This window comes from Sinohyriopsis cumingii, chromosome 18, assembly GCF_028554795.1.
Source record: "Sinohyriopsis cumingii isolate HCF-2022 chromosome 18, ASM2855479v2, whole genome shotgun sequence".
Classification (NCBI taxonomy): domain Eukaryota; kingdom Metazoa; phylum Mollusca; class Bivalvia; order Unionida; family Unionidae; genus Sinohyriopsis; species Sinohyriopsis cumingii.
The window spans coordinates 27,552,305-27,696,483 of NC_142978.1; the positions used below are offsets into that span (position 1 = coordinate 27,552,305).

Consider the following 144,179-nt stretch of genomic DNA (forward strand, 5'->3'; position numbering starts at 1 on the left):
TGCATTTGTATGTCATCTTTGCTCTTTATTACTAAAATCGGAAAGTGGTTATCAGTAGGCGAAGGGGGTGGGTGGGTTACAAAAACTATGCCAATTCGTATTTGAATGGTTTGATGATTTTTTTAACATGTTTAATTTTGGCCGCATTTGTAAGCAAGTTTAGTACATGAGTTGATATTATTCCATTTCATCCATTTTATATACCCTTTAATAATAAATACCTTGTTTACCAAAACGACTTTTGTGATTTTGTTTTCATTTTTTTATTTTATTGTTTGCCTACCCATTATCATCTATGCCTAGACTCCTTTAAGTCACGGTTCATCGCATGCGATGTATTATTTATTCAGTGGGTTGTTTTCTCATTTGTTGATAAGCAACGAGGACACTGAATAGCTTTGTCAAAGCTGCTCGCTATACAGGTGTCTAACTGCTAAAAATAACTTTACATTGGAGATTTTCGCAAGGTGTCTAGTCAACACTTGCAACAATGCTCATGGTGATGTCAAAGGTAAATGGAAGAATCCATATTGCAGACTTAGATATGTTAGAGTTCACTAGGTTTAAACTTTCAAATGCTTTATTTAGTCACCAGTTCGCACACCATAGTATAATAAATATCAAAATGCACAAGCTTTGTTTTTGTTTAATAATTTTGTATATCATTATATATTAAATTTTTAAACCAGGGACTCATATTTTCTGTGGGCGCCTGTTGGTGCTCATTAGACTCGTCAGCTTAACTTTTAAACTCACAACTGTCTCATACCTGTAAATGTTATTGATGTCATCGAAACTTTGAAGAAGTAAACATACCTCTCTCAGTCTTCTTGTTTTAATTTGTTTGTCAGATGTCATTCCGATCATTCCGTTCTGCTTCGTCTCACTATAGATTCCGTATAAATATCGTTGTTCTCATACGCTATAGACAAAAAAGTAAATCTTTGTAGTCTATTCGATATATGAATATTGCATACACTAATCTGTGAACTTGTATTACATACGTTTTGGGCGGAGTTCAAAGGCAAGAAATTATTTGCGTATGAAGAGTTCAACGGTTTTGTGGTAAGTAAGTAAGTAAGTAATAATAATAATAATATGAAGGCGTCGCCTTGAATGATTTTCCTGCAGGAGTTCAAGTTATTATTGTTTCAGTTGTTATTGTCATCCATGTTCGTGATATAATTAATGATACCTTTCAAAGCCAAATTAATCTAGACCAAGGAAATAATGACTATGTGCAAGTATAAAAAGTACCTGCGGAGAATGAAGTCTGATTTTATTGTACGTTACAAATATATGAACACTATGTCACAGCATACACACAATCCTATAAACATGTTGTAGCTGTGTAGGGTAGGTGGCAGCTACATTGGGGACTTTGCTGGTAGAGCCAACAAACAAACATCTAGGTTACATATTTCTTTAATGGTTTCTTTTGCAAGTTACCAAATTTAAGTTCAAAAGCTCTCTCTAACCACGATGATGATGATAATAAAATTTAGGTCGCCTATGCAGCCGGTGCTTTCGCGACCGGTTGAGTCCTGAAGGTCAGGATTCTTAATTAGTCGGAGCTGTGGGTATGGTGCCACCACAGCTCCGTTTTAATGTGCAAATGTCACACTCCTTAATTTTGGAATTTTGAATATGTCTAGGAGAGGCAAAGAGGAAAGGCACCTCGGTGATGCAGTAAGCCATTGGATGTCGGTACGTTGATGTTCGTAGGATCAAATGTTAGTCCAGTTTTGCTAGTGGACAATTATTTTCCCAATAGTTTGTAAGCCACCTGTGCAATTTTCCATTTTCATTGAGTTGTATAATTTTCTTTATTATTTTAACGATAGATTGGAATCTTGTGTACGTAATGTACTTTTTTAAATTTTGATGGTGATAATCAAAGGATCAGATCAGGATTTTGTGGTAGAGCTTTTATCAAAAGAGGACTTCATAAGCCAAAGGTAGAACCTCGTGTAAGAAGGCAATTTGAAATTCGATGTCGGTTTTCTTTTTCTTCTTCTTTGCTTTCTTTTTCTTCTCTGTCTTCTTTCTGTTGATCTGATGGTGTTTTGGTTCCGACTCGACTTTCAATCTTGTAGTTCGGCATGATGTTTGTGACTGGTCCGTCTGGTTCATAGGCTTTTATTTCTTTTTACTTACTGGAATTTTGAAATTACATTGTGCCTCTAATTTTTTTTTTTTTATAATATGTTGGTCTTGTGGGTAATGTTGGGATTTAGATGTTATGTTTTAATAGTTTGGGGTCTGTATATCTGTTATGTATTTTATTTCCGCTTTGTGAGGTGGGTCTGATGACTGGTCTTTTGTCACCTTATATTCTTAATTCTTGTAGGGACCTAAGGCTTAGTGGTGTTTGTTTACACATATATATAATATTGTTGCTTGCTTAGTGGAGTTGGAGAATTATTTGTATAATTTTTGTCAGACCTGTTTGTTTATTATTGTATTATTTACCTGAATACATGCACACATGTAATTAGTAATATACACACACTTACATACATCTATAAATAAACACATTTTTATTTTAAAGTTTTAAAATGGTATGGACTTGCCTTTTGGCTAGCTGTCTTACCCGACCTCTTTAGTCCTGTCTGGTGGTTGATGTTTTGTTTTGATTTTGGCAATGTTTATTCTTGTGATGTTATTTTCAGGCTAGCTCTGTATTTGTTTTTATTTGGTTATTTCTATTTTTGTTTGAGTTATTTAGGTTATTTCTAGTTTTTAATTGATTTGTTTGTTGTTTTTCCAGGCTAAGTCTATTTTGTTAAGACTGATGTCTTTGCCGAGTATTCGGGTCGCAAGGACTTTTCAAGAACATCAAGCCTTTTTTATTCCCTAAATTTAAGTTTGTTAGCCTGTTTCCTGGCTGAATTTGTTTATTTTACTTATTTATCTGTCTAGCGTTTGATGTTTTGTTCTCTGTTATGTTTTTTATTTTCTTATGTATGCTATATTTTGTCCTATTTGTTAATTTGCTTAAGGTACCATATTATATTTTTGTATGTAGTTTCGATGCTTTTGTTATACGTCTTATTTAATATTTTTGGGTTTGTTGTAGGGGATCCGAGTTTATGCTGTTTCTTTTTATGGAAGTTAATTCGTTGGTTATGATGTCTGGGGCAAGAGCTGAATATATGGTCAATGTTTCCATTGTTGGGCAATGTGGACAGTTCGTGTTTTGGTTTGTTTCTTTGTTGAGATGTTTTCCAAAACTGATTTATATTAAGGTTTTTCCTGTTTTTATCCTATTAATAACGCGTAGGTCAGTAGTTTTTATGTCTTTAGTTGTTGTGATTGTTCTGTTGACCTCTTTTTGTAGCTGGAGTAGGTGTCTACCCTTGTTGGCATTTTCCCAGAGTTGTTGCCATTTCTTGTTTATTTTAATTCTTATTTGACTATATACCTCATGAGCACTGTAATCAAGATGTGTTAGTGAGTTGTTCATGAGGTTTAGGTTTGCTTGTTGGTCAGTTTTGTCGTTTCCTGTGAGATTAATATGCGAGGGCACCCATAGGAGTTCGACACTTTGTTGTTTTCCTTCAATCTCTCTGATGCATATCCTTGTTTCTTCTAGAATGTTATCTCTGCCTTTTGTTTTGCCACTCTCTAAGGATTTGAGTACACTTAGAGAGTCTGTTATAACAACGTATTGATTGTATGTCTGTTTTTTTAATCCATTTAAGTGCCTCATTTATTGCCCAGAATTTGGCTGTATAAATTAAACACTCATCCGGGAGCCTGTCTCCTAGTGTAATCCTGTGTTCGGGTGTTATTATTGCGGTTGCTATTCTTTTTAGTTCTTGGGATTTGGATCCATCTGTATAGATTTTAAGATGTTTAGAGTATGTTTTCTCGATGGTCTTCTGTAGTTCTGTTAGTATTCTTAAGGAGTTTTGTAGTTTGGATCTGAATGTTTGGGCAATAAGGTTGATTTTAGGGGCGTTATTTCTCCATGGTGTGGAATCGCATATTTTGTGTTGTTCTGCTTGAATGCCTGGGAGTTCCATTTCATTGCAGATGGTATGTACGTTTTGGCCTGCAGGTGGGCGTGGAACTAGTTTTTTGCTGAATGGGATGCAACGTCTTTTGATCGCAAGTTTAGTTTGATTGGAACTTTTATGAATCGAGTTTCTTATGGCGTATCTAAATATTTGTTCCTCTCGTCTCAGATGTAATGGTAGATCCCCTGTTGATATTTGGAGTTCCTCGATTGAGGTATTGGATAGAGCTCCAGTACAAAGTCTAAGCGCCTTGTATTATATGTTGTTTAATGTTTGGAGCAGGGTGTGGTTGGCTGATGCATACACTTGGCAGCCATAATCAAGTTCGGCCCTAATTAATAATTTATAGAGCATGAGCATTGTTGTTTGGTCTGCGCCCCATTTTGTCCACTTAATATTTTTAGGAGGTTTTGGTCATGTATACATCTTTTGATTAGTGTTGTTGTGTTTTTCCCAGCTGAGGGTCTCATCAATTAGCATTCCCAAGAAATAGGTTTCTTTGACAAATTGTATTGGTGTATTTTGTAGATCTGTAGGCGAGAAAAGCATTCAAACAGTTTTGATATCTGATATTTTAAATCCCCAGTTGTCAGACCATTTGCCGATTTCGTCTAGGCTATGTTCTAGTTGGTTGATATTGGTTTGGTTGTTTGGGTTGCCTGTCTTTCAGATTCCGCTGTCATCAGTAAATTGTGATAGTTCGATTAGTTGGTTGGTGATACTGTCTTGGAGACTGTTGACCATTAGGTTAAAGAGCGTGGGGCTTATTACACTTCCTTGTGGAGTACCGTTGTCCAGAGTGTATGTGTCAGAGAGAGCATCACCTACTCTGGTTTTGATTTGTCTACCTGTAAGGAATTTTGCAATCCACTGGTGCATTCGCCCCGTTATGCCATATTGGTTTAGTTTGGAGATGAGGCCTTTGGTCCAGACCAGATCGAATGCCTTTTCTAGGTCTAGCAATATTGCAATTAAGTGCCAATCTCTTTTCCGTTTGGTATTAAAAGCAAGTTTGATGTTTGCTTCTAATCTGATTAGTTGGTCCATGGTGGAGCGTCTGTTACTAAATCCATTTTGATTTTCTGTTAGCAGACGGTTTCATTCCATGTGGTGTTTTAGACGATTGCTAATCATTGTCTCCATGATATTACAGATGGTGTTTGTCAAGGAGATGGGTCTGTATGATGTTGGGTCTTTGGGATCTTTACCTGGTTTCGGTATGGCTATGACTATTGCTTGTTTCCACAATGTGGGTATATTTCCTGTTTGCCAGATTAGGTTAATCAAATCTAATGTATTGATTTGCATATTTATTGGTAAGTGCTTATAAATGTCATAACCGAGTTTGTCTTCTCCTGGAAATATTGTCTTTTTATTTGCTAATTCTTCAAAATTGAAATTGTCCTTGAGTAGTGATTCATTTGTTGTTTTGATGCGTGAATAAGTGTGGGAATTCTTTTTACAATGTTAGTCTTTGTGTCATAAATGTTTGAGTGTGATTTTTATTACTGCTTGAGTTGGCAAAGTGTAGTGCGAGTAGTTCCGCTTTTGCTTGATTGGTGTCAGCTCCTGCTAGGGTTGGTGTTGTTTTTGGTACTTTTCCTCTCATGGCTTTAATTTTTGTCCAGACTTCTTTGGAGTTTGTGTGATGGTTGAGTGTGGAGCATTATGCTGTGGAGCAGTATGCTTGCCATGAGTTCGTTTTTGCTTCTTTTATTACATTTTTGGTGTTGATTTCTTTTTGTTTGTAGATCAGAAAATCCGTAGCCCTTTTACTGTGTTTAAAGCAATTGAGTGCTTTCTTTTTTCATGAATGGCTATTTAACAGTTCTCGGTCCACCATGGGATACTGGTTCTGCTGGGTTTCCCGCTTGTTTTGAGTATGCTGTTTTGTGCTGCTCCATTTATTGTTTGGATTATATTGTTGTAATATTGGTTGGTGTCGTCATTGTAGAGGTCTTCTGGATGTATTTGCCTCAATTGTTGTTGGAACCTTTCCCAGTCAGCTTTTTCTGTCTTCCATCTTGGTATATTTTGTTGTTGTTCTTTGAGGTTTTGTTGGTATATTGTTGTACATATTGGGAAGTGGTCACTTCCCAATGTGCTTTGTTGAAGGACTTACCAGTCCGTAATCAATGCAGTATTTGATGTTGCAAGTGAAAGGTCTATTGGAGCTAGTTTTCCACTGTTAGGGTCAATTCTGGTAGGTGTACCTGTATTTAGAATTATAAGTTGGTCTTCCATAGCATATCTTTTGATGTTTTTTCCCTTGCATATATATGATCCCTACCCCATTCTGAGTTGTGTGCATTAAAGTCCCCACATATAATGCTATTTGTGCCCTTATCTTTAAATAGATCCATACAGGTTTGAAAGAAATTATCATTATTTACACCTGGGTCATATATATTGTAGATATTATGTTTTTTGTCCTATGTTGATAGTGATTATTTGGTATTCTGTAAGACTTCCTTGTAGGTCAATGTTTAGTTTTACTTCTATCACCTCTGTTATGGTATTGTGAATGTAGATAGCAAGCTCTCCCCTATTTAACCATTGCTCCTATGGTTAAGGAATTTTGTGTCATAACTGGTTATTTTAGGTATGGTTTTACTTACATCTGTTAGGTGTGTTTCTTGCAGACACAGGATATGTTGCTTGTTGGTGGCGGTATTTAAAGCCGCTGTTAATTCAGCATGGTTTGGTATTAGGCCTCTGCAATTCCACTGCCATATGGTGAATTCATTTGTACAAGTTTGTTCATTATTCATTGTTATTGGTTGTTGTTTTTGTGTTGGGTGTGTTGTGTTGGGTTTGGTTGATGATAATTATCCTTTGGGAAAAATTTCTCTTGCATGTACAATCACAACGCAAACATATGTAAAGAAATCCTTCTTTTTAATCCGGTTTTGTGTGTGTGTGTGTGTGTGTGTGTGTTTTGTTGGATTTCTTCTCGTAATTCATTTAAGTATTGGGTTATTTGGGTAGGGTCCTTTATTATAAGGGTATATTATATATATATATATATATATATATATATATATATATATATATATATATATATATATATATATATCAGCCTAGCGGACTTCACAGGAGACATCCTAATATCATATTTCTATAACTGGATTGATTGTTTGTGGTACACATATCTGTTTCCTACATTAAACTAAACATTTGATATCTCACTAATGAGTTGTCTAGAAGTTGATTTGAACACATATAAATGATTATAATATATCTGATCAGACTCAAACTCTCTTTCAACCTCTTCCTCAAAATATAAATATTAAATAATGTAGTTATGTGTAAGGGTTCAAGTATAAAATATATATTTCTTTAAAAAAAAATATATACCCATCAAAATAGTTTGCAAATATTTATTAGGGCAGCAAGAGTGCCACAACGTGTCACGTCAAGAGGTTGCACTTGGCACGCAAAGGGCAGCCAAAAATCTCGATTTTAACAGTGTTACTCTTTTACTAGTACCACGCGCTCGTTTCTTTTGTAATTAAGCCGGAAAAAGTGGAACGCTATGTCAAATAGGTTACCGACATATTAGGGCTTTCATAATTGACATAGATGATGCCATATGGATCCACAGTAGACGCAAAAGATGGAAGGGTTTTGTTGAGCTAGGCCAAATTATTAAAATCTATGCAAATTTCACACATCTTTAATCATTTTATTAAAAATGTTTTAACAGTATTCAAATAAATGACAAAATCGGAAAAGGTACACTGGTTTTGATAACTTTAAGTATATATATATATATATATATATATATATATATATATATATATATATATATATATATATATATATATATATATTTGCTTTTAAGGACACAACAGCACAAGAAAGGCTACATGTAATCCTACCACCTTGGGTCCAATCAGAATGATGAATTATGTGACCATGTCACGTTTTGGATGAAAGCGTTCACACTTAGGACTGTAAAACTAATTTTTCTACGTACATATGTGATGGTTTCCAACGTATTTCGAATGCCTTTTACAGAAACACTTAAGAAAATTTTAACTGTATGCATAAACAGCATCAACAGCAAAACTTCGCCCAAAATTATCGCGTTAGAAGAAAACGTTCAAAACTTCACCTCACACATGGTCGAATGACTTCATACTTTTGGACACCAAGAATTAGTACCTATTCAAAATGATGTTATTTTAACAAGATAAAACTGCAAAAATAATCTTCGGTTATCACTTTATAAAGTACAGAGAAACCAGGCCCGATCCTCTACAAAATTTCCGCGACATCCGATTATTTTTTTTTAATCTCAGAGAAATTTAAACTTTTAGCAGCTCATATAATGATAAGACAACTGTATTACATGTTAAAACTGTACCTAGACGTCACAGCTTTCAGATGGCATAAGACTCTACCATCTAGTATCACCCTCCGATATCTGTGCAAAACGAATAGGAACAAATTATCCAAGGACAATTCTTTATAATGCGTAAGATCCAAGAAACTCCAAGCTCTCATACACGGACTGACCGATGCTGTTGAGGAGTATGTTAACATCGTATTACATATCTACACTTAACATAAAACCAAATGAAGACAAAATAACATATCTTATTCTGTATTTCCATTGGAGAATAGAGATGTCTCTTAGCGTAAGATTGCAAAACCTTTTGAGGAATTGCCAGATGATATTATTTTGTTCGGGAGAGTATGCTTATTTTTCATCTTTTCCAGCACAGGGATAAGTTCGGTTTCGAACTGGTGCAAAAATTTTAGCATTAAAAGCCAATTCTTCATGGAAAAAAAATGCTTTTGCTACATTAACATCATTACCGTATAGGACTATTGTTTCATAGTTTGTTTTAGACTGCCAACTTAGGAAAATGAATCATGGGGGTTGGGGTTGTTCTAATTTCTAATATTAATGTCTATATATACTGGACCAAAACGGATAGTACCCGAGTCCACATCTTCTGGGCCATAACGAATATAATATTGTGCCATATCAACTGGGTCATGACGGACAGTACATGAGGTCATACCTACTGGGCCATAACGGACAGTACCCGAATCCACATATTCTGGGCCATAACGAATATAATATTGTGCCATATCAATTGGGTCATGACGGACATTACCTGAGGTCATACCTACTGGGCCATAACGGACAGTACCTGAGGACATAATGAATAATACCTGAAGTCATATCTACTGGGTCATAACGGACAGTACCTGAGGTCATATCTAATAGGCCAAAACGGATAATATACGAGGCTATATCTAACGTGCCATAACGGATAGTACACGAGGCCATAATTCCATCTAATTAAACTCGGACATAACAGAGATCTGACGAACACCGATAAAAATGCATGTTCTGTTGAACTTTGGAATTCCCGGTTCGCATATATTTAGTAGCATTGCATTGTGTGTTGCTGAGATTCCTTTATACTAATAATGTGTTCCTAATGACGTTTTTAATTTTACAAAATTTTAAAAATGTGATTTGATTCGTGAATCATTAGGTCAGCAAAACATAACCTTATGTCAATAATTCCAAGGGTTTTAATAGTTAATAGTTATTTAGTTCATTTTGGTTCTTACAACGAGTATTTTGAGCATATCACTTCAAATGAGCACATCATAAACAATACGCTGGAATTAATTCTAACTGATAGTAGCATCAAAATTATCTTAAAAACTAAAAAAAAAGATAAATAAATTGGTTGTTCTGGGGGCCATTTATTAGAATAATGTTTTCTGTAAACAATTACGTTAATGTCATATAGATACTATGATCAATTAGAATTAATCACACTGTATCGATCTGTTTATGCCCACTTGAAGTCATAGGGCCAAAAACACTGGTATTATGACAAAATGGGTATACAAAGACTTAATAATCACGAGAGAGAGAGAGAGAGGTAAATGGTATAGGATTCTTTGTTTAGAAATGATGTACCAAGTAGCTATACACTCTTCTCTTGATATAGTAAATATGTCATCACGGGTATAATCAGTTGTGTTGACTGTAATTGTGGGGTCTCCAATGGAGAACTAGGTAAACATCTTTAATGGAGCACTAAGGTAAAGTATTGGCTCTTCATCACCGCCGCAGCAGAAATTAACTGTGAAGGATTCTAACGATTTTTATCGGAACCCTTGATAACTTTGTAGCGTATTGCATGACTGAATAGTATTTATGCCTTGTGACCAATACGCGAATAAAAGGACTGTTAACAGTACATGCCTGTCTCACCTTCAAAGGTCATCTAAGTAGATTACTTACATTTTTGCGCAGATCATTTTCTTCGTTTCGTCAGGGTAACCTTAACCTTTACCCTCTATCCCAAAATCGGCAGGCTTCTTCTTTACCTTAAATGCATGCCATCCAGGAGTTTATGTCAAGTTTGTGATGTAAAATTAATGTTATTGTGAGGTAACAGTCTTTCTTCTTACGATCAGTGGCCTTGATCTTTGACCTAGGACCCCAAATCAACAGCCTTCTTCCCTGTGTCGAGTACAAGCCATTCACAAAACGTTTATTGAGGTTATGTATGTATATCTATATGTTTTGTAACTCCTGGTATATATATATATATATATATATATATATATATATATATATATATATATATATATATATATATATATATATATATATATATATATATTTTAACATTTTTATTCATGATTGTGAATTGTACAGAATATCTTCGGTTTTGCCTACGTAAGCTGTGTCTGTTAAGAGCATCATATTGCATGGGATTTATAGATGCTTAATTATGTGTTGACAATCATTAATAATCATGGCGCCTTTGGATCAGTTTTGTATTGGCTGATGGGGTTTCGAAGTTTCTAGAAGAATTCAGTAACTTCTCATTGGTTGGGCTAGGTCATATGAATAGGAAAGTTCGACGCAAAATGAGTAGTGTGATCTGTCACGTGGGGTGTATTGTGAAATAAAAGTCGTAATATTAGGTGCATATAAAGAGAGCTAAGCAATAAGATTCATTCCAATTTTGGAGTCATTCTCATTTACTGTGTTCATGTTGTAAGACATGTTTTATGTTGTAATTAGTATTCGAGAGGAGAAACATTCTTTCGGACTGTTCAGTGTAAATAGAAAGTGCTCATTATTTGGAGAATAATATTATTCTGGAAATGTTGTGAATTATCCGAAGGACTTCTGGTTGATGCCAACTTGACAATGCTGAACACCTTTCCTCACAGGATCCAATTACTGTCGGAGTGGCCAATTTCTCTTGATGCAGTTGATTGAAAGGTTATGCGAAAAGGATCCGAAGTACTTGTTTAAGTACCAAGCAATGTACTTGCAAAGTAGCATTGCTAATGACATTGGCGCATCTTATTATGGATGTAACCGTACATACATACATACATACATACATCCATCCATCCATCCATGCATGCATGCATGCATGCATACATACTACATACATACATACATACATATCAGTACGATATAATTATTTTGCCACCCCATATTGGGATACTCAAAATACATTTCCTTGCTCAAAGTAAAATCAACTATTGAAGTGCGTGAGCTAGATGTACCTAGGCTTGCTGTAAGACCGAAATACACGCTTGCCTTTGTAGAGCTAGAAATGACAGAAAAATCACATTTGTGTATCATCTCAGTACAATATTTGTTGAGGCCATGACCATATATTATTGAAGCTTTTCTATAAGCTCTTAATATCTATTAATAGAAATATATGGACAATGCTAAGAAAGCGAACTTGTTTGGCAATGTTGTGGGTTCACTTGCAATTTTGGAATTACGTTTTACAAAACGCTGCCTTCGGGACTTAAAATTATTGGAAAGAAACAAGCATTGTGTTCTATTTTTAAGTCTTCGAAATACAGCATTAACAACGTAAATAGATGCAAACATTTTCTTAATTTGTTACATTAGATATACTGATTTGTTTTCATACAAATTAAAAAAAATACATGTAGCTGTTAAACAATCGGCAATTGAAATTGGTATTTATCGTGATATATGTTTGTATCGTGATACATACGACATTAGTACTAACGTATCAGATACATATCGTCTAGTGATTTATGTGGCTATATACCCACACCCAAGATCTTGTGCGCTCAAGTTGGAGCAGTTGAGAAAATTTTATAAAGGTCAACTTCCCCAAAGCAAGCTGCATAGAAAATCGACCTTGCCTTCGGGAAACTTGAGCTTGCCCCCTAACATAATATGCCAACCTGAGTAAAAATAAATATAGTAACACGAACTATGGAATATTGTAAGGAAATCGCGCTGTCTGACAAATTTTTACACCATAAAACCGTAATTAGAGTTGTCATAATAGATAATTGTAAATATATGTGCAAATAATACATGAAGATAGATGAGAAAGGGTTAACTGTAGATACAAACAGAAGAGCAACGACAGACATATACATGTATGTGGTACATGAAAACACTACGTTAGGCAAAGGTGCCATATGGTACGATCGTAGGGTATAAAATTTGCAGAACACAAAACATTACAATTTGAACAGTCTCTCTCTCTCTCTCTCTCTCTCTCTCTTTGAGTTTGTCCATATAGTCGGTCAAGTGGATTTGTAAAGCCCGGTATTATTTATATTGACATCAGCCGGCATGATGTTTTGGTGAAAGATACTGTATGTCATAAAAAAGTTTGAATTTTGTACGAATGTAGTAATTAGCGGAGTGCTTGTCACTGTTAATTTTGTACGAATGTAGTGGTATTAACTAGCGGAGTACTTGTCACTGTTAATTTTGTACTTGTACAAATGTAGTGGTATTAACTAGCGGAGTACTTGTTACTGTTAATTTTGTACGACTGTAGCGGTATTAACTAGCGGAATACTTGTCATTGTTAATTTTGTATGTATGTAGTGGTTTTAACTAGCGAAGTACTTGTCACTGTTAATTTTGTACGTATGTAGTGGTTTTAACTAGCGGAGTACTTGTCACTGTTAATTTTGTACGAATGTAGTGGTATTAACTAGCGGATTACATGCTACTGTTAATTTTGTACGAATGTAGTGGTATTAACTAGCGGAGTACTTGCTACTGTTAATGTTGTACGTCTGTAGCGGTATTAACTAGCGGAGTACTTGTCACTGTTAATTTTGTACGTATGTAGTGGTTTTAACTAGCGGAGTACTTGACACTGTTAATTTTTAATGCGTATCATTTTGCTAACAAATATAAATTTGTTAGCATCTGGACCATAATGGCACCCACATCCCCATAAAATCAGCTCACGCCCATTAGTACCTGAACTATAATGACAATCCCAACTCTTCACTTCCCACCCATCAGCACCTGAACCATAATAACACTTTCATCCCTAGCCCTTCATCTCCCACCCAGCAGCACATAATCTACAATGGTACCCACATCCCCAAAACCTAAGCCCTCCACTCATCGGCACCTGAACTCACATGACATCTTCATTCCTATCAGCTCCTACCCAACTTTCGAGTCTTTAGTAAATAATGAAACGATAAACTATGACTTGCGGAGGATTTTCAGAATATACTTCGACATACATTTTCCCCATACATTATTGTGATAACAAAGCTTAATCTGACTATCTCAAGGCAAAGTTTATTTCTGTTTACCCTAACTACCAGTGTCTATGTGCTTTCTGTCATAGCTTAATGCTTCTGTGTTAGTGACCATAAATGATTAAAAATTCTTCCGTTGACAGGTGTGGAAAAAGACAAGTTCGGATTTATTATAAAATATAAAGGAAAGGAGGGGATTGCTAAAATTTTTGTGATGATGATGATTGATATTTATTTATTTATTATTTATTTATTTATCTATTTATTTATAGCTAGGTTAGAACAGAATATATAACAAAAACATAGTAACTTAAGTTAAATCCATCCTTGAGAACACATCATACAAAGCATTTCGAGAGAGACAAATACATACGCATATGATGTCGAGATTTTTGGTATTATGCTTGTTCATTCCACATAGCATAGTCAATTCGTGTGAAATAAATTATGTATTGTTAGCTACATTCACTGACAATGACCTTAAAAATGACTGTGCTGCAGACAGGATAAAATTCTCAATGCTGTGTGAAATGAACTATAACAGAAAACACTGATCCATGCATATAGACTATAGACCTATACACTTTATAGCCTCCCGACTCTCTTAACATCAAAGGAAAACTTAGTAACAGCCAGAAAAGTGTTATATAAAACATGATTTATTCTAATTTTGTTAAGCATTTCCATTGTGCTCCGGTTGAATCAAAAATATACCTACAATAATGACAAATAATGCACTTACCAACCAGAAGGAATCATTTATCCGTCAGCACATTAATCCATAAGCAAATTTCATTGTAGCACTTGCCATATTTCCAGGACAGAAAAATAAATGTCCAAAGAATCCGTGAACTTGAACGTTTAGCACATGGTTATCCGCTAGAGTCTGTTTTTGGAGGGTCTATTATAAACGGGAGTAATTTTGCAAACAATATTAAGGACAAGACAAGTATGTCACACACAGTTTCACCTACTCCAAAGAAAAGAATAGTAATATACGACAGTGACACAGATCTCTAATTACCCATGAATAATCTAAAGAAAGATGTTACTCTTCGTTACAGCTTGTACTAAGTATAATTACAGTACTGTAGAGCTGAGTAGCCAATATCGTTTTATTATTTACAATATAACTTTTCAAAATTGGAACTGATGAAAATAAAACAGTTTCTTGTAATGAATATTAATTATGTATTGTCAATTTCATATAACATCGATATATTAAATGTGATAATACCTCATTACTATGCGACGTTTTATGTTGTTATTTTTCTTTGCTCACGCGTATAAACTGTGTACTTTGGACGTAACGATCACACCACAACCCTCATTCACATATTTATATTCATGCGCCGCATGTAAACATTGGACGTGAACATTAGTGAGGAATTCCTTTTACTTTAAAGGAAAATGTTGGGTGAGAAAAATAATCTACGTCGGGGTTTGGACCGAGACAAGGAAATCCCAGTCGCGGGATTACTTTATGTCTCCCTTGACTGGGATTACCTTATCTCGGTCCAAACCCCAACATAAATTCTATATATCCTTGTTCAAAATATCTTAAACTATACCTACAGGGTTTGTAAAGTTTTAATCTTTGTGAGATTTATTTTAAAGTATGGAGCCCATGATTTAGATTTTAAAAGTTCTATAATGTAATCTGACATTTTACATTCAACACATTTGTAAAGAAGAAGTTAATGTTGTAAGTGTTTTTGGTCCCCTAATACGAGTCATTTTATTTCATGGAACAGAGTTTCACATGGTGCGTCAAAAGGAGCATCCATAATTAAGTCAGCAGTTCACTTCTGAATTTCTTTTCTTGGATACATGCTCTTAGTATAGTTTCTCCGTATGGTCGTCAAACAATAGTCAGTAACTAGCAAAACATAGGTAATACAGTGCATCATTTTAGTTTCCATTTCCTAACTGTTCAAACAACGTTTTTTTACTTGTAAATTATTGACAGACATTGTCAAAAACATTTATCACACTTTAAATTACTTCAAGAATCACTCTTACACATTTTTTATCTGTACCATTTTCACTCATTTGAACAGTTTGTTTTATTTGGCTAATGTTGTCAGATTAAGAACTATTCTAGAAGTCGATAGATTCTTAGATGAAACTGGTACTTATGTTTATTGTTCTTTGTAATAGTTTCAGTTTACAAAATGCATAAGTTTGAGGGTTTCTTTTAGAAACAAGAGGACAGTACTTTAAACCATGACCGGCCACACTGTGTTTGACTTTATTCAGATATAGCAAGCAATATAGTCACATTTCCGCGTGTATTTGCGGCAGAAATATCAGCATTTTAGGGTCGTACGAGCCGGGCCAGCATTAGCTCAAAGGACTATACCGTGCCAATGCCCCGTCTGCGACCAGCGCCAATCCCGCATCTCTGGCCAGCACTGGTTCTGTTCCGTTAGCGCTTGGTACAACGGCGTTACAAATGGTCCAGTGCTTAGCCGCGACAAAGATTCCGTGAAAGTTATTATTCAGAATATCGAACACAAAGTGACGGAAATTTGCAAAGTGTTTACGCATTCAGCGGAATTGGCTATATGCGAAAGGTTCGATCTGGTTGCAGTTGATACTTGCCTTATTTGCGAAAAGGCACTGGATAGAGCTTCAGTCAGAGACTACTGTCACATTACTGGAATGTTCAGAGGCTCGGTCTACACTGCGTATATCTTCATGCTACCGATTAACGCATAAAAATGCGAAGCTGGCAATCGTATTTCATAACCTTCTAGAAAATTAGCGCACACCAGATCGCAAGGTACGAATCCACATAAGAGTTTGAATAGGATTATACGCAGATCATTCAGTCTACAAAGACGTTGTAGATTGCATCGAATTTGGTAAAATAATCCATTAACCTTTTTAAAACAGCACGGAGAGGAGGTGGTTCAAAAGAAGAACAAATTCCATCAGCGGGTGATATGCAGGTGCCTGATGAATTTTTTTTCCATTCATAGTAAGGGGGCCTGAAGTTTTAAAACAGAGCTTAAGGTAAAATAAAACTTAAAAAAAAAAAACAACCGGCAAAAGTCCCAAGATCCTGTAAAGTCTTACATAATAGTGCAGAATCAACAAGTAGAGCGCATTCAATGTCATTACTGTAACGTGTTGGGCCATAAAATGGTGTGGCCACATCAACATAGTTTAGACAGGCCTCAACTTCATTTTGTAGCTCCCGTTCGCAAGTATACCTTCCATCTTCTGCCAATGTCCGATGAGTATATTAAGAAGTTGTTGGCCGGGAGCCGCCAAAAGGTTCCGAGCGAATGTTGGACCAGCTGTAGCAGACTCACAACGACGACTCTACTACCTCTAGGTTGAGACCGGGGGAGGGGGGGGAATAAAATTGGTACCGAAAAGATAACGACAAACTCGGAGGTAGGGGTTCTTTAGGTTGCTGACACGATCTGCGTTTCTCTGGGTTGGTATTTTCTTGGATGGTTTACAAACGGATATAAATATTTGTGCAAATGTGGCTAAGTATGCTCTCTACCGAGTCCATTTGCTTGCATCAAGGTTACATCTAGGGTGAATCGTAATGGTGGTTCAAAAGCTCAGCCGTCAATATTCTGTATGCGTTTTAGTTTATTATTGTATTTTTTAACATGTGCAAGCATGTATCATTAGCTTTGTCGACAATCTCTATTGACTGACTGCCGGCAGGATAAGATTCGATCAGTGTTGTGAGCCTATCAGCCATTTCAATTGTCTAGCTGAAAACAAGACTGACCTTGACGTCAAATGCAATGCAAACATCCTATTTACAAATTACTATTATCATAAAGTACAATCTACAATAATGGACAAGAGTTAGTCAAGTGATTGTAATTCCGGTTATGGCTGCCGAAAGTTGCCACTGAAGAAAAACAAACAAACAAGGAAAACATTGACGGTCGGAAGGAAACGACACTTTCGATACACATCAAGCTTACGCACGTAAACTGCTTAAAGATCAACAATTTTTTTTTATAAAAGCACAAACTTTAATCATGTGCTACTCCTGCTAAATTTGTTAGTCCTTCAGCACATGAGGAAGACAGAGATGCCTACTTTGTAAGACAGCCAGACCTATGCTCTGTCGTATATCTTGGACTTTGTGGTGTGACGGGTTGTTATGCCGACACTGTGGTAGGTGTGGGATTGAGTGCTTCCAATATTTATTTAAATTATTAAAGAAGTCGCACCCAGGCTTGATTTTGGTTGGAAGTTAAATTAGTGAAAGATAGATGTAAAGCTCCAAGCCCCCAATCAGCAATGCCGATGGTTAAATGATTGAATGTACAAAAAAAGTTAAATTCAACTAATACCAATTTAATGACAATTCAATAATCAAATGATTAAAATTTTCCCAAGTACTCTCCTTCCGCTCGACCTTGTGATAGCCTATTGCATCGTTTGATTTGTAGTGTGAGATAGCTTTCCACCTGTCCTTTTATTCTACTTATCTGTATACTCTTCTCTCCTATTCCTCCAATTCCTTCTCATCTTCTTCCCTAATTTCTCCAAATTCCTTCTCCTCCTCGACTTCTCTATACTACTTCTCCTTTTCCACTTTCTCCTCCTCGACTCATTTTCCTCCTCCTCCTCGACTCTATACCGACTATACTTGTCGACTCCGACAGCCCTGCTAGTCGCACTTCCGTCTCTCCTCTTTGAGACTCGGGACTTATCTGAACCGGAAGTTATGTCCCCCTAAAAGCTTCCTTTACGGAGCTTTGTCTTTCTTTAGAATCTCCTCTTTACGTTTTCCCGCCAAATTACAAGTGGCTTTCTCGGAGTAATCCTATTTGCTCAGCAATCTTCCCAGGAGAACTAAATTTTCGCTTGCTAGCTAGCTATCAGTTATAATTCGGATCGAGATTATTACCATACCCTCCGTCTCAATTACAATTGGATGTCGCTTTGATTCGATCCTATCAACGTAGCGGAAAATGTCCTTCTCGCTGCCTGTCCACGTGGGGACGGATTTAGAATACACCCCGGTTCCCTCGCGGTTCCTCTGATCGTGGACAGAGCTGTAACACCTCGATTGGAAGTCGCTAGATCTAACGCCTATGCTGATTCAATATGCTTTTTTGTTGTTGTTGTGGGGTTTAACGCCACTTTTCAGCACACGATTGGCTATGCATGGCGGCCAATATTAATGAACCCCGGAAAGAACCACCTACCCACGAGGATTCAAGATGCCGAGTCGTCTCTCTAGTCACAATAACCTTGCCTAAGAGATTAAATCTAGCTTGCGGCATGTTTAGACAGCAGCCATGGCTTATACTAATACCTTAGTTTATGCACGACTTACGAACGGGGGTTAAGGAAACTTGACAGACTTATATATAAATCATTCCTAAACGAAACTGTCAAGTTAAAGGTGAGGTAAATTTGCATTATACGTGTGCTATTAAGACTCGAAATCATGGGAAATAACTCGTGTACACCATATTTTCACAGAGCGCGGACCAAAAAAAATCGCTAAAAACCTCTTTTTTGCTTTCTAAATGTTTAGCATAAAAGAGGTTTAAACATTTACTTATGGTACAAAATTATCCTATTGTGAACACTATGCCCGAAAAGTAATGTTTATTTGGTAGAAGACGAATTCCATTTTATTTGTGTTTGTCCAGCTTACGACCATACAAGAAAGAAATACTTCAGTGAAGTTTATCATCTCTTTCCATCTGTATAAAAATTTGTATCCCTAATGAGTCAGAGCAATATAATAATTATCAGAAATCTTTCTTACTACATCAGTTTGGCATTCGTCTTAGACAATCTTTGATAACTCAAACGAATGGTCAGTAATACAGTTAAAGGTAGTAACATTTTTATAAAATAATGCACCGATTATTGGAAAGTGTGTATCTATACTCATGATGAACACCATATTTAACGTCTTCAAACCATAGCACACATTATATGTACCTGTACAGTATTTTGTAATATGGACCTGTGGCCTAAATTACTGAATACATTATTATTATTATTATTATTATTATTACTTATTTAAAAAAAAGCAATTAAAAAAACAACATCCTAAATAAATTTCAATCGGCCGGTATTGTAACAGGAGAACCGATTTATACGTGTGTTAAATGCAGTCGACTGTGAGCTAAACATCATTACTGATTGTCCGAGAATGAGAGGTGTCCTGCTTGCAGTGACTAATCGCCTGACGGAGAGGGCTACTGGCTATTGATTTTAAAGGAATGCCAGGTGGCTTTAATCCCGCATATATTCCCACAAGCGGTGGAGTGCGGCCCAAACCCGCAAGGAGCAATTTTTTTTCTCCCTCGTCCCTTTTGGCGGGGTATGAAAATATTATTTACTCCGACTCTTTGTGTTGGATCTTCTCACAGTGTATGCAAAACTGTAGTACAAATACACGGAGTAGCAATGACACTGATCTTCTCATGAATATATATATGTAATAACTATATATATATATATATATATATATATATATATATATATATATATATATATATATATATATATATATATATATATATATATAATTCCATGTTGCATTGTAGAGCTAGTAAGATTTAATTCAGACTCTAGAACCTGCAAAATCAAAGTTTTCGAAGGTCAACGTGCCCCATGAAAATCTGTTTATTTTCGAAAACATTTAATAATTAAGAATTTAAAATTTAACATGCTAGGGTTCATCTGCTGTATCCGTATTTAATGCTGTGTGGGATCCTCAGTCTGTTACATAGCATTGCACGTAGTGTATTCAAATGACGCCGTAGTTGATTAGCATCCAGAAGTCATACGTATGTAGTTTAACTACACTAGTGGTAGTTAATCACCATAATCTGGAAGTGATTTCTTTTTGAACTACTCACATTAACGCCGTCAGTCACTTAAAAGTCCCATTCCTAATTTCAGGTTTCTTCCCGTCATCAGTGAACCATTTTCATTTTTCTTAACTGCTTTGCCCCAGTGTAACACAGATATTCTAAATTTGTCATTGCATTGAGCAGTTGTATTTTGTGGCAACTAAAGGGTTCGTTGATTGAGATTTGTTTACAGTAAAATCTTCAAAGCTGTATAGTGTTTTTGTTGCTTTTTTGAGGAGGGGGTGCTTTGCTTTTTTAAAGCATCAAGTTTTTAACATCGAGGTGGTGGTGATTTAATATTTTTGTATTTGTGTTAATTATATGTGTTGTGGAGAGAAGCTAATTCAACTATTACAGGCATAGAATGGCAACACTGATTAAACGTTGTTGACAAGTGTTGACACGGAGCGCGTCATATGCATATTAGGCAAAATAGCCAATGCCAGTTAGAAATTACGGTAACATAAGATTTTCCGCTGTCAACAGCTCGCTTAGTGGCGCTATCATTTTAAAGAATCCATTTGTACATCATTTTTGTATGCACAAGTTGCCATTTGGGTCAAATACCGCAACCTCCCCCCCCCCCCCCACAACACCGTGTTATTCGTCCCGGCCTGTTGATTAGCTTACAAAGGAAGGAGAAATCGTGATTTCAAGGTAAGATCTATATTTTAATGCGGTTCTAAACATTCTAGTTAGTATCTGTAACGATCTGTACTCATGTATATTTAGAAGGAATTTCAAACTGTGTACGATCTTATTTGCAGTTGAATACCTGGGACACACTTGAAAAGATTAGTCTGCGTTATATACCTGTACGTATGACTCCTTGGCATTTATAGTGAAAAAAAAAACTTATTTGTTGACAAGATTTAACAGAAAATACAGGCATAGACAGTAAATGTAGTATAATTTGGACTGGAGAAGAATGAACACGACATTAAATGTTGGTTTTGCTTCAGTATCTCAATTATATTTTTAATCCCTTTTTTCAACAAAAAATCATATGCTAACCTAATTGACAAAGAACATTTTCCTAATTTACTGGCACTGTGGTCTTTGTCCAGCTAGATAATATTGAATTATTATATTTGAAAACAAAATAAATCCTTGCACGAAACGTTTATTCTAGATTGCTGATTTGCATGGTTTGTGTGTAATGACAAACTTTATATAAAAACTGGTTAAAAAGCTAAGGGTGGGAATGAAGAGAAAGGCTCTTTTTATAAGTGGTGAGTGACTCTTCACTCGTACATTACTCCAAGCAGCGCCAAAGTAATGCATCTTTCTGTATGACGCACACGTTCGGGTATTATGCATAGCTCACATTAAAACTGCTGTTAAAATGTGTATACATGTATATGGACAGTGAATGTTGTTTGTGCACTTGTTGACCAAGCATACTTTCCAGTTCAAGGCTGCGTGAGTATATACCCGAGTGTTTATGTGAGTTTACTACACAATAACCTGTAAATGTTTTGAGGATCATGCGGTCGATGGGTCTTTTATGACTAATGCGTTATTACCATATACTACTACTACTACTACTACTAGTAGTAGGAGTAAAAAAAATCACTTCCGGAAACCCTTTATACGATGATGATGATGATGGCGACAAAGACGGTCGGAAGATTAAGGTTGAAGAAGCGGAAGTGGATCTTTAATGTATTTATACATGTGTTCGTCTAGAGTACTTTGTTTACGACTGCTCTTTAAACTATTGGTGTTTTTTCCTGACCCAGTTTAAGTATTATACGGAAATAGGCGATCTATCTTCGTAAATGCTACGATTTACCCATGCAATATAGGTTGTAAACTGACACAAATATTGTATTGTCCCCCATGAAATATTATCAGGAGATACGGGATCATCAAACTAAGATTGCCCAAGGCGAGCGTGCACATGTATCTATCTTTAGAACTTGGTATATGATTTTATACAAAAGTATACCTTAGAACGAACGCTTTAAGTGAAAACACAACAACTACATGAACTATAAACCAAACTATTCCTTACATAACAACATGAACCTGCCCCCCACCCCATGATTTTCAGCCTGTTTGTATTTCATAAATAAACAGTTATATCATCATCGTGATATCGATAAACCAGTGAATGAATGAAAGTAGTGCTTTCATCTTCGTTGCTTTTATTTGCAAACCAAAGAAAAAGGAAAAAGGTAACAGAAATTATAAATATAGCAATCCGACTATATGACCATGTACAGTATAACATACACTGTTTCCTGTCATCGCTTTGGGGGGGGGGGGGGGGGCACCAGACAGATGCCCCCCCCTTTCCTAAAAAAAAAGTGAAAAGTGTTTTCCCCCAGGTATGTTGCTTGTTTTATTTTTTTTTTAAAAAATTCAATCAAAAATTTAATTATTTTAAATTTTTGATGGGGTATTTATATTTCCTAGTGTTATCTATAGGGGTCTTCATCCGAGCCAAGTTTCTTTCACCTAGCTCGAATTCGCTCCCCTAGTTCGTGTTTGTGACCTTTGCTAGAGGTCTCCTAAGTCTCGTGTTTGCTATATGTGTATTGCTATGTGTGTGAATGCTATATTAGTATCGCTGAGCTTGCAAGACGGCTCCGACTCCTCTGGAACTTGAATACAAAGGCCTGAGGTTGAGGGCCAGGGTCATTATGCATACTGATAGAAGAGCGCGTATTTCGCTTCTTTTGAGATATCCTGAGAGAGAGAGAGAGAGGGTTGGGGGGGGGGGAGATTTGATATGATTTCGCAGTTTAAGTTCATGTTGATTAAATTAAAGATATTTTTTTCCAAAATGTCAAGGGCACTATTTCTGTACGAAGAGGCGAAAGGTTGAAGTAACATTGGCTAGAAAAAGAAATCGATATATTCCCAATCATTAACGATGCGGTTTCCGTTTAAACAAGGGATTGTCAAATTTGACATAGCTCGTCATATATTTGTTTGTACATCCTTCAGGTGAGGATAAAGGAACGTGCATGTAAACACATATCGGTAAAAAAAAAATATAAAAAAAAAACAAAACAAAAAAACAACAAAAAAAAACTTTTCTCACAGTCATATCTTGGCCCCATCTCAATAAGCTTATATATATATATATATATATATATATATATATATATATATATATATATATATATATATATATATATATATATATATATATATAATTTATATAAAGTCGCTTGATTGGCAACATTGTTTTACTTGATCTTTTACAGGCTTCCATAATTTAACTGATAATATCCCGAATTATATTATAAAACATCATCAACGTTGAGGAAGTCAGCGATTTATATTAAGTATAATAATATTTTAGACGTATATAGTTTCAAACTAAGGGAGCTATTCTGAAAAGAAAACTTAATATTTTAGAAGCAAAAGAAGTAAACTAGTGTAATACCTCAATTGGAGGACAAAAGCAATGAAACTGAGACCATCCAGGGCGTATTCGCTTTGAGGTCACCACGTTTCATTCTTTTTTCGGTAGGAATGACTATGCATGTTATTTTTTCACATCGTCTCTTCATGTAATACTAATAGTTCATTACTTTATGATAAAAGAAAGAACCTCAAGGTGAAATACAAGAATTTGTTTTTCAGCTTGGCCAGAATAGTTCTTTCTATCAGATAAATGCACATAATGCATGCTTGAGGAAGACATCAAGCTGTGAAACTTGAATAAAGTTGAGCTTATTGAGACGCTCGCCTGTGAATTTGTAATAAAGTTGTGGTTCAACAGCTTCACCACAGACAGCTTGCAGTTTATTTTGTAATCCCCACTATGAATATCTAATTATGCTAAAAATACACATTCACTGACCCTGACTCTTATTTTTTTATATTCATATCCCATGGTATCAAGTGATCGTTATCTTTTAAATTTAAAATTACAAATACAAATCTTAGACTACCTGCCTTGTTAGCGAATAGAATGTCGAACACTTTCATAATGTGATGTTCTATGTCTGCGACATTTACTGCCCCCAAAGGATTTATCGTAACCCTAATTTTGGTCGCTTTATCCTCATTAAACCAAGTATATGAGGCGCCGTAGCGGACAAAAGCTGGTACAATCAGAACTTTGTCGTTGAAATTTTTATGTCATATATCCAAAATTCCAATTTCACGTGTTGTATCAAAACTGCTTGTCTTTAAAGTTCAATTTTCTAGGTCGAGATTTTAGATTGTGTCTGTTGAATTAAACAGTAGTATTTAAAAGTTATATTTTCTATGTCTAGGTTTTAGATTGTGCTGTTTGAATTACACGGCGGTAGTTGAGAAATTTTAAGGTCATATGTCGAGCGTTTCAGTTTAACATTTGGAATCACATTGATTGTGCTGAAAGTTCCATTTCGTATGTTGAGTTTTTAGATTCTATCTGTTGAATTACACAGCGGTGAGTAGACATTTCATTGTGCTTGTCAGAATTGTTATTTGTATATGGTGAAATGATGTGTTGGTGTTAAAAGTAACCTTAACAATGTCAACTTTAACAATTCAAAATAATATTGAGTATTAAGATACATAATTTGTGTATTCAAGTATGAGGCGCCATTACATTTAATGCATTTACAGTTTGAAAGTGAACAGTCACAGGTCGAGAATTACTATGAATTTCTTCCCTAGAGGTCGCTCTCGTGAACGGACCGCGTTATTTTTAAACGAGGAGGCTGCTTCTCGTTGCGGTGAAATTCAGCAGATGAAATCTAAATAATCGCCATATGAAATGGGACTTTTATCAGAAGCAGTTGTATACAACACGTGAATTAGGGATTCTCGATATATGATATTAAAATTTCAACCACCGGTGTGTAAGTCAAAATATACACTGTACAACGTCGGCATATGAAATAGAACTTTAAACCACCATTGTATAATTCAACATATAAAATCTTAAATCTCGATCTAGGAAATACAACTTTAAGGACATGCAATTTGATGCAACACGTGATATTGGATTTCTTGACATACGACATCGAAATTTCAACTGCAACTTTCTCATTGGACTAGCTTTTGTCCGCTACGGCACCTCATACAAGTAGTGTACCGTCCTAACCATCTAACAGCAGCATAACAATAGACCTGTTCTAATGTTTGATATATTATCCCAGTTTACCAGTTCGTGTCTCATATGGATCAATCGCAGGTGTTGATAGGTTATATTTATGAAACCTTTGACGAAACTATTTGTGTTACCATAAGATTTTATATATATATATATATATATATATATATATATATATATATATATATATATATATATATATATATATATATATATATGTGTGTGTGTGTGTGTGTGTGTCCTATAGTGAAGCTGAGTTGTGTAATTTTGATTAAGGTCGGCATTATTTGTCACCATGTTTGACTGTAAAGTTTTGATAAAACTGTGGTTTATTTAGTTCACCATTAGCAGCTGGGATTCTGTTGCGTAATTCATTCCCGGGATACACATTTCAGCGCCCTATGAATACACACTGACATGCTGCCTTTATCCTCGTTTACTGATTTGTATTATCGATCGCATTGTACTGACAGACAATCAGCTTCTTCCATCAATATACATTTCTTATTTTGCAACTTTCTTTAAATAGAACATCAGCAACACAGACTATAATTAGAACACGTGCCCTCACCTAGAGACATGACTATGATTAGAACACAAGGCCTTCACCTAGATACAAAGACTGGTTAGAACAAAGCTCTTCACATAGATACATAGAACACGTCTTCACTTAGAGACAGGGACAATGATTAGGACACCTTTCTTCACCTGAGACATAGACTGTGATTACAACACATTTCTGCCCTAGAGTAATAGACTATGATTAGAACAAAGCCATTCACCTATATACATGGACTATGGTTAGAACAAAGCCATTCACCTAGAGACATAGAACACATTTTTCACCCAGAGACATAGACTATGACTAGAACACCTTTCCTTGCCTAGCGACATACACTATGCTTAGAAAAAAGCTCTTGACCTAGAGATATAGGCTATGATTAGAACAAAGCCATTCGCCTAGAGACATAAATCATGATTAGAACAAATTTCTTCACCTAGAGACACAGATAATGATTAGAACAAAGTCCTTCAACTAGAGGCATAGAACACATCACTTCACCTCGAGACATAAACTATAATTAGAATGAAGCTCTTCACATAGAGACATAGACTATGATTAGAACACCTTTCTTCACCTAGAGACATAGACTATGATTATAATGAAGCTCTTCACCTCGAGACAGAAACTATGATTAGAATACAGCTCTTCACCAAGAGAAATAGACTATGATTAGAACACCTTTCTTCACCTAGAGACATAGACTATGATTATAACACCTTTCTTCACATAGAGACATAGACTATGATTAGAACACCTTTCTTCACATAGAGACATAGACTATGATTAGAATGAAGCTCTTCACCTCGAGACAGAAACTATGATTAGAATACAGCTCTTCACCAAGAGAAATAGACTATGATTAGAACACCTTTCTTCACCTAGAGACATAGACTATGATTAGAACACCTTTCTTCACATAGAGACATAGACTATGATTGAACACCTTTCTTGACCTAGAGACAGAGACTATGATTAGACCACATTTCATCACCTCGATATATATACTATGATTAGAACACAGCCCTTCACCTAGAGACATCGACTATGATTAGAACAAATTTATTCACCCAGAGACATAGACAATGATTAGAACACAGCCTTTCACCTAGAGACATAGACAATGATTAGAACACAGCCCTTCACCTAGAGACATATACTATGATTAGAATAAAGTTCTTCACCCAGAGACATAGACTATGATTAGAACACAGCCCTTCACCCAGAGACATAGACTACGATTAGAACACAGCCGTTCACCTAAAGACATAGACCATGATTAGAACAAAGCCCTTCGTCTTGCCAAAAGAACAATTAGGACAGCATAATCTATTACATGGTGGCAAAAAGACCCCAAACCAACAAAACATTTAGTGACATTGCGGCATAAAAAATCAACATGGCTTTATAATGGTGAAAATATGATCAATTATACATTTATAATTTTACTGTTCGGCATGTTTTTATTGATACGTCATGCAGGTTTGGAGAAAGTATTTAAGCTACGATTATATATATATAACATAATAGCCTAGTAAATAATATATTTTTTGACAAATTTGCATGGCTTTTATTTTTGTGAATTTGTAGCATTTAAATTGATTTTCCTCTTAGTCTTCTACCTCTGACACGTGTAGGAGGAAACAGTTAAAGCTGGCACCTTCTTGAAGTAAAGTGGTGGTACTTAATGAACCAGTCATGTGCATTAACATTCAGTTGAGAAATTGTCCACTTACTCCACAGGTATTCATGTCAGTCAGTAAGGATTTTGCAAAATACAAACAACGCCCCTCTCTTTTATCACCATTACTGCAGAGTTAAACAGTGGTTGGTGGGTGGAGACACTGTTCGTGCTTTCATCGACTGTTTTGATATTGACATATACGAATGCCCTCGGCTTACTCATGCTTTATCTTACATGTAAACGCTGAGAAGTGGCCTCGGTTTAAGCTAATCGAATAACCACGTGAAGTAACTGAACGAATCAGAATTTCAATTTGTGGGTTAACAGCAGTTTCCTGTTTCTTCCCGTTTGTACGGAACAGTTATTAGCAGTGTGCCATATAGAGTGGATTGATACGTTGTACAGGTCTGCTTAATGGCATCATCATCTGTCAATATGGAGGTAAACAAAATTTTCTTCTAGCTACATATAAACTTATTTATTGTAAAGACAAACATCAGACTGAATTATTTTGTATGGTATTGTGAGAGAAAAGTATTACACACAGGTTTATTTTATACGGTAGTGTGAAGTATTACATGTTTTAGTGGCATAATATAATGTTTCTATGCAGTGCCTTAGGCTAAAGTACAGTGGTTTAGGAACGTTGAAGTTACAGACTAGATGAATGAGAACTAAAGTTACATCGAGGAAGTAGACAACAGAGCAACATATCATCTCTCTCTCTCTCTCTCTCTCTCTCTCTCTCTCTCTCTCTCGTGTACTTGTCACATATCTGCATTTGTCTGTTCTCCATCAAATTCATTAAATAGACTCGCCATTACAAAACAATAGTATTGATTTTATCCCTGTCTCTTGACGTGTAGATGGGGACAAACTTCAGCAGCTGCTGCTGCTGCTCTCTCTCTCTCTCTCTCTCTCTCTCTCTCTCTCTCTCCAGGACTGAATTGCTTACTCCAGTAGGAAGTTTAATATAAACATTTTTTATGGTGACCACACCGGTGGATTTTTTCAGAAATTGTGGAGTTTGTGTCGACGTTTAGCTCTGTTCATCATAGAAACGAAGAACGTTTGGGACGGTATGTCTTCCATCGTCCATCCATTGGCCGAAATTGTTATTGTAACTCCTACTAAACTACTTTGATGAAGTCACTTGATACGCAACACCATCCTGAGATCTGGCTTGTGTTCAATGAAAATATTGTCACGGCGGCCATCTGGAAATCTCATTATCGCTACTCGTCTTTAATGGTTGTATCAACACGGACTTTTCACTGAAACGTTTTTCGTTGTTGTCATATAGATAGACCTCAATACAAATGATGTCAATGTAGTCCCCAAAATAGCACCCATCTTAAAAATCGTTTTATTGCTACTGTTCTTGAACGGATGTCATAAAGACTTTTCTTTTTACTAAAAGATTTCATAGACACGTGGTAGGTGCTAAATAAAAGTCAGACCTATAACATGAATCACTTGTTATCGCAACTCTTCCAGAACGTATAATCATATCCATAGTCTTGTGATAACGTGAAATCAAGATGGTACCAGTCTGATAGCCAACATGGTAATCACGGTGGCCGTTCTGATTTTGTTTTGTAAATTCTTCTCCTGAACAGATGGTCATATCGAAATGGGGTTTCACATAAAAACTTCATATAACATACAGTTGATTCTAAATGAATTTGGTGTCGAGCAGACCTGCAACATAGGTACAACAGTGGCCATCTTAAAAAATATTGCTTTTGGATGGTGAAATCAATTAAAAAGTTTTCATGTGATGTGTTGTTACACTTAAATGATAATGGTTCTGACAAAGGTTTAGCTAATGTTGTTGTTATGGTTATTGTCCAACAATTGTTCCATGGACATGAAAAGTACTGTCCTCTTTACAACAACTCCTTACAATCATTTTCAAATCTATTGACTATACTCGGGGTAATCACCAGAAGTACAAGTCAGCAATCATTATAGCGGACAGTAAATATGACCACGACATTGAAAATATTGAAAGACGTGTCGACAGAGTTAGCAGCAACATAATTATTGGATTCTTGTGGAAAACTTAATTTTAAAAAAGTTAATACCTGAAACTTACTTTTTGTTCCTTGGAATTCATGTTTCCTGATTTATTTTTGTGATGCTTCCTTATTGATAAAGTAAGTGTGTACAAGAGGTGTCTACAGTCTCGACACATGTTAAGATGGAGAGACAGACAGACAGTCAGTCAAACAGACAGACAGAAAAGAATAAAAAGTAAAATAAATTATAATATGGAAATACGGATCTGAATAACATACTTAAGGGCAGCTATATTTCCTAAATGAGAAAAGAAATACATAATAAATTTGTTATTATGTTTTGAATGTATCAATAAGATAGAAGCAGACACATGAAAATATATGTAAGAAATACAAAATACTGGTGTATTAACATACACGTATTACTTATTCAAACGAGGCGTGAAAATATACGTAAGAGATGCATAATGCGAGACAAGCGGTTTTATTTTCCTGTATATATATATATATATATATATATATATATATATATATATATATATATATATATATATATATATATATATACGTGTGTGTGTGTGTGTGTTTAAATTTAATTTTTATTTAATAATTTTTATCTGTAATCTTAGAAACTAAGACCTTATTCTAATGGTGCATCCACAATTTTTCTTTTCATATACGTTCAGTTTTAGAAATATTAATAGCTATTGGTATAAATGGGGAAAAATAATTTATGGAAGCCGTCACTAAAATAGGTTGCATCACGAGATGAAAATGATGGATATCTGATGTTATTTATGCCAAATCTATGTTTGTTCATACGCGTAGATTCTTGCAAATGCGTTTTGTCCGACATTTTGTATGCCCCAAATTGTACGAATTATCAAGTAAATAAATTTGGAGTTGACAGTTTGATAACACATTCACGTGTTCGTTAATTTTACTGCAGCAGAAATAAGTATTTTCGGTAATTTTTAAACATCGCGTCTGTTACGCGAATCTCTTGTAAATTGTTTCTTTCTGAATTTGAAACAAACAACGAAATCTTTAAGATTTTTCGTTAGTGTGCAAGCAAGTGTAGAATTACATTTGTAAAAAGTGATTGAAGACTTACGTTAAAAGAAAATTTTAAAATATTAAATGATTTAAATGTAATCCTACTTTGATTAAATGTGACAAATTATGAAAGTATATAATTTCCTTTCGTTGTATTATAATCCTTGTTAACTTGATCTAGGTAGCAATATAAACACAATTTGGAATCTTTGCATAAATTAATATATGTTATCTTTATTAAGAATGTAAAGAATCATTTTTTTTTTGTTCTTCAATCACTCGGATAATTCTTTGTAAGACCTTCCTATATCCATCTACGTGTTATATTCAATAGAGTATTGTACCGAGAGATTGGTTTATGTCTAGTCTTCTTGCCCGATCATAATTTTGTGTATGACATACCAGTTACCATTTACAATTAATTGTGTACGATGTTTAAAGCCTCCAATATGTGATGCCTGTCTCAACAAATCAGTCTGTGTCATGCTTTCATTCGGAGTGTAATTATCAAATCTAGTTGTAGTTTTACAGAACCATAATCTCAAATTTGCCTACTTATTTTAGAAACAAAATATAAGTCGTTTCCTCTGTAAAATTTAATATAATTATACGCCTATTGAACCAACACAAAAGTCTGGTAGTGATGACTAAATTTAAATTTTCTTTGTTCGTTCAATTATTTTTCCCTTATAATTTGAACACAGATTAAAGGGTGTTTAGTTTCTTTCTTTCAAATGTTTGGTATTGGAGAATCAATTATTGTTGACATTTATTACAGTACTATTCATTCAATACAAAGTTGCCATGCCGTAACGGCGGATTGTACCGAGAATCAAATAACGTGGTAACGTCAAGCGACATAGTTTACGATAGTGGCGTGGATGAAAAACGGACAAGATCCTAGTGTAATGTCCGTAACTGCTCGCGCGTGATTAATTTTGGGGTTAATACATGATTCGGAATTTCCACTATCTCGTTTTCGATTTCCACCAAAGTATTACCCACTTGTTTAGAATCGATGAGGAGTTTTAACTGCTGCACGATTTCGGCCAGATGTTGATAATAGGGATGGTTGGTCACGTCGTGACTGCCACTGATCACTGTTGTCTGTAGACACTGGTGACTAATTCGTGGTCCACTCTTGTCACTTCTGATAAACATGTCGTCAAGAGTGAAAACAGGAGGAGGAGAAAACTACACTGTTCTGCTCTCGATTTGTCGTGCACGTAATTCGCTGTAAAATTATTTAATCTCATCAAGAAACGTGTTCAACCTGGTTTTGTTCTCGCCATCGGACAGGCTAGCAAATACCTTGCCGTAATGATATTTTAGTTTACTTAAAATATCACGCGCTGCCAGTATGTTATACTAGCTTTCATGAGGGGTTTGGTCTTGTTGATTTATCACCGACATTAGTTTAGTAAGTTTAGACTTTTTTGAAATACTTTGACCAGGTTTGGGTTTTATCAGTGATTCTGTATTTCATGGTAGTTGTCAATTCGTCTTTCCATTTCTCACGCAGACATTGTTCCATTTTCTCTTGAACTTCTTTCAAGTTTGCTTTTGAATCTTCTTGGATTGCATCCGCTTCTGCTTTATCCGCCTCTGTGGCGGCACTCTCGGCCTCCCATGTCTTAGCCTCAGTTGTCAGCAGCTTAAGTTGACTTTTTTGTTCTTTGACCGTTCTTCAGCGAGTTCCAGGACAATATGACCAGCTTCCTCTCGTGCGAATTAACCTTTCACATCTTTTTCGGCACTCCTGGGCTTGGCTATTTTGTTTTCTAGTGCCCGCTGGTGAGGGCGCTGCGTCCTCGATAACACGCCGATGAGTTTATCTTGATAGGCATTGTGAGCAGTGCTAGATTCGTCCAGTGTGGCTGCTATGGTTTTAAAGAGCTCTTGGGCGACATCCCGCTCAATTATTGTTTATCTAGTTTATCTTCAAGCATTTCCCGGTGTAGCACCGCACGCTGCTCCACAACTTTTCTCAGCATTTCGTCGCGCTGATGCTTGTATTTAATTTACTCAAACATGATTTTATACTGACAGCGATATGTAATTTTTTTTTTACGGAGGATGAGGAACGTACAAGTCGTCAAAACCGTTTCGATATTTTTTCCGGGATATTTTCAGCACCACACTGAAACGTCATGAACTCGTGTTTAGAGCCGGAAGCCACTGCGATCTTTCGAAGTGATCGCACTGAAGTGGTCTCGTGCGATCGATTCGATATCGCGACGTTCCAGACAGGAAATAACACGAAACAACCCGTGTTTCTCATAATATATTTTGACACGTCATAATATGACTGCTTTAAATAAATGCTATTGCAATGCTTATGGTGCAGAAAGTTCATATTTTGATCATATTCTCCCGGTCGATTTTAATGTCGTCAAACACAATGATTTTATGTTCGTCATCCCCTGAAAGTTCTCCTATAGGAACGATTCTGTTAGTTTTGTTAATAATAAATATGTACCCGAGGTCACTGGGGTCGCTGTAGCCAGTATTCAGCAATTCGGGAAACATTTGGTATTTATCTTGCTGGGGACTGTGCGTGTAAATCATCACCCGGTCATAGATTCAAAATGTTATTGAGCATTAAATCCATCAGCTAATTCGTTTTGCTGTGGCTGGAGAACCCACGATCATGCAATGGCAGTCGGTAGCAAATAATTATGTTTGTGCTTCGTTTTTTTAATCGAATCATTATTAATGATGTTAATTTCTTATAAATAATCTCGCACACAACGTTCAGAACCTTAATCAGCACCGGAGGAGCGTCCTCGTAGTCAGATGAATCTACGCTCCAGAAAAACGTTAATCTCGTCGGAGATATAATGACGGGAGATTTAAATGTGGGAGGTAACGATATAGCGGATGATCAAGCAATCATCCTCCCAACGCCGATGCCGCGGACAGATGGTCTCATGTGGGAACGCTGGCTGATATTAAACTATCGCTGACCGGGGACACGATGACCAGCTGCAGTCACATAAATTGAATGTCTTAATACGGCCTGCCTACGACCTCCTTGGCTAAACCTGACATAATTTTGTCAGAATCACCGTGGTTGAGTCATGTCGAGGTGGGATTGGCCGGTAAACTTCGTAAAACCGGAGGCTTCATGACCAATTCGATCACCATGAGCCAAGAATCTACGATTTTAGGGTTAACCGCAACCGCACAAACATCGGACTCCGTCTCAGCGAGTTATGGAAAAGTGAAAAATTACACCATCCAAGAATCTGAGGCCAACACGTTATTGGGCGAATATTATTACATCACCGTCGACGGTGCTAAAAGAAGAGGTTTATTCTCATCGTCGGGGTTCAAACCAATCGTGACGGATTACACGCTTATGTTTTTGACGAAATCACTACCAAGCAGTACGTAGACCGGCCCCGTGTTAAAAATAATAACGTTAAAAATAATAACGGTCACATTCACACGCTCACCGATAACGCCAATAATCGGTCAGTATTCGTGGTCCCGCCTTCGTCCGTGTACTTCTTGTCGTTTATAGCTAACAACGTTATTGCGCAGCACGCGACTTTGGGTTTTAATACCAATGAATGGGCCACGGTGAGTGACACCTCCAATTTCTGGATACAAATCCAGCTTCAATCACCGATCTCCATTAGTAAATTTCAGGTCAGAGGTCGATATAACGGTCTCGAGCACATTCTCGCTTGGACATTAGATGGAACCAAGCAGGATAACGGTGTGGAGACTCGCTATACCGTTAATACTGCCATAGGATCGAGTTTGCCGTTCTTTATTTAGACGCGAAATATACAGTACTAAAACTGATTGCGTTAACGGAAGAACCTCTGAATCATGGACTGAGTTAGTTTCACATTTCTACCTTATATGATTTAGTATAAAATAAGATCGCTGCAATTATCAGTATCGCAATCGAACCCTATCAAATATTATTCGATGATATGTATCGACAGGATTCACTTTACGACGAGAAAGATAACCACGTGCTCAAAACAACGAGTGGATTATACGCTCACATTAAGATGGTGGAAAAAATACTGCTAAAACATTTTCTGTCAGCGCCCACACAAGGTTTCAGAATGATGCTGTCGCTGGTGTTTGTTAGGAAAATGCGGCATCAGCAACTGCTGTGAGGCCATCGACACATATTTTGCCGTCTCTAAATTTTGCTACGATATAGAATTAGCTCAATTAACCGAAAACATCGAGGAAATTGTTCAAACGATGGTGCAGGAGCTTCATCCTTGGGTCGTGGACGTCGTCATAAAAACCGAATAATGCAAAAGACGTAAATTCGCACGAAAAGAAGATGATGATGCGCATAACGATAGTCATGATTGCATGGACAAGGTCGTCGCTAAAACAATTTTTCGCGGCAATACAAAATTACCCGATCATGTGGTTAAAAGAATTTGTCTGCATCAGGTCTGATTAGAGTACGAAGACATTGACACGATCGTGGGCGTCATGGCGTTAGATGATAAAAAGTCGGGTTCTGGTGGGGGTGACGATGCAGCAACGCAAAAGTTCACTCCAACCAAAAGAGTAGCTCAAATCATCGCAGAGGCTTATTACATTTTAGTGTTACAATCATTAGCCTAACCTGTGCATCAGGAAAAGACCTATGCGGATGTAGATTATTTAAAATCGTTAGGAGAGCAAGTAAGGAACGCGAAGTTGCTCTCGGAGGTGACTAAAATCCGAGAAAATAATGTCGGTATTGTTCCACCTGCTGCAGCAGAATGACGAAAATAAATAAAGACTGTAGTTAAGATGTAAACAAATATATTACCGAGCAGAATCAAATTCCGATGCTATCCTACATCATCTTCAAACAATTTGCTGGGGTAAAATTAAAAAAATGAGGCCAGTGTTAGATATTAGTCATGTGGTCGAAAACCTTTCACCTGAAGATCGCAGTGAGTTAGAGTCTTCTTACCGCTATTACCACCGCAAATTTTACATGTTTATGCACGTTTACCAGTACTACTGACATGTTCTGAGGGCGCTGACCGTGGGACCGACTGCCGTGACCTCGGCCGGTGTCGTGTTGACAGTTGCCATGGAAAATCCTTTCTTGTTGATCTTATCCGGATGCGGGTTAGTACTGCAAACTATACTTAGAAAGATCAAGCCCAAAGTAGAGGCAAAAAAATAATATAGCGCCAAATACGCTTTTGTCACTCATTATAAAATTTTCAATAAAATCAGGTCGTACCTGTGAGGAGCTAAGTTTAACAAGAGGTTGCTAATCAGAGAGCTACGGACGGTGGACGACATCATATGCTTCGTGTATAAACGGCCTACTTGAAAAATTAATTTTAATTTTTTTTATCACAATCCTAAGAATAGAGAGAGAAAATGTCGGAGACCTCAGACACGTCATCATCGTAAACCGCAAAGATCTCGAGGATGCCATCGTTCACTCTTACCTTCTCATCATTGATATCGCTGTTAAGTTGACTCTCACAAAAGTCGTTTGACGTGGGCCTGATAAAGTGTTGCTCACGGCACAACAGCAAAAAGAACTTCACGACCAGGTAACGTTGCACATTACCTACCATAAGTACCTCGTCGTGAAACAGCACGTGCTGCATCACCAAGGATCAGCTTTTAGAACTTATCCATACCACAACCGTGTCATCCGGCATTTTTATATATTGAAAATTAACCTGTTATCATGTGCTGGACTAGAATCGGCATTTTTACGTACTGTGCTGGTGGTCTCAGCGGCATGGTGACGACAGCGGTAGTCCAAAAAGGGGGATGCCAGTTCTGGCACATCATAACATGGCAGCTCTTTATCAGAATGAACCTGTTTATAATAAGGTGTCATGTGTTGTGCTAGAACCTTCATTGTTTCATGATAATCCCTAGTTATAATTTTTCTATATTAACAGGTAATTCTTTTCCCAGCGTTTTCCCATACCATTACATTTCATCCAATACGATACCATTTTAAATTCATTAGATTAACACAGTCTTTACATCTTTGTATTGAATCTTTTATCGTTCCATTTTGTCGATCATTTTTACGCGGATTTTAAAAAAATATAGGACAGTACCAATGCGAATGTAGTTACTGTTTGCATTTTCAAGAAGAAGCTGATGTTGTTGTTGCTCTCTAAAATCATTGGTGCGTTCAAACCATCGAATATTAAAACATTAATAATCCAATACATTTTCTCTATTCAAATTTGTTAACGAAGTTAACATGCGAAATATTTTCCTTTTCTGATTGCAAGTGCCTAAGTAGATATAATCAATCTTTCCGTTTTAGTGATAATCAAAATTCTGATTTATATTTTGAAATTCTAACTGTATGGACTATATTATAGATTTGCGTTTCAAAACTATCAGTTCTTAGGTAAGCAAATATATTAATTCAGATTTTATCTTTTTTTTATATTGCTTCCTTCCGTTGTTTCTATTTACGTGTGACACATTTTATTATATCCTTTAATCAGCTTGGGCAATACCTGTACCCATTTTCTTGTCTCATTTTGTGCAGGGTATTTATATGTGCTAGTCTTTGGTGTGTCTGTTAAATCTCTTGACAAAAGAGACTTTCTTTTCAAAGTGCGTAGAAAATATTTGTTGTTCTCCTGATCCAACAACTAAAGAACACTTCGATTGTAAAATTCATTCCCCTCATCTACTCTATCCTTTCATGAATTCGCTTTTTTAGGATAACTTTAAATGCTTGCGTATATCACCCCGATTTTTCGAGTTTGATCTTTGAGTCCATCCATATTTTTGAAACATTTTATGATAGTTAAAATATATTTAGATCCGTTATTATCCTTTTTATATGATTACTTATCAAAAATGTCTGACTGCCATCGAGAATTTATCAATATCATTTACTCCAACCCTTTTGTATAGAGATTATCTTGATTGTTTATATAATGTTTGAGAAAACTATTTATTTCAGTTGGCTGTATATAATCTTCGTATCATCTTTGCTTACTGTCATGTGTGCTGAAAGTTATAAAATGACAGGATCAAAGTATAAATATCTCAGATAATGTTCTTCACTCCTGATTTATTACATCTTAATCTATTGTTTATTTATTTGCATGCTCGAAAGGTGTAAAGGTATTATCAAAGACAACTGTTTTGAAAACAATATAGAAGAGAATAAAAGCATTAACCCCAAGCGTATATTTGGATATATATAAATGGATATACCTTCATATTTTACAAAGATGTTTCTAAACCTAACAGTTTTTGTTCATTATAAAATCAACCATTGTATAGACCTTTAATTTCCTGATATTGTATAAAGTATTCATCCACAGAAAATGACTTCTTTTCAGAACTTACAATTTTAATTAGTCATCACCTGTGAGATAGACAAACAGCCATAATATCCTTCATTTAAGCTTGGACATTTTTTATCACGTATACGTATTACAACAGTCATCGGCTTCTCATAATGACAAACAACTCTCTGGAAAATACGTTTTACATCACCATGATAGCGTAAGCAATCTGTCTAACATTAATGAAAGACATTAAAACCATCCATTAAATAAATCATAATAATTAATTTGAGAAAAGTTAGTTTATTGCGTTTTCATTCAAAATCAAAAGATGATTGTTTCTTTATTCTCTCTTTGCCTAATGTTTGTTCTTCTTTTCGATGCCGTATCTTTAATCCGTGTGTGCTACGAAATGTTCCGGATTATAACATAATTTCTGTTATGTTTTAAAATTAGAACAATTTACAATAACCAAAATTTAAAATGGACTGGATTTTCTCTCCATTAATATAGTTTCCTTTTTGTTTCATTCATAACTATTACTTAGTAAGCTCTATCCAACAAATAGACACAACACTTTTACTTTTTGTATTTGTAATTGTTTTGATGCCATATCCATGACAATCGCTGATAGTATAATATCAAGGGCTTGGTTAGTGTCATAGCTGGGATCATGGCTAGAGTTATGGCTAGGGTCATGGCTGGGATCATGGTTTGGGTCATGGCTGGGATCATGGTTGGGATCATGGCTAAGGTCATGGCTGGGATCACGGGTAGGGTCATATCTGGGATCATGGCTAGGGTCATTGCTGGGATCATGGCTAAGGTCATGGCTAGGGTAATGGCTAGGGCCATGGCTGGGATCATGACTAAGGTTATGTCTGGTATCACAAGTAGGGTCATGGCTGGGATCATGGCTAGGGTCATGGCTGGGAGCAAGGCTAGGGTCATGGCTGGGATCATGGCTTGTGGTACTGCTAAATGAGATTGTAGTTATATCTGAAAGAAATATTTTGAATGATGCCAGTTCAATAACATTTTTTTCGAACAAATATTAATTATGAATTTAAGCAAACTTAACATGTAGGGATATCGTGACAGTAGCTATGCGAGTTTAACGGTCTTTTATCTATGATATCAAATTCAAGATCGAAAGGTCATGACAAATAATTTTGGACTTCGTTTATGTTGCGAACATGTTACTTCAAACATGTAAATATACTTTTATTACCAAATTTGGTACGTTGGATTTTGTCAGGATTATCTGAGATGGTTTCAATACTTGGGAGTCGAAAAGTTTCACAAGACATAAGAAACAGACTATTCTGGATTCCTGTAAACATTCTTCGGCCAGTAATGTCATTCCCATCGAGGAATCTAATTCATATCTGCAGTGGAAAAAGCACTTTGCAAATTAAAGATAATAACAACACGCAAGCACTTAGCTTCATCAAAAATCGGGTAATGAATATTGTCAGTTTAAATGAAAAAGTATCTAGAAGCACAATACAGAAAGCAATACCCACCACCAGGTACTGTTTTATGACATTGGCCGTCGATATTTGAAAAGGCAAAATGGTGAATTCTTACTGACACCACATACACCAAGTCTTTCCAACCATCCATGATATATAATGACCTAGCAAACATGAACACATGTTATCAGCTTCCTTTATATAATTTAAAATATCCCTGAAAGTATCATGGATTCAGAAAATTTGTACAGTCTCAGGTTCAATCAAATGTCTTGGTTGGGAGATGTAACCTCTTTCTTAACGTTAGCAATAAGTTTTTGTTCCACTGTGAACATTTATCCTTGCAAACAGTATTAATAGTATATCAGTTATACGAATTTCAGTGGCTTACTGCTTTTTATCTGCTTTTGTTAGCAATATTTCCATTATGATTTTTAAAAACGAGTTTCAGACACTTTGCATTAAAAACTGCTGCGACCTTAGACAGAGGAATCGTTTATACATCATCTTAATGTATTGCATTCTCGCCTGTACTCCACTGACGACAGAAGCTGACAGTTCTACAGTTCGATTACAGAATTCTGAAAATTAGATTGCTATCTAAAACCTTTGCAAATATCGCGCGTGATGGTGATTCTTTTGAAACAGAAAATCCGCGAAATATTGTCAACCTGTTCCTCACGTATTTTAAAACAGCTATTTTTGTTGTTGATTTAAACTGCACTTTCAACATATTATTCAAAGACGCAATTGAAGTTGGCCCTATTAAACAGTTGGCCCTATTAGACATACATTTTTTTCAGTTGGTCCTATTAGACAGACATTTTTGAAGTTGGCCCTATTAGACAGACATTTTTTCGGTTGGTCCTATTAGACAGACATTTTTGAAGTTGGACCTATTAGACAGACATTTTTGAAGTTGGCCCTATTAGACAGGCATTTTTTCGGTTGGTCCTATTAGACAGACATTTTTGAAGTTGGCCCTATTAGACAGACATTTTTGAAGTTGGACCTATTAGACAGACATTTTTGAAGTTGGTCCTATTAGACAGACATTTTTTGAGTTGGCTCTGTTAGACAGACATTTTACTGGAATTATATTATATCCAGTCATGAGTCGTACTGCAGTTATGTCGCATTTTTAATTTTACACAGTAGATCGTACCCTAACCCTAATTGACACCTAACGGATAAATGTCGTCGTATCCATTAGAAAAGAATAACATGACGGGATTCATAAGACGACAATTTAAGTTTAAATGTTGTTCATGATTTTCACTTAAATATATTGCATGGGCGTATACCTACATTGATACATATTTTGCAAACAAAACTCTCGATTAAGTGGTAGAATGATCCGCCCATTTCACTTAAATGCATTGCAGAGGCGTATAGCTCATTGGTGCAGATTTTAAAAACAACTTTTGATTAGTCACTTCATGAATCCTGCACAATATAAAGCTAAATTCTTATAATAACACAAATATATGAAAAGAATAACGATTTGCAATAAATGAATAACAGAACTATATTTTAACCATCATTTTTAAATTTATCAAAGCACACAAGAAGGGTGCGTGAATATGCAAATTGTTTCTTTCTGATCTTATGTACTAATATCTTCTAGATTTCACATGATGAGATTTGAACCTATCAATATGCTTGTTTGTAACAAGGCTTGATACAAAATTGTAACCATTATAGATTTAACATGGCATATCAACACTTTTAAATGACTTTACTACAAATAAGTGGGATTAGATACGAGTCAGACGCCAAATGAAAAGCATTAATTTACTGTATGAGACAGGTATCTGTACCTGCTCTTTTGTTTTCATTTGAATGATGTTTTAATACAAAAAAATATTATATACTTGCGTGTCAAATATAGAAACATATTGTCGAAATAATTTTCATATTTTCACCTGACAAAATATATCGTTATCTGAAAACAAAAGATTTCCTAGCATGTCATGCAAAGCTTGAATGTGTGTGCCTGAATAAGTAGGACTGGAACAAATAAATAGAAAGTACATTATAGGTCAGACATGGAAATTAATTTCACATGAAGAAATTTGACTCGACGCCTATCGCGTGTATTTGAAGTTATTTCCCCTTTTGCTTCCTGTAATGCATTCCTGAATCGGACTTTCCTTCGTGTTCAAAGATGATAAAATAGTTCACATAATGTCAAAATTGTAATATACTGCGACAGATTAGGTCATCCCAATCCTATCGCTCTTTTAAGTCATTGATATTTATATGATCAGCCTATGAAAGTGAGGCGAATTTACGAAAATGGTGGGGTGGAGTACTGTTTTTAAGAGTGAGTTTAATCTTCTAAGCTTCAATATTTTGAGCAAACGTTTTGTTATATAATAAAAAGAAAATATTCTTTTCTTGCATAAATATAGGATATATTTTATTTTGCGATACCAAAAACGATATAATGTAACAATGTGGCTTGTTTAAATATCACGTTTTTTTATTTTTAACCACACAATGTCTAGATCCGATATTTACGCAGGAAAAGAAAATACGTTCTATGTACTTTTACTTTTCTACATTATGAGTTGTTACTTTTCTACATTATGAGTTGGAGGCCCGCTATTGCACTGCATATTGGTTATGCTGATACGTGCATTGCATATTGGTTATAATGACACGTGCATTCCATACTGGTTAAGCTGACATACATTTTATAATGGTTAAGCTGTCACATGCTGGTCAAGTTGACAGATACATTTTATAACGGTTAAGCTGTCACATGCATTTCACACTAGTTATTATGACACATGCATTTCATATTGGTTACGATGACACATGCATTTCATATTGGTTATGATGACACGTCCATTCAGTACTGGTTAAGCTGTCCGATACATTTTATAACGGTTATGCTGTCACATGCATTTCACACTAGTTATTATAACATATACATTTCATATTGGTTCTGATGACACATGCATTTCATATTGGTTATGATTACACATGCATTTCATATTTCATATTGGTTATGATGACACATCCATTTCATATTGGTTATGATGACACATGCATTTTATATTGATTAAGCTGACACGTCCATTCCATACTGGTTAAGCTGTCCGATACATTTCATAATGGCTAAGGTCTCACATGCATTTCACACTAGTTATGATGACACATAAATTTCATACTGGATAAGTGACACATACGTTTCATACTGGTTATGCTGATACGTGCTCCTGATATTATGGAAATCGTCACTACAGTAAACGTTTAAGTTACTGAGCTGATCGTAGCAGCGTTTATTTGTATTTGGGTCAGAAAACTAGCAGCAGACGACAGTAGACTATGGAAAATCATCTACATATTGTCGCCATTTTCCCAACGTCTCCGTAGGAATGACTGGTATCTGGCAATCACGAACTGAGTTATCTTTCAAAATCAAATGCAGACTTTTTCATGATGATAGGCTGCGATGGATGTCAACATATTCTCTGGTCGATCATAACGCAAAGACAACAAGATTTGTACGCACTCGCAATGATAATAATGGCGGACGCAGGAGCTACGGAGAGGGTTCGTAATCGATTTTTTTCTGTTTTATTCACATGACGACAATAATACTGATGCTGGGAATAGTCCTACGGAGTGTGTAATAATGAATTCCTTGAGATTTGGCTGAAAAAGAAAAACGATCACTAGTGGACGACAAAGTAGGTAAATTTTGCTTTTTGAAGAAGAATTTGAGATTTTTGGAAATTATCTCAACACTTGTGGTCAGTTAAAAAGCTTGCCATGAACGAGAGAGAGAGAGAGAGAGAGAGAGAGAGAGAGAGAGAGAGATTGTCCCCTATTGAGAATAAAGACCCATACCCATATGACCGATCACACATCTCGATCAGAAATTATTCATGAAGGCATAGTTATTCATGCATTACAGGCACATTCGCTTGGCGACATCTCTAAATGCAGTCAGCCTTGATTCCTCATACAAATATACCCCGGACAAAGCAGAAAATACCATCCCTAGCTCCTACCGGAAGATGTGTGTATAATGAGCAGGCTTCGCCTGTCCGGAAAATTTAATACTGTATTTTCTTATCTTTAATACGTTTTTTTTTCAGTGTTCTTAATGATAAAAAGCATGTTATTGGAGAATGTCCAGTCATTAGCAATGTGACTCATTCTACGATCGATTCGTTATCCAGCTGCGGTTTTTTTCAAGTTATCAAGATCATTTGATAAACTGTGCATAAAGCGTGCAACGTGTTTTATATTTCTGTTCTGATTTAACTTTATCTCTTTATTTGATGAACTATGTGTAAATTGCACAATGTTTTAGGCATGGTTGCGCTTGAGCTCTGTTGTTGTTGTAGGGTTTAACGCCATTTTTCAGCACAAGATAGGCTATACATGGCGGCCAGTATAAATGGTGGAGGAAGACCCCGGGATAACCCCTGAAAGAACCACCGACCCATGAGAAGCAACTGGCAAGCTTTCTCACGTACCCAAATTGGCTGAGTTCGAGACTCTAACCCACGCAGAGGTGAGATAGCAGTCGTCCGCTTTAGACCACTTGGCCACTCAGGGCCCCTCTTGAACAATGTTACTATATTTTAGGCATGGTTAATCTTGAACACAGTTTAAATATTTTAGGCATGGTTGTTCTTGAACACTGTTACAACAGTGTAGGCGTGGTTGTTCTTGAACTCTGTTACATTATTTTAGGTATGGTTGTTCTTGAGCTATGTTACTATATTTTAAGCATGGTTGTTGTTGAGCTATGTTACTATATTTTAAGCATGGTTGTTGTTGAGCTCTGTTACTATATTTTATGCATGGTTGTTGTTGAGCTCTGTTACTATATTTTAGGTATGGTTGTTCTTCAGCCCTGTTACTATATTTTAGGTATGGTTGTGCTTGAACCTATTTCTCGAATATGTTTTTATTTGAAAAAATCATCCTTATTATTAGTATTAGTTCCTATTGTTCTTGTCATTGTCGTCGTCATCGTTGCAGCCGTTGATCTTTCTCCAAGAATTTCGGCCATTCTGGTTGATACATACATACATTCATACATACATACATACATACATACATACAGCTCTTTTACAACGGTAAAGTAGGATGACTTTCTCTATTACAAATTAGGCAAGTTCCCTATCTTTTTCTTGGAATCTGCAGAAATAATTGGCGAGGGGTATATGATTATTACGTGCAACTACACAAACCATAAACTTATTTTTTCGTCTTCATAATATAGGATGCAAAAGTCAATTGTAATATTAGTACGTGTCCGTATTTTTGGTCACATTAATTTTGCGTCACTCCATTATAGTTGCCTAGCCTCAGCAGGTATTAGGAATTGACTGTATATATATATATATATATATATATATATATATATATATATATATATATATATATATATATATATATATATATTGATTTGTTTCTGTCAGTTCGTCCATCTGTACTATCGAATGTCCGTCCCTGGAAGCTTGTTAGCACGATTAATCAAAAGTCACCAAACAAAGAAATATGAAATTGCAAAGGCATTTTTCTCTCTTTGTGTAGATCGTCGAGTTGATTAGATTTCTAAGCGTTGTAAATGATTTGGGGGGATATATTTTACTTTTTTTCATACATGTTTGGATTCAGACATTTTTGGTGCAAAAATAGTACCAAAAAAAAATAAATAAATATAAATGGCTAATGAAATTTCACCGGCATGGTTCTGAGAAGGTTGAAATGACATAATTAAAATTCCTCACTATTCGAATGATTTTTGTCTTTCTTACACATATTTGTGCCGTTTCGGATTGAGACCTTTTAGTTTCAAACTTATTTTATCCGTTATACAAAACAAACATAAACATTTGCACGCAAAAAACCACATGACATGCACAGTTTTTATTTCCTGTGTATGTTTTTATGCATGTGAAGATAACCCAATTAGATTTTCCCATTTCTGGGTTACCCAGAAAATGATGAGCTCTGTCAGGTGACGGTTGTAGGAGAGTATATAGAGATGATTTGATTAGATATTTTCTCCTATTTAAATGATTTTCGTTAGCTTCATATTTTTATCTTCTGTACACCTTTGTATGCAGTGAGATATACATGTTTTATTCGTACAATGAGATATACATGTTTTATACACAGTGAGATATTCATGTTTTATAGACACAATGAGATATAGATATTGTATTCATACAGTGAGATATACATATTTTATAGACACAATGAAATATATTTTATTCATACAATGAGATATACATGTTTTATAGATACAATGAGATATACACATTTTATTCATATAATGAGATATACGTTTTATACACACAATGAGATATACATGTTTTTTACACATAATAGTAGTTTTTCTCTTTTCATGGTATGATTTACTAATATCTGGTATTAATCTTAAGATCGTAGTTCATCTTTGTTGCAGTAACAAACAAGGATGATATATATATATATATATATATATATATATATATATATATATATATATATATATATATATATATATAAACTTGTATTTTTATGTCAAAGCTCCCAGAATTTTACTAGAGGCATTTGAGTATGTTCTTTCGGTCTTTGAAATTACCTGTCAGATAACAGTGACGTGTATATTTTCATAAAGGCTACATTCCTATTTATAACATTTTGCAAGCATTAGAATGAACTTTCAGCATTAAGAGGTTAGTGTTAGGACTAGTCTGCCTGGTGTCAGGATAATGTGACTGGGTGGGACATCATGCTACATGTCTGCGGCATGATGCCCCAGCGCTAGACATCACTATAAACTGCCACATTGCAAACATAGTAGTGATATGACTGAAACATTGTTAAAGCTACGTTAAATATCCAAATCACAACTACAACCTTGCTGTATATCATGTATTAAGTCAGGTCACATACCTTGCGCAGAATACACAGGATTTGTCATTTCTATTGTTAAGTGAATGTCAGTCTGTTTCATAACGTTCCATTAGTGTTTTATTACTGCATCTGTGTTTTGTCACGTAACTATCGATCAAGATTTTTTTGGTCAGATATGATTTTAGATTTTGCAAATTTCAAATGTAGGCCAACGTCTAAGCAGCTGGCATTTATTTTCCTGAGATTATTTGATATGCTTTTCTAACAATCTTGGAAAATTTGATGCATCGCTGTCATAGGAATGAAGTATCTCATATCGCACATTGAAGTGTACTTTTCTAGTCTTTGATACGTTTTCCAAAGGCAAAGTGCGTTCTTATCGCGATAGGCAGATTCATTATGCTATTGCAAACGCTTGTTTGCGCTGTTAGTTCTTCATTTCCAAAATCACATGATAAGCTCGCCATATAACTTATTTTATCTTGTTACCGTTAAGGATTTCTTGGCACAAAGCAGTAAAAAAAAATTGTCCGTAAGTTTTTAAGCTCTTTATTATTTAAGAAATTGACAATAATTAGTCAGTAAGTTTATGAGATCTTTTATTATTTAATAAAATTACCTTAATTTATCTGTAAGTTGATAATAGCTTTTATTATTTAATAAAACAAGGTAAATTTGTCTTGTTCTTAGTTTACAAATAGGTATTTTTATGTCTTTTTAAACGAGACTAGCGAAACAATGTATCGTATATTTCTATACGCATTTTTAACAGAAAGGAACGCATCTGCAAAGTATGATCCAAAACAAAATCTTCAATTGATATTTTGTCCTTGAATAGCAGTGTCTTTGATCTGACGGATCCGTTCTTCTATGATCTGTTTTAGTGTATTGCTTGCACTAAATCAAGTATTCCGTGTCCTTATTTTTGGTTCAGAGAAGAGGGTACTGAGTTATGATCTGACTTGACATGGTACGGCGTGAAATTCTCGAAGGTTCCGCTGCATGAATTTTTGAACTGGTGGTATGTAGTCCGTTTATCTGGCTATCTTTGCGTATACACATATGCCCTTTGCGTCTGATTTGTCAATTCTTTTTTATTTTAATGTGTTCGCAGGTAGGTATTTATTTTAAGTGAAAATTGGTATGTCTGTTTTTAAAATGGCCTGTAATTTGTCTTCTTAGTTTCTAAAGTTTCTTTATCGCAAGACTGAATAGCATAGATGATAATCACAAGATCTTTTTTATAGTTGCAAAGATCGAAATTGAGTAGATAAGCCCCACCCCCTTAGAGATTGTTACTGCGAACCCCAAGCTCCCCATTAAAATGGTTGAATCATCACAGAATACAGGTACCATGTCAGATTCTCTCTCGCGTATTCCCAATGACATTTCGCTTAAATAACTCCCTGATCAGGAGAAACTTTCCAGTAAAGTATTGCAGAAGGGCTTGAACTACTTTACGCAAGGATATATACACGAGATCAACGTTTTGGGGTTTGAAAATAAGATTCGCGTAGCAGCGAGATGCTGGCCATCTATGGTGAAAAACCAGTCTCCGCACCGTCTGCACGTTGAAATTATGGAGGAAAAGTGTGAAGATGCATGCAGTTCATATAAAACGGGGTAAGATTTAATGTTTTGAATTTTTTATGAACTATTTTTAATGTTTAAACAGTTTAAATACCCTGATGTAATGGCAACTGTTATAGTACAAGTCATAGGCGTTCGGTACCGAGTAGTACAGTAATGTTTGTTATTTTTCTTCAATTTGATTGCACATACTTTAAAATGGCGAGTATTCACTTTATTTGGATCCACATACATCCATATTCCTTTAGAAAGACATTATATACAAACTGTTCGAGAAATACATTCGGCAAAAACAAATGTTAAATTACGTAAATGGATATATTTGGATGGTCAACCTAAAGGTTGTTGTTGTTGGGTTTAACGACATGTTTCAGCACACGATAGGCTATGCATGGCTGCCATTATTAATGGTGGAGGAAGAACCCGGGGAAAACCCCGGGAAAAACAACCGACCAACGAGAAGCTACTGGCATGCTTTGTCACATACGCACATTGCCCGAATCGTAGACTCGAACCCACGCAAACAGAGGTGAGATGGTAGTGATCCGTAACGGAGAGCGCTTTAGACCACTTGGCCACTCGGGGCCCACAACTTAAAGGTTGTTAGCGTGCAGTAATCTCATAATGAAAGCTGCAACTGTTGAAAATAAAAATCGTATTATCATGCTAGCTGTTGATTTCACCGGAGGTCCTTTTATCTTGACCCAATTTAGTACCTGGCCACCTTTGTAAACGTCCACAGTGATCAATAATTTTAGTCTGGGGTCATCCGTATATGACATGACGTAACTTGGGTGGATTTGTTTTGTACCCCGCCCCGGCCCCGTCACAAAACTCAACCCCCTCGTATGACGTCACAATGCTTTGACACCCCCAACTAATACAAATTTTTAAAATTAAAATTTGTTTAAAATCCAATTGCATTAGAAAAACAATATGACACTGCATTCTTAATTATTTTTCTAGTAGATATGGCGCTGATGTTTTTGTGACGTCGCATTTTTTAAATAACCAACCCCCATCATCATACTTGTCCAATTCCCTTTGGTGTATGACGTCATATCAGGATGGCCTCTGGATGATTTTTGATAGCATTTAAGGTGCAAAGCCTCCATTAGTTAGGATTGAATAGACTTTTCATAACTATATTACTATTCAGTTTTAGAAAAATTAATATTTATTTTCAGATGAGTAAATTCACTTACATGACCATGCTGACATATAGTATACTTGAATACTAAGATTACATATGTTAGAAATCTCAGGCAGCAGCACTAAAGACAAACAAAAAACAGTATCTGACATGTTTTATTTTTAATGTCACTGGGAAGATTTACTAATTGCAGTTAGCAAAATTGTAACTTTGACACATGTTGTTTCGAAATGTAATAAATAATCTATAAATACTTCCTCTGGTATTTTACAGAGTGGTGTAAGCAGTATGTTTCAGATACATGCAGTGATAACATTTATTTTACTAATTAATGTGTATGATATCTGAAAAATGTATTGTTGCAGGGTCAGTGGGCATTGCTCTCATGTATTAGAGCTAATTAAGTCCCTACAGGGTTTCAAACTACATAACTTCACCACTGTTCCTAACCAGTTGAGCTGCACCTCAGCAATGACATGTGCCAAGGGGATCGAAAATAAAACCAGTGCCACTTAAGCATACCTTGGTTGCTAGACCGAAAGAGAATAGGAAAAGGAAGCCAGTGGTTTGCCAGAGAGATATAAACAAATGGTATGAATTTAAAATACAAATTATTTACCAACAGAAATACTTGTTCAAAATTTTATTGTATATGAAACATAGAGTTAACTATTTACTTCCAGATTAAAATAAACACAATAAACAATATAGCTTTAATACTATGTTTTTATTCATCATGCTGATGCAACATACTTGAATTGATGTGTAATAGAAAAATAGTCCTGTAAATGTACAATACAATGTCATCAAATATAACAAGTAATAAGGTGTGCATTAAGAATATGTGCAAAAATTATAGATGTCTGAAATAGACACTGATATGAAGTAAACACAGAAAGAACATTGTTTAACATTATTATTTTATTGCATTTCTTTTACATTTAGAGTATTGAAAGTGGATGAAAAGGACATGTCTTGTCTCTCTAGTCTGAAGGGAACACCCCTAGAGTGTAGCATTGCACAAAACATTCCTAAAGTATCAACACCTCTAGGAGATGTGCAGATCGGGTCAAGATTGTTGTATCAGGTACTATCATAGTATATTCAGTGTTCATCCCTAACAAATACATCTTGAGTGTTAGAAGACAACACACTGTCCATATTTTGTTATCCTTTTCATAAACGTTTGTACAATTTAACATAACATATGAGACGTTCTATATGTACCCTATGTTTGGCTATTTTGTTAGTCAAAAGTGCCTCAGAAGCTGTCATTTGCCTGCTAGCCAGTGTGAATGGTGGAATGTTTATATTCAAACCTAGTTCATTTATTTCTTTTGCAATGTTAAAACCTTCGTCTACCATTATGGCATCTCTTTCTTTAATATAACCAACTGATTTTAGTGTTTTAAGCATATCATAAAAACCAGATTGTTCTGTGATAGATTTATTCGAAACTGATCCTGAAAATTAATTCTGAAACAAACATTACAGAACCATTAGGAATCACAACCTATCAACCCCTTTAGAGTTATTGCAGATTTATAATCACTGTACAACTGGCTCTGTAGTCAAAGTGCACATGGACTTTGAGTTTTAACTTCAGTTCCATCCATAATAATAATGGTAGTGGAAAAATCTTTCCTATATTAAGGTAGCACATTTTTTTATTATAGTATCTTTATGTGGCCAAATTGAAAGCTGGCCAAGTTTTAAATACAGAAGAATGAGCCATGTTAAACACAACACTAGCTGACTGTGCTGAGAGTCCAAACCTTGTGGCCAAATCTTTTAAACTAAAACCATGCCTAAGCCTACATATTGTTAGAAACAGTCCATCTTCCTGGCTAAAGCTTTTTGTATCCCTTTGTCCTGGTCCATATTTGACTGGATACTATAGGGGCTACAATGGCCAATAAAGCTAAATATATTATGTATGTGATTCATATTTAAACATATTTTTCAGTGTTTTTTTTTTATACTTCACAATTGATACACTCAATGTTTGTTTCTGGCAATTATTTTCTTCAGATGGTGAATTTCTTTACCTTTTGATGACACTTTAAGTTGAAGCTCTTGTATCTCTCTTGAACAATCTGAGCCTTAGATCCTGATTCTCAGCTGCTAGCATATCTATTGCTGATATCCCTGAAAAAATAAGAAAGGTATTTCTTTTCTTCATTTCAGACAAAGTACCCATGAGAAACTACAGAAATAACTATGGACTGTGGTAATAAATCTGTGACAAGGGCTTTTCCAGTGTGTTTGCCAAATGTGTTCAAACCACTCATTGAGAAGACAAAGTGCATAAATCTATGTGACACTGAGGTACAGACAAGGCATCAGTCCTTACTGAATGACTGGTTTCATGACAGAAAAAAACAGACATACAGATCTAATTTTGGAAAAGTAATATCAAGGAAATCTAAACACAGTGATAAGTTTATTAACAGTTTATTTTCAAAAAGTGATGTGAAAGCCAAAAATCTTGAATATGGTAAAAGACACGAGAAAACTGCTTAAGAAAAGTATCTTGAATTGTATCCTTCTAGGCATTTCCATGAGTGTGGCTTTTTTGTTAATAATGATTTTTCATTTCTGGGTGCCTCGCCTGATGGGAAACTATGTGACAATGGAGTATGTGGAAATTAAGTGCCCCTTCTCTGCTAGAAAAATGACCATTGAATAAGCATGCAATGATATACCAGATTTCTATTTACAAAAGGATGAGCATGTATCAATGGAAACACATATTTACTATGCACAGATTCAAGCACAACTTATGGTTACAGTCTTGAATTTTGTGAAATCATTGTGTACACACAGGAGGATATGTATGTGGAAAGAATTAAACCAGACATTCCATTTATGACTTCATTGTTACAAAAGTTGCCTGAAGTTTACAGAGATTGTGCAATTCCATATCTGCAATCTTCCGAATAAGTGATTAAAATACTTACATGGGTTTCAGTCTGTGTAGACACCCCCAATTCATATCTGGACTGTTCAATCTGTAAGAAATAAATACTTATGCACAAAGATGTGAGGCAACAAGTAGTTTTCATATATATATATATATATATATATATATATATATATATATATATATATATATTGGGAAGCATGGCAATATAATTAAAACACTATTCAAACAGTATCAATTCATTAACTTGCTAACTTTGTATATTTATTTTAAGATTAATGTCTGAATTTATTCAGAAATTAAACTATTAAACTTGTTAAATTTCATATGTAAAAGATTAATAAAGCTTGACGTATTCTGTGAGTTACTTGGCCCTTATGTAGTTGTGTTTTCTTTGTTGTGAAGAAGATCTATTCACTGGAAGTTTTCTTGCTGGCATGGTATGTGAACCATGAGCTTGAATGGGGTTTGAGTAATTCTCAGTTGGTCCATTTCCTCCAAAAAAGTGCTGAAAAATATGTGTATTTACAAAACAATGCATTATATCATAATCAAAACAGCAAAGTAAATCTGACGTTTTATATTAATATTAGCAAAGAAACATTTTATATCTATATTTTAATTTAGATGTATGGACAATTTAGTCTGAAATAAAGAATTAATATTCTTATACAAGACCTAGTCATAACATAAATATATGCTCCATTATACATGCACTGACAATAACCCAATATATTAACCTGTTGTTAATTCCTTCAATACAAGATAAAAATATAAAGAGGGCTGGTATGGGATAAATGTATATTTGTAATTAAAGCACTAATATTACAGGGTGACCTGGATGTCCGAGTGGTTAAAGGCTCTGGTTGTCACCTTTACTGGTCACTGCCATATTACCTACGTCCACATAGGTTCCTATTTCAGGCTCGGCTAATGTGGGTATGTGAAATAGCTTTTGAGTAGCTTCCCGTGAGTCTGTGCTTCTTTCTGGGTTTTTCATCCACCCGATAAACCTGGTTGCAATGTATAGCCTATGATGTACTGAAAAAATATAGGTGAAGCTATGATAACAACAAAGACGTAAACCAGCCTTACGAAGTGTGTATTAGATATTTTTCTATTTAACCTTACATTCGACAATAATACATATATTTATTTACCATAGTGAAATCTAAATTTGAGTTACCTTTGAGCAAACGGCCTTGTTTTGGTTTATTCTGGCGATATTAAGCTGTTCGTGTGGTCGACCACATGCTTTGATCCATCGTTTCACCTTTTCCAAATCAAGTTTTGGAGTCGGAAAACATATAAAACAGCCTGTTTCCAACTTTTCCGGATATCTTTCATCTGCATTGTACATTCCTCATGCACATCGAAGCACCATTTTGTCAATATATCGCAAAAATCACAAGAGTCTGTAATGGAGCTGTATTTTCACCACACGTTTGTTTGTGGGTAAAACATGGCGGATGTTACCGTAGCACCGGACGCTCTTATGCGGTTGGTCAATATTTTTGGATTTGATTGACAGGTTGGAACTAGGATATGTTTTATGTAACTTTCCTTCTTCTGAGTCAGTAGTATGCGACTCCGCTGTTCTTTGTGTATCACATGTAAGTACTAAGCAGGTGGACTGGATAAAACAAATGCCTGGTGATAAAGCGGTATTGTAATTCCAGATGTAGATCAGGAAAACTCGTTTTGGAGTTCGGACGCAAATAAGCAGGCAAGGAGTCTGTGGGATGGAACCCTTTTTGGAGGCACAGGGGGAGAATTCATTGGAAGCTCCTGCATTTTAAGTTTTCAAAGCATGAGTTTAACATCTAACTTAATACATACGTTCTGGTTGTTTCGCGCTAATTTCGTTCTTTTTTTTTTCTTTTCTTTTTTATTTGGGGTGAGGAAAGGCGGGTGGGTGAGCGCGCAGGTGCCCCACTGGCCCCGGTTCCGCCCCTGGACTCTACAACTTTGATTACTTAAAACAATCAGTCCACACATAGTTGTAAAAATCTGTGCATACGTAGTTATAATACCCGGTATACACTAGTTTTGATAATTATAATACATATAGTTATAATAATTAGAATACATGTATTTATGATTATTAGTACACGTATATTTATGATGATCACTAAACATTTAGTTATTATTATTAAAAACGCATTTTTTTTCTCTTCATATCGTGACACTTTTAAGCACGTTGTTAAGAATGTTATTATGTATGTTCTTCATTTTTAATCTCCAACAAGCGTATTAATTTAGTATGATGCAACATGCAGATTAAAAGGCCTCACTGTTTTTAGAGAGAAATATCATATCTGGGTACCACAGGGCAGAGCAAAAGTTCCCTTCTTGTTGATGCGTAATTTTGGTGTTTGTTATGGACTGATAAACCAGCAATCCATCCAGTAAACCTCGCATTTTTTTAAAAATATTTTTTTTTTTTTGCATGATTGAACTGCATGCTTAGACGTACGTCCGTGCAATACATTAGGCACCAACAATTTAGCTTGCAAGAATAATATAATCTTTTGTATGTACCTCTGTAGGATATGGATGTTTTGTATGTGCTTGTGAAGGATAGGGATGTTTTGTATGTGCCTGTGTAGGATAGGGATGTTAAACTCGAGAATCAAATATCTGCATCAGATAATGGATGGTCGAAGTCAGAGTGGAGTATTGTGTGTGCAACTTTAAAGACAGTAAGACACTGATTACAATTTTCTTCACCTTAAGATAAAACATGAAAAGTTAAGCTTACACTCAAACGTCAGTGTAAACCTTTGAATGACTTTTAAACACATGTCATCATACAAAGTACAGTGGTCGAGATAAAGGGAATGAAATACGCCCGAATTTTGTACTGAAGATACTTTTACAATGATACCAATGTCTTTTTCCACCCGAAGTGGATTTCAGAATCTGTATTTGTAGATAGGTCATGTCGGCGGGGGTGGGGGGTGGGGGAGGCACTAACTCCAACCGCTGTACGTGTTTGGGTGTAAATGTGTTTCAGATAAACCTAATCTTAGTTATAATGAAAGCCACTGATTAAGATCTGGTGAAAATCACGGAGCTTTTACTATTTTTGTGTGAGCTATAATCACAGAAGGTCATGTGATAAAAGTCGAGTCTCGTGATGAATTAAATATTTCCAAAGTTGTTCAAGACTGGAAAGCATGATCAGTCATGATCGAAAACATTATATTTTAGACTTTAATTACTTCACTTGAGCACCTTGCATTGAAGATTAGTACACACACACACACACACACTGATTGATTGGATTTACGTCGCGTGCGCCCAGAAAGGCATGTGCGACGGGTTGATTACCGCCCAGCGAGATGCTAAATGTTCATGGGGGAAGGAATTAGTGCCACATCCCCCAGGCATTTATGTGCTCAAGAATGTAGCCGTCAGGTCGTAGGGCTATATGTCTCTAACGACCTGAACGAAGGGCTTTTTTGAGTGGAAATGGGCCCAACACACACTCATGTTAACAATGAGCTGATTTCAGTCCGTTATTGACTGTATTAGATGTCGACCCAAGCAGTATGTAACGCCCGTTGCGATTGGTCGCAACGATGACATCGCATCGGGACACCTAGCTTTAGGCGGATGAAAATTATTCCACATCCCCGTTATACGATGTCCGAGATAGGCTAGAGGGCAAGGAACTCGGCATGCCAACCATTGATGTCGTGCACTCCCAATAACGCCAGCCCGTACTTAGTCTAATTTAGTCTAGTTGTACTAATGGACAATAAACAATGCCAATAATGTGTTAGCCACCTGTGCAATTGGGTCAGATCAAAACAAGTTGTAAAATTTTCCTACGTCCTAACAATGGTAACAATTTTAGTACATAGTGTACGTTGGTAGATGCCCTACAAATTTTTAATAACTAATATGTCTGAGTGACATATAAAAGTTTGGTCTTGGTTAGGTCATAAATGGTTTGAATTTTGAACAGGTGGATTCAAGGATCAAGTTAGTGTACATAATAGTTTTATCGAAACGGGATACCAAGCCAAAATGGTTCCCTGGATAAGAGGCAATAGTGGCAGCCCTTGGAAGGGCATTTTTAAGTAGGAGTTCCCCGTTTTTCTTTTGCTTCTTTGCGTTTTTCTAGTCCTTTTTCATCTGATGTAATTTCGGGGGAATTGGTAGCTGTGTAGCGTAAAATTGTAGGTAGCTGCTTCTATTAGCTGCTGGACTGGGTAGTTCTTGTAGGCCTCTTGATATAATTGTTTAAGGATTCTGACACCATAGTGCCACTCGCTATTCATTTATTTTTGGTTTTATATATGTTATGTGTTTCATGCGCGCGTTGCACGCTTATTTGTGTCCGACTGAGGCAAGTGAGTTAGTGACCAGGAAAGCAGGCGACCATCTGCAGGCAGGAGTCCGCTCATTCTAGGGTACTGGTCTAAATGGATGTACTTGCACGAATTTTGAGTTTTGGTTCTTGTGTCTGAAATTGTTCTAAAGATGAGCTAGGTTGCATTGGATGGAAAACTCTTTGCTGCTTTAGTGTTAGTATGTTCTGTATCAAACTATCACGCGATGTTTCTCTATTAACCGTTTAGGAGACCAGACATACATCAGTCTGATATATGTGAAATATTCATAACCCACTTTGCTGTACAATACCCTTAACGCACATTACTGTACAATACCCAAAACACACACATTGCTATACAATACCCATAACACACATTGCTGTACAATACCCACAACGCACATTACTATACAATACCCGTAACACACATTGCTGTACAATACCCATAGCGCACATTATTATATGCTCATTTTTTCCCCCGTTAACTTTACATTGTCAGAATTGTTCAATATTTCCCGATACTGAACGCGCGCGACAATCACATATAGCATTCACGTGAATAAAGGAACTACTTTCTATTGTAAACAAACAATGACGCAGACGCCAGCACTTTTGATTTGCAAACAACTCATATACACTCGCGTAAGAGGCTCTTTACGTTGTGGTTGTTTAAATTTGTTTCTGAATGAACTAAAACATATTTCGTGGACTTAAAAAAAAAACCAGCTGTTTTGGCACATTCCGCGTTGATACAATGTTACGGATTTAGGCTAGCTACATTATATAAAAGACGGAAGATTATGTCCTTACAAATAACATACAAGTGACAAGGCATATACTGCCTTCTTTATCTGGTGATAAGAATGGCAAAATAAAATATACTTACAGTTTTACATCCTGAATTTCCTCAAAATGTTTTTTCTTAATTCTGCAAATCCGAATTACATGAGCCATGTCATGGGTTTTCATTCTGGATTACACATTTCGAAACTGTGCTGTAATTTCGATGATAAGTGCAATTGCATCCTCCTTACTGCACTCAAAATGAAATAAGCATTAAATTCCATAGCGTCTTTTTGCTAATTGCAATTGAAAGGCTTCATATTTTTCCCACGTTATGATTTCAAACATTCAATGACAGAAACAGAAACACATTTGCAGACGTAAACACGCTTCTGCCGCGCCACTTCAATCCGATGTATTTCATGTGGAAGATGAATCCAGCCCAAAATCACAAACTTTCGTCGAATCGAAACAAAATAGCAAAATATATTCATTCCAGATCAAATGGAAAAGTTGTTACAATGCATTCATTTACAGTATGACTGCAAATTTCAATTTTAACTATACAGGCCATTTTCTTTCGAAAGTTATGTCGAGCGCGCGACTAAGTTCAAATTTATCTGGGCGGAGTTTTATGTGCGCATTAATAATGATGTCATTGTGTAATGACAAATCTGCGCTTGTGTATTTAGTTTGGAATACGGCATTCATTCATTTACGTTGTTTCTTGTAGTTTATTTTGTTTATATAATTAAACCTTAGGTAGAATAAAAAAAATGAGCATATAATAAAAAGGTTACTGCATTTGTATGGGAAAATATGAACTCGTTTTGTCGGAATGATATACTGCACTCACAAGTTCGTGCAGTATTCCATCCAAAAACTCGTTCATATTTTCCCATACAAATGCAGTAACCTATAATTACTATACAATACCCGTAACGCACATTACTGTACAATACCGATAACGCACATTACTTTACAATACCCATAACGTACATTACTATACAATACCCCTAACGCACATTACTTGACAATACCCATAACCCACATTAAGTGGATTCTAATTTTCTCGAATCAGTGTACATGAAAATTCGTGTAAATAGCCTCAAGAGACTGGAAGGTGATAATCAGTAATGCTTGGTTCACTGAAAGATGCTGGTATCTAGTTCATATTGTTTATACCTATTTTGGTTAGTTTAACGTACCATGAAATGTTATTAAGAGTTTTTACATATTATGTACTTCGTTTTGAAATGAGTTCTGGAAGTGGTATATAAATTACAAGTATAATATATGAACTCCATGTCTGTGTGTGTGTGTTTGTGTGTATTTTTTTGTGTTTTCATAATAAGTGTTATTTGTGAATTGGTGTTGAAAACTAGAATTTCTGCCTCTAAATGATCGTCCTTATAAATGCTATCATCAGTTATGGATTTGGGATTATTTTTTTAGAAGACTTTCTTGCCTAGATATCAAAAAGTTTTTCCAAAATGATTTGAACTCTACTAGAATTCATATCTGGATAACAGTGAGGAGGAGAGTGATAATGATGTGAGAATGTAAAAATACTGCGTAACGTTGTCATGGTATTGATGACAAACATCTACGTAACGTTATCAAAAGACTGTATATGAGTCGGCTACACCTGAAAATGGCCGTGCTGCCAAAAGGTAGTGTGTTTATATATATATATATATATATATATATATATATATATATATATATATATATATATATATATATATATATATATATATATATATATATATATATATATATTATCATGGTAATACTGTGCTTTTATGCAGTTCAGTTTTAGGGTGTAAATGCAGGTAACAGTTTTTCTTTGTGCAATCATGTATTCCAGGATAATTTATAACAGACTGTCAACGAGGAATTTTCAATCGCACATTGAACTAAAGTGATATGTTATGTCTCTAAAAACCTATTGTTCATCTAAATCAACACGCAGTTCAGTTAGGCAAATGCAGAATATAGCCTTCTCATCCCTGACACAAAATGTGCGAATCATAAGTGTACATGAGAGCTGGCCTAGCGTTAAAAAAGCTGAGCAGAACAAGTAAACGCAGTCTGAACACTCTAAAATAAATGACCGTACTTAGAATCCATACATATCAGTGAAATTTTGATAACACGTAGACATGCAAAGAGTACGATAATCCTATATTTTTCCATCTTAGCCTTACTCAGAGTAACGTTATATGAAAGATCAAATGTTATGTAAAATTTGAGTTCGATTTTAATTGGTGTGCTTATACAGTACAGTGACCAAGGGCCTGATCATGCTGCAGTTTAGGATAATACTGATCGTCACATCCCCTCAAAGATAATAGGTTAATGATCTTTCTAGAAAATGCTATTTTCAGTTGCATTAACAATACAACTTTTATCCTTTATCATTGGGCGTTTTCATTCAAATGTGATAAGTTTGTAATATACACAACAATCTTACCAGAATCATTCGGACCTTTATAATATCACTACACAACTTTGGTATTCGATGCACTTTGTTGACCATTATACTAAGTCTTGTAGTTTGCCAGCGAAATATCTACACTAGCTAACAGTCCATTTTTCTTTTTATTTGATTGTTTGCTTGTTTGTTGTTATCTTCTTTTGTCGTTTTCTTCCTGGAGGACAGAGAGTTTTTATATCAACATTTTTAGAACTTAACTATTAATAGCCACCATATAGCAAGTATTGTGCTGATGTGCAGGTAAACCCTAATACATACAATCAAGTTAAAACGAGCAACTTCAGTTTGATTCATGAAATACTACTATTGTTGCTGCTACTACTACTACTACTACTACTATTGCTACTTCTACTTCTTTTGCTACTATTACTACTACTACTAACAAACAAGCAAACTAAAAACAAAAAAATTAACTAAATAATTAATTAACAAGTCTTGCCCGGGCACGCAATTATGCAGATGCCTCTGAGTGAAAAATTCAGTCTCCTTTTTTACTGCAGTATTTTATTGTTATAGTTGATTTAATTCTTAACCTTGATATATAAATAAACTCTGAATAGTTCGAATGACGAAAACTAGGAAATCAGTTTATGGGTGCAAAGTGTGAGTCAACATGTTTTTTTAAAATACAATTAGATCATTGCATAATTTATGCTAAACATGCAAAATTAATAATGTTTGAATCCTTTTTTTTGCCAATGTGTTTGTCGTAACTAGGGCAGCCAGCAATGAAATACGCAGTGAAACATTTTATCCAATTTTAGTACAGGAAAAGTTTTATATTCGAAACAGAAACCATTTAGCTCAACTGATAAATGTAGTAGAACGACAGTTTCAGTTGTTGTTTTTATTGTTGCTCTTACTATTTATTATTATTATTATTATTATTATTTTCAGGATGCACAGTGACTGAATAAACCAACTTGAATGTAAAAATCCATGTACATTTGTAAAATCGTGCCTATAATTATCTTCCGGAATGTCTCTTGACGATGGGTCAGAGAGAGTGATGATTCCACTTGCACCTTTCGTGCACCAGGTCGGAGGTCACACATGCGTACTGAAGCTGAATAAATCGGCAATATGCAAACCTATGGTAGACAGAGAGCTGAAGTTCTACAGGGCACTGCCAGATGAAATGAAGGAATTTGCACCAAAATTTCTAGGTGTGTACTTCTGCATGTTCTTGTATGTATGATTTATGGCGGGAAATACTGTATTCATTATAATGAACATATCGAATGTTTTCTTATTTTAATGTGGTATATGGGATACCGCGGTATAAGGGAAATTACCATGTACTGACGTAGTTTACGAGCAGGGCCATACTGGGGGTATTTTTTTTTTCACAACAAATGCACACGCATACACAGTTAGGTATTTCATGATTTGAAACCATATGATAATATGTATGTATCATCGACTAACTAAAATGAAGTAAATTGCTAAATTTACAGCAGAATAAAATATATCAACCCAATTAATTGGATTCACGATGATAACCATGCTTTATGAGCGGCTTTGATAACCTACAATACGTATAATCAGAGAACTGGTTGCATGTAAATAAAATGCATCCTTCATACTCATGGCCTTATCTAGTAAGTTATATTTTAATGACAGTCTCTATGGGTGTCTGAGTCATTTGACTCAGTCCCACTGCCTTCGAAAGAGAAACGTACAGGAATATATTTTTGCTACTGTACCAAACGGGATTTGCTTTGCTTTCGTTATTACCTCACCTGGCTGCGAAGCCTTGACCTTTTGCTTTGGTCGTGCCTCCGTCATGCTTCATGTATCGTTCGTCCATCAACAATTGCATGCTGCCACTATGGACGCCATATTTCGGATTCGACGCTTTCAATATGAGACCATAGGGGCACATCATCAAAATCTCCGTCTACGTCGAGTTTCATAATAAACGCGATTTATTTATACTAATGAGGTGAGCCTTCATATGTCTGGCTTAGCGTGTTGTCACTCTTTAAGTTTAAGTAGTATTTTATTCCGATCTTCAACAGTCAACGCCGCTTGAACGAGGATCCAGTATTTTTTTCAATATTCAGTCAATAGCCTTTCTATTATATGCATATAATCAATCATATTAATCGTTATGTTGTGTTACAGGAATAACACAACTGAAATTAAGATTATTTCGCCGTTTTCTTCTAAAATTTACATGTTGTTATTGCATGATTGAAACCCCAACAATGTACACAATATGACACGTTTCTTTGGTCCTATGTAAGCGCGCAAATACGTGGGGTAATTCTCATTTTGCAGTGAAAAAAATGTTTAAATGGATATAATGTCATCTACCGTTGGCAACGAAACACAAGGAAATATTGAGTTAGTTTTTTTGTTGTGTCACTTTATTGTTGTCGTTAGTGTTTTTAAAACGTACGCGCGCGTGTTTACCCACCGTGACGCTTCACTGAGGTCGCACCTCATCTGCTGCTGTAATTAAATCAGTCTCTCAACCAAAGGTTGTATCAAGGCCTATACGATATCGTGATCGAGGATCATGTACATTTATTGTTAAAAATCCGTATGAGGTTGACTGTGCTGGCGAAAAGAACTTTTTAAATTTAATTATATCCATATCCCCGCTACACCGAGTCTGATGAATATTTCTCAGAGTATGTGTATCAACAACATTAAATACAACTAAAATATTACAGTTATCTCTAATCACTTTAGGTATTTGTGTATATCGTTGAGTAACATAAATCACATCTGTGTTTTTGTGTGTTTCTCTGGAAAATATTCGAGCTGTATTTGATTGTTTATCCAGCATCACATCATCATATACTACTAAATTATTAATAAATCTATCGAGGTCATCTACAGATGGGGCTTCATCAATATCGGTAATTAATTCAATAATATCATTGACATCTTCATTTAACAATTTGTGCATTTTCATTAAAATCTTTAAGTACTTCGTAGCATCGCTGATCATCTACGGATGGAGCTACTAAATACAACTTATCCCATTTGATCCATCTCATTTTCAAGTTAAGTAGCAGTTGTGTTTTACCAGACCCAGATGGACCTATGATAATTGCTCTGATATAATTTGGTAACGCTGGATGATGTTTGACTGGTTCTTGCTTTCTTGTCGCTGATAAATCAATTACATATAATATGAATCTATATTGTGTTCAAAAACAAAAAAATAAAAAGCGGGCGGTTATAGGCAAGTGTGTACTATGTGGTACAAATAAATATAAATGTATTCCCCTGACACAATACGGCGACGATATCGCTACATCGTTAGGAAAATTGGCAGGAATACCATAGGCCAAATACCCGGGAGAAAAAACCTCTTCCAGGATATAATTGTTGTGGTCCTGGAACACGACTTGATATTCGACTTGATAACCAAGATCAGCCAAAACCTGGTGAATATCCAATAAACGCTATTGATAAATCATGTAATATTCGTGATGTAGCTTATAAAGGTAAAGTTCTTCAGCAACGACTTATTGCAGATGTGAGATTAATTCGTGCGTTAAATTCTATAAAAAAAATCTTTCAGAGAATCATTAGCTAATTGGCTGGTAAGATCTGCAATGAAAAGTAAATTATTATTCGGAGCCGGCAATTAATCAACCGATTATTGAAATAATGGAATCGATTTATAATAGCCCAAGAGGATATTGGAAGGGTAGAGCAGCGATTAGTAAACTCGCCGACGCAGGAAATGTTACACGTTCTGCGCCGCTAATTTGTTAGCAAGATGGGCAATATGGCCGAATTATCTACCACCACGTAAACGAATTCAGCATGCAAATTTTGATGTCATAGTTCCAAATCAAGCAGATATTTTATTTTTACCACATGATACTGTGAACATTGGTAGACGTCATTCACGTACATTCAAATACGCGTTGACTGTTGTTGACATGCAAGTAAATATAAGGAAGCGGAACCATTATCAACTAAAACAGCAACTGAAGTTTCATCTGCGTTTGAACGAATTTATCAACGAGGACCCTTGCGATGGTCACAGTTGCTACAGGTTGATCCTGGCAAAGATTTCCTTGGTGCAGTATCATCGTTGATGAAACAACAAAACGTCACAATTAGACGAGGGCATACTGCAATTCATCGTGATCAGGCAATTGTTGAACGATTCAATCGAACGCTTGCCGAGCGGTTTTTTGGATATCAATATGCAAAGGAAATAATTCAGAAAGATACGAGATTCCGCGAATGGGTTGCAGGATTACCCAGTATGATAAATGCATTAAATAATGATATTGCTCGAACAACTTCTATGAAACCCATTAATGCAGTTACAAAAGAACATATACCAATACAACGACATGAGTTTTCAAAACAACCGGTATTATGTAATGTTACTATAAGATATTTATATTAACCCGGTGAACCTGAAGGCGGTTAAAAATAAGAGCGTCTGATCCTATTTGGAGTATTACGACACATACAATTTCTAGCTTGGTAGGATCCACGGGTAGACCTGCAATCTACAGATTAGATTCAACTGCTCCTCAACGTGGATTTGTACGCGAGCAGTTACAAATAATTCCTGAAGACACACAATTACCACCGCATTCACTTTTGTAAACTAGCACCTCGACGTCGATTACATTCAAGACAGGTCAGCATCACATCTTCGCCTGTATGACCAAGCTTACTATTAATTCTATCTACAGTAAATTGTCTTGGATTATTATGAATATTGCTCCATAACATTACTGTGTTACAGCTCGCACAATGATTATTTCGCTCTTGTTTCAGTGTCATATTAAATTCAGCATTTATTTCTTACTGTATCATTTTCAATAACATCGCCAACAACAACTTTGTTGTTGTCGCCAGCAATTTCTGTAAAATCAATGACAATTCTCCGCAGCTGATATATTTTTCTGACTCGAGACACTGCGAGATAAACTAAATTTGACCATTCGATACGATCATCGACGATTCAAACATTTGTATCAGAGATGGTTAATCCTCGTGATTAATGAATTGTCATTGCGTATCCTAGCGTCCATGGAGTTTTGTCGATAGTTAACGCGTTCTCAAAAACACTGACAGGAGCTCTAGGTAATATCATTTAGCACAAGATTTTGTTTCTCTGATGATCCTGGTATATCAACGTCGATATTCTGCCGTCGTGTTTCAACCGGTCGATAAAACAACGGTACGGGTAGATTTAAAAACTTTCTTTATCTAACATAAATAATTGTTGTTGAAGTGTAGCACGAACTATCGTTCTACTTGCCACTAACAATTCGTTTGGTCTCCACACTTGCAGAAAATCGTTCAGAGAAGTTTTTGAAATTACTTCACGCATTATTTCACATTGAATTTTATTCGGTTATGGTCTGATTAATTTCTTAAACTTCCTTAATTCTGGATCAAGTGCTCTATGATCATCAGTTATTTCTTCATAATAATCTACATATTTCTTTAACCATTCGTGTGGAGACAATCCAACAAAAGATGGTGGTTGACCATGATAGCCACACATTATTACAGCAGTATTCTTCAATAACAGCTAATCGAGAACTATTTTTAGCGTTTCTAGCGTCACTGTACATATTTGATCCCGAACAATAATCCTTGGAATACATTTCTCGCCCATTCGTTCATGACTCCATCTATCTCCCTTCCATCGAAAGAATTTATGATAAGTGCACGATTTAATATTTCTTTCTCTCATTTCTCTTGCTAGTCTGTGTGTAGGTGTTAATATAATTATATAAAAATTCCTAAACAATTTGATCACACTAGTTTTATCATAACAACCTGGTCCATTGAGATAAACTGTTTTTATGTCTAGCTACAGGATCATATACCGATGGTGCTGATGACAATTTCTGTCGCACATGCCCTTTTGGGCACACGCGACGTAAATCCAGGTAATCAAGCAATGATGACAATCTTGATATTTGATTTTGTGGTAATAAATACCTTTAATCGAAACAACAGTGGATTCAGAATAATCAAGTATATTTTTATTCTCCATTCACCCCATGAAGGCCATGATGCATTTCTGCCGATATGTAGTTGTTCTAACAATTTTTTTATTCTTATTGATATAAAATGAATCCTTAATGACTCTGACAGCAAACTTGGAAACTCTATTTATCATCGATAATAGATTTATGGAAACGTACGCTAGCATTGAAGATCATAAATGAGTAAACTGCGGTGACTCACCATCTTTATAACTCACAATTGTACCTAATTTAGTTCCATTTGGCAAGAAAAATGTTTCTCGACTTATAAACGTATTTTTATTCGTTATATCAGCAATTATAAAATCTAACTCAGCATCAGCTATAATTAATCTTGTACAATGTCTTTTATGATCATATGATCCTCCCTGGGTGAATTTACCGATTATTTTTCTGCCAAGATCTTTTGCTGTTTTACTCTTATAATCAGTTATATGAGGATCTTGTTCAGAATATCCATTTTGTGGCGGTAACCATACTTCTTTCTGAGTATGATATGATATAAATGCTTCACTTACAATCAACGATATCAGTATTTTTACATCGAGCATATATCGTAATAAAACTATTGGTGTCCACATTTTATCTGAAAATGTAATGGTCCAGTTATCAGTGCTCTGGTCATCTCGTCTGTGGGATGTCCAAATCTCTTAGAATACTCAGAACATTCTCCCATACCAAGAAAGCTTCCCGGATAACCTACGACCGTATCAACCGATATAACATCCTTATAATCGTATTTAGTATTCCACAATCCACTGTGTCCGTATTATATTTAACCACGGGGGCCTCGAGAGGCCGAGTGGTCTAAAGCGCTGTCCGTTACGGATCACTGCCATCTCACCTCTGTCTGCGTGGGTTCGAGTCCAGGATGCGACAAATGTGGATATGTGAGAAAGCGTGCCAGTAGCTTTTCGTGGGTCGGTGGTTCTTCCCGAGGTTTTCCCGGGTTCTTCCTCCACCATTAATACTGGCCGCCATGCATAGCCTATCGTGTGCTGAAAAATGGCGTTAAACCCAACAAAAACAACAACAACAATATTCACCTACGTTGTATTTCTTCAAGAAAATCAAACCGAGTTGGTTTCCACGAATTTTTCTTCTGAGCAAAATGAGCCGCGACTGACGGAACGGTAAAACAATTAATCAGTAATTGTTCAGTATATTCAGCAATAAATATCGCCGCGCAAGATTTTTCATTTTTTCATGGAGAGGTTCCTTACGATATATTTCGCCGCTAGGTCTTACAAACTGATCAAACTTTGTTTGTTTTTTTTCGAGCTATCACACAGAGCGAAAATTGCAAATTTAGAAATACTGGAAACTATTTAAAAAATTCCAAGGGTCGTTAAATCCGTAAATACATAAACTGGTGAAGAAATAATATTTCAATCAATGTATGCAGCTGCCAGTTTTTTAATATTTGCATGCTTTCGGTAAATAATATTACTAAATGGGCGTACTCAAAAAATATAAACAAAACGTATTATTTCAGTATCTCCCGATTGTGTTAGATGATAAAACTTGTATCAAGCTTACAGTGCATAAAGCTTCGAGTCACTACTGTTAACTTCTGTAGCAGTCATGAATTCCATCAGTGACCATCCACTAGGGGAAATCCAACAAATTGGTTACCGTCTATATTCGCATAAATTCCTAATGATTCCGAACAGAACGCAATGAAGTTCGAAAAGTCAAGGAATCCTGATCTGTTCAAGGTTTCTTAGCGCCATTAGAGTGTACTAATCATACCAGTATCTTTTGTCGTTTAATTCCTATATACTTCAGTTACACGCGCGATAGTCCATCTGCATTTTCATGTGACCACTCCAGTGGCCTAGTGGTTAGAGCGTTTGCCTGGGATGCGGGAGGTCGTGGGTTCGATCCCCGGCCGAGTCATACCAAAGACTTACAAAAATGGTACTAACAGCTCCCTCGCTTGGCACTCAGCATTAAGAGGTTAGTGTTAGGACTGGTCGGCCCGGTGTCAGAATAATGTGACTGGGTGGGACATCATGTCACATGTCTGCGGCATGATGCCCCAGTGCTAGACATCACTAAAAACTGCCACAATGCATACATCGTAGCGATATGACTGAAACATTGTTAAAGCTACGTTGAAAATCCTAATCACACACATACACACACACACACACACACGCGCGCGCATTCCCATGTAGTTTTCCGCTCCTGTGCTTTATAATGAAGTTGTAATTTTTGTTCTTCAGCAAGCGATGGAATCATTACTGGCATCCACAGTTTTGTTAGTGTTACTTCAGCAACCCCAACGGCAGCGTCACGCCATATTGCATCATTGTCAGTGGCTTTTCTAACAAGTATCACAGTGTGTTTAGCGCCAAGTATAACCTTTCTAACATTTCTGCAAAATCCCCAAAAATATGAGAGTGGAATTGCGCATGAAAACTCTTCATCACCGTTCAACATTAAGCGACGTACGACAAAATCCTACTTTGAAATTTTCATTCATTGATGCAACTTCAGTTCTAGCTGCATTCATTGTTATATATATGTTATCTGGTTGATCAGTTAAGTCTTTTGAAAACATCATTGTTGGACCGGCCGATTTCGTATAATCGTCACTGTATCTTGCAAGGCCAATATTTATTCCGTCAATCATTTATATAGCGCTATTAAATAACGCCATATACGCCATTGTTAACAAAACCAACACGATCACCAATTCCGTATGCTGTATCATATGCTTTTAAAAGTCTACCTTCGACCTCAATAAATGCCTCAGCGGGCAAAAAATATCTACTTGTATCCTGAACTTGTAATTCGATTCTTCCACGTGCGTTAGGTACACGTGCATCATAAGAATAATAATGATAATCACGCACAGACTCATCTTTCAGAACTGGTGCGTCCATGTCAAATGCTGGGTCAGATACACGTCTGAACATTTTTATTATAATTGTTATCGTCTAACACGAAGACTACTTCCGACTATCAGACTTGCAGTTATATTTTTATCTTTTCTTTTTGTGATAGTGGCACACTAGCCAGCTCTGCTAGGTTTTTATTTGCGGCTTGATTTATTATTTTACTAACATTTGCAGGCTTAACTTAAGTGCTGGCCAGGTTCACTGGTGGCTGTGGTTTTCGTCGTATGAATCGAGCTAGTCTATCCTTGATTGCTAAGAATGCTTTACCGGCGACATCACCAACAGCGCTAGAAATTTTTCACGAACAAAATCAATGGATTTCATTTCTAGTTGTTTTGCAGTCGTTATCCTTCTAAATAGATCCTGAACAACATCCCCGAGCCCATCACCGTAAATCGCTTCATAGGTAGGTAATCGCGAATTTATCGCCCTGAACATTACAGGTCCACGTTGAGCATTATGTACGACCATCTTATTTATTATTTATTTATCTGATCACTATGATAATTATCAACGATTTCATCGATAAGAGACCGATAAACATCGATGTCCATGATACCGACTGTAAATAATCTTCGACAAATATCAACTGCTTCATTAATAATTTCTGGAGAATTATTTCCAGCACTTTTTCCTCCTATGAGGATTTCTAGCCGTTCTACGTCAGAAAGAACATTGTTAGGACAGTTTATCAGACAGCGGAAGGGTTTTTACACTGTCAATGACAAGATCTTTTCCGGATTTTTAGCTTAGTTGTTATAATACTGGCTATGGTTGTTGTAACCGTGCAAGATATATATTGCATTAATAAAAATGTCTGCGTGAGTTCGAGTCCAAGGCTCGGCTAGCGTGGGTACGTGGGAAAGCCTGCCAGTAGCTTCTCGTGGGTCGGTGGTTCTTTCCTGGGGTTTCCAGGGTTCTTCCTTCACCAGTTATACTGGCCGCCATGTATATCATATCTTGTGCTGAAAAATGGCGTTAAACCCTAGAACAACAACAACACGACTTACAGCATCATTGACATACTCAGGTTTCAAAACTCTTTCTCGCTGATCAAAACTTTGCTCGGCAAACTCAGCTAATGTATCTTGCTTTTAGTTTATTTTATGAAAGCAATACTATTTTACGTAAATTTATCATTTACATCAATTTTGGCTCCTGCTTGTTCTGTTTCTGTTTCTGATTCTGGTATACGATCTTTTATATCGCCTATTTCACCACGAGCTTGGTCAATACCCTCAAGTATTTCTCGCATTGGTTGAGCAGCAGCTATTTCACCTGGAAGTTCTCGTAGAATCTTTTTTTTTCTGCTATTTTTCCAGTTGCTTTAGCGGTTTGCTCTAACGTAGGAAGACCTTTGGTAGCCTCTGTAACTCCTTCGGCATGCTCGTAACCGGTTTAAATAATTGTTCTGCACCCTCTGAAAATTCCACTTGGGACTCCTGACGCGCTTGTAAGTTGCTGCTTGACAGCATCGCGAACAGGGATATATTTTGTTATTGCCTCTAATCGCTCTCGAGCTCATCTAGCCGTGTAAGATTCCATTATTGATATAATAATGAATTAATTACTCCTACATTTACAGCAGCAGAGGAGGTGCGACCTTAGTGAAACGTCACGGTGGGTAAACACGCGCGCATACTTTAAAAAACAAAATAACGCAAAAGGTCTGTTCATCTCCTCTGCTGCTAAGCCCATCTTGCTTAGTCCTTTTGTTCATCTATTAGCATTAGGAAGCCCACCTTTTTCAGTCCTTTTGTTCATCTAATAGCATTAGGAAGCCCATCTTTTTCAGTCCTTTTGTTCATCTTATAGCATCAAAATGACCATGACTAACTTTCATTGATAGATTTCAAATAAACAGTGACCACAACTTAATTAATGCCGTCCGGGTTTAATGAATTTACAAACTTACAATACTGTAGCATTTGTGGTATTCTCACACGCTACCTACGGGTGGCCTGAGATTTATTTTTATTAATACAAGTTCTGTTCTGTTCTTCTATATTGAATCGACAGATTTCATCATCAATTAGAATAATCTCCCTGAAAGGGTTGTCGGCTATATTTGGTTCAATCTCTACAGGATTATTGTTCAAGGGCATAGTAGTTGGGTTTTCCAAATGGGGGGCTTCATTAATACAGTATTTTTACTATGAACTGTGGGGTTGATATCTCGACATGCTTTGATTTTTTTAAAAAAGATTTGTAATTCTTGGGTGGGTTTTTGTTTAAATTAACGAAAGTTTTCGTAGTATTAGTTTCAGCCTTTAATTTCATACAAGTGGATGATCCACAAGTTGGCCGATATGGAGGTACCAATGAAGGTTTACAACGTCATCTGAAAATAGTTTGGCCGATACAGTAACTTCTGTTCCTAATTTTACAACATATACAACGTTCAGAATTTTAATGTTACATAGTAACAGGGTAAGCCTCGTAGATGCGTGTGTGTGTCGGCAGGTAAATGTGTGTGGCTTAATAACATTAAACCGTGTGTAGGCCCCTAAGTATTACTAATATCAATACTCTTATATTTTATGGGCGCTTAATATCACTAATATGAGTACCCATACCTATGCAGGGCCCCAAGTACCTCTAACGTGTGTAGGCCCCCTAAGAATCATAATTATCAGTTCCCCTTCCTCGGCAGGGCCGTAAGTACCACTAATATCAGTACCCTTACATCGGTAAGGAGCTAAGTACCAGTAAATTGTGTGCAGGGCCCTAAGTACCACTAATATCAGTACCCTCACCCCCACCACTTTCTCTGGCGGAGTACTAAAGTGATCCGTTATTTATTATGTTTTAAAGTATTTTCGCACATTTTCAATACAGTATACTCATACTATTACGCAATAAAAAGTCCTTTGTTTATTCCATCAACAAAATGTACAGAAAACGACTCTATGGATGAGCGCAACAATCGTGTAAAAAATTGTTCTGTGTCATATAGACATTTATGTTTTGTAAGAGTACACGAACTACTTGTTAACTTGATTTGTGACAGCGTAGCTCCATCTCCACATGTAGGATCAACTGATATCTTAATAGGTCGAGGCCACGATATTGTAGTTAGGCCTTAAGTAGGTCAATTCATTAAGCTCTGGGACCCTTTTTTCTCTTTGCTAGCATGCATTTGCACAAGCGGACCTTTGTCAGAGACTCAGCAGGTATGGTATATTCCTGTCATTCGCATGTGCACACAGAAGTAGATATGCAAGCGATTGTCGTGTGACTCACTATTTTTAATAGTTCACCCACTTTATCTGTGTAACGGGCTCAATCCGTAAATGGAGCACTGCACTGTATCATCCCATGATAATGTAATCTTGCTGGAAGGGCCAAACGTTCTGAAAAGTTTTATTACATTACTTCTAATGGACTTATACCACTGTTCATGTTTTTGTTAGAATCTACTTCATAACAAGTGGTCTAAATGGGACTGAAATTGCAGAAATGTGCCTGATAGTTAAATACAAGGGTTCTCTGCATATGACATGTGTTATCAAGACACTTTCTGTTAAAATTGCTTCAGATTCTGTGGGTTTTTTTAGTTATGAAAAAGTTTTTTTGAAGGTTTCTCTCTTTGCAGTATCTTCAGTCAGTTAAAATGATAGATCAACAGCAATTGTAAGGTCTTACTGGGGTGTCTACAAGTGAATTTTAATCCAATTTTTCTCAGCAATTTTTAGAAGTCGTTCAAAGGATTTTCATTTCTTTAGTAACAGCCGCCATATCGGATTACGAATAGATGTCATTTGTATTTGAAAAACCTTTCCAACAAGATGTCTTCTTCTAAATTTAGGTCAAATTATGTGGAACTGCTATTGAGAAGACAGCGTTTAAAGACTGGGGGCGGGGAGAGATGGATGTCCTTGGCATAAACTTGAAAGTTTCTCATGCAAGGATACATTCTGTCCAATAATTTGGTCGCAGTCTGTTGAGCTCTTTTGCGAAGAAGTCATCGCATGATTTCTCTACAGTTTAGTAATAGTGGTCATATCATATTGTGTTGTGCGTTCGTCAACAATTGCTATTTTAAACATATGTAAATGATTGGTCAATTTTGACCGCTTTTTGTAGAGAGCATCTTTTTAAGAAGAGCTTTAGAACGCATGCAAATCTACCATGAAGTATGGCCGACGTTACTAAAAATAGAAAAGAAATGTTTGTTAAAAATAGTGAAATAGTTTAAAATCTGTACGGTTGCTAAAAATAGAAAAACCAAACTACTTCTCAAAAAGCCCTTAATTGAAATTTATCAAATTTAGCAGAAATCATTTTGGTATTAAGTGCTTTAAAAGTTATAGAAATGATGCTGATCCGCAGTCAAATATGACTACCATTGTTAAAAATATAAAAACCTAAAAACATCTTCTCCAAAACAGCACAACAGAATTTGGTCATATTTGAGAGAAAGCATTTTGACAAGAATACCTTTCCAGCTTTAAAAACAGGATGACAATATGTCATTGAATTTGGTCGCCGTTGCAAAAGAAGAAAATTCCAGAAACGTCTTCGCCAAAAACCTTTGATCAGAATTTAACCTGACTTGACAATAAACATCTTAACATAAAGAACTTTAACATTTTTACAAAATGATTCCGATTCATCTTCGGGTATGGCGCCGTTATTATGAATAGAAAAATACTTTATACAACTTCTTCAAACCCGCTGAATAGAATTTGGCGAAACTTTGTATGGCATCCTAGAATGAATACCTTTCAAGTTCATGTAACAAATGCTGCTTCGCCATCAATTAATGCGGCCATTGCAAAACAATATTAAAAATCAACTTTTAAACAAAAACAACAAAAACAAAGAAAGAAAACAAAAAGCGTTCAATAGAATTTTATCAGCGTTAGGCAGAAATCACCATGATCTAAAGGGCTTTCGAAAGTGTAAACCTGTTGTGGGTCCGCCTTCAAATATGTCAGCGATTATTTTAAAAAAAAACGAAATTTAAATGGTTTCTTCTTATATGTGAACAGAATTTGAATACAGCTGGCAGAAAGCATCCTCGCCTAAAGACCTTTCAATGCCGATCCACCTTTAAAGACGACCGCCATTACTAAAAATGAAAATAACATTTTTGAATGACAAATGACCTCTTCTTCAAAACGTTTGAATATAATTTGTCCAAACATGACAAAAATAATTCTGGTAATACAGACCTTTCAGTTTTTACAAATGATGATGATCCATCATCAGATATGGCCAAAAAATATTAAAAGTAAAATGAAAATGTTTTAACGATTTAAGTTTAAAGATCACATAACTAAATTTGAACCTTTTTGACAGACAGGACCTTGGCAATGAAGGTTTTAAAATTTAAACAGATAATGCCAATCCACAACTTACAGTTGAAATACATTTACACAGCTTTATCAAAAGCAAAACTTGTGAGTACAGTTTAACTAACTTGGACACTAAGCTTCCTGGTATAGCGACTTTTCAATAATGGACGCATAAAGCTGGCGTGCGATCACATATGAATTAAGATATATAAACTAGAGAAAGGTTAAAACATTTGTGTTCATAATACTGGCAGTAAACAGCATCAGATGAAATATATGGATAGCATCATCGTATTGACCCACATTTCTTCTTCAACTGCTCTTTCTAATGTTAGCCATGTGAGTGGTAAACTTATTTGGGGTACACTTGTTTTGCATTGGATACAATTGTTTTATTTCTGGACACTTTGTGTAGTATTCATTTGAATATTTGCAAGTCTGTGATAGATGGGTTTTGTTTATACGGCTTTCACAAACCTTCAGCGTGATCCACTTTTCATGGACGTAAATATCAACTTTTATACTGCATGTATTTTCTTACATTTCATATCATTTATTCATTCCTTAGCATGGTGTCAAAATTACTTTCGTTCATTAATGATTTCATTCATTCAGTAATTCATGTTTTGACATTTTCATCAGTTCATAAATTCATTCAAATATCTTGTTTTACATGTATGATAAGAAAGAATTTATCACAGTTGCTTTACCCATTCGGACCTTAATCAACACCTTAAAGAAGATTATTATGATTAAAAGGGGAACCAGTGTCTGCAAACACTCATTTCATTATATTATATGATTAGCTTTCCACATAAAAAAAAACTTTACAAATTTTAAATTTGACAATATCTTAATATTCTAAGCGCCAGGTTGTCTAATGCACTCGCCTTTACAGATTACTCACACATCTCACCTCTGTCCGTGTGAGTTCGAATCTCTGTTCGACTGACGTGGGTATTTTCGAAGCTTGCCAGTAGGTCTGAATAAGTGAGAGGTTCTCCCCTGGTACCTTCCCCTCCAAACATACTGGCCGACATGTATAGCCTACCATTGGCTGAAAAATGGCGTTAAACCCACAAAACAACCAAACCAAACAACAACAACAACCTGGTATGCTTGCGCATTCTGTAGAAAGCATACTGGCTACCCAGTCATGTGTGTACTAAGGTAATGTTGAATAGATAAAACAGTTGTCGCGTTTTTTCTGCATACTTTAATTATTAACTCATTTGGTATGTCTACACACTTTAATAGCGAACTGAAAACAAACAAGCTTCGATACATCCATATTTCGTATAGAGGAAAATCGCAGAGATGAGATTGTATTGTGTCGCGCACGCATGCCTAACCTACATAAAGCTCTTTTAGAGTGAACCTCGACTGGAGCGTGTGGATGTCCATTGATACTGAAGCACACACCTCTCCACTGTACCGACTTCCAAACTGCGAGACATAAATTTTATGATGAAAAACAATATCAAGCAGCTTTTTTGTTCCGCACCCAAAATATCTTTGACTTTCTAATAGAATGTTCACTTTTGATCATAAATATTAAGAACTTGGTCAATCTTTACAACAAAAAAAAATCAAAATGTTATCGTCTTTTGCCTTGTATCTTGTGAATGATACATCATGAACTTTTGTTTGGAAAGGTTTCTCGTCCTGACGACTGTGTCAATATTTAACCTTAACATTTTTACAATCTTTCTATGAAATTTGCAGTTTATCTTCAAGAACTGCATATTTAGATTTAATTGGAAGGTTTTATCTTCTTTAATATTTTTCGTAATTTTTCTATATATATTTGTAGAACTTTACTTTTAATCGGCACTTAAACTCTACACATACACTTGTATCCAAATGAGATGTTTCAAATGAGATGTTCCAAATGAGATGTTCCAAATGAGATGATTCAAATGAGGTGATTCAAATGAGATGTTTCAAATGAGATGTTCCAAACTGGTTACTTTATAATACATCTGTATTAACTATATTTAGGTTCACCTCAAATGTCTGCAGATAAAAGTTATTGTTTTCTTTCTAGGTGAAGTAGATGTACTTTACCGGTGTGGTGATGACGGAGTAACGACTTTAATAGCTTCTGTACCGAAATCCCTGGTGGGAATGTTCGAAAGGAAGGATAAACGCAAGAAAATTCCATCTTCATCAGAGGGGGACTACAGATTAAAGAGCCACAGTTGGTGTGTTGTATAACAACTACTTTGTACAAATAATGTTAAAAGCAGCAACAACAGCATGCTAGTAGTAGTAGTTGTAGTAGTAGTGTAATAACTATGGTTATGGTTGTTGTAGCAATGAGAATAGAAGGGCAACAAAAGAGGTGGTAGGAGTAGCGTGACGTGTTATATTCACCATGGTTCAAGCAGGTTAGGAGAGTAGTTATTGTTACATTGTCGTTTCATTGAATTTTTGTAAGGTGGATTGAAGATACTATGAATATTTTTGTATTCCTTGAGTACCACCTGATGCCTCCTTGGAAGTCTTGTTGACAATATTTTGCAACTGTTGACTCGTTTGTCTTTTAAGAACATTTGTGGATTACCATTATTTATATTACTTTTTGTTGGAGGAGTTTAAGCCTGATGTTGTCTTTTGTCATATCTTTTAGAAGTTCTTTCAGTGCTTTCCTGGAATCTGTGGTATATCTGGTTGCCACTAGGTTCATTTTGCAGTCTCACCCTGCTCTTTGGAAGAACATCTTTTACTACATAAGGGTCCACCCATCGTGGTGCCAATTTGCAGCTAAATCTCCTTATTTTATTGACATTCTTCATAAGAACAAGAGCTCCCTTTTGAAAAGTTTTAAAGGATTTATTTCTTTTCTCAAAATTTCGCTTCTGGTGGATCTGTGCATTTTTAATATTTTCTGTTACACTTTAACATGTAAACAAGCTGTGTTTGTTAATGTTCGTCAATACACCATGCGAGAACTCGTTGCAATTTCTGCTCTGGCTGGGTGCAGAAATGATACTAGCCTTACTGCCACACATAATCTCAAAAGGTGTGACCTTGGTAGATGCTTTTACTTGTCCTGTATGTAAATTGTTGATTGGTCATTGTTTACCTGAATAGCATTTCTTTCATGGTCCTATTGTCACGTTCTCTCTGCACATTGGTGTGTGGATGGTATGCAGAGGAAATCCTGTGCTCTATATGCAACTCACTTGTTAGGTTATCTATAAGCTTGTTTGTGAACTCTTTTCCCTGATCAGTTATGATTGAGTCCATAGGACCAAGGCGACATATGCTATTAAGTAGAAATTTTGTTACTTTATTAGCAATTTTCTTTGAGAGACCTTCAGCCACAGACCACTTGGAAAAATTATGTTAGGGCAACAATATTTTTTCCCATTGTCTGTCATTTGAAGAGGGCCGACACTATCGATTCCAACTAAACTCCACACTTTGAATGGCACTGGTATAGGATTCAGAGGAGGTGCTGCTTGTATTGTACCTAGATTCACTATAATGCATTTATCGCACATAAATATTTTATTACATTTTGTTTCATACCCTTCCAGTAATACCCTTCCTGGCATATCTCATGTTTTACCACGGCCTTAGATGTCCATAAGCGTATTTAACAATTACAATATAAATATAACAATTCAATATTACTCAAAAGTACAAGACAAGAATGTTTACAATTTATAATTATGTGTTGTGTATACCGCACATAAAAAGACAGGAGTATATATGTGCTGTGTGTACCGCACAGAGAAAGACAGGAGTATATATGTGCTCTGTGTACCGCACAGAGAAAGACAAGAGTATATATGTGCTGTGTGTACTGCACAGAGAAAGACAGAAGTATATATGTGGTGTGTGTACCGCGCAGAGAAAGACAGGAGTATAAATGTGATGTGTGTACCGCACAAAGACAGGAGTATATATGTGATGTGTGTACCGCACAAAGAAAGACAGGAGTATAAATGTGATGTGTGTACCGCACAAAGAAAGACAGGAGTATATATGTGATGTGTGTACCGCACAAAGACGTGAGTATAAATGTGATGTGTGTACCGCACAAAGACAGGAGTATAAATGTGATGTGTGTACCGCACAAAGACAGGAGTATAAATGTGATGTGTGTACCGCACAAAGACAGGAGTATATATGTGGTGTGTGTACCGCACAAAGGCAGGAGTATATATGAGATGTGTGTACCGCACAAAGACAGGAGTATATATGAGAGTACTATTGAGGCAGATGATGAAAACGGAGGGAGCAAAGAGAGAGAGAGAGACGCGTGGAAGGCTAGTGATAAGAATGAGAGAGAGAGAGAAGAGAGAAGAATATAGATAGAGGAAAAGAAAGACGTAGAGGAAGAGAGAGACAGAGGGTGAGAGAAAGACAGACAAGAAGGAGGTATATGAGAGTTCTAGGGAGACAGATGGTGAGAATGGAGTGAACAAAAGAGAGAAAGAGTGAAAGGAGAAGCTAGAGAGTTCCCATGCTACTGGTAAATCGGGAAAAGTCGGGAGAAATTATAATTTTTTTCCCGACCGTGAAAAGCAAATATTCATGGAAGTCGGGAAAAGCCAGGACATTTTCCGCCACCACTTAACGCCCGAAACAATTACGTAATTGAATCGTAACTGAACTGGCCGTGAGTTAAATTTAACGAGCTCAGACCAGAATATTAAGAGGTTGTAGTATGGATCATTTGGGTGCTTGCCATACACATATTGCAAAGTCAATCCAAATGCTCAGTGGATTAGATTCGTCTAGTAGACTTTTTACCCCACAGACAGCTCCATGTCCACATCTGTTCTTACACGGAAGACATAAAAACCAGTCTAGCATCACAAGAGGCCAACATGGTAGCCGCTTACCAGATAGCCTAGCAAACTTAAACGCTGTAAAATCGAGTCATACCTGCATGAAATCGATATGAAAATTATTTATTTTCTCAGAATTTGCGAGTATTAAGATCGTTTTGTTTTGAATCTGTTGAAAGAGAAAATAAAACTACGGCGTTGATGAAATTTGACCTAGCATTTGTGATTTGCATTGGTAGTCTTACAATTACACAAATCTCACAATCCAGTAGTCCGGTTATGTCAATAATAACACGTTTGAAATGTAGATAAAAATAAAAAAATATTAAATGTAGGTCGTATACTGGTTGTAATAAAAATACAAAAACGAAGGAACCCAAAATTATCTAGATTTATCCACAGAACAACTATCGGGGTTTTGTTATATCACGTGACTACACGTTGACATGTGCTCTCTACTTGATGAATCTGACTGGCCAGATTGCTGCGACAGCGACAGATTCTTGTCGTTGTTGTCGAAATAAATATGTTGAGAATTTTATGTTCGTTCTGGTTTTTACAATAGGTTTCTGACTTTCATTTAATATAATTGAACTTTTGTGCAGTAATATTAAAAAGGAGTTTGTTGTTGATATCACATGACTATTGAGATTTGTGAAGTCATGTGACTAGTAATGCAAATGGCGAGTACCGGGTCAAGTTTCATCTATGGTGTTGTTTCGTCTAGTCTGTCAGCGGATTAAGGACACAACGATTATAATAATTGCCATTTCTGAGAAAATTATTTTCCTATTGATTTCATGCATTTGTAAGTCGATATAACACCGTTTAATTTTGCAAGGCCCGCTGGTAAGGACTAACATATGCCGCTACCGTACGATGACGGAAAAATCAAAATTTTCGATACGCAATTTTTCCGACCCCACATCCCAACCTAAATGTTTCAAATATGAAAAATGGGGTGAGAATATATGGAGGAATCCCGGATTAGAAAACGGACTGATATTCGTTTTAAGCCAAATTTGTTGTCCAACATGTCGAATCTCTGAGCTGCACTTTGGTGCGAAGTTATTACACATTAGCTTGAAGCAATGGTTTCAGATCTTAAATAGAACGCCGGAGAAATGGGAAATTGTCGTCCCTTGTATTATATATTAAAAAACAGTACGAGCCGCTGTATTAATACAGGTTTGGGGACTGGTTTATCTAATTACAAGAAGACAAATTGATTTTACAGAAAATTCAGTCCTTGTTTATACAGCAGCTATAGCTTTGAATGTCTTTTGTCATAATTTAAGTAAATTCATTGGGGGAAGACAGAAATGAATATATATATATATATATATATATATATATATATATATATATATATATATATATATAGAGAGAGAGAGAGAGAGAGAGAGAGAGAGAGAGAGAGATGGTCGACAAGAGGGGGGCAAGCGGGGATATATCCCCGGGGCCCGGGCCGAACAACAGTTTTTAATTTTAGGAAAGAAAACAATTTGTTTGAACAAGAACTAGGTGAGGCCCTGGTATTTCTTGGCTTAGGGTACGTGCTATCTCTATCGCCCTGGAGATAGAAGAAGAGAAAGATAGAGGGGGGGAGATAGAAGAAGACAAAGAGAGAGAAGAATAGATGAAGAGAGAGAAAGAGGAAAACAAATACACAGAGGAAAAGAGAGAGGAAGACAGGGAAAAGAGAGAGAGAGAGAGAGAGAAACGAACAGTGGAAGAGAGAGAGTTGAAAGAGAGGAATACAGAGGACAGGCGGAGAGAGAAAGGAAAACAAACGAAGAAAGAGAAGAAACCATAAGGAATAGAGAGAGAGGAAGCGATGATAAGAGGGAGGAAGAGAGAAAAAGAGAGAAGAGACATCCGAGAGAGAGAGAGGGGGTGGGGAGGAGGGAGGAAGAGAGAGAGAGAGAGAGAGAAGAGAGTGAGAGACAGGCAGACAGACAGACAGATATGAAAATAGAGAAAGACAAAGGAAGACAGAAAGCAGAGACAAATATAGAGAGGAAGAGAGAGAGAGAGAGAGAAGACAGGAAAACGGGGAAGGAGGGGAAGAGAGAGGAAGAAAGTAAGAGAGAGAGAGACAGAGATGACAGGGTTTGAAGACAGTTGACACCTTTAAATGCAAATATATTCACACATACACTCTTAATAAGGAAGAAACCCTGTATGTTCAAATACAGATAGGGTCAGTTAATTAATCAAGTACTATGCAGTTCTTCTAACTAAATCTAATCACTCCCTGGAATAATGATGGAAACTTTATCTTTATAGAGTGTGGACATATCAATTATATTAATTAGCTTAGCAGAAAGTGTTAATTTGTCGGAGGGGGGTTTGAGGGGAGGGGTGTTGCTTTCTGGGCAATAGACCCAGGCTCAGTACATTTTATCTGAGTAACTTTGAATTTTGCATTAATATTATATTATGATTACTGATTTTTTAATGTACTACTTACCAGAATGAAGTCTTTTTGGACTGTTGATACTTCATTTCTTCTAAGAACACGGTGGTTATCTATGTAAAGTATACCATTGCTCGCAGTAAAACCTTTAGGTTTAATATGAGTGCTGCTCTTTTCACTCTGTCTCTTGATAAGATCTTTGATAGCTGCCCAATTTGCTGGGTAGGCGCCATCATAAACATACCATACTATATCAATGTATGACTCGTCATCCATGATTGCGAGTCAAAAAAGGAATAATATTAAGGATATTCAAATTTATTTGCACCAAGATTTTATGCCACTAGATGCTCTTATAAATGGTATTAGAGAACAAAAACTTACTGTAGGGAACACTTGGAATTGCCTGTGTTAATTACTATGATCACAGTATATGATATTTCTAATGGGTTTTGCAATATATCAGTTTCATGGCTTTTTTTGTTTTCAAATGACACCACCCTTTCCTGACCACTTGAAGCCCCAAAATATCAGTTAGTTCAATAACATTCACCTGTAGCCATCACACCTGTGATACTTTCCTTTAATATACTTACAGTAAGGAAAACTTAGTATACTTGAGAAACATTGGTTTCAAACTTCCTATTGTTATCTTTTAATTGGCAATTCCAATAAAATAATAAATTATTTTACACATGCTAATAAAATTGACCAAATGGGACAATCATATTTCTTCCAAGTGAGACCTTAAAATAGTTGTATTTCCTCATTTTATATTCTAATTATATATACAATCCAAACAAGAAAATAATAACATTTAAACCCCCTTAATGAAGAAAGGGGTTAATATATTTTTGTTAATATGGTAGGTTGTGAGATGAATATTTTTAAAAAAATGGTTGGCTTTAAAAACAAATAAATGCATTTTCGGGGGTGGGGGTGTATTTGTTCTTACAAAACTCTTAATAAAGTTAGTATCTGTTTTTATAAATTTAGTTTTTATAAATAATTGTTCTAATGTATAAAAGGTGTAAATGGAGAGGGGGAAAGAATCACCTAACCAATTCTTTCCCGGGGGGAACTTTCAAGTGGAGGGGGAAAAATTGGCTTGGCAGTTGTTTCCCCCGGGCAAAGAATTGGCTAGCTGATTCGTTGCCCGGGGAAACAATCGATTAGCCAATTCTTTCCCCGGGGAAACTTTCAGAATGGGATAAATTTGACTTCTACACCGGGTCTCAAATCCTTCCAAAACCCCGTCCCTTGTACAATTTCACGAGAAAATTTTGTTATTTCCCAGAGGTAAATTTTGGTTTCTCACAGACACTTAGACTAATTTCGCTAGGAAGATTACGTAAAAAGTTGAATTTCGTCTGGGAACACCCTCTCTCGCTTTGCATAGCCAATCAAGATTATCTTTCTCTAACCGCCACAACCTTAACACTCCCATCGAAGTTAGAATAATTCTCTCTAGTCCGTCGTTACTAATAACTATTCTGGAAAATATCATTTTATTACACCTATTTTAAATGACACAAGATTTCTCTAACTTTGTCTCTGGCTTGTCTTAACTTTGTTATTTTCTGTTACATGACCTTACGTTGACATCGCTCTCTCTTATCTGTCTCACCGTTATCAGAACGGACTCTAATTAAAATTCACTCATGCCCTCCCCCCTGGCCCGATATAAGAGAGGTTAACCATCGCAAGCTACCAATTTATTGCGAGCCTAGTTCATACGTCAGTCTTAATGGTTACGTGTCACGTTGACTATGACATTATGTGCTGCGACACAGCATCAACGAAAGTTTTGCACCATCACATTTATATGTTGTGGTGAAGTGGTGCTCTTGATAGAAAATCGAATTTGACATGGATCATCTCTTTTTTAAGCTTCGTACCAAATTAGGTTTCAGTCAACGAAGTTCTGCAAACGATATTGATTGAAAACGAAATTCGTGATGGACATTGCTGGTTCTGATGGTATAGGGAGGATAAACACGAATAATACAGTACGCCCACTTCAACGACATAAAATATGGCTAGGTCATAAAATATATCGAACTTAGAAGCCAGTGTTCTTACTTTCAGTACTATGTTTCGGTTATTTTTTCAGGAGCGAATTTGAGAATGGAGCGGGTTCATGGAGCCAGAAATGCATAGAACGACAGATCAGCCAGTATCGCTACTGGGCTAACAATGCAGCTGAAAGTATCCTTTCTACTTTTGATTTCTTGACTAAATATCTAATGTACCTGGTAAAGAAAGACAGTGCACATCAGTTGGCTCTATTTGCGTCTCTTGCTTAGCATGGGTTAACTTTTTCTTTGTGTGCATTTTTCCTTGATACTGATTTACACAGAAATGTTGAATGTAAATTCTTAAAATTCAGGGATTATTGACAATGTTCCAAAATTGAAGCGGATATTGTCTATTTTCTTATTTCCTTAACTTGTCAGAATTCATTGTTCTGGAGAACCTTGTCCACGGTTACCGAAATCCATGCATGCTGGACATCAAACTAGGGACACGGCAACAACGTGACGACGCAAATTGCTCACCAGAGAAACGGAAACTCCTGGAAGACAGGTGCTCTAACACCACTTCAGCCACCTTGGGATTTAGAATTTGCGGCATGCAAGTTAGTTTTCTTTCTGCTGGAAAAAGCTCTGCCAAGTCATGAAATACTTAGGTTTTGTATTATTTCAAAGCCTTTCATCATTGCTTCCCTCAAAATCTTTCTTTCCATTCAGTACGCATTTTTTTCCCGATACAGTATTTTGCAGGCGTGCAAAGTTGTTTCCCTTAGCCTGCGCATCATATGTCGCACGTGTATGGTTGGAACATGACCGAGAAGTTTATCGATGGTAACATCGTTTGGCCATTTTCTTCATGTCGTTTATTTCACGACCTGACTGAAATGGCCGAGTGATGTTCCGATTGAGTAGTTTATATTGGCACGTATAATCATTCTCAGAACTATGGACCACGGACAATAACAAAATAACAAAGAAAATGATGTATCACTGGTTTCATTTATACTAAATTTTGAAAATATGGACAATTGATCAATATGGCTAACATTTTATGCACAAACTCAGTTTTAAAACTTGTTTGCACATGATTAAATGTCACTATCAAAATCTTCCGAAATAGACGTTTTTATATCAGCTAAAAGGAACACAGTCATTGATCTTGGGAACAAGTAAAAGTTTTAAGATTTTAGACTTTTATTTATACCTATTTTCAAAGCATAAATATCCAAACAGAACTAGTATATAGCAGGGGGTTATTTTGTTGGTGGCGGGGGGGTGTCTTTTTTTTTGTTGCTTTACATACATTTTGAGATTAAAGTTGTAGTCAATCTTTAAAACCATGTGACAGGTTATCAAAACTGTTTACATAGCGCGATGAGTTTGTAGATAAAACCTTGAGTTATATTGTAGTCGAATCTATTTGTATTAGAAGGCTGGTGTTGTTTTTCGCACCAAATGTTTCATACAGAGAGCTGATTCATGGTTATTGTGAATAACGTATGTTAACATCAGTATTGTTCAGATCCATTTACGTGATATTTAAAACCCATCATACACTTCCTTTTACTTTCATTTTCAGAGAAAAACAAAGAAAAATCATCCTAAACGTAAATACTTTTATTTTGGGATTCGCTTGCAGTGATATTGTAGCAAATTATTAAATGACCTCTGTGTCGTCAACCTGTAGCCTCTTGCCATCGCTTTGATAATTTTATCTCGTAAATAAATATCGTATGTCAAGGCCTGTAATAACACGTTTATAACATTGAATCAAAAGCTACAAAAAGATACGTTCTGACCTTCAACTTTGTCCCTTTTTTTTTGTTGTTGTTGTTGTTGTAGGGTTTAACGCCATTTTTCAGCACATGATAGGCTATACATGGCGGCCAGTATTAATGGTGGAGGAAGAACCCGGAAAAACCCGGAAAGAACCACCGACCCACGAGAAGCTACCGGCAAGCTTTCTCACATATCCACATTAGCCGAATCCGAGACTCGAACTCACGCAGACAGAGGTGAGATGGCAGTGATCCGTAACGGAGAGCGCTTTAGACCACTCGGCCACTCGGGGCCCCCTTTGTCCCTTTGATTCTTAATATCTAAGAATGCTCAGTGTACACTGGTGCATCGGGCACAAAGTCTAACATGTTTCCAAAAGAAATAGAGCTTTATGTTTGACCTACAAATGACCAATGCTGCCTTTAGTTTTTAAATTGGTATTTGTATGGCATCAGGTATTCTTCCCAACCACCTATATATCGATTCATTAGTAAAGGGATTGACATCTTTGTGTCACCTTCGTTTTTTTTAGATTCGCTTTTTATGAGGCGTCGTAGCGGGAAAAAGCTGGCCCAATGAGAAAGTTGCAGTTGAAATTTCGATGTCATATTTCGAAAAATCCAATATCTTGTGTTGGATCAAATTGCATGTCCTTAAGTTCCATTTTCTAGATCGAGATTTAAGATTTTATATGTTGAATTATATAGTGGTGGTTTAAAGTTCAATTTCCTATGTCGACGTTTTGCAGTGTATATTTTTAATTACACAGCGGTGGTTCAAATTTGAATATCATATGTCGAGAATACCTAATTCACATATTGTATGTAACTGTTTGTGATGAAAGTTCCGTTTCGTATGACAGGTATTTAGATTTCATCCGTTGAATTTCACAGCAACGAGAAGCACCCTCCTTGTTAAAACATAAAGCGATCCGTTCACGAGAGTGACCTCTAGAGAAGAAATTCAGAGCCATAAATGTTAACTTTCAAACTGAAAGTGCATGAAATGTAATGGCGCATCATAACTGAATACACGAATGATGTAACTGAATAATCGATTTTATTTTGAATTGTTAAAGTGGACATTATGTAATGTTACTTTTAACACCAACACATCATTTCACCATATAAAAAAAAAAATTCTGACAAGCACAATAAAAAGTCCAACCAGCGCTGTGTAATTCAACTGTTACAATCTAAAAACTAAACACACGAAATGGAAATTTCAGCAGAATCAATGTGATTCAACATGTTAATTTGAAATTCTCGCCATATGACATAAAATTTAAACAACCGTCGTGTAATTCAGAAGGTACAATCTAAAACCTCGGCATTGGACATCAAATTTTCAACCAGCGGTTTTTAATTTCTACATATGAAATCTAAATACTCAACAAATGAAATGGAACTTTCATCATACACTCTTTGAACCAATACGTAGATTAGGAATTCTCGACGTATAACAATGAAATTTCAACCACTGCTGTGTAATTCAAACGACACAATATAAAACATCGACATAAAAAATATAACTTTCAACCACTACTGTTTGATTCAGCAGATATAATCTAAAGTCTTGATCTAGAAAATTGACTTCAAGGACAAGCATTTTTGATATAACACGTGAAATTGGAATTCTGAACATATGACATTAAAATTTCAACGGCGACGTTCTGAATGAACTATCTTTTGTCCGCTACGGCGCCTCATATTTTTTCTGTCATTTTCATTCTTCCTTCTAACAAGTGCTTGGTTTTGATACTTCCATCAACAAAACCTCAACAATTCCTGATTAGTGAGTTGCTGAAAATATCAGGAGGGGAGCGGCCATTCAATAAATTTTTTGTTGTTGTTCTGAGAGGAGTGGCCATTCAGTAAATTTGCTGGTGATTTTGGAAGGATAACGGTGATTCAGTGAATTGTTGTCGTTGTGAGTGGATTGACCATTAAAACATTTGCTTCTGTTAAAAAGGAAATTCCATATTATTACAATCCAATCGAACGCGTTTCTTATCAGCATCGTTGTCAGTTTAAACTTGTTTAGAATGTAACAATCTCAACCATATCATTGACATGTTATCTTTTATCTCGTTTTGTTGCTGCAACGTTTGTTAATGGCAACTAAATGTTGGAATGTTTTCTCTTTTTCTCAGCTTCAATTAAACTGGACACGCTTTCGCATAAAAAAGATAGACGTAAATAGACGTACACAAAAATTGTTATAGAATCACCAACGATTTGTTTCTTGAAATATACCCAATGATAACATTTGGGTAACAGGTATTAACTTCTTAACGTGGACAAATTTAATATGAATTCTCTAGCTTTGAACTGAGATATAAAATTTTCACATAAAGTATGCCTTGGTTGTATTTGCTGAAGTGAGCTAGAGCTAAAATACATTCCACCTTGGAAAGAAGTAAACGTGGGTTGTATCTGCTGAAGTGAGCTAGAGCTAAAATACATTGGAAAGAAGTAAACGTGGGTTGTATTTGCTGAAGTGAGCTAGAGCTAAAATACATTGGAAAGAAGTAAACGTGGGTTGTATTTGCTGAAGTGAGCTAGAGCTAAAATACATTGGAAAGAAGTAAACGTGGGTTGTATTTGCTGAAGTGAGCTAGAGCTAAAATACATTCCACCTTGGAAAGAAGTAAACGTGGGTTGTATTTGCTGAAGTGAGCTAGAGCTAAAATACATTCCACCTTGGAAAGAAGTAAACGTGGGTTGTATTTGCTGAAGTGAGCTAGAGCTAAAATACATTCCACCTTGGAAAGAAGTGAACGTGGGTTGTATTTGCTGAAGTGAGCTAGAGCTAAAATACATTCCACTTTGGAAAGAAGTGAACGTGGGTTAATAATGTTTTGGCTATTAGAAATAAATGAAAAAGTATTGCATTCATTTAGAACCAAGGTATAATGAAACAATTTATTTTAGATATTGTTACGAAACATTTTTTTTCTGGGGGAGGGAGGCAATTAACATAAAATTATGTAAACCAATAGATAGCTATAATGTTTTTGACTTTTCCCTTTTATGTCTACAACTGGAACAGGGGATATTTGTGGTGCATTTTTGTGCCCACAAGGTTGCAAGATTGTGATTATGAGCAGGTACTGATACTATTTTAATATTTTTCTAATTTCATGACAATTTAGATAGTCAGTTCTGTTTGTCACAGCGCCATGGAAAGCGAGTTTGTGGTCTACACTTTTTAGAATGACACATCGGTATTCATTGTCATACTATATATTATACTACTACTTACCATATATTTATAAACAATATCACTGCATAATGGTGAGAGAAATTTCAACTGTACCTATTTGGTTCAAGAACGGTTATTCTAAAGATATTGCCAGGAAAGAGAAGTCTTTAAAATTGAAATGTCGTGGCTATATATATCAGCTCTAATAACAATGTTGCCTTTTATTATTTAAGAATGTTACACTGTACGTTAGGGGGCGTTCACCAGTTATTATGTACTTTGAGAGAGTGACGTTTGCAAGGTGAAGTTGTTTGCATTAAGACATGCACAATGGAAAGAATGTTAGCATACCTATATGCTACATCAATGTAATGTGAATGATATTTCTTTGGATATTGTACTTTTGGAAATTGTACATGATCTAAGCACACTGCTAACTAAAATGACTGCTCCCTTGTGCTAAACAATCAGCCTGAATTAGTCTAAAGTACACTATCCATAGCAGCTATTAAAGTAGGGAAAATGAATTTTGCCAGACTAGACAATACCAGCTTCTGAAAGTGCAATGAATGAATTACCAAATATATAAAATGTAAAAAAAAAGTTATCGGCTCTTTTTTTTATACAATTTACCCCTGAAGTTCAGGAAGTGAAAATGACCAAGTTGAGCTAGCACTTTTTTTGAAAGGTGCACATCTGGAGAAAGGCCAATCTGTATACTCTATATTACACCCATCAATCATACACAAAATATAATGAATTAAAGGTTCTTTGAATTATACCTAAGATATACAATATGTTGTTTTTTTAAATAGCTAGTATAACCAGCGAAAAAAGTCAGGGAAATAAGTTTTCTTTAAAATTCTAACCCTATGCAAAATACGAAACTGTAGAGCGCCACCTTAGAGCAAATGCAAAAATGTATGCAATTATTTTTGTTATTTTCGTATCATTATGTATGATGTTCTGAATAAAAATGGTACATTTATATTGATGTTAAGCATGAAAATGAGTTAATTATGCTCATTTTGCTCTTGCTTACATAATTTGCCATGAGGCATGTTTGTATGAGTAGTGACCTTAATTATGGAGAAATTAGAAGTCTCAGAATATAGGAATAGAGTCAATTTAAATTTAAAACTGTTGCAATAAGTAAAAGAAATATATATTGAAAATGATTCTTTTCATTTGTTTGCAATGAATTAATAATAAAGAAAGCGAATTCGCTTCTTCCGTATTAAACAATAGGCAAATATTTTACACTTTGACCGTTGACCTTTATCAACATGATCTGTTCTAGCCCTTTTCAAACTGTAAAATTCATTTTTGATATCTCACAAATAATTCTGGCTAGTTTCATGTTCCTGTCATTCAGCATAACATTGGTTGCTATGTTTACAAAATGTAATGTGCATTTTTAAAACAGCTCACTTTTTATCGGGGGGGGGGGCTGGACTTGTTAGAGACTCTGACACTCATAAATACTGTTCTGTGGGGTAAAATACAGGAGAATTATTCAGAAGGACTGTTTTGATGCTTGTGACTTAAATGTTTCAGCCATACAATCAAAATTGAACCATACAAATATAATACCTATGTTCTCGTTATGGGGGCGCTCACCAAATATTATGTACTTTTGAGAGAGTGACGTATGCAAGGTGAAGTTGTTTGCATTTAAAACATGTACAATGGAGAAAATGTTGGCATACGTCTATGCTACATTAATGTAATGTGGATGATATTTCTTTGGATATTGTACTTTTGGAAATTGTACATGATCTAAGCACACTGCTAACTAAAATGACTGCTCCCTTGTGCTAAACAATCAGCCTGAATTAGTCTAAAGTACACTATCCATAGCAGCTATTAAAGTAGGGAAAATGAATTTTGCCAGACTAGACAATACCAGCTTCAGAAAGTGCAATGAATGAATCACCAAATATGTAAAATGTAAGAAATGTTATCTGCTCTTTTTATACAATTTTCCTCTGAGGTTCAGGAAGTGAAAATGACCAAGTGGAGCTAGCACTTTTTGAAAGGTGCACATCTTGAGTAAGGCCAAACTGTATACTCTATAACCCATATTACACCCATCAATCATATACCAAAATAAAGGGAATTAAAGGGTCTTTGAATTATACCTAAGATATACAAGGTATGTTTTTAAATAGTCAGTATAACCAGTGAGGAAAGCCGGGGGAATTATTTTTCTTTAAAATTCTGTATGCAAAATACGAAACTGTAGAGCCCCACCTTTGCTGTATTTGAAATACGACAGGCTATTTTTAGTCCTACGTAGAGACATAAACTGCCTTCAAACTGAAAGGTAACTACCAGCAACGAAACGTAACAGAAAGTGATCTAATCATGACGACATAATTATTTTTAGAATTCAATATGCTTAGTTAAATATAGCTATGATACGTACATATGAAAAATATGTTCTGATTGAAGAATATAACAGGCTGACAGAACACGACCTCAAATCAATTCCCGTTAGATATCTTTATTAATAAGACGATATCGATTTGAATCCTATTTGGAGTACACCCACGTCATTGACATCGTACTGCCAGAGGATCCCACGTTACGAGGACCTGAAAGCTTTGTGTTATTATGAAATTTCCTGATGTTGAGCTTTATCTTGAACTCAGTACTCAGAACGTTTCCCGCACATAAATCTAGTTATAGCTGATTAAATCAATTTTTATAATAAACCCACGCTTATTAAATAAAGAGATAAAGACGACATGATAAGGAACGTACATGTGCAAAACGTGTAAGTTTCTTGTCATCTACATAAGGGCAGAATGTTTTTATTTTTATTTATTAAAATATTTTCTTGTGCCTAAGCTTGCTAATTATGAAACACTTTAGATCAAACTTCTTCTTGGTATTTTGGAGCAAATAATTTCAATAGACTTTTCTTTTGAGACAAAATTCGATTGGCTCAGACTGTGATCTCGATCTAAAATGAAAACCAAAGAGTTTCATTATTTCCGGTCAATTAGTTTCATTATGCTGGAAAAAAGATGGTGACAACTGTTATTCTTTATTTGTATTTGCTTGACCTTTTTACTTAATGCTCGATAACATTACATAATTTAAGCTGACTGAAAGGTCTTTACAAACAAGAAGTGTATCAGAGAATAGAAAGATATAACTTGATGTAGGCGATAGAAAAAGTGAAAAACGTTTTGTAGTGATGTCGTAAGAAACAAGCGCAATCAGTTCAGACTGTGACAATAGAAATACTTTAAAATGTATACATAGATTTTAGAAGGCTTCTTGTATTTACAGATATATCAGAGGAACACGCAGACTTACCTGTATCTAGATAAATACTACGGAAGAACTCTTAATCAGCACACGGTGATTGACGAGTTTAGACGATTTTTCCGTGACGGAAATAGCGTACAAGTACGTGCAATATCTTGCATTGCTGACAAACTTGAGAAAATGGTCCGTTTGCTGGAACAACAAGATAAATTCACCTTGAACTCCTGTTCACTTTTGTTGATGCACGACCTTGAACAAACGCCATCTAAGGATCAAACATGTAATCATTCTGTAATGTCCCAAGTACATGTTACGGAAGAAGAATTCCAGCAATCTAGCCCTAGGGAACCAGGAGTAGCAATAGGAACATCCCAGATCATTGATGAAAAGAAAAACTCAGAAGATGTTTTATTTTCTGATATCAGAGTTTGTAAGCCTTATCTGGGCTCTGCTCCAAATTCCATGTGTTCATTAACTGGTTGTGTTCACGGCGATGACTTTACTGTAAAAGAATGTGTCAAGAAAGATTATCATGGGTCAAGCGCGGGCAGATTGGGGAAACTTTCTTCCCTTTTAAGAGATGATGTTAAGGGTGATGTCCGCTTAATAGATTTTGCTCATGTGAAACTCAGCGATGAAATTGATGGCAATGAGGTTGTTGTTGATGAAGGAATAGTGTTTGGACTGAAAAATATATTGTCCATTTTGAAGTCGCTCCTCACCGAATAATTATTCCTGTTAACAAAATGTATTCACTGTCACTGGTTCCTATTTTTATACTAATTTATATAAACTCACAATTTATATTAAATAATTTTGTATATTTAGTTATTTGTTTAATTAATTGTTTCCTTCCCTTCGTAATAGTCTTTAATCGCCTTCCAACTGAAGAGTACACGATAAGGAAATTGAACAAACGAATTTAGATGAGTATGTTTGTCATTACAACAAACAAGATCGATTTGAGGATTCCAATTCTTCCAGTCACAACGAAAAATCCTTCAGATTGTTAAAAAATTGAAATAGAGAAATATAAAAATGTAAATCATGAACTAAATCGAATCAATAACTGAGGTATCAGAACCTGAAGTTACATGATATTACCCCCATTTTAGTACAGAACGTGGCTACAAACTCCCTACAGATTAGTACAAAACATGGTTACAAACTCCCTACATTTTAGTACAGAACTTGAAGTTGTATGCTATTCCCTACATTATGGTACAGAACTTGAAGTTACATGATATTCCCTACATTATAGTATAGAACTAAGTTACATGATATTCCCCACGTTTTAGTACAGAACGTGGTTACAAACTCCCATTTTAGTACAGAACGTGGTTACAAACTCCCTACAGATTAGTGCAAAACATGGTTACAAACTCCCTACATTTTAGTACAGAACTTGAAGTTGTATGCTATTCCCTACATTATGGTACAGAACTTGAAGTTACATGATATTTCCAACATTGCAATATAGAACTTGAAGTTACATGATATTTCCAACATTGCAATACAGAACTTGAAGTTACATGATATTCCCTACATTGCAGTACAGAACGTGATGTTTTTCTACATTTTAGTACAGAGCCTGAAGTTACATGATATTCCCTACATTGCAGTACAGAACGTGATGTTTTTCTACATTTTAGTACAGAGCCTGAAGTTACATGATATTCCCTACATTGCAGTACAGAACGTGATGTTTTTCTACATTTTAGTACAGAGCCTGAAGTTACATGATATTTCCAACATTGCAGTACAGAACGTGATGTTTTTCCACATTTTAGTACAGAGCCTGAAGTTACATGATATTTCCAACATTGCAATACAGAACTTGAAGTTACATGATATTTCCAACATTGCAATACAGAACTTGAAGTTACATGATATTCCCTACATTGCAGTACAGAACGTGATGTTTTTCTACATTTTAGTACAGAGCCTGAAGTTACATGATATTCCCTACATTGCAGTACAGAACGTGATGTTTTTCTACATTTTAGTACAGAGCCTGAAGTTACATGATATTCCCTACATTGCAGTACAGAACGTGATGTTTTTCTACATTTTAGTACAGAGCCTGAAGTTACATGATATTTCCAACATTGCAATACAGAACTTGAAGTTACATGATATTTCCAACATTGCAATACAGAACTTGAAGTTACATGATATTCCCTACATTGCAGTACAGAACGTGATGTTTTTCTACATTTTAGTACAGAGCCTGAAGTTACATGATATTTCCAACATTGCAATACAGAACTTGAAGTTACATGATATTTCCAACATTGCAATACAGAACTTGAAGTTACATGATATTCCCTACATTGCAGTACAGAACGTGATGTTTTTCTACATTTTAGTACAGAGCCTGAAGTTACATGATATTCCCTACATTGCAGTACAGAACGTGATGTTTTTCTACATTTTAGTACAGAGCCTGAAGTTACATGATATTCCCTACATTGCAGTACAGAACGTGATGTTTTTCTACATTTTAGTACAGAGCCTGAAGTTACATGATATTTCCAACATTGCAATACAGAACTTAAAGTTACATGGTATTTCCAACATTGCATTACGGAACTTGAAGTTACATGATATTCTCAACATTGCAGTACAGAAAGTGATGTTTCTCTATATTTTGTTATAAAACTTGAAGTTGCATGATACTCTCTACGTTTTAGCAAATATGAACTTGTCAGTCAGTTCCTGTTCCACAAAGTAACAAGTATTAACTGTGCAATCATTCACACCAAGCAATGGCTGGTGGTCGCTGTATTTGGTCATAGGTTACTTAACAATGAAAATGTATTTTATTATTGCAGATATGATACATATTCTTAAAATTCCGAGCGGTTCACTACATTTAATTTCATCTCTACATATAAATGTACCACTGCAAATATATGACTTATAAATGTATCTCTTTATATAAATGTATCACTACGCATAAATGTATCACGACATATAAATGCGTCTCTACATACAAATGTATAACTATATATTAATGTATCACTACATACGAATTAATCACTACATGTAAATATATCACTACATGTCAGTGTATCACTACATATAAATGCGTCTCTACAAATAAATGTATATCTTTTAAATATGTCACTACATATAAATGTATCACTACATGTAAATATATAACTAGATATAAGTGTATCACTACATATAATTGCGTCTCTACATACAAATGTATAACTACATAAAAATGTATCACTAAATGTAAATATATCATTTCATATAAGTTTATCAATCACTACGTACGATTCCGTCTCTACATATAAATGTATATCTATCACTACATATAAATGTAGTATCACTACATGTAAATATATCACTATATATAAGTTTATCAATCACTACGTGCGATTCCGTCTCTACATATAAATGTATATCTATCACTACATATAAATGTATATCTCTATGGAAATTTATCTCTAAACACATTTCCTCAAGAAGCAGCAGTAGAACGATTGGTAGGGCGTCGGATTTTAAACCAAGGATTGCGGTTTCGATGCGCGCAATAGCGGCTCAGGGCAGGCATAAGGGTTCTGGCGTACTAGGAATACCATGACTTTGCCGTCCCCTCCATAGAGAAAACAATTCACTTCTAATCAACTCCCCTTAAAGCTGGGCGACCGCCTAGTCCATGTGTATCGTAAGGCTGGCACTGGCTGCCCGCCTACGCCATCAGGAGTCGCTGACTTTTGGGAGAGGCATTTACTTACCATCTCATTGGCTTCATTTAACCAATAAGGTGTTAAACATGCCTGTTAAAAAAAGAAATGAAAGCTGTCGTTTATTTAAAAAAAACTTTCTTTGGTGAACATATTGAAAGATGTAGGTAATATACTTTGCTATTTTACATTAAGAAATCTTTATTTTTAATCAAGTTTTTAACATTTAACAAATCTCTACTTCAGAGCGTAATGTGCCGGGAAGGCGTTTATTTACGTAAATAAGATGACAGTCGTTCAGTATAGGACAACCTTTTTCTTTGTATTCCGTCGCTTTAGCTTTCATCAGGATTTTCGGTAAATATCGTGGGCTTTTCAAACATTTATTTAATTGCACTCTTCTTTGCAACTATGAAAATGTAGAGTACATGCATCAGTTTATTCAAAGATATGTCACATAACATTTGAAAGGTGGTTTCTATTCTGGTAGAAATCAATACCACTTTCTTTTAGATAAGAAAGAAAGAAAGAAGTAAAGAAGAGCAAGCAATGTTATATTTAGAAAAGTCAACAAACAATAATTACAAATCTTATATTAAAGTACAGCACGCGCGAATACACAGCTAAATCACACTTCATAATAACTATATCCACATAGCAGCCGAGACCATTTATTTACAACAGTTTGCAACATACATTTTTAATAGCCTATCAAGCAATTCCCATAGAAGTGGTTTTAATTCCGTCAAACGTTATGGCTTCTGACACAAGGCACACACAACCAGCCCTGAAAATAAACTGTTCCTCCAACAAGGACACAGACAACCAGCACTGAAACAAAACAATGTTCCAACCAGGACACACGCCACCAGCACTGAAACAAAGCAATGTTCCAACCAGGAAATAACTAGCATTGGATACACAATGCTCCACAAAGGGCGCACATAACCAGCTTTGGAACAAAATGTTTAACACAGGCACACATAACCACATTGGAACAAAACAACGTTATGAATTTCTGGCTAAACACCTAAGCCGCTTCGTACTAATAATGAATTTTATGACGTTTTCCATATGAAGGGAAACTCCGCCTCTTTGAGTAGGTGCGTACTTTACATAGGCGTACAGAGCTTAAAGGTCATAGCTAAATACGGGAGCTCTCGTGCAGAAAAAACAAATAACCTTGGTAGGCAGTAGATAGGACTGACATTATTAGGCCGCTTGTATATTTTAAGATAGTACGACGTGGGCGAAACTGACAGCAAATACAAATAACCCGCTGATAAATCCGAATGAATGCACTTTGTGAACAAATGTCCATATATCTAACTAGACTACAGGCTTGCATACGAGATTGTATTAGACGTTGAGATAATCATTTTAACGTTCTGCCTTCAGTGTTCATTGAAAGATTGTATAGATGAGATTCATGTCAATATCGTGTGCTGAAAAATGGCGTTAAACCCTACAACAACAACAACAAATATTCAATCATTTATGAATTTTCCTTGGCAAAATACTTAGCATGTTCAATTTTAAAGCACCTATAAAATATTCAATCACAAAGAAGTACAACAACATTAACCATTATCAGTTGATTTAGGAAGACGTTTAATACCATGTATACCACGTGGATGAAGTAAATGCCAGTACACCTTCCACAGTATGTGGCTATAAAGACTTTGCAAGTTCTGTTTTCAAATATATCTTGTAGTAATTTAAATTAAACTACACAGATAATAAAGTGTACAGTCAGCTGTAAAATGTTGCAGATATAAAGGAGAGAAAAAGGTACCAAGTAAATGGAAAACGAAATACAATACACCAGAGGTACGTAGAGTGCGAGACAAAAAAAAAAAGATTACTCTCGTATTACAGTTGGAAAATGAAAAAAAGAGCGCAATGTTATAGAACTACAGGTAAATGTGGTGGGAACACAAAACAGCAAACAGAGGAACACTATTTGCAACAGCAAAGTAAATGAATATACGATATAAAGGTGACATTAATAAACATTTTATCGTAGACAAACGGACACAAGAATTTAAAAAAAGAAATAAAGAAAAATCCTGCAACAATTAAATAAGTACAACACATTGTCTGTGGCTCGTAACTATGCTTAAAGCTCCAGTGAACCAGTATAGTTCAAAGATATTTAACGAGATAAAAGTGGACTATATTGAAGTAATTTTGTTCTCGCATATAAACCATTATATATTTTTGAAACCACATATTTCAAAGATATTTAACGAGATAAAAGTGTATTATACTGAAGTATTTTTTCTCACAAATAAGCCATTAAATATTTTTGAAACCACACATTACATTTTGACATGAAAAGATACATATCACAGTGGGACATGAAATCTTGGCAAAATCAACATGCTTGGACAGAGTGGTTGGCGACGGCTAGCATTTAACATCACAAAAATTCAAGGTACAGTACCGTCTGCGAAGAGGAGGTCTGATGGAGGCAGTACGTGCACTGTACCGTCTGCGAAGGGGAGGTCTGATGGAGGCAGTACGTGCACTGTACCGTCTGCAAAGGGTATGTCTGATAGAGGCAGTACATACACTGTACTGTCTATCAAGGGGAGGTCTGATAAAGGCAGTACTGGCATTGTAGAGTCTGCGAAGGGGAGGTCTGCTAGAGGTAGTACATGTACTGTTGCAAAGTATGCGGAAACAGTAAACAAAATGTAGTTTTCTTTCCAGATGAGAAAACATGTCTGCGTAAATAATATGGTTATTCCATGTCCATGTAACAATCAAAAACTTCTACCACACCATGACTGGAGATACATTAAGGGAAAATATATACCTGATGGATAATGGTCCAGTAGAAAATGTAAGAGCTTTTGAAGAGTCTATACCTGCTTTTGTGAACGTTTATTGCAAAGGCAAATATAACTTTGGAGCAAACACTATTGAAACTGTTAAGTGATTTCTAAGTCTAATAGATGACAATCAGAGGACTTTCCATTCCAGTGCATAAAGACAAATAGTTTGAATAGGAAATCCGGCCTCTAAACGTGATATCAGTACAGTCCTCTTTAAATCTTAGGCATTTGTATCAATCTTTTAAACTGACCATTCTGATAATCAAGACGTAGGCTGATATTGGATCATCTCCGATCTGTACGATTTTGGTTTGATGCACGTACCCACAGACGTACTCAGTTAACTCCCACCGCTGATGATAATGATTGAAGAACACATGCTTTTATTAGAATCTACATATCTTAGATTGCTTCTGTAATTTTGTATTTAGTAAACGTGTGCATACTCTTTATATTATGACCAAGCATAGCAGCAGAGAGGGCGAACAGACCTTTTGCTGAAACGTCATTTTGAAAACTAAGACCTCATACGAAAAAAGTTTTAAAAAAGTTAACTAACGCTAAACCGAAGCCTCTAACTTTACCGAGAGTTTCTCTGATTGGGTTAGTTTATTTTGTTACTTTATCGTTGTCGTTAGTGTTTTTAAAAAAATATGCGCGGTTTCGTTTACCTACTGGACGTTTCATTGAGGTCGCGCCCTCTCTGCTGCTATAATTAGATCATTATTATATCAACAAATGACACCAGGTACGTAGTCTTAAGCAGCTAGATTAGCTCGAGAAAGATTAGAAGCAATCAAAAAATTTCTTCCTGTTCGTGATTCTGTTAGACAAAAACTTCAAGAACGTCAATGATCTCAGGTAGAATTTGCCGAGGATAAAAAAACAATTATTTAAACCTATTACAGAAGCAACTGAAAAAGCTGCAGTGGTTACTGAAAGTCTTCGTCCAACGTTAGAACAGACTGCTAAATATACTAAGAAAACAAAAAGACTATTACAAAACCTTCCAGCCGCAATAGTTGCTGCTCAGCCTCCCCCTGCTGAACGTGGGATGAAGAACAAATATAACCAGTAAAGATAAAAATAAAGAAAGGAAGGAAAGGAGTTAATTTTAAGGAAAAATTTACTGAGGAAGGTATACGAGTAAGAAAAAAGATTGACATACGTGAATTATGAACTTTTGCTGCCGGAACTTATGCTCAAAGACAGAGATATTTAAAGCCCGAATATATCGATAATGTAGGTCGTGTAGCGTGGCAAAATTGGATTTTTTGTATACATCAAAATCTTAATCAAGTAGATACAACTGATATTTTATATAAAGCTTATACTAATCAAATAAGACAATATCATGTAAGACTTGCAGAAGAAGGAGAAAAAACAGCAAGAAAAGACAAAGAAGAAAAACCTTCTTAGCAAGAACCTCCTATCAGCTTCCTCCACCGCAGCAACAAATAGAGCGAAAACTATCAGAACCACAACCTCCTTCACGAATTACTCGGTCACAATCAAAACCACAACCTTCTGAGCAAAAACCCAGCTTATAAAAATATATTTGTTGAAAACAGTCATGTATATTTGATAATCGAGAACATCAGCAATGATTGCTGCTTTTTTGGGGATAGAAAAAAATACTTGAAAAACGAATTTGTTGAACTGGTAGAACTTGAAAAATTAATTGCTACATTATATGCCGCCCATAAAATTCTCGAGTCTTCAGATACTACTAGTCAGGATTTTATGAACTTTAAACAAAACGTAATGAAACGTAGAGAGTGAAGATATAAAAGACTAGCTGAAGAAACAAATAGTACTGCTGAAGAAGTTAAACACCGACATAATGAACTTGATGAAATTAACGAATCTAAGTCAGGCGCTACTGAAAGTGGCTTTTACTCAACTACGCCAGGAGGAAGTGGTCTTATTGCTTGTCCTAACAATATTCTTTCTGACGTAGATATATTAGAAATTCTGATTGGAGTAAAACGTGCTGGAAATAATTCGTCGGAATTCATTAATGAAATATCTAATATTTGTCGAAAATTATTTACTGGCGGTATTATGGATATCAATGTGTATCGTTCTCTCATTGATGAAATTGCTGATGATTATCACAGTGATTAGATAAATAAGTAATAAAGAAAATGATTATAGACGCTGCTCAGTGTGGACCAATCGTGGTTAAAGTAGTAAATTCGCGATTACCAACTTACATAGCGATTTACGGAGATGGACTCGGTGATGTTGTTCATGATTTATTTAGAAGGACAGCAACCAAAAGTAATACCGATTGTAAAACAATTAGGGATAAGGCTATTGTGGTTATTCGTGTTAAAGGCATTGGCACTATTGGTAATCTTGCTGATAAAGCGTTCTTGACAATCAAGGATAGACTAGCACCGTTAATTAGACGAAAACCGCAGCAAGTAAAATTACTAAGTACTGAAGTTATGTCTGAAAAAGTCTTTAAATTAATAAATCAAGCCGCAAATAAAAAACTAACAGAGTTGGTTGGTGAAGCAGAAAGAAATATAACTGCAAATTTAAAATGTTTAAACGTATATCCAGCATTAGACATTGACGCACCTATTCTCAAAGATGCATCGATACGTGATTGTCAATTTTATTCTTATGAAGCAAGACAACCAAATCAGCGTGGAAGAATCGAATTACAAATTCAGGATAAAAGTAGATATTTCTTACCCACTGAATCATTTATTGAAGTAGAAGGGGAACTTGTAACATATGTTGCAACTGATACGCCATATGGTGAAAATCTACGTATTGGTTTTGTTATTAATGGAATTATGGCGTTGTTTGATAATGCTACATATATGATTGATGGAAGAAATATTGAATCAATTCAGAAACACGTCGAGGTTGCTGCAACGATAATAATGTTATCAAGAAATTCTGATGATTATACATGATCAGCTGGTCCATCATTGATGTTTGCTATAGATGTTACCAACAATGCTGATCATGTTCAATATACTAAATTATTATATGCTCATTTTTTCTCCGTTAACTGTACATTATCAGAATCGTTCAATATTTATAGATTACTGTATTTGTATGGGAAAATATGAACGAGTTTTTGGATGGAATACTGCACGAGCTCGGGAGTGCAGTATATCCTTCCGACAAAACGAGTTCATATTTTCCCATACAAATGCAGTAACCTTTTTATTATATGCTCTTTTTTTAAATTCTACCTAAGGCTTAATTATATAAACAAAATACACTACAAGAAACAACGTAAATGAATGTATGCCGCATTCCAAACTAAATACACAAGCGCATATTCATCATTACACAAATCAACATTATTACCGCCCAGATAAATTAGAACTTAGTCTCGCGCTCGACATAACTTTCGAAAGAAAATTGCGTGTATAGTTAAAATTGACATTTGGAGTCATATTGTGAATGAATGTGCATTGCAACAACTTTTCCATTTGATCTGGAATGAATAGATTTTGGTATTTTTCTCGATTCTAGGAAATTTCGTGATTATGGACTGGATTTGTATATGACAATTCCACATGAAATATATGAGATTGAAAAAGCTATTGACATTTGCAAATATGTTTCTGTTTCTGTCATGGAATTTTTGAAATCATAATGTGGGAAAAATATGAAGTCTTTCAATTGCAATTATCAAAAAGACGCTATGGAATTTAATGCTTATTTCATTTTGAGTACAGTAAGGAGGATGCATTGCACTTATCATCGAACTTACAGCACAATTTCGAAATGTGTAATCAAGACTGAAAACCTATGATATGGCTCAAGTAATTCGGATTTGCAGAATTAGGAAAACACATTTTGAGGAAATTCAGGACATAAAACTATAAGTATATTTTATTTTGCCATTCTTATCACCAGCTGAAGAAGACAGTATATGAGTTGTCACTTGTATGTTATTTGTAAGGACCTTATCTTGCGTCTGTTATATACTGTAGCTAGCCTAAATCCGTAACATTGTATCAACGCGGAAAGTGCCAAAGCAGCTGATATGTGGCAGTCCACGAAACATCTGTTTTAGTTCATTCAGAAATAAATTTAAACAACCACAACGTAAAGAGCCTCTTACGCGAGTGTACATGATTTGTGTACAAATCAAAAGTGCTGGCGTCTGCGTCCTTTGTTTCTTTATAAAAGAAAGTAGTTCCTTTATGCACGTAAATGCTATATGTGTATTGTCGCGCGGATTCAATATCGGGTAATACTGCACGATTCTGGCAATATAAAGTTAATGGGGAAAAAATAAGTGCTCATATTCAAGTAGTAACTGTTTTTGTTCATTCTTTCCTTCTTGAAGCAAATGTGAAACTTTGTAGTCTAAGTTGTTCATAATTTCTGAATTTCGATGATTTTTACTCCAAAATCAACAGCCTAACTACGCACAATCCACAACTATATATTGAAATACAAACAAGTACAAGTTCTAACAATACTCACTATTAGATTCAGTTCTGCACCACAATGCAACATCGTAGCGGATTACACCTCGATTTTATCATAACAATTACATACATTAATCTTGAAAACTACTAATTCACTATACTCTATTTTACGTCATGATGATAATTTAGTTATACATGGACAATTACATTTCTGCTAAATTAAATGCAGAAAATAACGTATAAATCTTAAGACACCTAGTAAGGAAGTGAGATTCAGACGAAGATATTTTACCTCAGAGGTCTTTATTCCAATCTAGACCGAAGTTCCTAGAACTAACTACCCGCCCTTTCTAACGAGCGCAAAACGTCGGCACTCGGAGCGCAGTCTAGTGTATCTAATTTCCCTATGGTCTGCTTTCGTTAATGTCCAGAGATGCACTGCCTCTTTCGCGATGGATTACGCAGAATAATATCTGGTTGTGTGAGAAACCCGCCCGAAATTCGATTACCTTAGTTCTGATTGGATGCCGGTGGTCTCTTTGAAAACGGTATGCGATGATATCACTGAAGTGTTATACATGGCGTGTTTCCGACCTCCAAGCCTAAGCCGACCGGAGAAATCGCTGCTTATTGCAAACAACAGAGTTTCTCGGCCCGTGGCAAGATCTTCAAAGGAAGTAACGCGAATTTAAAGTTAACGGAATGGGTAATTCACGGACAGGTATTTGATTTGTTTCAGAATCGGTCTTAAGTCCTAATATTATGTAACACGCATTGACATTACCCAAAATAATTGAATTACGAATTATATCAGAACACATTTATAAACATGAGCAGGAATTGTTAACAAATTTTCTGACAATCATCAGATGGGACAGATTTGGGAAGGCCAAACTGAGTATATAAAAAAAAACTTTATTAAAGCTTTTACAATTGTTTTAGTTTGTTTTCATATCCCTCAAAAAGAATTGCCTCTGGGAATCTTGTTGATGCACACACAATGGTCAACAAATATTGGTTACCTGACCTGGGTCTTAGGTCAGGGACAGACAGAGTCTACCATTATTCTGCTAAATGGTTCGTCAAAGGAAAGAATATGTTGCAGATGAGCCTATGTATATTCCGATTGTGTTTTACTACCATTTGACAAGTATGACAAGATATACAGTATTTATAACATCACTTGTAATTTTCGCCAAAAGAAGTGAGTCAAGAACTTGTGATAAGTCTTATTAATCCCTAAATGACCAGTCAACGGAGTTTCATGGGCCAGGCTAAGAATTTCCTGTCTATACAATTTTGAACCTACAGTTTGATAGTTCACTGACCACTAGTCACTAGTAGGTACTTCATGTGATCTTTGAAAAACAAGCAGGTACATCTGTGGCTTCAGTTTCACTAATGGCTCTTTGAAACAAACAGCAAATCTCAGGATCTTTTTCCTGTTCGACGACAAGTGGTTGTCGTTTATCATCATGATTGGAATAAAGACAATGAGCAGTTAAAAGAGAATCAATGCCTTTGATTTATCCAAACAAACGAGGAGTAATAGTGACCTCATCAAAAGCCTGACCAATACGTGTGTCAGTTAAAGGAATATTTTCCTGATCAACATCGTTCCCGAGAGCTTTCTTTGCCTTAGCTCTAGTAACTGCATAAGCTGGGTATAAATCAGGGATTTCCTTTTCAAAAAGATCGAATTTCTGATATAAACGAACGCCCTGAATGGGTAACGAATACACTATTCCGAATGCCACGGGTCATGAGACTAAGACAGATGACAAATTTAAACAATGGAGAGAAACATTAACAAAGGCACACTCTGCTCCCTGAATAAGAACACTCATTAGAAGCAGACTTCTCAGAAAAGGGCAACGGGTATGATAAAAGATTCTGAGAAGCCCACGTGTCCCTTAAAATTTGAATAGTGGTGGGACTGGCAGAATCACCCATGAGTGATATAGAACCCATCGACATGAATGGTTCATAATTCTCCATAATAAAATCAGACTGGGATTTATTTGACCCGACAACTGTATTGCTTTCAATACATCACCATGACCTTAACCTCTTAGAAATTAAAGCATGTGAACTAGATTTGTCTTGAGTCTGTTGCTTATTTTTCAATTTGTAGCATCAGAAATAAGCGCGTCTTTTCTTCTTGCAATAGTTACACGCAAGAAGAGATAAGAACTTCTGGTCAATCTTATCAGACGCTTGATTTCTAAAAGTGCCAGATTGAGATTTGGAAGGGCTCGTATTACGCTGAAATATAATTTTACCAGACGGCTGCTGCGTAGAAGACTTGCATACAAAGTAAAGTTTATGAGCTAAGGTAAACTCGTCAGCAGTACAAATAGCTTAGACCTTATGCTCATCAAGACAAATCTTAATATCATTATTGAAACAGTGCTTTAACTCTTCAATTAATATGAGTTATCTGAGTATTTCGTAATCTTTATTGACCTTTTTAGAAGTGCACCACCCATCTAAATTGATATTGCCCCTCTGCATTTGCATTTGTTTTTCCTCTTTCTCCCATTGCATCTGTTTTTATATTTTTTCTTTCTGAAGCTATCTTAACTCTAACTACATCTTGTATTTTAATTTTAATTCCTTTACCTTTATATTCGAGTTTGATACAGACTTACTATTCAAATACAAAGCACTTTTATCCAAAACACTTTTTTCCAACAGATACTGGACCAAAATATTTTGTATTTCTTGCCTTGTTCGAGACACTTTTGCCTCAGAAAGATCATATTTTCTGGCAAGCTGAAGCTATTCATCTTTTTTTCATGAAGTCTAACTGTTCCTGAATAGGATTTGAAATAAAGATCTCCACTTTACATGACATTGTAAAAAGCTTGTTGGTTTCACTATGATTTCTAAAATGTGAAATAATACCTGTGAAAATTCGAAAACAAAGTGAATCAAAATATTAAAAAACAAAGTTTTCCTAAATATTTTGGTGAAATTCGTATCCCGGACTTGCCCCCAATTTTCTGTTACGATTCTATGCTTTTAATATAAGTAACAGAATTTTTTTTAAACACAACATGCTTTGTAAAATTGAACAAAATAATTTATTTCCTTAGAATACAAAGGGAAAATGAGAAAAATGAACGTACTGTATTGCGAATTAAAATCCCAAAATAATCCAAGAATTAATGGTACAAATCATAGTAATTTAAAGCCCTTAAACAACTAATTACAAGTCCTGAAGAAATCCAAAAACTGAAGCCCATGACAAGTCTGTTACAGCTTATAGACTGTTGACGTGTCAACAGTCTTTTGTTGAATCACAGTAATATGATTCCTTGTTTGAATATACTATAAAGTTCAGTCAAAAGTCTTTATCTATGAATTGTATCAGAGCACATTTTTATTTCCAGAGAAAATAACCACTTGAATTCAATAATTTGAAGAAAAACACTCATCCCAAGTAGACACAACATAATGCAACTTGAAAGTGCTAGATGGTAAAGCAAGAATAACCATTTCCTCATACTTACAAGATTGTATAGTAGTCTACCTGACCTCAGTCACAGTTAGCATTTTCTCTATAAAAATCATTACCTAACGAAAAATAACCTTCTTTAGAGATCCTGATGTTTACAAAGTCAAACCATAACCTGAATTACACTCAGAAAATTCCCAAATTTAGGCCCAAACAAACACATTTACTTCCATTAATAATTATCCTGATATTAAGCCCACGTACAGAGAGAATAGTTTAGCTATGTATTAGTTATTTACATAAAATGAAAGTTTAAAAAGTCAATCAGGTAATGCAGAAATGAACTCAGTTTTGCACAAGGTTCAGTCCAGCAAACAATGTTACAATACGATAACATGTAATGAAATTATAAAAAAAAAAAAACTAACAAACAAAATTAATTATACATAACAATGCAAGTGTACATACGTGTTCTATTTGTCCCTCCTTCCCACACTCATACCCTATACAACGGGGACATGATTTTTACCGTGAAAACGGAGACATTTTTATTGTAACAAATTGTAGGCGATGAAGATCTATTTTAATATGCATTTGATATGTACGTGTAATTTGTAACTGATCTGTTGTTGATTTTCAAGAAACACTATATCAATCTTTACCATCAGAACGGGAACACACAAATATGCACAGTTAGATATGATACAATCAAATAAGGGACATTGTAGAAGTATGTATTTTGATTCTAAATAAGGATCGATTCAATCAATTCAATCTAAATATTGCAGTACTCTCACCTCATTCACATAGTTCCCATCCCTATTAACAAACTAATTATCATTTTGAATGTTTATAGCTGCCACACTGCAGGTCATGCCGTCACCTTTCTGGTTCTTCCATCCAGCTATAAATATACTAAGCTGGTCATAATAAATAAAATAAATGCAGCGAAGAAATCCATAAATACATACTACAACACATTTTTTCATGTCAAAATAAAGCCCTTAGCGATAAAATGACATGATAATGAAGGAGATCACTGTGTCGCATAAGACAGTATGTCTCTTATAAATATAGAGAAAAAAATGAACACGACAAGGGGTAAGGTAGTCTTGAACATCGTGCTATATGGGTATCTTTCCGCAAGCGACCTACAGCGAGATGCAGAGATGCATGTATTGCCCAGTCACACACACCCCTCGATAAAAAAGAAAAAAAAATATGAACTACCATAGGCAACGTTGTATGCGTCTAAAATACAAATTACCCAAATTGTTTTGAGGAAATGCCAAATCATTTTCGTGCCTTATTCCGTGACAAACTCCGTCGATTGATTACATTTTATACTTTAACCAAAATGTTTACCCTTAACAACACAATCTGCATGAAAAAGTTACAAAATAACGTACGGAAAAGTCAAGATGTGAAAAGAAAGATAAAATGGACGGGACCTGCATTTACGATGAAAACTAAATTGTCAACAGCATCATGTTGTGGATGGTTCTTCCATCCAGCTATAAATGTTGTATGGCCTTTGGTACATGACTGTGTTTTGATTACTTTCTGCTTCATTAAGATTGAAAGAAATATGTTCTGAATCAGTCAAAACTTCTAAGAAATATCTAATGTCATACTTCTAATAATATTGAAATGAAAGAAAGGTTCAACTTAACGCAAAAGTATGTCCTTTCTCAATCACCATTAAAATTTATTAATATTTTAAATTACTTCTGCCTCTCTGTTCACTATTATTGATAAGCATAAGAAGACTGATCAAGATACGTCTCAAAGCCGACAAAGCCTTGCGATAAGTTCTGAGGTGGTTGCATCAAAGCCAGGAACATCCAACATCCCATCATCCTGCGGATCAGCAACGGAAAACCGGTTGCTGTTCATAGCACAAACAACGAGCTGGACAGGGTTTTCTGACAACTCTCGATACTGACGCAAAGTCTCATCTGCATGTACCTTTCCACAATAAGTGTCACTGCAGATGTAGATACAAAAGACATCATAGTCGCGGGTCTTTTGCTCCGTTGCTTTTACAATAGGTAGTGAAAATCATTCCCTGCAGAATAGCCACCATTTTGCATCTTTTTGGTGATGTTCTTCAAGTCATCATTTGCTGATATATCCAAACGACTGTATTCATCAGAAAAGATGAAAACATCAAATCTTGATTCTACCTTGGTGATGGTCAAGACCGTCAATTGCCAGACAGTATTGGTGTCATCCTTTGGAAACTTTTGTGTAAAGCTTCCTCGACTGCATCATGGATACGTTTATTTGGTATCCATTTGCATCCTGATTCTCCAGTGCCACCTCTGTATACTTCATACGCCAGCAAAACTTTGAAAGGATGAATCACACAGGTTCTTTCTCTCATATTCTCTTCAGTTTCATCGTCAAGGTCACCCGTATCCAAAGTTGTGATGTTTCTCAGGCACTGAATAACGACGTCTCTGTCTTTCATCGTCAGCAAACAGACCAAGGGAGGTAATCATTCCAAGGTTGCGAACCAATGCTTCAAGAGTCATGTGCTGTAGCAAAGCTTCACAGACTTCCAGGTGAGCAAGCATTCTGTTATGTACGTGCTGCCAGTCGAGGCGATGCTGTCGTATTATCGTGCACACTTCAGTAACAACTGATGTGGTCATATCTGTTTTATATTCCCGGAGGAAAGAACAGATTCTCTGCATATCCGGCCTACCCATCTTATCTTTGCAATAGTTCTCTGCTTGAGATAGAACTCTGGCAACATATATGTAAGTAAAATGAGAACTGACATGTATTCAAACAATACTATAGATGGATGTCTTGATAGCGTAGCGAATAACAACTAACTATTTTTCATTTTGAGCTGAAGTTGTTACATCAGCTATAGCACAAGGAAAATATAGGTCGCTATTTCAGAACAGCAAATTATTTTTCTTGGTTTTCTTGCATCCTTGTGGTATCTTTTCATTTAAGAACGGCTGAAGAAAAGTGTCCGTGTGGATCTTATTACGTTCCTATTCTGAACGTACAATCTAATATCGTTAACTCAAAGCAGACTACTAAGTTTAAAATTTTTCTATGAATCAGTAATTGTGCAATATTTTACAATAAAATTGTATAAACTTAATGCAAAAAAGCAATAGAAAGAGACTTAGAAATTAATGTATCCTAACTCGGTTGAAAGACAAAGTATAAACGTTTCACATTACTTGGACACTTTCTACAACACTTAATACATTTTCGTCTAAATTACCTTCGAGAAAATGAATTAGTTGATCTCTCTCTCTCTCTCTCTCTCTCAACCCCTCAAGGAGCAAGCATACATCAACTATTCTCATTGCAGTTGGTAGTGATTTTGATAGTGAATGTCTTAACATAGACAAACCTGTGTAACATTTAGGAATGAAGAGATTATTATCCCCACCTTAAATAAATCCAAGTTCGCAATTGGTAGTTTTGGATGGGCCATGCATATTACATCCCAATGGGACCAGTTCGTTCGTGTCCTATACTTGGTAACAAGCCTGACCAACTGCAATGGGTCAGTTGAAAACTTTCATACCAGCCACTAATGCCGTGGAGTCTCACACATCTAAACTAGTTCTACAGCTACTAGAGGCAATTAAGAAATAACTCCCTGCTCGTGATTCTGTCAAGCAGTAAATACAAGCTCATCAGGAGTATCAGGTGGAATTTGCAGAAGGTACAGAACATGTATTTAAACCAAATGTCGAATCAATTAAGAAAAATGTTACAGCAACTGAGGCGGTTCAAAAAGCTCGTGAAACATTGCCTGTTGATATTTCTGGCTGTCTTCAAGCAGCTCAACCACCACCTCCTCAAGCACAACCTCTGCCAAGAGTCAGAATAAACATCATAGAGAAATTCACGCCTGAAGGTATTGCCGATATCAAAGACGCAAAGTATTAAATATTGCCGATATCAAAGACGCAGACAAAGTATTAAATATTGCCGTGTTTGGATATCGTGACAGAGAAAAGTATGTAAAACCTGAGTAGTAGTAGTACTCTAAAAGCTGCTGATTGGGTCAAGGACATATATCGCATCTCTACTGATACTCAGCAAATTATATCTGAAAAACATGTTAATCGGTTTGATATTTTTAAACAGTCAGTAGATAATTATATTAAACAAGTAAAGCAAGAAAGGAGACAAAGAGAATGGGAAATGAAGCAACAACTTAAAAAGGCCAGAGCAATAAAATCTGCAAAAACAGGTAAGAAAAAAGCAGTCAAAATAGCAAGTGAGGAAGAAGAAGAATTAAAAACAATGGAAGATTCAGGGAGGGTTGTGAAAGAAAGAAGAAGAGAAATATTGTCTAACACTCCAACTGGAAGTAGTATTGCTATTATAGGAAGGGGCCTTATTACCTCATGACCCACTAATGTCCTTGCCGATGTTGAACGATTAGAGATTCTGAGTGGGAGAAAACGAGCCGGTAATAATTCCCTAGAAATCGTCAATGAAGCAACTGCTATTTTTCAACGATTATTTACAGGTGGTATCATAGACATTAATTTGATTCGGTCTATCATCGATGAAATCGTTGATGATTATCACAGTGATTGAGGGTATGCAATTAGATCAGTGACAATAAAATAAGATGATCATACATGAAGCTCAGTGTAGACCGATTATGGTCAAGGTGATAAATTCGCGATTACCAATGTATAAAGTTACCTACGGTGATGGACTTTTGATGTTGTTCAGGGTCTATTTAGAAGGATAGCCCCAAAAGCAATTCCGATTGCAAAACAATTATCAACGCAAGCTATTGATTTTATTCGTTATAAAGGTATTGGTGATGTTGGTGATGTTGCCAGCAAAACATTCTAAGCAATCAAGGATAGACTAGCACGATTAATACGACGAAATCCACAACAAGTAAAATTATCCAACACTGAAGTTATGTCTGTAAAATAATAAATCAAGATGCAAATCAAACACTAGCAGAGTTGGCTGGTGTATCCATAACAGAAAAATAACAAAATACAACTGCAAGTTTAATAGCAGGAAGTGGTCTTCGTGTTAAACGATAGCAATTATAATAAAGATGTTCAAACGTGTATCTGATCCCGCATTCGACATTGATTCGCCAGTTCTCAAGGATGCGCTTTACGTTGTGGTTGTTTGAATTTGTTTCTGAATGAAATAAAACAGACGTTTCGTAGTCTGCCAGATACCAGCTGCTTTGGCACATTCTGCGTTAAATTTGTTGATACAATGTTTCGGATTTAGGCTAGCTACAGTACACAAGAGACGCAAGAAAGGGTCCTCACAAATAATATACAAGTGATAAGTCAGATACTGTCTTCTTTAGTTGGTGATAAGAATGTAAAAAATATACTTAGTTTTACATCCTGATTTCCTCAAAATGTATTTGCTTAGTTCTGCAAATCCGAATTACATGAGCCATGTCACAGGTTCTCAATCTTGATTACACATTTCGAAATTGTACCGTAATTTCGATAAGTACAATTACATCCTCCTTACTGCACTCAAAATGAAATAAGCATTAAATTCCATAGCGTCTTTTTAATAATTGCAGTTGAAAGACTTCATATTTTTCCCACATTATAATTTCAAACATTCAATGACAGAAACAGAAACAAATTTGCAGATGTCAACACGCTTGTCCCTCACTTATTCAATCCCATGTATTTCATGTGGAACTGTCACATATAAATCCAGTCCATAATCTTAGAAGGTTGTTTCTCAATCATTATAAAATAACCGGAAAGTAATTAAAAGCATTTTAATTGCCATGATTTAATTACGACGAGCTAAAAAAAATCAACGATATCATCGATGAAAACTTTTCTGAAATTACCAAGTCATGGAAAAAATAGCCCCACCAGCAAGTATTCTCAGACATAACAATGCGCCCTACGTGAAGGCCGTAATATTTCATCAACAATTGTTAAGATAATATCAACAATCGCAGTCAATCTTGTATGTAATACAACAGATGACAGCTTTCAAGTAGGTCTTGGAAAATCCAGTCTGGCGCAGTAGGGATATATTTTATACACATTCACACCTCTAGCACCCCCTTAATTTTTATCATGTTTGAACCCATTGATTTGTTATTGCAGGACAGTTAAATGAATTGCAACGAGAACATCTGCTGGATTCCTATAAATTACCATTATACTGAGTAAATCACAATTTTTGTAAACTGCAGCGTGGATTTTTTTTTCATTTAAAAAACACACCGTATAAAATAATCGCACATATATTTCTGCCGAGTTAAAATAGATATGTATACAGCTTTCTTACCTAGAGATCTAAAAATAACTTAGCTGTAATGTACACATAAACGAGGCGTTTGATATAACTGTTGTTCGGTCTTGACGTTTTACGATGACAAAGTTAAAAGGTGTAAATCCTACTGCTAATTTGAATTATTACAAAATTACGTTATTCCACTAATAGCTAATTGCCACACAGACAGTTAAGTTACTATATATAGTTTCGACGACACAAATTATAATCGTTGAGGTCATTACGCAGTAACAAGTGAGGTAACTACTTAATTACTCTACCCGAGACAGCTTTGCTGACAGAGTTAACTCCCTTTATCTGGAGTGTTTTCATCTAGCACGATTGGGGATATACTGAAATATTATTTTTTGTTTATATTTCTTCGAATACGCTGATTTGGTTATATTATTTGCGACAATCTGTCTTGAATACCTAAAAATATCAATATATTTTTCAGCTGCATATGTCGATTGAAAATCTATTTCTTCGCCTGTCTCTACGTTTGTATAAATTTATGACAAAGGTACATTTTATTTCCCCCGGTATTGAATATGAGATACTCAGTATTAATAACAGTACCGATTGGTTTTTTAGTCGATAGCTCACGAGATGCTTCATAATTCTTGATGATAGGATGTTTACAAACTCATTTCGCTTCATTTTAAATAATATTATTTGTCTAAAAAAAAAACATTTTGAAACTCTGGCGAGATAGTCCTTGGCATTTTTTATGACTTGTCATTGCCGACATTATTTTATTTCTAATAATATCGTTTTAGTTCTCTGTAGTTTTTACCACCACATTGCACATACAACTGCGTTTCTCCTCTAACCCTAACATCACACTTTAAACACGGTTTAGGTCCTATACTCCCTGTTCGCATGCTCTGTAGGTGAAGTTCACATAATTCATTTACGCTAGACCGATTGCAAAGAGTTGTAGAGCCTATAAGAAATTTGATCAGTTTGTAAGACATAATAGTGAGATATATCAAACATAATTACTTCTTAGAAAAATAAAAGATCTTCAGTTGAAATGCACCAGTGATCATGGTAAGTTATTCAGTAATTCTTTTACGATTCCATCAGTCGTGGCTCATTTTGCTAGAGAGAAAAATTCATGGAAACCAATTAGGTTTGATTTTCTCGATCATATAATATAAATTGTGTCGAATACGGGCACATTTGATTATGGAATACCAGATACGATTATAACGATGTTATCTCGGTGGACATGTTGCATGTTATCCCGGAAGTTTTCTTGGTATGGGTAAATGTCCGGAACATTTTAAGCGATTTGGACATCCACCACACGAGATGACCAGAGTATCGATAAATGGACCGCTACCAGATGTTGATATAACTAGATTTGCACGAATTCTTCATTCAAGTTTGCCGAATATATTCATCCGATTCTCGCTCTTTGGTTTGGAAAACATTTTAGCGAACGCGGTTGGGCTCAGATTGTATTATTAGGATGTATGTTTGATGTAAAAATATTAATATCGTTGATTGTAAGTGAAGCAATGATATCAAATAGTTTTTTTACAACAACAAAATAAATATTCTGATAATGAAAATCCTGGTATAACTGATTTTGAGAATAAAATTGCAAAAGATCTTGGCAGAAAAATAATTCGTAAATTTATAGAAGGAGGATCATATGATCAGAAACGACAATGTACAAGACTAATTTTAGATGATGTTGAACTTGATGTTATAATTGCGGATACAACTGAAACACATTTATAAGTCGAAGTAATGTAAATTTTTTGGACGGAACTATCAATTGTGAGTTACACTGATGGTGAGTCACCGTGATTTACTCATTTAGGATCTTCAGATTTACAGATATACAGATTTAGGTATGCTGGAGTTAGAGTCTCCACAGATTCACTTTATATCAATGCAAAATACAGGATTCCTAGAACAACTACATATCGGGGCTGATGCATCATGGGGCGAATGGAGAATGAAAACGAGAAAAGATAGTTATTCTGAATCTGCCGACGTTGAAATTAAGGATATTTATTGCAAAAAAAGTCAAATATCAAAATTGTTATCAGCACCATCGGTAAATGATCCTGTGACCAGGCATATGACTTTATCTGAATGGATCGGGTGGTTCTGGTAAACATCACGTGTAATCGAATTATTTCGTGGATTTTATATAATTGTGTTAACCCCTACACATAGACTCACGCGAGAAATGAACGAACGAGGAGCAAGATCTCATACTTATTACAGCTTCTTCCGATGGAAGGGAGATACATGGACTCCTGAACGAATGGGTGAAAAGTATATTCCAAAGATTATTATCTGGAATGAAATATGCACAGTGTCGTTTGAGACATTAAAAATATTTCTTGATTGGTTACTGACAAAAAAAAACTGCCGTGATAATGTGTTACCATCATGGTCAACCACCACCTTTTTTGTTCGATTGTGTCCACATGAATGGCTAAGAAAGTTAGTAGATTATTATTAGGAAATAATTGATGATCATAGAACGCTTGATCCAGAGCTAAGAGAGCTTAAGAAATTAATCAGACTGCAACCAAATAAAATTCAGTGTGAAATAATGCGTGAGAGAATTTCAGAAACGCCGAAGAACAATTTTTGGAATTTATGGATACCAGTTGATTTGATAGTTGCAAATAGATAGTTCGTGATACACTTCAACAGCAATTATTTATTTTACATAAAGTAAAGTTTTCAAATCTACCTGCACCATTGTGTAATCGACCAACAGATACTCGACGGCAAAATATCGACGCTTAAATTCCAGACTGCGGTAGTAAACAAAATCTTTTCTTAAATGATATTGGCTTAGTTCATGTGAGTGTTGTTGAGTGCGCGTTAATGATGGACAAAACTCCGTGGACCTACCTCATTCATCACAAATGATTAACTATTTCTGATACAAATATTTGGATTGTTGATGATCGTACTGAATGGTCAAATTTAGTTTATCTTGCAGTGTCTCGAGTCAGCAGAATACCTCAGCTGCGAATGGTTATCATAAACTTCACAGAAAGTAATAATCAAACTGCAAGTAATGGAGATGATATGGCAAGAAAAAAATTAACTGCTTATAAACAATGAGAGAAAGAAAAAAAAACGCGAATTTGATCTAGATGCTGAATTTCTCATGACGCTGAAACAACAGAGAATAATCATTGTGCGAGCTGTAACACAATAATGTTGTGGTAGGATTTAAAAAAATAGCCCAATACAGTTTACCATAGATAGAATTAATGGGAGTCTTTTCACACACGAGAAAATGTGATGCTGACCTGTCTTGAATGTAATCGACGTCGGGGGGCCAGGTCGCAAAAGTGAATGCGGTGGTAATTGTGTATCCTTAGGAATCACTTGTAAATTCACGCTGAGAAGCAGTTGAATTTAGTCTGTAGATTGCAGGTATACCCGTGGATCTTACCATACTGGACATGTTAAGTGTCGTCAAACTCCAAACAGGAACAGTTGCTCTTTTTCTGCGACCTTCAAGTTCACCAGGTTCATATAAATATCGTACAGTCGCATTACCTAGTACTGGTTGTTTTTAGAAGGAGTTATGTCGTTGTATTGGCATATGTTTTTGTGATTGCATTGATGGGTTTCATATAAATTGCACGAGTAGTTTCATTATTTAACGCAGCTATTACACTTGGTAGTCTTGCAACCCATTTACGAGATCTCTTGTCTTTCTGGATTATTTCCTTCGCATACTGATATCCAAAACAATCACTCAGCAAGTGTTCGATTAAATCGTTCAACACTTACCTGATCGCCATGAATTGCAGTATGCCCTCGTCTGACGTTGACGTTATGTTTTTTCATCAGAGATGATACTGCACCAAACAATTCCTTGCCAGGATCAACCTGTAGCCATCGGAGACCACCTTGTGGTCCGGATCCTCGTTGATAAATTCGTTCAAAAGTAGATGCAACTTCAGTTAGTGGTTCTGATTCTTTATATCTACTTGCAACGTCAACGACAGTCAATGCGTATTTGTATGTGCGAGATTGACGTTTGCAAATTTTAATAGTATCCTGTGATGAACTTCATTAGGAGTACTGACATCAAAATGTGCGTACTGAATTTTGAGGTGGTGGTAGTTATATCGGCCATATTGCCTGTCTTACCAACCAATTTTCAGCAACAGAACGTGTGACACTTGCTGCAAAACCTGTGACCGTTGTTGCCAGTCCACTTATCGCTGATCTACACCTCCAATATCCTCTTGAGCTATAATAAATTGATTCCATAATAATAATAATAATAATAATAGTCAATTGATTAAATACCGGCCCCTAATACTAGTTTATTTTTCGTCGCGGATTTTACTAGGAAGCTAGCAAATATTTCTCTGAGAGATTTATTTTTTTAAGGGATTTAACGAGTGAATCAACTTCACATATGTAATGTTGTCGTTGTTGTAAATCCTCATCTTTATAAGCTAGATAATGAACGTCACATGCTTGATCAATCGCATTTATTGGATGCTCTCCAGGTCTTGGTTAATCTCGCTTGTTAAGTCGGAGATGAAGTTGGGTTCCAGGAACACAATAGTTATATCCAGGAAGGTGTTTTTCTCCTGGGTATTTAGCCTATGGAGCTCCTGGTAATTTTCTTAATGAAGCAGCGATATCTCCACCTGTCTTCGTACGAGACGAAATAAATTTGTATTTCCTTGTACCACATTTTACACACTTACCTGTAAGCGCACGCTTTTTAATTTTTGTTATTATTGTTGTTAATCCACTTGTGGAAGTGGATGCTCTGCAGTGAACGCAATATAAATTCATATTATTTATTATATTTGTACAACATGGATGTCATTGATTTCTCAGCGACACGGAAGCAAGAGCCAATCAAGCATCATCCAGCGCTACCAAATTCTATCAGAGCAATTATCATAGGTCTATCCAGGTCTGAAACTGTTGCTTAATCTGATAATGAGATGGCTCAAGTGGGATAAGTTATGTTTAGTGGCACCATCCGTAGATGATCAGCGATGCTACGATGTGCTTAAAGATTTTAATGAACACTCAAAACTGTTGGACGAGGACGGCAATGATATTGTTGATTTTATCAACGATATTGATGAAGCCACATCTGTAGATGACCTCGATGCATTTATTATTAATCTCTTAGTATACGATGACGTGATGCTGGACAAACAATCAAATCCAGCTCGGATATTTTCTCGAGGCAGACATAAAACACCGATGTTATTATATGTTATTCAAGAATATACCCAAATACCTAAAATGACCAGAGATAACTGTAATATTTTAGTTGTGTTTAATGGAATCGATACACACACTCTGCGAAATATTCACCAGACTTGGTGTTCAGGGGATATGAATATGATTAAGTTCAAAAACTTCTTTTCACGTGCGCAAGCTACCCCACACGGATTTATCACGATATATTTACATGATCCTCGATCGCCATATCGCGTAGATCTTGATAAAATGGTTGGTTAAGAGACAACAGCAGGGTGGGTGACGACCAACAATGAGTGTCCGGGTGGGGAAACAAACATACAAAACACAAGCGTCAAAACGCAATTAGAGAAGTCTCGGTCAGTTGGAGGTTTCGGTTTGGCGTATTTGACCTTATATTTTCATTTTCGTAGGAAACTTTATTTTCGTGAACGGACTCTTCTAAAAAGTAGTATGTTCACCCTCCTTGCTGCTGCTCTCGGCTATATCCGTCAGGTCGAGAAATAACCTCTGAAGTAGTTGTAGGAATACACATCAATTCGATGTGTGTGGTGTTTCGTCTCTGCCGGAATGCTCCACATTTGTTACGACAATAAAGGCCGATACTGTTCAGATTGTGACTTTGTCTCCTAGTCCATGTGAACGAAAGTAATTCAGAATATAGTTCTCATTAACTAAAGTAATGCATGAAATTCTTAGAACCTAATTCTTATGCAAACAAGACGACACATTCAAACAATTCGTCAAACCTATCTAAAGAAGATTAATGTACGACTTCCTATGCATAAACTAAACACTGTTATACTTCATAAAGAAAATTGATATACGAATGTAGAAATTAAATTCATGCAAATATAAGTAAATAAATTCAGCAAAGCATTATATATGGCATAAACAAATTAGATGGAATTGTCACAAATACCTTTGAGCTTTCAGCGTTCCTCGCTTCTACCGCCAAATTTGTTCGTCGGTTTTTCTCGACAACAGTTTTACGAGAGAATTTCTACCAAATTAACTACCGAAATCCTCTTACGCTTGTTTTCTCTTGCAGAAAAGCTTAGACTGATTAAAATCGCTGAGATATTAAAACTAGGAAATTTTTTGGGGACACACGCCCCTTATTTAGCGTAACCAATTAGGATTAAATATATTTGCCACCTTTTACCAGAGGCGCCAAAGTCGTGGTCAACTTGACCTTCTAGTTTGAGTTACAGAGTTCTGCAATCTTTCAGTTGTGACATCTACACTATGGAATCGAAGTTAGCTTTTGTTTCCACCAGTCTTCTGTGGGCTAAACAAACGAATGCTTAATTAAGAATGAAATTCTCCCCTCGAAAAGACATTACCGTACATGGCAGCATGGCGATTTGATATGCGCCTGTCCCCATAAATACAATTAATTGTTCTCTGGTCTCAGCTAATATGTTATTCATAGATCGCCAGAAATTTGCCCCTTCACAGTGTGCCTAAAACGCTAATTGTCTTTTTCCTGCCAAATCATTGTCGTGTATTGTGTAATCGGTGCCGCCATTGCCAATTTGAGTTTGCAACAAGGAGACAAACAATTGTGGACCATTTTACTGAGCAGTTGCATCGGTTAACTTCTTCTCAATCCTTCCCTGACATACTCCTCTAACAGGAACAACGGGAGTCTTGTGCCCAACGCCAGTCATCACCCCAACAATAGCAACAACATTTTGGCCTGAGACACTCCTCTGACTTCGAGTGGTCCCTAGGAAATCAGCAGGACTATGGAAATATGAACAACAACAGTCAATTTTACCTGACACTAACCAGTAACAGTTCCATGGAGATGTTCCCCAAAAATAAGTTGTGTTGTTACACGGCCAAATTACCTCAGGCCATCCAATTGGACCACGAAGCCTATTGGGAAGTGACTTTGGTGGAAATCATTCACCCGACACAAGTTCTAAATGTCCTTCAAATCAAATTTTTTTTACGGTTGAAGTTCATAACGAGCAAGTGCAAAAGTACTTGAATAACCATGTAGATTATAAAATGAGAACACAGAACTCACAATCTCAAAATTGAAACTATAACTTGATAATTCCCCCATGCTATTATTTTAGCGGTCAACATTTGGTGGGCACGATTGCTACCAGGTTCAATGCACTGTTTCTTAAAGCTTTGGGGAGTGACAAAAAAGTGTCACCACTCAGTACCATAAAGTGGCTCCTCGGGTACGGATGAAATTTCCGGAGGGGATTGAAGTGTTGTCCTTTTTATTTTGTCCTGAATTTATTTGACATTTTGGGAGGGGACATTGAGATAAGGATGGCAATAATCAAGAGAAACGAATTACTAGTCATATCCGACAACGATTCTTTTACAAAGTTATTTCGTTCCCCGGTAGAACTGAACCAAAAAACTGAATTTGATCTTTGTGTTCTCCGATATAGTGGAATACAGCGTGGTGGGACACGCCTCTGTATCATTACTGTGTGTTATTCCTTTCAAAGTGGGTTTTGCCACGAACGGCGACGAGGAAGGTGGAAACACATATCACGTTCACCTCGAATTTGCACATCCTCACTATTTACCCGTCAGTAAGTCGTATTTTGACACTGTCAGCATTACTATAAAAGGATATCTGGGACATAATATTCAATTCTCCAAAGGAAAAGTCACGGAGAAACTCTTCGAAAAAGATTCTCTAACAACTCGTAAGTCATGTATCCTGTGTACCGACGCGCCACTCGACAGCGAGGACATGGTTTAGGAGATATGTTGAAATCGGCCTTTCGTTCAGTGGCTCCTGTTTTGAAACCGATGGTGACACGCGGAGTGTACGCTCTGAAAGATACCGCGTTCACGCAAAGCAAAGAATTTATCCAAAATTTCATCATCGACAAAAAAAAAACAAAGAAACATTCTTGAGAGCAGGAAAAATGTCTTGCTTGAAACAGGCAAAGACATTTCTGGCAGACGAGAAACTCCTATTAATGCCCTGGACGCTACCGAGTCAGGCATTCCTGCTTCCCTGACGCCACAGCAAGGACACGGCAGAAAGAGTCGACGAGAACACCCCTTCAGAGGTCTTCACACTCATCAAGCAAGAAAAACTAAGAAAAGAAGAACTGCTCGAGACTTAGATGTGTTTGATTATTAAATCACAAATAGAGAGAGAAAAAAGAAAGAAAATGATGCACCGATAATCTTGCGTCTGTTCCATGAGGGAACTGGATCTGTCTGCCATGCCACTTACGATGATGACTATGCAAGAATCCCAATGGGTCAAATTTCATCCGGTCTCCTCTGTCAAGGACACAGGATCAGCTCCCATCGAGTTTGAAATCAAAGGACAGCCCGAAGATTACATTTAATGGAATAGCAGTTACTTGTACTTGAAAGTCAAAGTGATCGACACAACGTTGGACGGTTACGATCTAAAGGACGAAGGTAAAATATGACCCTGTCAACAATTTCATGCATTTCTTGCTCACTGGAGTGGATTTGTACTTGAATAACAATTTGGTCAGTAGCAGCATGGACACTTCCCCTTACCGAGTGTACCTGGAAAATCTCTGGACGTACGGGAAAGAAGCAAAGAACACACATCTCGATGCTTGCGTGGTATGGAAACCTGGCATGTCAGTCCATTTTGACAAAACCAGAACGGATCCAATCCGCAAAAATAAAAAAAATAAAAAAATATGGGATTTACAGAAAGACGAAACAAAATCATTGCAGTCAGCAAAAGTTAAGAACTGATTGATCGCTTGTATTTGGACACGTGGTTGTAAGAGAAGTATTTGCTGATCGGGGTGGATGTCCTCCTGAGACTGAATCGTAGCAGTACTGCTTTCCATTTGATTACTGATGCTCCTTATTACAAAATCGTCATCCAAGAAGCCAGATTATAGGTACAACGTGTGGAAGTGTTGCCTAAAGTGGGAAACGACTTGCGTCACACTTTGAGCAGAACGACCGCCAAGTATTCGATACGACGCGTGGAAGTGAAAACTATTACCATTCCCGCTGGACATCAATCCATGATCGTCGGTCATCTGTTCCAAGGACATTTACCCAAACGTTTGATTATTGGTATCGTCAAACATACAGCCTTAAACCGAGACCTTTCAACTATCAGCACTACAATGTGTCCAAGATCGAGGTCAGTCGAAATGAAAAACCTTGTGTACCAGACCCTTCGAACCTGACTTTAGTGACAAGAAGAAGACTTTAGATCGTACTTGTCCCAATACGAAGCCACGGGACAGTTAGGGACCATCACTAATTACGGTATTACGTACGAGGATTATGCAGGAGGCTATGCTTTGCTGGCTTTTGATTTCACACCAGACCAAGGCAGCGATGAGGGACATTTCCAACCTATACAACCCGGCCAGATTCGTGTGTAAATTCAGTTTGAAAATAATCTAATCCCAGAGAAGACGGTGAACGTCACCTTGTGTGCCGAATTCGACAATACCATAGAAATCAAAAGTTTGAGAGAAGTCATTCTAGACTATTAGAAACTATGAAAGATTGTAATCACACTTAGAATGGTGGAGAATCTATGGAAATAGAATAGGAGCATACAGTGGAAACAGAACCCCAAGACAAAGACGAAAAGGACATAGTGATGAAGTTCTGATGGCTAGAACAAGAACAACAGTTAGTCTCCTGTTTTGCCAAACACTAGGCAGAAAAAAAAAATAGAAAGATTTCTATGGATGTCAAAAGGATCATCCCAGCAAATTCAAAACGATAAATGTCTGATGCTGAGTCAAGAAGAAAAATTGGACGAGTATCTAGACGAAGCATGGAGTTTCATCTCGGAAGAAGCCGTTTTACATCAGTGGTATAAAGACTTGCGTGATCATTCCTCTCTTCCATTGATTGCTCATGAGTTCCATCACATCGAAGCTCTCTTGGCTCAGAGTGTGGAGACGAAACGAAGAAACGGTTACTTGTCAGACATTTTCAAACAACCAGTTAGGAGTGAATAGATAACGTATCATTGCCTGTGAAGAAAGAGAAAAAAAAAACACAAGAAAAACAACAAAACAAAAGAAGAACGGATACCTGGGAACTTTATTACCTTTTAAATCACAGTTCGTACACTGCTTCTTGGAATCATGTCTTGTGTTCTATGGTGTGTTGACATAATTGTGTGTATTTTCTTCATTAATGCAGTCTTGGATATTCTTTAGAACATTTATTAACTTATTTTATCTTCACCCTTCTAGAAACGCCCAATGATTTCCATCAGTGGAAGTCTAGCTTCACTTCACAACATTATCATCCTTGTCAAAAATAGTTTTTATTTGAAAAAAAGTTTGTTTGTTTGTTTGCTTGAAATTTTGTTATGGGTAATTGTTTGTTGTTAGTTATTTGAATAAAATGTTGTCTTTTGAAACAAAATGCGAATGTCGTTTGCTTCCAATTTTATGTTTATATACGCTCTTTGACATCTCTCTATCCGTCACGCCTCAAATCAACCCTCATAGCGTTCCGACTCTAAACATTGTTTTCTATCGCGTCCGCGCTTGCTTGAAGCATATAAAGCTAGGCAGTTTCCAGTCTCAACAAGTACATATCCGGAATTTTTGATGCCTAAATTTATCAACGAAAACTCCAATTACCAAACATTATGAATTACCTCACAGAAATAGATAAAATCGGAAAAATATAATTAATGACTCAACCACCCTATACCCCATACCCTCTTGTTAATCATATCCAGACTGTAGACAACAAATTAGAACAATAAAAGCCTGAAATACTTTCTCGTACCTAGCAATAATTAAATGGAAAAATAAGGCTAATGTAGCAACACGTTAGTAAAAGACTATATATAACAAAATTATATACTTAATCAGGATATCATGTAAATCAAACAGGGGATTCCTGCTCCAAAATATCATATGGAGGAACGCTGTGCAATCTAGAGCCTTGACAATAGGGCAGGAGAAACGAAACCATCGATGAAGGACGCAAGTTATCAGGCTACATAGAGCTTAATTCTGCCTGTGCGCAGACTCGGACACAACATCGGTTGTTAAAGGACAAGTGCCCCTCGTTTGCCTGTCGGTTGCATGGGGTTCCGCATAGTATTTCTTTTAAATAAAAAAAATTAATTTAATTATATTTAATTTATATTAACTAATGGGGCACATGACATATATTGTAAATAAGACCTAAATTATAAAACTATGCCCATTATAGTAAGTATAACTCAACATACCGTCGGGACACATATATCAAATATAGTTAGGGAACCGTACAGAACACAGAAAACCAATAAACACTGATTCAAAATTCCGGGAAGACGACATTATATTTCAAAAAAGGGGCCAAAATACTTTCAATGAATGATAAGTTTACGCCTGTGGAATCTTGGAGACTCTCTTCCATTCCTTTCTTCCGCTGGCAGGCCCGGACCAAACTCTGACGAGTGAACGGTGCTCACAGTAAAGCGCACAGGGGTGAGGCTCTGATCCCCGACCCCCGTGCGAATAAGTAGAAATTAACGTGGCGCACATGTCCGAAAGAGAGAAGGCGACCATAATTAAAATTCAGTCAGTCAGGCAGTCTGACCATCCTCTGTCGACTCATCATCCTATTAAGATGTGTTCAAAGCTAGCCAAGCTGAACGAAGCTTAAGTGAATTTACATCGTGTCAGACAAAGCCTGATACCCAAGCCTGAAGACATAGAGAATGACAGGAAGTTGTAAGCGACAGAATACCTGATAGAAGAGCTCTTCAGAGAACAAATCAAGAAAGAGAAAGAATAATGGACGGAGAAGTACAGACTTCAGAAGCAGAGAGAACGGCAGCAAAATGAGCAGCAACCAGATAGAGGTTTGTCGACTTTCGACACGAAAGAATTCTCCTTCTCTTTCCGAAGAAGCAGACCCTATCTTGTGGCAAAGCACGTCACAGACGAAGACGCAATATTTGACGATAAAAGATTGTCATAACTCCCCGTCTACCAAGAAACAGCCCCTTTTCAAGGTTACCCTATACTCTAGAAAAGACATACTAATTCAATTGCCATTTGTATGTTAGTAAGTTGCAAAATTGAAATGTGTCTATAAGCACTTCATTTGTTTGACTTTGTTATAAGTGTGACTATACGCACTTCTTTCCCTGGCTTGTCAAAATATAGAATTTTTTGTTTGTAGTTGTTGTTTGTAGGTAAAACGTGTTTCCTTTAGATCAGCGCGTTCCATATGTGTCTTGGATGATGATATTGGTCTTGTAAGTTTTGCTATCAGGGGATGTTTTCCTTCACGCCCGTGCTTGACAAATATAACGGGAGCGCTCGTCAGTCTAGCTACCCATCATTGATCCATCAACTGTGGAAAAAATGAGCAGCATACTAACCAAGCTTCTGGAACTCCAGATGCACCTGGAATATGCCAGGCGCCTCCTGGAGGAGCTGGCAAAGGTGGCCATAGAAGAAAGTGAAAGAACAGAAAAAGAAGAGGAGGAAAAGGCGAAGGATAGGAAAAGAACGATTCTGCTTCACCTCATACTTAGACCTCTGTGTGAGGTCAAGCCTGAGGTGAGGACACTTTCACAGGCACCAACACCACAAGCTGCATAATCATCGATGCGTCCATAATTGGCCACCGCTGCCATCATGCTGATATATTGTCCACTAGAAGGGGACATATCAGTCAGCTGCTTAAGAGGCAGATAAAACCAGACGTTGTTCTCAGGGGGCAGGGGCCAGTTTTTATGTACAAATTTAATGCCGCAATTAGCGATCTAGTATAAAAAATCATAAAAAATCAAATACACAAGTGATGTCAAAAAGGTCCATATATTTAGATACCTATATTAAAACGAAGCATACAAATATTATACACTTGACTAGAGAAGTCAATGGCAGCTCATAGCAGAAGAAGTTTATGCACTCCAACCCCAAATTTATACCTACACTTTTCATGTCCGAATGTCATTTTTGACACCACGTGATGCTCACAGTGCAAACACAAACCTTTTTCCTACATAAGAATTCTGCAAAAACAGTATGTACTAAACTGGCTGATGCAATTGAAAATCGTTGTCATCAAAACCGTTTTTGAGATATTCAACTTTCCCCCAAACCCATGTGTTTACCGCTATGGGAGGCTAGCTCTTCTTCCTAGCCGACTATTGGTATTTCACTATCATTATGCTGCAGAATAGCTATGGAAGGTGTACATAACTGACATAAATTTCAAGAACAACACCAGCCCAAAACACCTAGTTTATATATAAGCTAAAAAATTTGCCATGCGGCCAATTTACGAAACTGTACCCTGCCACCAGAGCAATACAACTTTTATTAGGTCATCACATACATAGTACACATATCCATCATAGGCTAGTAACAGACATCAGTCATGTGACTACACTGAGAAACTCAATGAATCTATCGAGCATTGTTTCAAATTATGCTACATTAATTTCATTCAACAACATGATTCGGTCGGAATGTAAAATATTGGACCAAATATCGTCACATTCACTCGCTCGTGGAATAGGGTTGCTATTTCGATTATAATATCAGGCAACGTCTGAAGCGTCATGCATAACGAGATATCAGTAAACAGCAGAGAGGGCGGACAGACCACTTGCTGGACGGTACATTTTTGAAAACTAAAGCTTCCTACGAAAAATGCAAAAAAGGTGTGTGTGTGAAGATATCACTGCTGGAAAATCCATTTTATAAAACTAAGGCTTCTTACGAAAATGAAAAAATGTCATTAACGTCAAACTGTCGTTTGTGTTTACCCGTCCGGACACTTATTTGAGGTTGCGCCCTCTCTGCTGCTATAATTACCAACCAAATATCTTATCAAGGCTTTTACAATATAGTGATCGGGGATCGTGTAAATGTATTGTTATAAATCCGTGTGGAGTAGTTTCTCACAGAATTAGGCAAAAAAATTAATTTGGTTTTACCTTAGAACTATTTGACTATTTTTCGTTGTACATGTGTACAACTTTATCTAGGGTGAATAAGTGTTTTTCCAGGTAAGCGACTGTACTAACATGTATCTCGCCGGAAGTTACTTGCTAAGAGGGACATTAAAAGCATGATATGACGGGTATTTTACCCTGCCTATTACTCGCTCTCCAATGGATTTAAGGAAGATCAATTTCTAACCAACACACTGGCTGTTTTGGATTTCGTCAAGGAGTGTACGCTCTCCATTGTGTTCTGCAGTCATAGGGCTGCCTAGAGCTGACTAGAGCTGTCTAGAGCTGTCTAGAGCTGTTTAGGACTGACTGTAGCTGTTTAGGGTGGTCAAAAGCTGTTCAGAGCTGTCTGAAGTTTCCAGAGTATTTAGGGCTGCGTGCTGTTGATACGTATGTATGTATGTATGTACGTATGTCTGTACATATGGTGGAGCCACGACTGTAGACGTAGCTAATTCAAGGGTGCTGTATGCTGTCTGTACGTGGGTATACGTATGACTGTACATGTAGTGAATCCGTGAAGGTGCGAGCGGTCGATAAAAGTGTGGGCCAACCCAAGGACTCGGTGAAACTGTGCGGCTCATCAGTTTATGAAACGTACGACTGTACAAGGGTCAAGAAGCATGTTTGTTCCAATTGTTGTTTCAGTTGGGTACAATTTCATTTACATGAGATTATTTTGAATCTTAGTTGTATTCCAGGAGATTATGTGAATCTCACTTACAGTGCATACCATTATTTGAAACACATTTGAATACCTTGAGATTATTTGAATCTTAAGTGTAGTCCATACGTGAGATAATGTGAATCTCTCTTACAGTGCATACTATTATTTGAAACGTATCTGCAGTCCATGAGGTTTCTTGAATCTGTATTTCATATTGAATTCATATTTTTGGTTTATTTTCAATGTGTGAATGTTTGTGCAGAGTGATTGGATCAATCGTATGTTGAGAGCGTGAGAGAATCATTGTGCTTATAAACCATATATTTTTCTTTATTAATTCATTTCATATATTTCCATCTTTCACACATTGTGTTTGTGTTATTCGTCAATCCAAAACCCACCCGGTTTCTATTCTGCATCAGATTGGGATCGTATAAATGTATTGTTATAAATCCGTATGGAGTAGTTTGTGCTTTTGAAAAGAAAGTTTTGAACTTAATTATGTCCATATCTCCGCTGCACCAAGGCTGATGAATATTTCGCAGAGTATGTATATCAACTCCATTAAATACAACAAAAATTGTGCATTATCTCTGATCACTTTTGGTATTTGTGTATATCGTTGAGTGACATAAATTATATCCGTATTTTAATGTCTGCCTCTGGAAAATATTCTAGCTGGATATGATTGTTTATCCAGCATCACATCATCGTTTACAACTAAATATTTAATAAATCCATCTAGTTCAACTACAGACGGTGCTTCATCAATATCGGTTATAAAATTAATAATGTCACCATCTTCATTTATCAATTTTGCATTTTCATTAAAATCTTTAAGTACATCATAGCATCTCTGATCATCAACTGATGGTGCAACTAAATATAACTTGTCCCACTTTAACCATCTGATTATCAAATTAAGCATTAATTGCGTTTACCGGACCCAGATGGACCTATTATAATCATTCTGATGGAATTCAATAATGTTGAAATATGTTTTACTGGCTCTTGCTTTCGTGTCGCTGAGAAATCAATTACATCCATATTATAAATATATGTGAATCTATAGTGTTTACGTTGTAGAGTTAAAACTCTAACCACTGATTTAGCCACGGTTACAACAAGATATGGAAAATAGCATCTGGTAGAAAATTTGCAAGATGTAACAGAAATAGTTTTTCGTTTTTACCCAGAATTCAACGTAAATTGGTTGTGATATTGCTACATTAATGTCAAAATTTCCAGGAACACCATGAGCTAAATACACAGGAGAAAAACATCTTCCTGGATATAATTATTGTGGTCCTGGTACCCGACTTGATATCCGACTGGATAACCAATATCGACCAAAACGTAGAGAGTATCCTATAAAATATGTTGAAAAAGCATGTCACGTTCACAATCAAGCTTATAAAAGTAAAAAGCTACAAGATAGACATAATGCAGACATCAAACTAATTCACTCGTTAAATTCTATAAAAAATAAAAATATCAGAGAATCATTAGCTAATTGGTTGGTAAGATCCGCGATGAAAAGTAAGCTAGAATTAGGAGCTGGTAATTAATCAACTAATTATTAAAATAATGGAATCGATTTATTATAGCCCAAAGGATATTGGAAAGGTAGAGCAGCAATTAGTAAATTCGCTGATGCAGCAAATACTACACGTTTTGCCGCTGCAAATCGGTTAGCACGACATGCAATATGTGAAATTTACCTACCACCACCTACACGAATTCAGCATGCACATTTTGATGTCAGCGTGCCAAATGAAGTTCATCAAGCAGATATTCTATTTTACGACATCATACTATTACAATTGGTAGACGTCAAATAACATACTAATACGCGTTGACTGTAGTTGATGTTGCAACTAGGTATAAAGAAGCAGAGCCACTATCAGCTAAAACAGATGCTGAAGTTGTATCTGCTTTTGAACGAATTTATCAACGAGGACCCTTAAGATGGCCCCAACTAGTAAAGGTTGATCCTGGCAAAGAATTTCTTGGTGCAATATCATCTCTGATGAAAAAGCATAATGGCGAAATTAGGCGAGGACTTACTGAAATTCATAGTGATCAGGCAATTGTTGAACGATTTAATCGAACACTTGCTGAACGGTAATTTGGATATCAGTATGCGAAGGAGATAATTCAGAAAGACAAAAGATTCCGCTTGTAGTTTGCAAGATTACCAAATGGGATAGCTGCGTTAAATAATGAAATTACTAGAACAACTGCCACGAAACCCATTAATGCAATTACAAAAAAATCATATACCAATACAACGACATGGTTTTTCAAAACAACTAATTTTACGTAATGTGACTGTGAGGTATTTATATGAGCATGGTGAACTTGAAGGCGGTACAAAAAAGAGCAACTGATCATATTTGGAGTGTAACGACACATAAAATATCTAGCGTGGTAAGATACAGAGGTAGACCTGCAATCTACAGACTAGATTCAACTGATCCTCAACTAAGATTTACACGTGAACAATTGCAAGTAATTCCTGAAGACACACAATTATCACCTCAATCAATTAATAAGCACCTCGACGTCGCTGACATTCAAGACAGGTCAGCATCACATTTTCGCGTGTATGACCAAACTTACAATTAGTTCCGTCGACAGTAAATTGTCTTGGATCATTACTCGAGTATCACCACAACATTACTGTATTACAGATCGCACAATGATTAATTTGCTGTTTTTTCAGCGTCAAGGTCAAAGTCGCGCATTTTTTGGTCACACTGTTTACAGCTAACTAATTTTGTTCTTATTATATCGTTGTCAATAACATCGCTATTACCAGTGGTTTCTGTAACGTCTATGATAACCCTCCGCGATTGAGATATTTTTTTAACTCGAGACACTGCAAGATAAACTAAATTTGATCATTCGATACGATCATCCACCATCCAAACTCGCGTATCAGAAAGAGTTAGCCCCTGAGATGAATGAATCGTCATTGCGTACCCTATCTCTCAAGAACATTGACAGGAACTAAGACAATATCATTTAACACAAGATTTTGTTTTTCTGATGATCCTGATATATCAACGTCGATATTCTGCCGTCGCGTATCAACCGGTCGATAACACAATGGTACGGGTAGATTTGAAAACTTTTCTTTATGTAAAATAAATAATTGTTGTTGAAGTGTATCACGAACTATCTTTCTACTTGCCACAATCAAATCATTTAGTCTCCATAAATTCCAAAAGTTGAAATTATTTCACGCATTATTTAACACTGACTTTTATTCAGTTGTAGTCTGATTCATTAATTTAAACTCTCTGAATTCTGGATCAAGTGCTGTATGATCATCGGTTATTTATTCATAATAATCAACAAACTTTCTCAGCCATTTATGTGGAGACAATCCAACCAAAGGTGGTGGTAGACCATGATCGCCATACAGCAGTATTTTTTGTTAAAAACCAATCAAGAAGTATGTTTAACGGTTCTAACGACACAATACGTATTTCATCCCAAACGATAATCTTTGGAATATGTTTCTCTCCCGTTCTATCAGGAGTCCATTTATCTCCCTTCCATCGAAAAAATTTATGATAAGTACATGATTTAGAATTTATTTCTCTCATTTTTCTTGCAAGTCTGTGTGTAGGGGTTAAAACGACCATATAAAAATTCCGAAGTAGTTCAATCACACGAGTTGTATTACCAGAACAGCCAGGTCCATCGAGATAAGCTGTTTTATGTCTAGCTACGGGATCATACACTGACGGTGCAGATGATAATTTTGATATTTGATTATTTTTGTAATTAATATCTTTCATCGAAACGTCGGCGGATTCAGAATAATCGAGTATATTTTCCTGTTTTATCTTCCATTCGCCCAATGATGAATAATTACCGATATTCAATTTTTCCAGTAATCCTGAATATTTTTTATTGATATAAAACGAATCTTTAGCGACTCTGACAGCAAACTTAGAAACTCTATTTATCATAGATAATATATTTATCGAAACATACGCGAGCACTGAGGGTCTTAAATGAGAAAACTTTGGTGACTCACCATCAATATAACCCACAATTGTACCTAATGTGGTTCCGTCCGATAAGTTAGCATTACTTCGCCTTATAAACGTATTTCTATTTGTTGTATCAGCAATTATAAAATCTAACTCAGCATCATCCATAATTAATCTTATACAATATCGTTTATGATCTGAAACCCCTCCTTCCTGAATTTACCGATTATTTTTCTTCCGAGATCTTTTGCGATTTTATTTTCGTAATCAGCAATATCAGGATTTTCATTATCACAATATTTCTTTTCTTGTGGTAACCAAAACGTCATTCTGCGGACGATATGATATAATTGCTTCACATACTCTCAGAAATATCAGTATTTTTACGTCGAGCATATACCGTAATAATACTGTTGCTGCCCACATTTTTCTGAAAAATGTTTGTCAAACGAGGCACAACAAATCGGATGGAGACCTTTACAAAACTCGAATGACTCGATCAAGCGAATCCAGTCAAATCAAAATCCGATAACGGTCCGTTTATTGATACTGTGGTTATTTCCTGTGTCGGATGACCGAATCTTGTAAAATATATAGAACATTCTCCCGTACCAAGAAAACTTCCCGGATAACATGCAACCATATCAACCGAGATAACGTCTGTAATCGTATTTAGTAATCCATAATCCACCGTGTCCGTATTCGACACAACTCGATATTATATCATTAAGAAAATCAAACCGAGTTGATTTCCACGAATTTTTCTCCCTAGCACAAAGATCTGCAACCGATGGAACAGTTAAACAGCTACTCAGTAATTATTCAGCATCATCGGTATATTTTAATTCAAGATTTTTCATTTCTTCGTGGAGAAATTCTGTAGAATAAATAACGCCATTAGGACGTGCAAATTGATCATAGTTTCCATGATCAGAACTCTGAAATAACACACTGATACAGGATCGTTTGTACTAATTTCATTAACAAAATCAAATATATCATCTCTATAAAAATTTAACAGGTCGATTTTGTGGAAATATTGTTACTGCACTAGTCCACACATGCTCATTATGATAAATAGTTTCAATCGAAGCTCCTTTTGGTTTATATTTTGATTCATACAAAATCTCCCCGGCTATCGTTTTATTTTCATTATTGGAAATTTTAATTTCTTTTCCTGCTCAGCGACATCTTTGATAGACGCTCCCGTATCTTTAACTATTTCTCCTCACTTGTTTCATCTTTTACTTCTCTTATCCGTTAGACCTTTTCCACTAGTCGAAACGGTAAAATGTTCCGTTACTCGTTCGGCTACACCACTTATTTTTGAAAATTTCATTGGTTTCAAAATATCAACGCTGGGATTTTCATTTATCAGATAAATTCCATAAATAACTGCTGTTACAGGAAACGCTCTTTTATAATACGTTTTGTCATTACCAGTGAACATTCCTGGTTTGGAATTTTTTACTCAGTATGACATTCTATTTCATTATAAAGTACTGGATCATATTTCTCACGGATAATCCAATTGTCTGTTTCTGCTAGTACAACAAATTTTACTTTAAAAATATATTGTCTATTCTCGAGATGATTAATGATAGTTGCCGCTCGTTTGTCGTTACGTATGATTTTGAATGTTGACAACACATGAGATTCGCCATCTTTGCGAAATTCTTTCTTGGCGTCATGAATTTATTAATCATACTTGTATTCTTCGGATCAACCAGAGCTCGCATCGGTAAGTCAGGGGATATTCTGTCAAGATTAAATTTATCTTTAGAAGGCTTGATCTTGGATAATCTCTCAAATTCTTTCATATTATAACTAAGACAAGCATTTGTCCTTTGTTTGAATTCAAACAAAGGACAAATACAAATGGTTAATGATAGGTTCCTTGACTCCTTGTAACAAAGCCTGCGTAAGCGAATTCTGCGGACATCATTTGCAGAGAGATCGTAATGGAAGTCTAGGACCAAAACCGTGCTTGAAATGCAGTGTTGGAGTTAGACGAAAAATGCAGTTGTGTACCCAATGTAGTCTTAAAAAATGCATGGAACTGAAAAGATATTATGATAAAAATATAATGACAGTGACAAAATTATAAAAAGCGTAGATACTTATCTAACTAGATTCTCAAGTAATGATTTAGACAAATTTTTATTTAAACAAATAATATTATTTATAGTATGGAAAATACGTTGATGAGACATCCTATTTTAATGAATTATTAAGGAAATCGTGAAGGTGTCATCAGGCGCTGCCGACGAAAAAGATCTTTTGTAGGTGATGTTCATAATTTTGATTATCTAAGATTTACTGTTAGGCTAAAAAATATTTCTGCCATAAATTTATATTCGAGTGTTTCAACAGATTACTCGGTCTTGTGATCGATCATGTTAACTCAAATCCAAAAAATAATCATTTAAGTAATTTACGATCTATCACACAGTCAGAATTGTAGATTTGGAAATACTGGCTGTAATGATAAGATCGCCAAAGCAGTTCTATCCACAAATTTAGAGACGTGCGAGGAAATAATATTTAAATCGACATATGCAGCTGGTAAATATTTTGATATTTGTTTGCTTCAATATATTCTGTAGCAAATAAAATATATAAATCTGCTGTCTCTCTCTAAGATCTATAAACAAAAATTACATCTCCATACTGTTAAGAGAGATAACTCTGTCTCTCTCCCGCAGGGGTTTTAAGCAATTATGCCGCTTATATTTACTAAACTATTTATTTAATTTTTTTTGTATCATCGTAATCAGTATTATAATAATTATGATAAAACGATTATTTTACCATTTCAAGACTTCTATCGTTGGTGAGGATCTAACACAAGGCATATAAGGTATTTTGTGTCAAATGTCAAGATACAACTGTTATTTTGTTAGTCTGAAACCTCTTTCATTTTTAGGAAACTTCTAAAATCACTATATATATCTATATATGACAAAGGACGTTTGCTAACTCACAAAACATGTAAGATAGAATAATTATCTTTTTGGATACCTCAATCAAATTTCAGTATTATTCAAGGGAGATAACTCTCCTCTCCTTTACAGAGTAATTTAGCGGTTACCTCCTTTTCTTCATGTCAATGACCTGAAGGGAAGAGAGATACTTTTGTAGTACACGTTTTTCCGTAAATGGCAATTTGTTTTGTCAATGGTGATTAATTAACCATCTATGTCATAATTAATATCAGTGAGGTAACATAATTATATAATAGTTTAAATTAGTAGAAGGGTAATTTATAGTTTCTAATTTACGAACTAAATCAAGACAGAAGAACACGAGGTACAGTACAGTACAACAGATCTATTACAAAGAAATATACATTTTTTAAATCTAACTTAGTCAAGGAAGATATATATATATATATATATATATATATATATATATATATATATATATATATATATATATATATATATATATATATATACGGCGAGTTTCTAAACAAAAATAAATCCACGCTGTAATTTTAACCAGTACTGAGGCATAGATTACCTTATAATAATTTCTGAAACGTATATTTGTAAGACTTAAACGTGGCGTAATGCTAAAGCAAAGAATTCTGAAATTCGAGGTTTGACGATCGTGTCCAATGACTGACAACTGTCGATGGTTGCGAACATTTCGCGATTTTTCTATACAAAATCGGGCGCCCAGCCTCCGCCTCGAAACTCAACAGAAAAAACACACCTCGCCACCATGTCACCACGTGGTGGGTGATCTTTTGCTCTCTACCGGGGTTGATTATGGGGGTGTGTGTGCAGAAATTTGTTGAGCGTAGAGAATGGCTCCCGTATATGTTGTGCCGTCCTTAAAACAAAAATTATATGTTGTGTTAGGTATACATTAATGCTTCTATATATATATATATGTTCTGCCCTCCTTAGACAGCTTACTAGACAAATCTCAATTTGACTATTCTCCTAGTCAAACGTCAACTTTGACAATTCTCATCTGACACACTTTACTTTGACTATACTCTTCTAATAAACTTCACTAGACAAACATCAATTTGGCAAACTAGACAAAACGCCCTCTGAACTTGCTAGGGTGTCATTTGGCATCCTAGGGTTTCACATGGGTGGGTTGTTTCGTCTTTAAAAACAGTCAATGACCTAATATATTTTTTTATATAGTCATTATAAGTTTGCTCATCAACGATAGAAATCTCAGAATGATGAAATAATGATTTTATCTTGATATTTAACTCGACACTCATATGGCCTTGCGATCGAAGAAACTGTCTAAATCATTATAAAGAAATTGGTAAATTTTCATGAAATACAGTCCAAAGTAATGGTCATTTTACTGAAATATATCTGATTTTGATTGGGTGTTTAGCAGAAGAAAGGAAAATGTATCACTTTATCGATAAACCATTTAGAGAATTACTGTGGTTTTCACCATTCAAAAATCTGCAATTTTACTGATTTTCGTGTGTTTTTTTAGTAGCATATACCCAATCAAATTATAAAATCTGACTGATTTATCTGAAATCGGTAAAAAGTATTCTGTTATAATATATTTTATTTTTTAGATAATATACCATTATTCAGAACTAGACAATGTTTTTTAAGTTGATTGAGTTTAATGCAGGAGTGTGCATAATTCAGAATCTGATCTCTATCGCACGTGATCATAGAAATATGTTCTCGCCGCAGTTGATTTAATTGGTAATGCGTCAATAAAATGTCTTCGTTGCCGTATACATCAATAACTATATTAACACTAAATTGTTCTGTGTTGATTGGGGATTGTGTCATCATTGTTCTGATGGCATGTTCGAGCATACACCCCTTTTCATGTATGAAAACTCTCATATGTTGGTACATTATATATTGTATTTCTTGATTTAATTAATTGCAAAAATCGTTAAGATCTTACGTATAAATTTAAATTTAGATATTCATTTCTTCAATCAATTAAGTGTCCGGATTGGTCAATAAGTTTGAAATTTATTCTTGATAATATGACAACGTATATAAACAGGATTAATAGGTTCTTGTACAATCAAATATCCAGGAGGTAGTTGCGGAGTAAATGGATATAAAATATATCCCTGTTGAACTTGATTTGATTTTTTAATATCTATTTGATATCTTCCATCAGTTACGTCACAAACAAGATTGACTTTGGCTGTTGAGGTTATATTAACTATTCGAGGTGAAATATGACGGCTTTCTCCGTATGGGTAATTGTTATGTCTGAGAATAACTGCTGGTGGTGATGTCTTTTTCCATGATTCAACGATTTAGGAAAAGTTTTCATTAATAGGATCGTTAAGTGATCATTTTAGTCCGTCGGTTTCAAATCCTGGTATTACAAATGTTGATAATTCTGCTTCAGTTAATCTATAATAATCGAGAAATACTTTTTTTAATTTTTTCTGCTATTCCTTCAGAAGAAATCATTTATGCCTTAGATGATATAAGCTCAATGATATTTTGATTAATATAGTCAGGGTCTAATATAACTTGATTTAAATGTTGAATTGTTTCAATGATTTTCGTTTTTAGATTGTCATTAGGATACTCCATAAAATAATCTTTAAATAAATTTACTAATGATGTATATGCAGTTTTATGTTCATTTCTAATTGTATCGGTTAATGATTTGAATGTTTCTTCATTAACGGCAAAAAATCCTTTTACAGATCTGACTATTTTAGATAAATTAAAATAATGACGAGTAGTTTCTTCTTCTCCATATTCTGGAATCGTTATAAATTTTTTTCTCATTTGTGAGGAATTCATCTAACGTTGGTTCTGGTGATTTTTTATATCCTGGTGGAATTTTAGGCCATCCTAAAACAGATCTGATTGACGATTGATAAATATCTACAAGGTAATCTGAAGAATTTATCTATTTCGTAGCCGATAATGTTGGTTCGTGAACTGAAATAGCTATTTTAGCCTCTCTTCCTATTATTGCTTTGCTTCTCCGTTGAAATTCATCGTTGATTTCTTCGAAATGATTATTTCCTGTAGGAATTGAAACAGTATTCCAATTTGGGGTTCCATCGTCTTTATTTCTATTTCCAAATACAAGCGAATTATTCGCCTGGATTCCACCAAATGATTTTGATCTGATATTTGGCCAGCTATAATATACTCGTAATTGCGCTAATTCAATTTCTTTCACTGAAATTGCAGTTGAAAAGTTAACACTAAATTCTGGATTAATTGAGTTTACTAACATCATTGTTGTTTTTGTTGGAGCTGTATTATTTACATTATGTTTAAGTAGCTCGCTTGGCGATATCATTGTTATTTAAATCTTGATTTTCTAAATCAATCACAGTCATTGCTTCATTGTAGATTTTGATCATCTCCGTGAACTCAAAATATGATATTTTTCCATCACTAAGGCTCTTTGATAATAAAGAGGATACTTTGGAGTATGCTACTGTCGCTGTGTGTAATTTTATTATATAATCATGCAATTTTACATTTGTGCAAGTACAGATTTTTATTTTTTGGCAACGATATTGAAAATAACGGCAATCATTGTTGTAGTTGAAACACAACTTGTTACAACTACTGGTGCCATCATTGTCATTGTTGATAATAACACGCTGGTTCCAGCAATAACATCAGACGTTGAATAAACATTTATATCAACAATAACCACACGTCTGCGATATTTCTTTATTTTATTGTATACTGTTGAACGGTGTCTTTTAATTTTGTTTGCCATTCACGTACTTGATTGTTCCTAAATTGTTGAACGTCGATTGAAGTGCTAATTATACTTTACACAGTAACCAATTGAGGTGTTTCAGCCACAGATTCCAGACACCACCAGTAAGATGGTGCGTTAATTTCTTATCAGATGCTTCCAGAATAAATATTTCTTGGTTGCCTTTATTTAATATGATTGACACAACTCCAGAACAATTATCGATTGAATGAAGCCAGGGATACGTGGCAAATATCTTTAATTTTGCAGTGCTGAACACAGACAGCCTATACACGCCAGTGATTTCTGAAGTATGTTTGATGGTGTTATTTTGCTGTGACCATGTTGAGAATCCTGATGATAATGTGCATACTATGTTAGTAATCTGTTTGTGGGGGATTTTAATGATCTCCGGAATCCCACTTATGACATCTTCGAGGATTTCTTAATTGTTTCAATATCTGATATAGCTGTTTTAATATCGCCAAGTTTTGTGTCAATATCAGAGAATTTCACGTGAACAATCAACGGAGTGCCAAAGAAATCATCTGCGATTTTATGAAGTTTTTGAAAATTTCTACGAATGTTCATGAATATATTCACGTGAACGTCATACTCGGACCGCAGCGTGGATAATTTAGTATCTACTGTATTATAGCTATCGTCTACATAATATTTGTTGCGGCATCTTCATTAGATGTTGGATCTCTTAAAACAACTATCTTATTTCTGTTCATCCTGAGTTCGCCTGTCATTGTATCGCCAATGTTTCACAACGCTAAGTGCAATTTCATTTCAAATAGTTGCAATTGATATACCTGAGTATCTGATACTACCGCCATCAGTAAATACTGGAATGTTATCCGTAGTAGCGCCGACAACTTAACGAACTATATCATTCCATTTGATATTACTCGTCTTTAAAACACCGTATCTATCCTGAAAAATAACAACTTCGTCTCGATCAATTCCAGAGAGGTTCATAATAGCGACAAGTTCATCTTTAGTCGCGTAATTTGACAGATCAATATAATCTTTTTGTTTTCTTCTTGTCGTTGATGGACGAAGATCATCCGTAAATATCAACCATTATATTTTAAGATCTGTTTAAAACGACGCGGTTACTTGTGTAATCATGCACGACCACTTATTTGCGAATCAGTTTTTGTGTTGGTAATGTTGAATAACAGACTGGAGTTTTTATTGTGTTTATATATTTTAAAAATTCAGTTGATGGAACCAATCCGTACGAATCGAAATAAACGATTCCACATGGATCAATTGCGTATGCAACCCAATGAGTACAAGGCCCTGAATTATCATCAAAATTAATAATGCCTGTTTCAAAATTGTTTGGTTGTTTTGGTAATTTGTCACGCATAAAAACACCTGATATTTTTATATTTAATTTTTTAGCAGTATGAAGTAAATCAAAATTTGACATAGGCAGAATTAGCGAAGTGTTCCTGGAAGTTTTATACCTTTCCCGTATCGATAAGTGGTTCCCGGTAATCTTAGACCCCTTCCCTTCTTATATTCTTGTCCTGTTGCTTTTTTTTTAATGCCATTTCAGCTGAGGTTCCAAGAGCACCTAACACGGTCGCTGGTGCTTCAGCGGCTATTAATGCTGGTATAGCTGCAAGGAGTGGAAAAATCCCGCGGTTTTAACCATATCTTTAAAAGCGCTAGGAGAAAGATGAAGTTGAATTCCGGTTTGTGATTTTAAAGCCTCATTAAAATGTTTAAGTTGAGTCTTGGATAATGATAATTTGTTCTTTTTAGTGATATTTTTATTCCACATTTACTTGCAAAGTTTGATTGTAATTTGTTCACCTGACCGGAAGTCAGAGTGACTCTAACGTGACTATACGACATTTTTATAATATCAACGGCGATTTAATTACATCTTTTCTACTGGAGCTTCAATAACTCGCATTCGTCCACCAGCACCTTCAAGTATCATCGATTTATCTGAAATAAAAACTGCAATTGCTCTGTAACCATCATCGGGTGGGTCGTTTACGTGAGCTCCAAAATGTATACCAACGACAGTTTGTCGTGCTAAATCAAGATGCTCCAGAGAAAAGTAATAGATCGGATACATTGGGATATTTGTAAACAAGTGTCTATATTTTGATCACGTCCCATAAATGGCATCAAACGATGATATGCACGTGCTACATGATTTATGGTATAATCTCTCAATATATCCTCAGTTGGCTCTTGTTGGCCATTTATCTTTAAGGAAACCTCGGTTACCCTGAGTTGGTCAAATATCATATGACTACGTTCTTGCGAGTTTAATCGATTATTATTTTGCAAAGCAATAAAACTATGACGGGGTGCAGAAACACACTGTTGTGATGCTACATGCCATATAAATACACCTCGAATGGTGCTTTGAAAGCTATATTTGGTCATTGTTAACCATGATAACAGTGATTTACCACCTTGATCCATCAGCAATTGTTGGAGTTATTACTGGCATCCACAAAGAGAGTATCGTTATATTTACTTTACCATCATCAGCAACACCAGCGCCCCTCCAGATTGCGTCGTTGTCATTGCCTTTTCGTACAAGTATAACTGTATGCTTTGCCCCGAAAATAACCTTTCTAACATTTTTACAAAACCCAAAAATATGTGAAAGTGGAATCGCGTATGAAAATCTTCTACGTACTCCTAACAACATTGATGCACGTGTTGCAAATCCTAAGTTGAAATTTGCATTAACGCTTCCTATGATATCAAAATCAGCAGCTGGTCTAGCTGCGTGTTCAAAATCAGTTAGTTGTGGATTAACTGCAGTATCTCGTGGTGTCAGTATTTTAATATCTTGACCATGATTAGCATTGTCTGTAACATCTTTAGCAAACATCATTGATGGACCAGCTGATCTTGTATAATCATCAGAATATCTTGCTACACCTATCATCGTTGTAGCAACGTCGACGTCTTTCTGAATTGATTCGATATTTCTTCCATCAATCATATATGTAGCGCCATCAAACAACGGCATAATTCCATTATTAACAAAACCAACACGTAGGTTTCACGATATGGCGTATCATCTGCAACATTTGTTACAAGTTCCACTTCTACTTCAATAAATGCTTCAGCGGGTAAGAAATATCTGCTTGTATCCTGAATGTGGAATTCGATTCCTCCACGCTGATTTGGTTGTTTTGCTTCATAAGAATAAAATTGATAATCACATATTGATTGATCTTTGAGAACTGGTGCGTCTATATCGAACGTCGGATCGGATGCACGTTTGAATATTTTATTATAACTGTTATCGTCTAACACGAAATCCACTTCCTGCTGTTATATTTCTTTCTGCTTCACCAGCCAAATCTGATAGTTTTTTATTTTCAGCTTGATTTATTATTTTACTGACATTTGCAAGCATAACTCCAGTACTAGGTAATTCCACTGGTGGTTGTGGAGTTTTTCGTACTAATCGAGCTAGTCTATCCTTGACTGTCGAGAACGCCTTACCGGCAAGATTACCAAGAACATTAATACCATTGTCATTAATACCTCAATAGCCTTCCTCCCTAATTGTTTTGCAGTAGGTATTGCTTTTGGGGCTATCCTTTTGAATAAACCCATAACAGTATCACCGAGTCCATCTCCGTAAATCGCTTTGTAAGTTGGTAATCGTGAGTTTACTACCCTGACCATTACATGTCCACGTTGTGCATTGTGTATAATCATTTTATAAATTACATACTGATTAATTAGTTGTTTTTAGTCGCTGTTATAAACATCAGCAATTTCATCGATGAGAGAACGATAAATGTTGCGATCCATAATACTGCCAGTAAAAAATCTTTGACAAATATCAGATATTTCATTAATGATTTCCGGCGAATTATTTCTAGCACGTTTTCCTTCAGTCAGAACTACTAATATATTTACGTCGGTAAGAACACTGTCAGGACAAGCAATGAGACCGCTTCCTTGAGTAGAAAAACCACTTCCTGTAGCGCCAGGGGAATCTTCTGGGCTATACAATTCTTCTTCTTCTTGTTTCTTTTCTACACTACGTTTAAATGTGATATATTCTGGATCCATTAACTTAATATCTGAACTTTTAGCAGCAAAATATACTACAGGAATCCAATATTCACGTGATACTTTTGCAATATATTCAGATTTTAAATATTTTCTTCTATAATCATATTCATTTGCAGCAACGTCAATTAATTTATCCTGATTTTCAGCAAAATACTCAAGAGCTTCATCAGTAAAAATATCTCTAGGTTTAGGAGGTTGTGGTTTTTGTTGTGGCCGAGGAATTCATGACCCAGGAGACTGTGGTTGTTTTTTAGATAACGCTGTGTAAAATGTGTAATATTAACAAAATATCGTTGTGCGTACCCTTTTCCTTCATTGTCGCCTACTAGTAAACTTATTTGTAAATATAATTATATGACCGAAATGGTGGTAAAGCTTGAACACAAGATAACGACTGCTATAGTTCAAAGCGAAAGTATTAGTAAAGTTCACATTGTGTCACTATCAAACAGAATATTAATGTAATAAGCGTGTCGCAGTTAGATTAACTGGATTTATCCATGAGGCCATTTGTTTTGATCACGTGACAATATGGCGTCGACGTTCACTTGACTTCGTACAGCAGGGAGCATATGAAGCGGTGAACCAGACTGTAATATCATTTGAATTTTTTTTATTTTAGATAGTTTTCAATTAGGATTGGAGACTAGGATAAATTTGTACATACCCTCGCCAATATTTACAATGATGTTATATTCTACCGTATATAGGTATCCAGCTGAAATCACAGGCACAGGGGCTCGTATCGTTGCTTAAAATTGACCTGTCATACATGTACTATACAATAGCTACTTATTATACGTTGTTATTATAGTACATGTATGACAGGTCAATCTTTAGCAACGATACGAGTCCCTGTGGCTGCAACCAGACATTTTGAAGTTCTTATAGGGACACATGAATCTATTGTCTGTTAGAAGAATTTTTTGAAGATAGTTTCAAACTCATAGGTATCACCAGATCTTTGCAGCAAGTCATGCGTTAACCTCTATGATTTGCTCTGAATACCTTACAACAGTATCTTTTTTGGAGGGCACGAATAGACAGAGAAGATTTATTAAGAGTCAGAATTGTGTTTATATAATATTTTTAAAAAAATAGCTAGCTGTAACTATTTTAGTGACTATTAACAAAATTATAACAATGTAAACAAATCAGACACAGTATGAGCAGCAGAGAGAGAGAGAGTGAACCCACCTTTTCCTTTAAGGTTCCAAAACCCGAAATAAACCTTGTAAAAAACAACGAAAAGCCCTCGTAAATAAACAAATGGGCTGAATTAGTTAAAGACATGGGACCACGATTAATGATGTTAATAAGTTAGAAAAAAACACTAACTTTTCCAATAATAATTTCAAAGATAACCGGAGAGATTTTACACGATTCAAAACATTATAGAAAGGGAGGTGCTCCAATAAATATTATTGATCATAATGCGCATGCGTGGACGTCTGCGGTGACAATACTTCCAAGAAATCGAACAGTTAGATTTTACGACAGTGATATATTTGATGTTATTAGGAATATCGTTGAAAGCAATCCTGTATCAGTATGGTTATTTCAAACTTCAAATGAAGGTTATGAGCAGTTTTTGCGTGTTAATGGAGATATTTATCATACAGAATCATTACATGAACAAATGAAACAATCTTGCGTTAAAATACGCTAATATTGAAGACGCTGAAAAATTGCTTTGTAATTGTTTTACTGTCCTTTCCGTCGCGGCTCATTTTGCTATGAAGAAGAATTCATGGAAACCAACTCGATTTGATCTTATTGATGACATTGAGTTGTGTCGAATACGGACATGGTGGATTATGGAACACTAAATATGACCATACTAACGTTATTTCTGTTGATATGGTTGCGTGTTATCCAGGAAGTTTTCTTGGATATGCAGAATGTTCCAAATATTTTAATATATTTGGACATCCAACATACGAGATGACCAGAGTATCGATAAACGGACCATTACCTGAATTTGATTTGACTGGTTTTCGCTTGTATCGAGTCATTTGAGTTTAATAAAGATATTCATGAGATTTGTTACATCTGGTTTGGTAGACACATTTGAACAAATGGGTGGGCGCCAATAGTATTATTACGTTATTTGCTTGATGAGGAAATATTGTTATCGTTGGTTGTAAGCGAATCAATTATATCGTATAATAAACAAATCGAAGTTTGGTTGCCGCAGCTAGATAAGTTGAATATTTCCAAAATCAAACAGGATTTTCCTGATCTTAGCGAAGATCAAGTTGGAGAAAATTTCAATAATATATCTAAGGTTAGAAACGTTGAGGATGAAAAAATCGCGAAAGATCTTGGTAGGAAAATAATCAGTAAATTTACTCAAGGAGGATCATATG

The 144,179-nt window shown here is 35.8% G+C and overlaps 2 protein-coding genes and 1 pseudogene across 8 annotated transcripts; 1 reads left to right on the top strand and 2 right to left on the bottom strand.

Annotated features, from left to right (window-relative positions):
- The first annotated feature begins 918 nt into the window (after positions 1-918).
- LOC149776277 (inositol hexakisphosphate kinase 1-like) lies at positions 919-92,303 on the top strand. Of its 7 annotated transcripts, XM_089942715.1 has the most exons (9): positions 27,929-28,213; positions 49,580-49,805; positions 50,160-50,301; positions 51,402-51,542; positions 60,660-60,928; positions 76,009-76,165; positions 83,299-83,393; positions 83,642-83,823; positions 91,502-92,303. In XM_089942715.1, the coding sequence occupies exons 5-9, from the start codon at positions 60,742-60,744 to the stop codon at positions 92,207-92,209; spliced, it is 1,329 nt and encodes a 442-aa protein (XP_089798841.1). In that variant the 5' UTR covers positions 27,929-28,213; positions 49,580-49,805; positions 50,160-50,301; positions 51,402-51,542; positions 60,660-60,741; the 3' UTR covers positions 92,210-92,303. The 7 variants fall into 7 exon arrangements, with proteins under 7 accessions (XP_089798842.1, XP_089798844.1, XP_089798846.1 ...); XM_089942716.1 differs by lacking the exons at positions 27,929-28,213; positions 49,580-49,805; positions 50,160-50,301; positions 51,402-51,542 and adding an exon at positions 919-1,065; XM_089942718.1 differs by lacking the exons at positions 27,929-28,213; positions 49,580-49,805; positions 50,160-50,301; positions 51,402-51,542 and adding an exon at positions 20,971-21,118.
- Positions 50,391-51,108, bottom strand: LOC149776278 (uncharacterized; annotated as a pseudogene).
- LOC149776279 (uncharacterized) lies at positions 51,104-55,018 on the bottom strand. The gene is made up of 4 exons (XM_089942721.1): positions 53,324-55,018; positions 52,506-52,645; positions 52,175-52,225; positions 51,104-51,362 (listed from the first exon to the last, which is right to left on the bottom strand). The coding sequence occupies exons 1-4, from the start codon at positions 53,495-53,497 to the stop codon at positions 51,332-51,334; spliced, it is 396 nt and encodes a 131-aa protein (XP_089798847.1). The 5' UTR covers positions 53,498-55,018; the 3' UTR covers positions 51,104-51,331.
- Positions 92,304-144,179: the final 51,876 nt, after the last annotated feature.

What these genes read in the sequence shown, in the direction of transcription:
- LOC149776279 (XM_089942721.1), bottom strand. Translation starts at nt 53,497, where the DNA reads ATGTACAATGCAGATGAAAGATATCCGGAAAAGTTGGAAACAGGCTGT. An exon ending in ACAAGGCCGTTTGCTCAAAG is followed by an intron (nt 52,646 to 53,323) that starts GTAACTCAAATT and finishes CATATTTTTCAG; the next exon opens with CACTTTTTTGGAGGAAATGG. An exon ending in CTACACAGACTGAAACCCAT is followed by an intron (nt 51,363 to 52,174) that starts GTAAGTATTTTA and finishes TTATTTTTTCAG; the next exon opens with GGATATCAGCAATAGATATG.
- LOC149776277 (XM_089942716.1), top strand. Translation starts at nt 60,742, where the DNA reads ATGTCTCTTGACGATGGGTCAGAGAGAGTGATGATTCCACTTGCACCT. An exon ending in GGCTAACAATGCAGCTGAAA is followed by an intron (nt 83,394 to 83,641) that starts GTATCCTTTCTA and finishes TTAACTTGTCAG; the next exon opens with AATTCATTGTTCTGGAGAAC. An exon ending in TTAGAATTTGCGGCATGCAA is followed by an intron (nt 83,824 to 91,501) that starts GTTAGTTTTCTT and finishes TTGTATTTACAG; the next exon opens with ATATATCAGAGGAACACGCA.